The sequence below is a fragment of the Pinus tabuliformis genome, chromosome J (genome assembly GCF_031772625.1).
Source record: "Pinus tabuliformis cultivar Carrire ecotype Pingquan chromosome J, CPIR1, whole genome shotgun sequence".
Lineage (NCBI taxonomy): Eukaryota > Viridiplantae > Streptophyta > Pinopsida > Pinales > Pinaceae > Pinus > Pinus tabuliformis.
The window spans coordinates 727,356,661-727,500,839 of NC_142295.1; the positions used below are offsets into that span (position 1 = coordinate 727,356,661).

Consider the following 144,179-nt stretch of genomic DNA (forward strand, 5'->3'; position numbering starts at 1 on the left):
AGCCATCTTTCACAGTCATTTGGGTAAGGCCACCAATAATATGGTAGATCTCATGGCCATGGAGCATTGCCTAGAAATCTTGAGGGACTCAAATTTACATAACACCATAATTAAAGCTAATTCCGAATTGAAAATTAATTCGGTCAATAAAATTGGCAATGGCTCAACAACAGACAAAGTGTCGAGACACTGGAGGTTACTACAAGTCTATCAACGTATTCAATCCCACCTACAAACCATGAGAACCTTAGTTTTATCCATGTGCACAAAACAACCAACATATTAGCGGATATTTTGGCAAATGAAGGCGTGCTCTGTTCGAAGAGCAATATAAGATATGATTGGATAGGGACTCCCCAAGGACATTTGCGAGAAGAATGTTCCAGACAGACGACCTTAGACAGAGAGTTCTATCAGAGCAAGGAAAATAAGCAGGATGAATACTGATGGAGACAAAGGAATTTTGGTCCACAAGGGGGAAGCAATATATGGAAAAGTGTGAGTAGGAGGTCAGGTACCCCTCTAAAGTCTGCATTTGGTTTTTAGGTGGGAAAATGCTCCCGGAACTATATAAACTTATGGTTCTCAGGCGGGAAACTATAAATAGGACTAGTCTTCTCATGGACCCTAATTACATTAAGAAGGGCCTTTTAACTAATTGTGTCGCGGACTCATTCAAAATGGTGGCAGGATGGCGTAATCGCAGCAATCCCATGAATTTCGCGTGGATAACAACAAGAAGGTTAACAATAAAATTGGACCTAAAATCACTTAGGCGGGATATTTATTAAGCTTTGGGTCCAATATAGAGGTTAAGTTCTGTGCTAGTTTCACAATCACATTGGGATCGCGTGCTTCTGGTGGATTTCGGGTAGGTAAGATGCTCATGGGTTTTCTCCCCAGGCAGACCCGAAATGACTTTTAAAGTCGGTTCATTGGTCTTATTGGGTCCGAGTAAAAGGATAAGGGGTAAGCATGTTAGCCACCCGAAATGCTTCTCGACTGTTAGATCTTTGGAGGAAGATCACATGGTCTACGGAGGATATTTTGTAATGTTTTGTGGGCCCTCGGCCCAATGTATGAGATTCTGGCTCGGTAAAAAAGGTTATGGTTGGCTCGACATATAGGTGGGCCACACCTCCTTTGTTTATTATGTACATTATGTAACTTTTTTTAGATAATTGAATAGAAGGACCCACTCTCGCTTAAGCAAAAAAAAACTATAAGTTATGTAGAACTACATATAAAAATAAGAAACCTTCATTTTCAGAGCCAACAATGTCATCGGACCTATTGGGATGCACTTCATCAACTACTATTGAACCTAAAGGCAATTGAGGTGGTTGTTGTTGTGTGTCCTATGGTGCAGGTTGTCGTTCCAAAACTACAACAACAACCTTATTTGTAGGTGTTTGATAAGATTTTGTTGTGGTAGAAGGCCCCTTAGCAACCCGAAGCTTTGAATTTAAACAATTTCACACAATCAGAAATGCTGAGAAGTTAGAATCTCTAAAACACTACAAACTGATTGTAATAAAATAAATTAATTACAAATTTACAGTAGAACAAATGGAACTTCAATAATAAGAGAAAATTGATATTAATTTCCACACGTACAATGGAGGCATAACTGTGCTTGGGAGCTTCCCCTAAAGGTTATTCAATTGGAGCAGGAGATGAAGTAACTTTAGAAGCTGTTACAATTGAAGATGCTACCACTGAGACTTCAGTTAGGTTTTCATCCAATTTATCTTCATTGATAGGTATTTCTTGTGGCTCAGAAACTTCATAGTTAACAATAGCTTCAATTTCATTAGGAGAAGCAGTTGTAAACTCTCTTTTCATTTCAACAGTGGTAGGAGAAGATGGTTCTAGTGTTGCAATATGAGAATCATTATTATTTAGCCATAAATGATAAAAATACCTTAGTGTCACCAGAATAACAATATTAATTTAATGAAACATAATTAGTTGGTAATAATGCTACTAAGATCAGACCATCATAACAGAAGGAGGATATAATGCTACTAAGATCAAACCATTGTCTCAAAAAATGAATATACCTGGTTTAGGAAGAGGTGAAGCAAATTTAAAATGGGATTCATGACCACCACCATTTAGACCAAGATCAACTTGTTTTTCCAAATAAGAGTCATCCTCAGCCAATCTAAAAATGTAATTTAGGACATAATAGCCTTTCTCATGAGGGGAAAAAAAAATGTAAGAACAAAATTATTTTTGACATCCATGCCCTTTCTTTGAATGGAGCTAGTGACCATAACCAATACCCTACCATTCAACGAATCTTGAGCATCTGCATATTTGATCTCAATCACACAACCAGTGTAGTTTAAAGACATTACACAGTTATGAATTTCCTGCACAAAAGGCAAGTAAAAGAATGGTAAGAAATCAATGACCAGTGGCCATAGAAAAAATTCAAGGCATGTTTTGTTAGTCTTTTAATACACGATTACAGGCCAAATCTAGAAGCAAACATTTGGTTAGAAGCCCAATGCTAATTTGAAGAAGACAATGCAAAAATTGCAGATAATCAATTCATAAAATTTTGGAAATTCTCTGCCTCGAAATGTCTCAATATGTAAATAAGTACAAAAAGGAGGAAGGCATTTCCAATGTATTTAGTATCCAGAAAATAATGAAAACAAAAATAGTGATTTCAAATAAAAATACAATAAACACACCCAAAAAACTTGTGGGGCACATAAAAGCACATGATACAGACTTTAGAAAATAACAATAAGTAAATCTTAAAAACCATGTTATTAAAATTGTCATGTTATAAACACCTAAGCTTACCCCTCTTGCTTCAAATAATTTCATTTATGATCAGTGAAGATGGTGTAGAAAGCTTTGAATATCTTATTTTTCAGGGTTTGAATAGAAAAATCACATTTAATATTTTCCACTTGTGAAAGGATGATCCGAATTTAAACAAGAACGTAACAAATTACAGATATAACCATAAATATAAAGATGCAACAAAAATAACACTTTGATTAATATCAAATAATGAAATATGCTTACAAACAATATGGAAATGAGACTAGCTCAGCGATGGTAGTTTATCTATGAGAAGAGATGTGGTGGCTACATGCCTTTGAACTGAGTTACAATGAGGCTCAAGGGCCTTTTTATTATTGAACAATAAGAGAAAACCCTAAACAACCAAAACCCTAACCCGAGGAGATGTAACACCAAGAGTTTATGGGCCCCATCGGGGTTAGTTGGGTAGCCAACTTCTCGGGGTTCTGACTTGGTCATATTATCTCTGTTTGATGCGCATGATACCCCGTTGGAAATTTCTCTTTGAGGGCTACGATAAAAAAAATAGCATAACACTAGTCGTTGGTGGTAGATTGCCCAAAAAATGCCATTTAGGGCCTCAAAACGGCTCTAGAAGTTTAGGACCACAAAATTGATAAAAATAGTAAACTGTGCTACAATTAAGGAAACTTAAAAACTGAAAGAAACAATTGTGGGGGTCCAAGCGGAATTGGCGGGTGGCCACCAATATCCACCTGGATCATTCCTCCCCCCTTAGGAATCAATCATGGTCCCCATTGCGTTGAGTTCCTCCATGAGATGAGGAAACTTCTGTTGAACTTGGTCCCTAGTGAGCCACTTGACCTGGTTAAGGAGTTGGTTTTCTTTGAAAACTTGATACATTTGGATCTTCTGCTGTCGAGTGTTCTTGATATGCGTGTCCATGATATGATCAGTTGCAGCTTGTTCCGTGCAATCTGGATTTAACTTTGTTGGTGTGAGTTGTTCTGTAATGTCGGATGTGTCTAGTAATGGTGGAAAGTATGGTCGAAGGCGATCCACATTAAACACTAGGTGCAGGCCAAGGAATGGGGGAATGCTGAGCTCAAAAGAATTATCTCCCATAGCCTTGGTGATGTTGTATGACCCATATCAAAGCGGGCAAATTTTGCGGTGAGGCCTAGCAAGGTGCTCCTTTTGAAAATGTAGCCAAACTTTGTCGCCCACCTGGAACTTGTGTGGCACTGGATGCTGATCATACCGCTACTTGTACTTGGAATTGGTTTTGTCAAATATGTCATGGACCTATTGGTGGATGTGTTGAATATGATCAATGAAGCTATTTGCCTTGTCGTCTTCAGACTAGACATAAGCTGAATCTCCCTGAGTTGCTGCAACTGGGATGGCCACATCAGTGGGACATAGTGGCTGGAATCCCAAGCCCACTTGAAAAGGGCTATGGCCAGTTGAGCTATGGAGAGCCTGGTTGTAGCTATGCTAGACATTGGGAAGGCTCTCATCCCATGTGCATGGATGATTTGAGTTGTACATGCGCAGAATGTGTACGATCATCCTGTTGACGACCTCTGTCTGGTCATCAGTTTGGGGATGGAAAGCTGTGGACTTAGTGAGCTTGGTGTCCAAAATCGACCAGAGACTGGACCAAAATGTATTTAGGAACCTGCTATCCTGATTTGAGATGATAGACTATGGGATCCCAAAGTATACCCACACTTGTTCAAAGAAGAGTTTAGTAGTGGCTTCTGCTGTGATACTCTTCTTGCAGGCTGCCATAATGGCCATCTTTGAGAATCAATCAATGACCACAAAAGCACAGTTGTTGCCATGCTTAGTAGAAGGAAAGCCTAACATGTAATCCATGGAGATGGATTCCCAAGGTCAACTAGGGGTAAGCAGCGGAGTATAGAGACCTTGCTTCTTGATGGTCAGTTTGGCAATGGTGTAGGCAGTGTAGGATTTGATGTACTTCCCGACATCCTATCAAAGATTCATCCAATAGAAATACTTCTGTAGTACTGCCACTATTTTCTCGACCCTGAAATGTCCAACGGTCTGATTGTAGTGCGCTTCCCAAATCATCTTCGCATGCTCACTTGAAGGAACACAAAGGTGTTCCATATGGCATACTAGAGCATCCTGGAGGTGAAAACCTGGAACTTGCTGATCCCCCAAGAGCATATGGTATGTGTGGCCGAATTCTGGGTCACTTTTGTAGATAAGTGGCCAATCAGAAGTCTCGTGCCCACAAGAGTTGAGCATGGTAGTTAACGCCATGATCGGTGGTCGGCTGAGCCAGTCTGCAACATTATTTGTGCTGCCCTTCTTGTACTCAATATTCAAATGGAATTGTTGATCTATATTTAAAAAAAGAACGCAACAAATTACAGAGATAACCATCAATACAAAGATACAACAGAAATAATAGTTCATTTCATTAATGTAAAATACTGAAATATGCTTACAAACAACAATGTAAATAAACTAGCTCGGGCGATGGTAACTTATCTCTGAGGAGAGATGTGGTGGATACATGCCTCTAAACTGTCTTACAATGAGGCTCGAAGGCCTATTTATTGTTGAGAAACAAGGGAAAACCCTAAACATCCAAAACCCTAACCCTAGGAGATGAAGCACCAAACTATGGGCCCCATTTTGGGTAGATTGGTACATCAACTTCTCGGGGTCGTAACTTTGGCATACGATCTCTGTTTGATGCGCACAATACCTCGTTAGAAAGGTATATCTGAAGAATACAACCTTAGGTTGAGAAATACCACTCCATTGACCCATGTTGCTCCCTGTTTTCCCAAAAAACGTCGTTTAGGGCCTCAAAATGGCTCCAGAAGTTCAGGACCCGAATAACTGCCAAAAAATAGTAAATTGTGCTACAAATAAGGAAACTAAAAAATTGAAAGAAAAAATGGTGGGGGTCCAAGTGGAATTGGTGGGTGGCCACCAATATCCACCTAGATCATTCCTCCCCCCTTAGGAAGCAATGGTCCCCATTGCATTGAGTTCCTCCATGAGATGAGGAAACTTCTGCTGAACTTGATCCCTAGTGAGCCACTTGCCCTGGTGAAGGAGTTGGCCTGTTTTGACAACTTGATACAGTTGGATCTTCTGCTAGCAAGTGTGATTGATCTATGTGTCCATGATTCGATTAGTTGTAACATGTTCCATGCAATCTGGGTTTAACTCTATTGGTATGAGCTGTTCTGCAATGTCAGATGTGTCTAGTAATGGTGGAAAGTATGGCCAAAGGCAGTCAACATTAAACAATGGGTGTAGGCCAAGGAATGGGGTAATGCTGAGCTCAAATGCATTGTCTCCCACAGCCTTGGTAATGGTGTAAGGACCATATTAGAGTGGTCTGAGTTTCTGATAGGCTCTGGTAAGGTGTTCCTTTTGCAAAAGCAACCAGACTTTGTCACCCATCTAAAACTTGTGTGGCACCAGATGTTGATCATGTCGCTGCTTGTACTTGGCATTTGATTTCTCCAGAATGTCGTGGACCTACTGGTGGATATGTTGGATATGCTCAATGACACTGTTTGCCTTATTTGTTTCAGACTGACATGAGTTGAATCTGCTTGAGTAGCTACAAATGGCATGGCCACATCAATGGGATATAGTGGCTGGAATCCTAAGCCCACCTAAAAAGGGTTGTGGCTAGTCGAGCTGTGGAGAGCCCGGTTATAGCTATGTTGAACATAGGGGAGGCTCTCATCCCATGTGCGTGGATGATTTGAGTTGTACGTGCACATAATGTGTACGATCATCCTATTGAAAACCTCTGTCAGGCCATCAGTGTGGGGATGGAAGGCTGTGGACTTAGTGAGTTTGGTGTCGAGCATCGACCAGAGACTTGAGAAAATGTACTGAGGAACCTGCTGTCCCGATCTGAGATGATAGACTGTGGGATACCAAAGTGTACCCACACTCGTTCAAAGAAGAGTTTAGCAGTGGCTTTTGCTATGATATTATTCTTGCAGACCGCCATAATGTCCATCTTTGAGAACCTGTCGACGACCACAAAAACATAGTCATTTCCATGCTTATTGAAGGAAGGCCTGACATGTAATCCATGGAGATGGTTTCCCAAGGTCAACTAGGGGTAGGCAGCGGAGTATAGAGGCCTTGCTTCTTGATGGTCGGTTTGGAAATGGCATAGGAAGTGCAGGATCTGATGTACTTCCTGACATCCTGTTGAAGATCCAGCCAATAGAAATACTTCTGCAGTATTGCCACCATTTTCTCGACCCTGAAATGCCTAGCAACTCGACTGTAATGTGCTTCCAAAATCATCTTGGCACGCTTACTTGAAGGAACACAAAGGTGACTCAGGTGGCATAATAGGGCATCATGGAGGTGAAAATATGGAACATGCTTACTGTATAAGAGTGTCTGGTATGTGTAGTCGAATTCTGGGTCGCTTTTGTAGAGAAGTGGCCAATCATAAGTATTGTTCCCACAAGAGTTGAGCACGGTGGTTAACGCCATGATCAGTGGTCGAATGATGCAATCTGCAACATTATTGGTGTTGTCCTTCTTATACTTGATATTAAAATGGAACTGTTGCAGGTATGTGGACCACTTCTGATGGTGATCATTTTGCAACTTCCCTTGCGCCTGTATGAACTACAATAGCCGGTGGTATGTGTGGATGACCGTTTCCTTCCCAAAAATGTAATGCTTCCATTGTCGGCAGGCTTGCACAATGGAATACATCTATTTTTCATAAGTGGGATACTCCAAATTGTGTTTGAAAGTGTCTCACTGTGATATGCCACTGGATGCTCGTGTTGAGTAAGGACTGCCCCAATAGCATAGTCAGAGGCATCTGTCTCGATCTCAAATGGTTGTTGCAAGTCTGGTAATGCGAGCACTGGTGCCGAGAAAAGTCAATGTTTCAACTCTGTGAATGCCTTCTGTTGGGATTCAGACCAAAATAATTTTTCTTTCGCTCCTCCCTTGGTGACTTGACTCAAGGGCCAAGTGATATGAGAAAATCCCAACACGAACTTGGAGTAGAAGTTGGCAAGACCCAGAAAGCCGCGGAGCTCTGTCAGAGTGGTTGGAGATGGCCAATCCCGAATGACTTGGATCTTGGCTGGATCGACATGCACCCCCTGTTCATCAATAATGTATCCCAGATACTAAACTTGGGTCATGCCAAAAGTGCATTTCTCCAAATTGGCACATAACTTGTGTTGTTGCAGTGTTTGGAGAACCTATCGGATGTGGTGGAGGTGCTCTTCCCAACTCTAGCTTATGATTAGGATGTCATCCAAGTATACCACTACAAACGAATTGGTGAATGGCTGCAAGATGTCATCCATTAGCCTCATGAAGGTTGTAGGAGCATTTGTAAACCCGAAAGGCATAACCAACCATTCAAAAAGGCCCTCCTTATCTTTGAAGGAAAACTTCCACACATCAGAGGGTTCAATTGGTACCCGGTGATATCCTGACTTCAAATCGATCTTGCTGAAATATTTTCCCCCCTTCAATTTGTCCAGAAGGTCATAAATATGTGGGATTGGGTACCTATTACGGATAGTGATCTTGTTCAACGCCTGATAGTTAATACAGAGTCTCCAAGTCCCATCCTTCTTTTGTACCAACACGATCAGGCTCCCACAGGGCAATGAACTTAGTCAGATGTAATCTTTCTGTAGCAGCTCCTGAATCTACCTCTTGGTTTCATCATTCTCCAGAACAAAGTGCTAATAGATTGGTCCATTGGGCAGTGGCATAGCTGGGGTTAGATCAATGGAGTGATTGACATGGTAGTGCAGAGGAAACCCTGTGGGGGAGGTGAATATGTCCTCGTACTCCTCCACGACCTTGTCCATTTGTAGTTGTCGTGTGGAGGGGCCCTGTCTGGAGGTCATGGCCACCATCTTCTTCTTTCCTTGAGGGCGTATCATCAGGAAAACAAATTTCCTAGTTTTGGAAATGATCTTACTGCATTGTTTTGCAGTAACCAAAGAGATGGCGGTAGGTGGTGCTACATCTGATATCCTATACAACTTATTTCCAAAAGTAACAATAACAACACGAGGCCTTGACTCATATACAACATGTTGCTCCCACAAGTATGGTTGGCCTAATAATACGTCACAAACATAAAGGGGAGCAATGTCATATAATACCTCATCCATGAAGGGCTTGATGTTGTATGGAAGGCGACACTATTGGCTCACGTGAAGATCTCGTCCTTGGTGAAGCCACTTGATGGTGTACATTTGTGGATGTTCTGTGTTCGGTAAGCCCAGTCGCTTCATGACCTCTGCTGAAATGAGGTTCTTTTGGCTCTCGCTATTGACAATGAACTATAGCGGGGAGCCCTTTACCCACATCTTAGAGTGGAAGAGGCGCTCCTCCTCCTCTGGATCTTCGGGTTCCTCCTTCTGGACGTGGTGGAAGTTGGGCTCCGCATGAAAGATCGGAATGGGATGAGCCTGAGGACAGAGCTGAGAGCCTCCCGGGGAGAGGGCGAGCTCTGTCGGGCCTCCTCTGCGCCTCTGCTGGTCCGCAGGTGTTGGCTCCTGAAGCTTTCCATGCATTACCTTATTGGGTTCTGACTTAGAGTCTGAACATGCATTTGATTCCAAAGACTTTAGCTCGGCCACCAGTGATTTTTGGCCTGCCACTCACTTGTGTTGTGAGTGGAGCTCTTATGGAGCTCACACCACTTTCTCGTGTCCTTCTTCAGCTTCACGGTGTTGTTCTTTGCTTGCAACTTTGGCGAGTTGTCCTGGGCCACCCCTCCTTGGCTTTGTCCTTTATTCATCGGTTTGGGGGTGCCTTTCCCTTGCTTCGGATTTGCTCGATCTTGACAGCGTATTGGTATGTCGTGACGAGCAAGGAGATGTCCAGGAATTCCATCTCGTCTTGGATGTTCCTGTGTAGGTAGCTATTAAGACCCTACATTGTACCTTTTTTCTCACATATTTTGCTATCATTCCACCCTTTTTCAATCCATATTTAAAGCCTATGATATTACTTTAATCCATTTCCCAAAGGTATATAACATTTCTTCTCGTTACTATATGTTTAATTTGTTTTACATATAATTTTATATTACTTTCATAATTAACCATTGATCGGAAATATATAGTTGCTAAAATAGTCTGAAGACTGCAGATTTATCATTGTGGTCTACATTGCTGAAATAGTTAGAACAATGAGCAAATCCCGTTACTGAAACAACCCGTGATTTGCATTTCAGATTCGACAACAAGAAGAGCACATCAAAGGAGCTGTTACACTGGCCACAACAACTACATTCCAAAATCGGCATTGTCACAACCATTGTAACAACATTTTGTTAATGGAAGAACCAATTATCCTATTTTAGCATATCGGGTTAAGAATAGGATTTATAATGTAATCAAATATATAATAGATGTCTCCTCTTTAAAAAGATGAGACATCAACATTAGAGGGATTACAGACAGACTACGGAAAAGGTCTAGTTGAAAGTAAAGGAACTTGAATCTTTTTGTAATGTGATACATTGACAGATGAATACAATATTGTTCTGAGCACTTCTTCTTAGTTCCTTTTCCTGGGGAATCTTGTGAGAAGGAAAGGGCCCACCTTCATCACAAGATTCACCCATTAATTCCTGTGGTGTGTTAAGTATTATTTTTCATTTCATACCTTTCTAAACTCTGTTTGCTGAAATTACTTATGTGTTATTGGAACTCTGTACTTATTGCTGAAACTTTGTTTCTATTTGATTATTGCATTGTTTTCATAAATTCATTCATAGGTAATCAGTGACTATTTTAATTAGTAATCTGGTTTACAAAGTGAATTTGTAATCAGAAACAGGTGCTGAAGATTCCTGCTTGGGGAATAGGGTCCTGTTCTCTGTTATAACATAATTAGTCTTTTCTTCTGTAGATTGATTTCATTTCCTAGATTGTTCTTTTTAATGTAATCCAGGATTCTTTTGATAATTGTCTGCAATAGAGAGATTGTTCCCACTGTAACTCAGAGTAGAACTTCAGTTTGCTTAAGGCAAGGTGTGATTAGTATAATTTTTACTACAACTTTTCATTGCTTTTGTGATTGAGAATATACAGTGTGTGGTTACCTTTGAAACAAACAGACTTCCCTGGGTTGACAATTCATGTAGCACTTGGTTGTTTAAATTAATAAGCAATTAAAGTGACCAACATTTTGGTGCCGTTGCCGGGGAAGGCAATTGTAGATTTCAAAAGCAATGATGTTTTTCTTTCAAATGTGTAGAATGCATGAGAGGACGCAAGAAAACTAACCCTATAGGTGGCAAGGGCACATAAAAAGGAGGAAGAAAGACCTTTATTGACGAGATCATATCAAAGGCTGAAACTTCTCAGAGGCTAAGCTCTCAAAAACCAAAGCCTCAGCTCTCCCTTCAAACAAAATATGAAACAGAGGAAGTTGTGAGCCCTGAAATAATTGAGGAACTAATAAAGAAATTGTGGAACCAATCAAAGACATTGAGGAACCAATAGAAGACATTGAGGAGCCAACAAAAAACATTGAAGACAGAGCAAGTGCAGTAGGAGAACAACCAATGGAAGGGAACAATGAAGGATTCTTTGGTGGAGGACAGGTAGAACCTAAAAGAAGAGATGAGAATTCTCTCTCTACCTTGGGATTTCCTATTGGTGATCTTCCCAGAGGAGCAACTCCCATGAAGAATATCCCACTTTCTGCCTTACCTAACTTCCATGGTTTATCTTCTGAAGATCTTGATGAGTTTCTTTCTGAGTTTGATATATTATGCAGAAGCTATGATTATGTTACTAATGCTCAAAAACTGAAGCTATTTCTAGCAACACTAAAAGGAAATGCACTAAGATGGTTCATGAGTCTAGGAGGCCATGTAATCACAACATGGGAACAGATGAAACATAAGTTTCTGCTCAAATATCAAGACTACTGCCGGATGAGAGAAAAAAGAGAGGAACTATTTAAGATAGTACAAAAGGAGGACGAAAATTTGGAGGACTTTGTGGAAAGGCTACAATATAATCTGTAGAGATCCAATCATCCCGATGTAAGTAAAGATATTCTTAAAACAATATTATTGAAAGGGGTGAGGGATGATTATCTAGACATGCTAAATATGCTTGGTAAAGGGTACATATCTAAAGAATCATATGATGAAATTGTTAACCTCTGTAAAAGATGTTTTAGAGGAGCTGTAAGGAATAGATAAAACAACAGGGATAATACATATTCAAGAGTTCAAAAATTAGCCAGCGAAAGAGCAACAAGAGCCGAAATAGGTAATTTACTTGAGGAATTTAAAACTGAAATGTTAAGTTCTTTTGCTTCACATATTGACACCTTGCAGGTTAAGAATAAACAAGCAGAAGCAGAAGCTGCTTTGGCTGTCTTTTGTCCCAAATGCAGAGATAAACACCCACTAAGGGAATGCCCATTGGACAAAGTGCCAATTTGCACCCTTTGTGAGATGGATCATGAAACACAACAATGCCCTCCTTTACCAAGAATAAAAGAAAAATTGCAACCAACCAAAGAAGAAGTTGAAGCAGTCTATCTGTTGACACCGAGAAGGCAATGGAAACCACGAGGAAAAGATATGAACTTAATATGCCATTCACATCTTCTAATCGTTGGAACAATTATCCTTCTTTTAATCAAGCAAATTACCCTCCCTTCAATCAGATGCAATACCCACCATTCAATCAAATGAATTATCCACCCATGCAAAAAACAAACCTCCCTTTGTAGACCAAGCAATGTGGACTCCTTGGCCTCCACAACAACAATCTTACTTTAACCAATGGAATCCAAACTGGAGGAGTCAACAACTCTCGTTTCCAAATCAATTTCCTCAGTTTCAGCAACCACTCTCTCTACCATTAGGTGCTCCACCAAATGAACAAATGATGATACCCCAACTACCTATACAAACAAACCCTAACCCCAATAATAAAGCTGTGTAAGTTATTGATATTCAGAACCAGCCTATACTTCCTGTTTTCCCTGCGCAGTGTAATGATATTCATTTACGATTTGGGAAAATAGTCGAACCCATTATTGATGATGTTACCTCTTCTGATTCTGATAAAGAAGAGACAGAGAAAAATGATTCACGTAAGGAGGTACAACCACCCTCTAATAAGGGTGCTGAAACAATAGAGCCACCATTCCTTGAGCGTTTAGCTTTGACTAAAATGCCTGAGCCACCTGCTTTCAATATTTTAGGGGAATTACAGAATCTTTATGTTAAAATTCCACTTTTACAAGCACTAAGAGATGTACCAATTTATGCCAGAACTATGAGAGATATTTGTATTAAGAAACCCGGTAGGAAAGCTAAAGATCCCCTTACAGTTCATGTTATGGGTGATCTATCTACCTTAATGTCTAGTAAAGCCCATCCTATTAAATATGGTGATCTTGGCCATCCTACTGTTACAGTAAAAATTGGAAAAACTATCATTCCACGAGTTCTGGTAGATTTAGGTGTTGCTATAAATATTATGACTCTTGAAAATTCACAGCTGTTACAACTAAAGAATGTAATCAGGGAGACACCAACCATTCTAGAGTTAGCTGACTGTTCTACAATCAAACCGGAAGGAGTCATTGAAGAAATCATCTGAGTTGAATCCTAGAATTACCTAGCTGACTTTGTGGTATTACAAACTAAAACAAAGTTGGGGGGACATCCTCTAATTTTGGGAAGGCCCTGGTTGGCCACAGCCGATGCATTTATTAGCTATAGATCTGGTTCAATGACAATTTCTAATGGATGTGAAACCAAGCAGCTTACTCTCTACCCTCATGCCACACCCATGATTAATAATGATAATTCTGTGTGGTTGGACTATGATGATGATGCTACTCAACCTATCTTGACTATCGACAAGCTTTAAGCCTTAAAGATACCACTGAGGATGAAGTAATTAATAATTTTATTTGTGAACCCTCCTCGGTCACTTCTGAGACACATAATCAGTTGGCTGCAGTTTTGAAATCTGATACCCAAGAAAATCTTAAATCTGAAGATCTACCTCAAACATCAACTACCATCTCCTCTAAAAGCATAATAGTAGAAATCGAACCTGGCAAGACATTGAACATAAACCCCAACTTTACAGATGCTGAAACACAACAACTAATGAAGTTACTTCGTGAAAATAAGGAAGCAGATGCATGGTACTATACAGATATGAAGGGAATCTCTCCTGAATTATGTACTCATCGCATCTATATCAAGGAGGGTTGCCGACCAATCTATTAACCCCAGCGATGAATGAATTCCAATTTGAGGGAAATTGTCAAAGAGGAACTTCAAAAATTGCTTAATGCAAAGTTTATATATCCCATATCTGACAGTGAATGGGTTTCTCCGTTGGTAATAGTACCTAAGAAAAACGGGAAATGGAGGGTGTGTGTATATTATAGAGCCTTAAATAAAGCCACTCAAAAGGATCAATTTCCCTTGCCATTCATTGATCAGGTGTTGGATAGTTTGTCAGGGAAGACATTCTTCTCCTTTTTAGATGGTTTTAGTGGGTATAATCAAATCAAAATTGCACCCCAAGACCAAGATAAGACCAATTTTACTAGTCCCCGGGGAACTTTTTCCTATAGAGTTCTCCCATTTGGACTATGCAATGCACCAACAACCTTTCAAAGAGTAGTTATAGGAATATTCTCTGATATGCTTAATGACTCTATGGAGATATTTATGGATGACTTTACCCCTTATGGTGTGTATTTTGAGGATGCATTACAAAACCTTGAGAAAGTACTTAAACGTTGTGTACAAGCTCACCTTTCCTTAAGTACTGAAAAATGTCATATGATGATGAATGAAGGAATTGTACTTGGACACTTTATTTCATTTCAAGGAATTCAGGTAGATCCATCCAAAATACAGATAATTCAGAACCTTCCTATTCCTAAAAGACAAACTGATGTGAGAAGTTTTTTAGGACATGCAGGATACTACAAAAGATTTATCAAATTTTTTTCCAAAATAGCTTCTCCTTTGTTTGTGTTACTTATGAAAAATCTTGAATTCAAGTGGACTGATCTTTGCCAGAAAGAATTTGTTGAACTCAAGCATCGGTTATCTACAACTCCTATTATAAGGGGACCTGATTGGGCACTTCCCTTCCATATATCCTCTGATGCTTCAGATACTGCAATTGGAGCTGTCTTGGGACAAGAGGAAAACCATCTTCCTTATGCCATCTACTTCATTAGTAAGAATATGAATCCTTCTGAGCTTAATTACACAGTTACTGAAAAGGAATTTTTAGCAGTCATTTATGCCATTAATAAGTTTCGACATTACATTATTGGTTACTCTACTTTTGTCCATATTGACCACTTGACTATTAAGTATTTAATGAAAAAATATGTCACAAATGCTCGAGTCACCAGGTGGTTATTATTATTACAAGAGTTTGATATTACAATTGTAGATTGACGAGGTAAAGAAAATGTAGTTGCTAATTTCATTTCTCGGTTAAAAGATGATGATAATACTCCAGTAGATGATTCCTTTCTCGATGAATATTTATTTGCAGTATCTGCTCACTCACCTTGGTATGCAGACATTGTTAATTATCTGGTTGCAGGGAAGTTACCATCACACCTATCACATCGAGAGAAAAGAAAGATCATTCAACAAAGTGCTTGGTATAGCTGGATAAGTGGGTGTCTTTTCTACACAAGACTTGATCATGAAATCCGGAGATGCATTAGAGAAGATGAGGTTTATGATATACTGAAAGCTTGTCATGATGGCCCTTGTGGAGGGCATTCTTCTGATAAGAGAATGGCGCATAAAATTCTCAGGATGGGTTATTATTGGCCCTCACTCTTCAAGGATGCAAAGAAATATGTTCGGGCCTGTGACAGCTGTCAGAGAATGGGTCAACCTAATCATAGAGATGAAATGCCATTGAATCCCCAGGTAATACTTGAACCATTTGAAAGATGGGCCTTAGACTTTGTAGGGCACATTAATCCTCCATCCAATCAAAGAGTTTACATATTGGTTTGCATAGATTATATGACTAAATGGGTGGAGGCTAAAGCACTCCTTAGAGCTAATGAGGAAGCCATTTTAGCTTTCCTATTTGAAGAAATCTTTGTTAGATTTGGAGTGCCTAGAGAGCTAGTTACAGATGGAGGACCTCCTTTCAATTTTCATGGTTTTAAAACCACCCTTCAAAAATATCATGTTCATCATAGAATGACTACACCATACCACCCCCAAGCCAATGGACAGGTGGAGAGTACAAACAAAGTCATAGAATCCATTCTAACAAAAACAGTGAAGGAAAATAGGAAGGATTGGTCTCAAAGGCTCCCTGAAGCACTATGGGCTTACAGAACTACCTGGAGGAATACTACAGGATTTTCTCCCTATGAATTGGTTTATGGTAAAAGTGTTGTTTTTCCTGTGGAATTTGAAATTAAAACCTTAAGAACTGCTTTAGCTGTTAACCTTGATTTGACTGATGCACAGACAGCCAGGTTGCAGCAGCTTCAGGAATTGGATGAAAAGAGGTTAGATGCCATTCATCAAACAACTATGATCCAACAACAAAGGACAAAATGGCATGATAAAATCATCAAGCATAAGTAGTTCCAAAAAGGTAATTGGGCTTTATTGTATGATTCTCGGTTTGAAAATTTTCAAGGGAAACTACGTACAAGATGGCTGGGACCTGTTGAAGCCCCGAAAATCGGGTCGACAACAAGGGGGATACCCACCCGGTCCGGACCTTGGTTGGCATCTCCTTATCCATTTGGTATAGCGGGTCCGGCTGGGGATAAGGGGACCAGTTTCCCAATCTAAGGGTGTGTGTGTGCAGAATTGGATGTTGCTGATCTAAAAATACTTAAAGCTAATCTAATTCAAACTTTTAAAATAACTTTAAGCTATTGTAATCTAATGAAAAACAGCACATCTAATCTATGCTAACCTGGGGTGTATTTCTTCTATTATGTGATCTAAAAAAGATTTCAAACAATAACTGGTAATAAAGATCATTCAGCTATCATAAGAATAGAAATCAATTAAGATGAACTACTTTGCCTAAAAATTTAGGCAAAACAGTTGTGAACAACATATCGCATAATAAGTTATTCATATATCAGACATAAATAAATGGCTCCACCATACAAAAGTGCCAAATGGTAACTCACACATTCATGCAATAACATATAAACAACTAAAATTGTATATCACTTTCAGAATATAAGCAGAAATGTCCAAGAGATAAAAGTACCATTTATGACTGATCCTACTTATAAGCTTCAAGCAAAAATGATTTATCTCTACTTGTTCTAACATCTACTAAGAGTACAAAAGTGCAACATCAGTAGCAGACATTAAATGCAAACATTAATAAACCTCGATCCATCCATTCATCAAAACCTCCTCTGAGGGTGCAGAAGTGCATGTTCTGAGGACAAGTTTTTGACAAATTTCTGGACCCCCCTCCAAATGCAATGAGAAAGGTTAAAATACTACTTCCTAATTCTAATAATAGTTTATTTACAAAATTTAGGATGCGGTTTTCAAATGACCGTCCTTTTTCTAATCTAATTCTAAAAGAAAAAACAACATTCTAAATAAGGCTATTTTTGAATCTGATCTTTAAAGCTGCAAGTGTTCATCATGGGCTTGAGGAGAGTCGGCTGGCTGATTTCTGCTCTGAGCTGGGCTGCGAAAACGGAATATATGAGAGCTGGCACTACTTTTTCAGCCACGTTTATGATGCATTTCACAGTCATCCATTGACTACGTGGCTTGACCAAGTATGCCCAGTAACACTCCCAATTTAATCTGTTTAATGTTTGGATCACTTTTCCCTTCTCCTGTGCCTTCTGCTTCCATTCTGCTTCCAGTCGTAGTTTATTTGGTAGATACTCTGGGGTGGTCTCTTCGATTAAATTTGCTCTGTGCAAATTTTCATTTACACAGTCGATAAGAATGCTTGCCTGCGTGGCCGCCGTCTCCGTTGCTTGTTCCGCCTGCCTGATTTGATCGTCCCATTTATCAAAAAGCAATTCTTTATGATTCTCGTTTATTCTGGGTGCACTTGCTCTTTTCCCTTCATCTTCATCCTGCCAAGCCAAGTACTCCGTCACTCGTTTGTCACTCTGATCATAGTCACTCAACAAGTCTACCACTTTATTGGTGATTTTATCGCTCAGTTCGCAATAATGACTCCACTATGATATCTTACGTCCCAACTCTTCCTGTTGCTGCAGTAGTTGTTCATTTAAGCCAATAGACTCTGAAATAAATTATGTAAGCTTAGGCTCATCTTTATGCATTTCTTGGAAAATTTGTAATTGTTTTCCTTTCTCGTCTAGACTTCTTTGATAGCCTATCTGCATCTGCTGAAAGTCTTTCTGCAACTTCTCGAGCTGTTTGTTAGCTTCAATATTAGCATTGGCTTGTTGCAATTGTTTTTGTAGTATCTGTATTTGATCTTCTTGTTCTTTCAATAGTTGCTGAACTTCCGATGCCTTGTCAATAGTTGCAGAAGCATATGCTCCTGCGATCTGAGACAACTTAGTGAGATTTTCAGATGGGTTATTGTTGGGGTCTTTCCATAAGACGTCCAATTGTTCAGCATCTTGTGACAGTGTATTTTCTAGTTTTCTTTTCTTTCTCTGTCTTCTTACTACTTTTTTATGTTGGGGACTATAGAATACTTCCAGTGGAGGAATTTCTTCTACATTTATTAGAAGCTCAGAAGGTGGAGCGATAGGAATGTGCTCTGTTTCTGTGACACTGCTGACTATGGTCGAAACCACTTCTTGTGCTACCTGTGTATTGCTCACAGGCATTCTTGGGGATTGCCCTTCAAGATTGATCAGCTCATTGAAGGTTTCCCATTCTTTGTCTAACTTTGTCGTGACGGGTGGCGTTTTAATGAGGAGAGGAGGGACATCTCTTGGCGGAGAGGCGATAACATGCTGTTGCGACATTGCACTTGACTGAGCCGTGTCCGTAGCTGTTTCTTCGTTCTTGCCTTGGTCACTTCTAGACCCTTTAGAATGTTCAGGTACTCCTTGCGCAGTGTTAGATTTAGATCTAGAAGTGCTTGAGTTCCCACTGAGGCTAACGCTTGGAGTCGGTTCTCTGGCAGGCAGTCACAGCTTTTCTAAAGGAACACTGGCCAGTCTTCTTTCCCTGTATACCATGAATTTTTGGAGGTCATCTGGAGACAATTTGACTGAGCTTCCCGCAAAATTTCCTGGAGTGAGCGTTTATTCTGAAATAAATCATCAAATAAATCCTTCTTTCCAACGAATACCTTTATTTTGACATTCGTTGTGAAACCTTGAGCAACTTCATTAGGGTCAAATGGCCTTGCTGGGAATTTAAATAATTGTAGACACGTCACATTCTCCACTTCGGTGAACGCGTGACCTACATCGAACAATGAAAAGGCCCCACAAGCTACACGAAACTGAGGCCATATGGCCTTCTTTTTGTGTTTTAGGTCCTTAGTTAGGCCGCCTTCTGAATAGGTTTGATAAGCAATTTCTCGAGCCAGCAGTTTGTCAGGAATATACAAGGGCAGGACATGAGGAGGGACGGTGCTTCCAAATACTCTAATATAGGTGAACCATTCTTCCCCGAACCATCTTGTGATGGGGATGATATCTATCTGTGCCTCGGGTGAGCACCTTGGGGGTCTTCATCATACATCATTCTATACAAGGGTAAGATAAGCCCGTGACAAATCTGGTAGAAATGTGGGATGAACTGAGAATCCCATAGTACCTTATGATAAACATGGATAGGTAATGGGTCCTGGGTAGTCCATTTCCAACCCATAATGGGAAATTTAGACACATAACAAATAGAATCCACAATATATGCGGATAGATAAAAAGGAGGATAGATCCTTTGAGACAAGGATATCTTAGACCGGTAATTGATAATAGCCGTGTATAGATTATCAGAAAAGATCTTGGCCCAATCCATAATATCGGCATTTGTGGCAGCATCTATTAATGGTAACCATTCAGACGAAAACTTATTGATATCTGGCATCCCAAATAATCTACAAAGCATGGCCGCAACAAAACAATACGGAGAGGTGAGGGAACCAGTGCTGTACATACCGTTTTTGTCTCTCTTGAGTGGTTCCTCTTTTCTGGACCAATCTTTGGTGGTCTCTAATAGGTCTGGGTTCTCCGCCACAAATTTCTTAACGAATTGTGCATTGTAAGTCGCCTGCGGTTCAGGAAGATGATACATAAGCTTTAAATCTTATGCAGCGAATGATCCGATGAGCCCTTGTCCTTGAATCTTGAATTGTCTGTCGTTCATGTCTGCATTGTCAAGTATCCACTTGATCATATCCGTATATGGTAGAATTTTGGGTCTTGCTGCTATCCGATGAAGAAATGAGCATGCTAGCTCTTCTAAGGACGCTTCGGAAGAGCGTTGTGAGCCTGCGACAACAGTAACCTTCATTATTCTGGGATTCTCCTCTTCAAGCAGTCTGTACATGCTTTCCCACGTTGATATCCCTGCGTCTTTGTTACAGGCTGTGTCTGTATACAAAGGCGCCATTTCCTTCGTCTTTTCCTTCGCCTCAGAGCCCTGAGCTCTATTTTTCTTTCCCATTTCTTCCTGCGTATGACTGTTTATCGTCTTTCGCTCTCCGTTCCTGCAGCTCACAAATGAAATGGAAATGACTGATCAAGAAAGGTAATGGGAGAGTTTTAAATGCAGCAGATATATCAAATATGCCACCTTACGTGAAGTAATTCTTTACAAAAGCACGCGTCTACATTTCATTTAATAGTTGACAACTAATCCCTTTACTATCATTAAAAGCGCATGATCTTGAGTCAGATTATGGTAAGTATCTTTCCTTGAATAGCGTGCCCGAAGGATTCGTAATGAAGTGATTTTATGATTTGCCTATGTAACATCGCAGATCGCGCAAACACACGAATATAACATCGCAGCGATCGCAACATCGCAGATCGCAGAAGTTTTATGCTTGCCAAATCTTGTCAGCTTATTTTCTACGATATGCAATCTTGCGATCGGTGTTATCGCAGATCGGTAAATCTTGAAGTTTTTCCGTTATGAGTGTTACTTTATTGCGATGCGATATATTGCTTAGCATGAGGGTCTTGTACATACCAATAATATAGCGAAATGGAGGCACTTCCTATCCTTTTTTGCAACGCGGCTTTAAAGATTTTTCCCTTATCATAGACTTAGGTTTTAAAATATTCAAAAGATCTTCCTAAGTTTACGATGGTAACCTTATTTTGAAGAAAGGAAACTCTTGCTTTTCCTAAATTTTAACTAAGGGTCCCCATTCATTTAGTATTCTGGACAACACTTAAATGAAAAAGGGGGGGGTTGTTGCTAGCCACAACAATTGGCGATTCACTTGGGAGAACCAGTTATCTCTACATTTTCTATTGAATTTTTCAAACTTCTTAAACAACAAAAAATTTTCAGAAAATTAAACTTTATTATAAAAAGATAAAGCATATTATACTCCAAACTGTCAATGATATTTTGTTTCAACTTCTTTCTTTTCTAATTGTTTGTTTCCTCAGCTTGTCCTTGCATTTACACCAGCCATTACTTGGTCTTGTAAAGATAAAAATAAAGTCTTCCCTGTGTAGCAGCTTTTCAAATATGCTCCTTTGTCGCAGGTAGAGCCTCTGCTGGCAGCAGGCGTTCATAGCCTCGACAGGGTTACCTATTACCCAGTAATGATCCTTTATCCTGTTTAAGGTGATCTACAACTTTCAAAGAAAAATCCAGATTGACACTTTTTACTTTTTTATTCTTAAAGAACAATGTCTTGGTTTGGTAGCCAAATTATGACACAGTCATTCACTTGATTTACACTTTTGCTGAACAAGCTGGCTCGTGATGAGACCCCTTGTCTTGTGATTTTAATAATCTTAAGTCGTTGCCCTATTTTGGTGGATAGTAATGGCAAAGTCAACAAAGTTTATAGTATCTGTGATTATGATAAGCCGACTCGTGATCAGACCTCTTATTCTTTGAGATATAGTGTTTCTTGGATTGTCTCTCTGAATGCTGCGATTTTCTCTAACAGGTAGGATATCATCGCTTTCCTTAAGAAAGTTCTGGACGACAATAATAGAGTTTTTTTTGGAAATGGCTGTTTCTACAGGGGATCCTTATTTTGTTATTAATACCTTTCATTGTACTGATATAAAACAATTTCTTCACTAAGATTGCTTTCGTCAAGTTTTTTGGAACTTGAAACTAGTATCATATTTGGTTTAAAGTTTTTAACTATATCTATTAATAATAAAGATCAAGTTTCTAATTTTTTTTTTTTGCTATTTATACAAGCAAAAGTTCAAAATCTGATAGAGAAATGGTGTCTTTAGTAAATGACAAATGCTGTTAACCACAACAAATTTTATTAGGAAACAAAAACATTCAAAGAAATGAGAGGTTGAAATTCCCTAGGATTATGTACATAATAGGGATAATCTCTTCTCTTATTTTGCCTACCAATACTTAAAAACCAAATTATCCACCTAATAACCTAGCTAAATTACTCCTACTCCTATTCTAATTATACATAGAAAAATTAACTAGGTAAAATGATATTTCCAGTGGAACCATCTTTTCATTTTTATTCCTACACGTATGTACCTTTTAAACATCAGTGTTGAGAACAAAGCTTTTCTTGAATTGTGAACATTGGATGTGAAATTAGAAAGTGTAACTTTAGTCGAAATCCTGTCTGAAATTTCTTTCTTATGAAATATTCTGTCCAATTGGATACCTATTGGATCATAAAAATCGGGATGAATTTCTATTATGGATTGGTGATCATGTAATAGGAAAGATGACAAGCCAGGCTGCGAATATGATTTTTCAGTTTTAATGGCCTGTAATCCATTAGGCATAAGAGTCAAGCTTTTAGCAATTTCTTGTAAAAGGAAAGTTTCCATATATAAATTACTAAATAAATTAATGAGGAATAGATAGAAATTTGTGACAAGAGATTTATCTATTAACGCGAATTGCTGGCAAGTTTCCAAAAATACTTTCTTTCGTCGATGATGTCTTGGAGGACATAGAAGTTTTTAAAGGAAGTCTGATATTGATTGATCTTGGAATTGGAAAAGTTCTATACTTCCTTGACAAAATCTAGTTTTCCAAAATGGTAGCACATCTTTTGAATGTTCTTTGATAAGGTGCTCAATATACCATAGTAATCTATCAAAAGTCTGAAAATTTAAAACACAATCCGATTTTGTACAAAATGAGTGCAAGTGAGAAAGAATGAAATGATTATCTGTACAAACAATGTTACAGCACAACTGGGATTGACTTGAAATATCTTCTTTTTCACAAGAACTGGCCAGAATTATGGGATCCGAGCAATTTCGAATTCCGTCTTGTGAATCAGAAGACAAGTTATGATTTTAAACAGGCATGGGGGTTTCTTCATGATATGAATCATAGATCGGGGTATTGTCTTGGATAGTAAAATCATGCAAATGATCCTTTACTTTGGAATGAGGATTGACTGATATGATCCTTAAATTAGAATATCTCTCATTATCTGAGCTTTGTTGAGTTACTTGAGATAAATCAACAACATCATTGTCATCAAAGTAGCGATCATAAATGATTTTACAGGTTTCCCTAGATTTCTCTTTTTGATTGAATATTTTCAAACAAGGAAGGTCAAGTGGTTCTTGTTTGAAAATGATCAAAGGATGTTCTATAGCTGTCTTTTTATCTTGAAAACCTAATGATGACTTTTTTGAGTAATCCTCTGTACCTTTTGAGATATCTTTAATATTAAGAGGGGAAAAATTATCATCACTAAAAACATCAGGATAAAGAGAAAAATGCAATTCTGGAACAATGCATTTGAAAATATCATCGTGGAAAAATCTTTGTTCATCAGATTCATCATAGACATCGGGCTTTAGATCATACCTTTGTGTACTGATATTTTTCGAAAGAGAATTAGTTTGCTGTTCTAACCTTGGCATCTGCATTTGTTGACTTGCAATGATATTATCTGACCTTTTATCAAAGTCATCTCCTGGTTCCAAGGCAGGCTTTCCTCCATCATTCTCGCTTTCGTCTTCTTGCATTAGAGCATGCATGTCTCCTAGGCTTTGGGAACCTTCTCCATCATGAGTGATTTGTATATTCAAATTGGAGTTCTCATTCATATTAGAAGAAAATGAGACACAGCTTGGACTAATTTCTGCTGGATCGGACACAGGAGGCAGGGAATGCTCAGCATAATCTAAAGATTCTTCATCCGTGAGTTCCCTTTCAAGATCATACTCTAGATAATTAAGATGAAATCGCATATTAAAATCCCTAACAGATTCATCTTGTTTCCGTAGATAATCAATTTCATCATATACCTGGTCATAGTCATAACAATCAAATTTACAAATGAAAGTCTTGACGAATTGGTCCCAGCTGTGAATTGAGGCAACTGGGAGGGTTCTAGACCATTTTCTAGCTTCCGCCGTGAATGTAAGAGTAAAAATTCTGCATAAAACGCCTTCATCAATTCTTTGAACGTTCGAACTTGAAACTCTTTGAATAAATTGAAGAGCATGATTAAAAGCAGAAGAATTATTCTTACCATTGAATTTTACCTGAGACAATAGTCTTACCACTTTAGGTGGAGTGTTGGAAGAGGCACGAACATGGATGCAACTCCAAATGGGAAGTTTGTGAGCAGCCATCCTAATTCAAATGTTACAATTGAAAACCATTCCAACAGACACTATGTTCAGGCCCTCCTAGCGCCAAATATGTTGAAGCCCCGAAAATCGGGTCGACAACAAGGGCGATACCCACCCGGTCCGGACCTTGGTTGGCATCTCCTTATCCATTTGGTATAGCAGGTCCGACTGGGGATAATGGGACCAATTTCCCAATCTAAGGGTGTGTGTATGCAGAATTGGATGTTGCTGATCTAAGAATACTTAAAGCTAATCTAATTCAAACTTTTAAACTAACTTTACGCTATTGTAATCTAATGAAAAACAACACATCTAGTCTATGCTAACCTGGGGTGTATTTCTTCTATTATGCGATCTAAAAAATATTTCAAACAATAACTGGTAATAAAGATCATTCAGCTATCATAAGAATAGAAATCAATTAAGATGAACTACTTTGCATAAAAAGTTAGGCAAAACAGTTGTGAACAACATATCACATAATAAGTTATTCATATATCAGACATAAATAAATGGCTCCACCGTACAAAAGTGCCAAATGGTAACTCACACATTCATGCAATAACATATAAACAACTAAAATTGTATATCACTTTCAGAATATAAGCAGAAATGGCCAAGAGATAAAAGTACCATTTATGACTGATCCTACTTATAAGCTTCAAGCAAAAATGATTTATCTCTACTTGTTCTAACATCTACTAAGAGTACAAAAGTGCAAAATCAGTAGCATACATTAAATGCAAACATTAATAAACCTCGATCCATCCATTCATCAAAACCTCCTCTGAGGGTGTAGAAGTGCATGTTCTGAGGACAAGTTTTTGACAAATTTCTGGACCCCCCTCCAAATGCAATGAGAAGGGTTAAAATATTACTTCCTAATTCCAATAATAGTTTATTTACAAAATTTAGGATGCGGTTTTCAAATGACCATCCTTTTTCTAATCTAATTCTAAAAGAAAAAACAACATTCTAAATAAGGCTATTTCTGAATCTGATCTTTAAAGCTGCAAGTGTTCATCATGGGCTTGAGGAGAGTCGGCTGGCTGATTTCTGCTCTGAGCTGGGCTGCGAAAACGGAATCTATGAGAGCTGGCACTACTTTTTCAGTCGCGTTTATGATGCATTTCACAGTCATCCATTGACTATGCGGCTTGACCAAGTATGCCCAGTAACACTCCCAATTTAATCTGTTTAATGCTTGGATCGCTTTTCCCTTCTCCTGCGCCTTCTGCTTCCATTCTGCTTCCAGTCGTAGTTTATTTGGTAGATACACCGGGGTGGTCTCTTCGATTAAATTTGCATTGTGCAAATTTTCATTTACACAGTCGATAAGAATGCTTGCCTGTGTGGCTGCTGTCTCCGCTGATTGTTCCGCCTGCTTGATTTGATCGTCCCATTATCAAAGAGAAATTCTTTATGATTCTCGTTTACTCTGGGTGCACTTGCTCTTTTCCCTTCATCTTCATCCTGCCAAGCCAAGTACTCCGTCACTCGTTTTTCACTCTGATCATAGTCACTCCGCAAGTCTACCACTTGATTGGTGATTTTATCGCTCAGTTCGCAATAATGACTCCACTGTGATATCTTACGTCCCAACTCTTCCTGTTGCTGCAGTAGTTGTTCATTTAAGCCTATAGACTCTGAAATAAATTATGTAAGCTTAGGCTCATCTTTATGCATTTCTTGGAAAATTTGTAATTGTTTTCCTTTCTCGTCTAGACTTCTTTGATAGCTTATCTGCATCTGCTGAAAGTCTTTCTGCAACTTCTCGAGCTGTTTGTTAGCTTCAATATTAGCATTGGCTTGTTGCAATTGTTGTTGTAGTAGCTGTATTTGATCTTCTTGTTCTTTCAATAGTTGCTGAACTTCCGATGCCTTGTCAATAGTTGCAGAAGCATATGCTCCTGCGATTTGAGACAACTTAGTGAGATTTTCAGATGGGTTATTGTTGGGGTCTTTCCATAAGACGTCCAATTGTTCAGCATCTTGTGACAATGTATTTTCTAGTTTTATTTTCTTTCTCTGTCTTCTTACTACTGCTTTATGTTGGGGACTATAGAATACGTCCAGTGGAGGAATTTCTTCTACATTAAGTAGAATCTCAGAAGGTGGAGCGATAGGAATGTGCTCTGTTTCTGTGACACTGCTGACTATGGTCGAAACCACTTCTTGTGCTACCTGTGTATTGCTCACAGGCGTTCTTGGGGCTTGCCCTTCAAGATTGATCAGCTCGTTGAAGGTTTCCCATTCTTTGTATAACTCTGTCGTGACGGGTGGCGTTTTAATGAGGAGAGGAGGGACATCTCTTGGCGGAGAGGCGATAACATGCTGTTGCGACATTGCACTTGACTGAGCCATGTCCTTAGCTGTTTCTTCGTTCTTGCCTTGGTTGCTTCTAGACCCTTTAGAATGTTCAAGTACTCCTTGCGCAGTGTTAGATCTAGATCTGGAAGTGCTTGAGTTCCCACGGAGGCTAACGCTTGGAGTCGGTTCTCTGGCAGGCAGTCACAACTTTTCTAAAGGAACACTGGCCAATCTTCTTTCCCTGTATACCATGAATTTTTGGAGGTCATCTGGAGACAATTTTGACTGAGCTTCCCACAAAATTTCCTGGAGTGAGCGTTTATTCTGAAATAAATCATCAAATAAATCCTTCTTTCCAACGAATACCTTTATTTTGACATTCGTTGTGAAATGTTGAGCAACTTCATTAGGGTCAAATGGCCTTGCTGGGAATTTAAATAATTGTAGACACGTCACATTCTCCACTTCGGTGAATGCGTGACCTACATTGAACAATGAAAAGGCCCCACAAGCTACAGGAAACTGAGGCCATATGGCATTCTTTTTGTCTTTTAGGTCCTTAGTTAGGTCGCCTTCTGAACAGGTTTGATAAGCAATTTCTCGAGCCAGCAGTTTGTCAGGAATATACAAGGGCAGGACATGAGGAGGGACGGTGCTTCCAAATACTCTAATATAGGTGAACCATTCTTCCCCGAACCATCTTGCGATGGGGATGATATCTATCTGTGCCTCGGGTGAGCACCTCGGGGGGTCTTCATCATACATCATTCTATACAAGGGTAAGATAAGCCCGTGAAAAATCTGGTAGAAATGTGGGATGAACTGAGAATCCCACAGTACCTTATGATAAACATGGATAGGTAATGGGTCCTGGGTAGTCCATTTCCAACCCATAATGGGAAATTTAGACACATAACAAATAGAATCCATAATATATGCGGATAGATAAAAAGGAGGATAGATCCTTTGAGACAAGGATATCTTAGACCGGTAATTGATAATAGCCGTGTATAGATTATCAGAAAAGATCTTGGCCCAATCCATAATATCGGCATTTGTGGCAGCATCTATTAATGGTAACCATTCAGACGAAAACTTATTGATATTTGGCATCCCAAATAATCTACAAAGCATGGCCGCAGCAAAACAATACGGAGAGGTGAGGGAACCAGTGCTGTACATACCGTTTTTGTCTCTCTTGAGCAGTTCCTCTTTTCTGGACCAATCTTTGGTGGTCTCTGATAGGTCTGGGTTCTCCGCCACAAATTTCTTAACGAATTGTGCATTGTAAGTCGCCTGCGGTTCAGGAAGATGATACATAAGCTTTAAATCTTGTGCAGCGAATGATCCGATGAGCCCTTTTCCTTGAATCTTGAATTGTCTGTCGTTCATGTCTGCATTGTCAAGTATCCACTTGATCATATTCGTATATGGTAGAATTTTGGGTCTTGCTGCTATCCGATGAAGAAATGAGCATGCTAGCTCTTCTAAGGATGCTTCGGAAGAGCGTTGTGAGCCCGCGACAGTAGTAACCTTCATTATTCTGGGATTCTCCTCTTTAAGCAGTCTGTACATGCTTTCCCACGTTGATATCCCTGCGTCTTTGTTACAGGCTGTGTCTATATACAAAGGCGCCATTTCCTTCGTCTTTTCCTTCACCTCAGAGCCCTGAGCTCTATTTTTCTTTCCCATTTCTTCCTGCGTATGACTATTTATCGTCTTTCGCTCTCCGTTCCTGCATCTCACAAGTGAAATGGAAATGAATGATCAAGAAAGGTAATGGGAGAGTTTTAAATGCAGCAGATATATCAAATATGCCACCTTACGTGAAGTAATTCTTTACAAAAGCACGCGTCTACATTTCATTTAATAGCTGACAACTAATCCCTTTACTATCATTAAAAGCGCATGATCTTGAGTTAGATTATGGTAAGTGGCTTTCCTTGAATAGCATGCTCGAAGGATTCGTAATGAAGTGATTTTATGATTTGCCTACGTAACATCGCAAATCGCGCCGTCGCAGATCACACCATCGCAGATCGCACAAACACACGAATATAACATCGCAACGATCGCAACATCGTAGATCGCATAAGTTTTATGCTTTCCAAATCTTGTCAGCTCATTTTCTGCGATATGCGATCTTGCGATCGGTGTTATCGCAGATCGGTAAATCTTGAAGTTTTTCCGTTATGAGTGTTACTTTATTGCGATGCAATATATTGCTTAGCATGAGGGTCTTGTACATACCAATATTATAGCGAAATGGAGGCACTTCCTATCCTTTTTTGCAATGCGGCTTTAAAGATTTTTCCCTTATCATAGACTTAGGTTTTAAAATATTCAAAAGATCTTCCTAAGTTTACGATGGTAACCTTATTTTGAAGAAAGGAAACTCTTGCTTTTCCTAAATTTTAACTAAGGGTCCCCATTCATTTAGTATTTTGGACAACACTTAAATGAAAAAGGGGGGGGGGGGGGTTGTTGCTAGCCACATAAGGACCTTACAAAATAGATACTGTTTTTCCCAATGGAACAGTAAGGCTCTTAACAATTGATGACTCTAGAACACCGTTATTAGTAAATGGTCATCGGCTCCGTCTGTACTAGCGACCCATTTCCAAAGAGGATTTCAAGGCCACTTGCATGGCAGATTCACATGATCTCTTTTTGGGGGAGCCTTATGCTCCTCATTGCATTTAATTTTTCTGCGTTGTATTTTTAGCATTAGATTAGATTTCTTAACTAATAATCACTGTCAAGGGCTGGTATGTTACAATTGATTATTTTGCAGATCCAGATTTAGGAAAGGCTTATTGGAAAGGACAATACTACTGCAAGCATATCCAAAGTTCATCTTGTGAAGCATTGTTCATCTCATTTCAATCCCTTCATAGTTCATTTCCCCATCCTCTAGTAACATTTCCATCATTGATTCCCCTCATTTCTTCTCCCCTATTTTTCTCATTGCTGAAATATCACTCTTCAGCAACATTTTCCCTATTTTTCCCATTCTTGGAACAGTACTCTTCACCAACATTTTCCCTATCTTTCCCATTTCTAAAACACCACCCTTTACCCAATTTTCCGTTTCTGAAACACCATATCTTTTCAAAAGACATCATCATACAACACTTTTCGTCATGAAAATCTCTTTCTTCCATTATTTTTATGCTAAATCTATCCTTTCACTGCTTTCTCCTATGATTGTACAGAACTCTAATATAATTTTCCTCATGTTTCAAAAGCTTCGTCCACGACTATTGATGATCTATTATCAACGAGCACTATATTTTTCGAAATATGAATTAAAGGTAAACATGAGTTATGTAAACTTTATGTGTAAATACAGTTAAACTATGGTTAAAGGAGAAGATTATGTTCATCATTACCACAATCCCCGTACCTTTAAAGTCATTATTTCAGTCGTATTTGGGGGGAACACTGAAAACATACGCCATCATTTCATGGCAAGCCAATCACCGTCATTTTTCTTACCCATTATCCCGTCTTATTACCTCGCCTCTTCACAGTTACTCCATGTTCTCATTAGCAAAATTTACTCTGTTCGAAGTGTGGTAACTTGGTTTTTAACTGTGCATTTTACCAAAACTGGTTAACTATGGGAGGACCTGCTATTCGATACGATCTCGGCTCGATAGCCTTGCTTGAATTATGTCCAGAGGCATATCAGATTTTTCAGTAGGCAGGATGGATAGGATATTTTCAGAGGCTTCAAGGATTTAATCCACAACAGGTCCTTGAATTTGCACGAAATCTACAAGAAGATAATTCTACTGTCCAGGGAGTTCGAGTTCCAGTCCCAGAGGGTGACATAGCATAGGTTTTAGGTCTGCTGGTCATTGGCACTCGATGGTTTAGTCACAAGCATATTATTCTGAATGCACAACAGGATTTTCTTCTGCTAGGAGAACAATTCGAGCCTAAAGGCTGAGGTGTTCGACTTCACTCATTACCACCTCCATGGCCGAAGGTTGCTGAATTCATCAAACATTACCTTACTTGTGAAGGTCGCTATCAGGTAGTCTATTAGCATGATTTTGTCTTATTGAGTCATTTGAGACATGGTCGACTGTTAAATATTCCTTATTATTTACTTAGGTGTCTAAAGAATATGTCACATTACTGCAGACAGGTAAAATTCCCACTCCTTTCCCTCACCCATCACCGTCTTGTTCAGCTACTGATTCAGAAGGGTTTTTCTCAACAAAACCCTCCTCTAAATAATCCACCCCTAGACCCTGAGAAAGCTGCTGAAATTCCTCAAGAAGCTGCTAAAATCCCTTAACAAGTTACTGAAAATCTGTAAGAAATCTTTGAAAATCCCCACGAGCAGCAACCAGAGAACATCCTATTGGAAATAATACTGAGAGGGGGGGGTGAATCAGTATTATCACATTAATAAAACTTTTTCATTTCCATAATCAGATTCATATATGCTACTTCCACAACTTCTTATGATTAAGTTAATTGATCTTCAATGGGTGCATTAGAACATTATCAACCATATTATCAGTTAACAGATGCAGTAACATAGAATACACATAAGGCACACACATGAACACCATGATATAAGGTGGAAACCCAATGCGGGAGAAAACCACCTACTGCAAGTCATCTCAATCTTCTTCTTAATAAGAAAATCCTTTTACAATATTTGTACTGGTGCAGTCTTATACCAGTACGGGAGCTACAACCCCCTTTGCTCTTGTACTAGCCGATCCATTTACTAGTACGCAGGCTGCTACCTGCTACAATGCTCCGAAGATTTCCTTTAGCTCTTGTACTAGCTTAAATACTAGTACGTAGGTGCTGGCCTACAATCTTCTCTCCTCCAGGTACCACGTTTCATCCAATTTTCATACTGGACCCAACAACAACATTTAAGCTCGTAATCAAACAACCTTCTGAATTACCCAAGCACTAGATCAATACATATACAAGTGAGTCATCAACCAGATCTAGTCCATCAGATCACATAAAATGAGTCAATAAGAACCTGATCCATTCATCCATCAATATATAAACATTTAATCAATCACTTCTCAGACTGCTGTTATCAGAACTTAATACCAGAAACCAGACATCACTTCAAAACCCAGAACACAACAATAATAAACAGGGGCAGCTAAATAGATTTCATGAACAGTATGCAGCTTCACCCATAGAACACCTGCGTACATCCGCACTGCTTCCAACTGCTTTCCTGCGTACCCACGCACTGTGTCTCACGGACTTCCTGCGCACCTCTGCTCTGTGTCTAATGGAATGCCTGCGCACCTCCGCACCTTCTGCAGTTCTGGGCCTGCGAACCTGCGCACCTGCAGTGCTTCTGGGCCTGCGTACCTACGCACTTTTCCTTCACTGTACTTGCGTTCCTGCGGGTATAGATAATTTCAATACTTCAAGAATAACCTAGACTGTCAGATCTACAGATCTGAACATGCGCCGAGGAGATATCAACCCATTAGTAGATCCGACTTGTAACCCTCATGTTTCTCCTTGATTTAGATTCAACTTTCTCTCACAAACCCATCACTAGAATTTCAGATCTAGCTTCTCTTAAGATCTTCTTCTTTCACAAGTGTCTAGCCAAATGATCTCCTTTGCTTTATATAGGCAAGCTCTTCCTAAAATCATGGATCAATACCATAGATAACCAAAACAAGGGGCCCAAAACATGGGGCTCAATAATAATACTAATAATATAAAACAATACCACTGACCAAACCATAGGATCAAATTCGTCGGGCTAAATACTATGGTCCACCATCGGATTCCCACGTGAGAGTACTTTTTCACTGCATGAAAGTGCGTGAACTAGGGTCCGCACCTTTTACACAGGATAACTGCGGGTATGTACGCACTTTATGTAAGACATGCCTGCGTGTCCGCACCTTCTGTACGGTGTACCTACGTACCCCTTATTTTCTTCAATATTCGAGAGCTGATCATCAATCTCTGCTACTGACCTGAAGTACTGTGATCTATCACCTGTATGGGTTTCCATCAAGGACAATACTTTAGCCATAATTCCAACAATCTCCCCCTTTGGACTTGATGGCAAAGCTTACTAAGAACTTGCCATTTGATTCCTTTGAACTGTCCTGCATCTATGTATTATGTCACATCTGATATCTCTTCTGTAGATTCATCTGAATGTATATAAGTGAGATGTTCTTCTATGAGTGAGTTGCCATCAAGTACAACACATGCATCATAATGCCAACAATATCCCCCTTTGGACTTGATGGCAACAACACCACATTACTCTCCCCCTTTGACATCAAGGGCAAAGGGTTATGCTCCCCCTAAGAACATGCTCCCCCTGACTATAAGTCAGATGAGTTCCCCCTTTGTATATGCCATGGTGCACCAATCTGATCATGCTGAAATGTCTGCTCTGTTATATAGTGTTGTTCATGCTCAAGCTCCCCTTGACAGTAAGCAAGGTCTGCAAAAAATATGTTCTACAAGAAGAACATGACTCTATACATCATAAATGACCTTCCTATCACCAAAAGACTCAATACATATATCTATCTCCCATCAAAATGGTGATATACTAAAAGTTTACATATGATAACATAAAAGAATAACATCATTCATCCCAGGCATAGTGGGGAAACCAACATAGGTCATTACATGACCTGAAGAGATGACTACAATAGATAGAGACATACTATTACATCATGAGTCGTGATATGACATTTATAACAGAGACCAATCACCTAAGATAAACATCAGCAACAACACTGTATGATCTGCTCCATAGTATCTGTCAACAACAACTAGATCAGCAACTTGCATTAGTGCATGAATCATCAAGATATGTCTGCATCAACTCATTCATAGCCATTATGAACCAAGAATCATCAATTTGGAATATCTGCATTAATGCAACTTTGAATAGTCAACCATGAATCCAGCCAACAATCCTCATCCATATATGTGCCAAGAACAATAAAGACTCCATGCAAGCACCATTAGAGAATCAACCACAAATCTAATCCAAGAACCATGTGAACAACTCATAACCATAGCAAGATGAATCATAAGCATCGTCACCAAGGACCATAATGCCAACAATGCATTAAGAGCATATGCTCCCCCTAAACTTGTGCCATTTGTCATATCTTATCAACAAGAAAAGTCAGCCAATAAATGCCTTAAGACAAATCCGCAGTTTCTCATTATATGGCCTGCGTGGCTCCGCACTTCACCTTTCACTCCTCTGCGTATCCACGCACCTGACTTTCTATGTTTCTGCGTATTCTCGCAGAGGGCCTTTTACTACAGTGCGTACCTACGCACCTGTTTCCTCAATTGCGCTGCGTACCTCTACTATGGCCACGCACCTTCAGATGTTATCGCGCCGCGTATCTACGCACCGGCTGCTTCTGTAGCGCCGCGTACTTTTACTGTGCCCACGCACCTGAACCTCTGTCACGCCGCGTACCTCCGCACTGGGACTGTGCCTACGCTGCGTATCCTCGCACTTTCATTGTGTATCACCTGCGTTCCTCTGCACCGGAACTTCCGCTCTGCTGCGTACACCCGCACTTTCACAGTGAATGGTCTGCGTACCTCTGATTAGAACCCAATTAACAGTCCTCCTCTGTGCTATTGACAGTCAGATTCCCAGATCTGATCTTGTGCTCGAGAGATCACACTTCATAGATTCACTTTCACTCTCCCTACTGCCTTTCTTCAAACAATCATATACGCGATTGTGCAGTATCCAACTCGCGTATATACGCGACTTCCCTTTATGGAGTTTGCATATGAGATTCAAGATACTGAAATTTTGTACTTTCAGCTCCCTCTGATTCTGGTATGTCTGTACGTTGTGCTGTGCCGCCTTTTTCTGACTGTACCTCCTTTTTCCTACATATTTTCAAGCGTGATGATGTTTTCTTCTTTTGGTGTGATGTCTGTGCTTTGTTCCTGCATTCCTTTGCTATATGTCCAAGCTTGTTACATGCATAACATCTTACATGTTTCATATTCCTTTTGTAGCAATCAGCAGCTTTGTGACCATACATATTGCAAGCAAAGCAATATCCATTAAAGTACCTTGAATGAGATGATATTTCTGCATGATGGTCTTGAACCTTTCTTCTTCTACATTTGGCTGCAACATGTCCAAGATTATGACATACATAACATTAAACATTATTCATAGGAGGAGTAAAGGATTTTCTTTGAGGAATCTCTTTCCTTGGTTGATGATGAGATTGATCTTTTATTTCTTCGTTGATCACTTTAGATTTCTCTTTAGAGTTCCTTGCCTCACCTTGTGAACTAGATTCACCTTCAACAGATTCATGGAAACCAAGACCAGTCTTTATAGCAGGAGATCTTTGACTACTAAGAATATCATCCAAGACTTTAGAACTATCTTGAAATCGTAAAAGCTTATCCTTTTCTTCTAATTTACCTTTCAAGATATTTACCTCAACCTGAAGCTGTTCTTCCTTTTCAAGAGATTGCTTCTTCAAATCTTCTTCAGCTTTCCTTCCTTCTTCCATTTGTTCCCTTAGTTTGAGAATCTCCTTTTCTTGTTCTTCATTCAGATCCTGCTGCATTTGACGAATTCTGAATGCACATTCCAGCTGAGTTTTTAAGCTGGTGACTTCGTTTTCTTGTTTTGCAATAGCTTGGAGTAGATCTGTATTCTGCTTCTTTGATTCTTCAAGATATCCTTTTAGCGGGAGGATTGTAGCTTCAAGATTTTCATAGTAGCTGGATCTATCTTTGAGTTTCTTGATGGTTGTACTTCTTTCGTTGACTTATTTTCTTAATGATGTTACTTCATGCTACAATTTTTGACATTGGTCTTCCTTGTCCTTGAGAAGTTTTCTTACCTTGTTTCCTTCTTCTAATTGGGCCTTTAGTTTGGTAGCTTCTTCTTTGATGTCACATTCCCTTTTGTTCAATAGATCTTGTTGATCTCTAATTTTGTCTGTCAGCCTTTTAAATTCTGCCTCTATTTGATATCTTTCTTGTTCACCCATAAGAGCAAATTCAGTAGTTTCGCTATCACTTTCATCTGTTCCAAAAGGAAAGATAGTTGGAACATCAGAAGATAATATATTCATACCTGATAATGATTCTGAATCTGATTCTTAATCTGAAGAGCTTCTTATACCTAATCCCCAATCGATTCTCCCACTGTCATAGTTCTTCTGAGATGTCTTCTTCTTCTTATGAGATTTCTTCTTAAGCTTCTTTCCCATTGTTCCACGGATCTCCTTCAAGCGATCAAGCTTCTACCAAAGGAACTGCTCTGATACCAATTGTTGGAAATAATACTGAGAGGGGGGGGTGAATCAGTGTTATCACATTAATAAAACTTTTTCATTTCCATAATCAGATTCATATATGCTACTTCCACAACTTCTTATGATTAAGTTAATTGATCTTCAATGAGTGCATTAGAACATTATCAACCATATTATCAGTTAACAGATGTAGTAACATAGAATACACATAAGGCACACACATGAACACCATGATATAAGGTGGAAACCCAATGCGGGAGAAAACCACCTGCTGCAAGTCATCTCAATCTTCTTCTTAATAAGAAAATCCTTTTACAATATTTGTACTGGTGCAGTCTTATATCAGTACGGGAGCTACAACCCCTTTTGCTCTTGTACTAGCCGATCCATTTACTAGTACACAGGCTGCTACCTGCTACAATGCTCCGAAGATTTCCTTTAGCTCTTGTACTAGCTTAAATACTAGTACGTAGGTGCTGGCCTACAATCTTCTCTCCTCCAGGTACCACGTTTCATCCAATTTTCATACTGGACCCAACAACAACATTTAAACTCATAATCAAACAACCTTCTGAATTACCCAAGCACTAGATCAATACATATACAAGTGAGTCATCAACCAGATCTAGTCCATCAGATCACATAAAATGAGTCAATAAGAACCTGATCCATTCATCCATCAATATATAAACATTTAATCAATCACTTCTCAGACTGCTGTTATCAGAACTTAATACCAGAAACCAGACATCACTTCAAAACCCAAAACACAACAATAATAAACAGGGGCAGCTAAATAGATTTCATGAACAGTACACAGCTTCACCCATAGAACACCTGCGTACATCCGCACTGCTTCCAACTGCTTTCCTGTGTACCCACGCACTGTGTCTCACGGACTTCCTGTGCACCTCCGCTCTATGTCTAATGGAATGCCTGCGCACCTCCGCACCTTCTGCAGTTCTGGGCCTGCGAACCTGCGCACCTGCAGTGCTTCTGGGCCTGCGTACCTATGCACTTTTCCTTCACTATACTTGCGTTCCTGCGGGTATAGATAATTTCAATACTTCAAGAATAACCCAGACTGTCAGATCTACAGATCTGAACATGCGCCGAGGAGATATCAACCCATTAGTAGATCCGACTTGTAACCCTCATGTTTCTCCTTGATTTAGATTCAACTTTCTCTCACAAACCCATCACTAGAATTTCAGATCTAGCTTCTCTTAAGATCTTCTTCTTTCACAAGTGTCTAGCCAAATGATCTCCTTTGCTTTATATAGGCAAGCCCTTCCTAAAATCATGGATCAATACCATAGATAACCAAAACAAGGGGCCCAAAACATGGGGCTCAATAATAATAATAATAATATAAAACAATACCACTGAAGAACCATAGGATCAAATTCGTCGGGCTAAATACTATGGTCCACCATCGGATTCCCACGTGAGAGTACTTTTTCACTGCATGAAAGTGCGTGAACTAGGGTCCGCACCTTTTACATGGGATAACTGCGGGTATGTACGCACTTTATGTAAGACATGCCTGCGTGTCCGCACCTTCTGTACGGTGTACCTGCGTACCCCTTATTTTCTTCAATATTCGAGAGCTGATCATCAATCTCTACTACTGACCTGAAGTATTATGATCTATCACCTGTATGGGTTGCCATCAAGGACAATACTTTAGCCATAATGCCAACAATCTCCCCCTTTGGACTTGATGGCAAAGCTTACTAAGAACTTGCCATTTGATTCCTTTGAACTGTCCTGCATCTATGTATTATGTCACATCTGATATCTCTTCTGTAGATTCATCTGAATGTATATAAGTGAGATGTTCTTCTATGAGTGGGTTGCCATCAAGTACAAAACATGCATCATAATGCCAACACATCCCCGACCCTCCAGAAATTCCACCCGCTGACCCAATTAACCCTCCCACCATATCAACTCCATCCCACAATTTAGCAGAATCATCTAATCCTACCGTTCATATCCCTAGTGATGATTCTAAAGATAACCTTCCCCTCTCTGTTCTAAAAAGAAAAAGGCAAGCTAAGACTATTTTCCTATCAAAAAAGCGAACGAGGGCTTCAACCAAAGCAGCTACCATTTTTGATAGCCCTCCCCCTCAGAAAAAACCCACTCATAAAAGGAAAGTTACCACTTTCCCTGCCTTTTTACCCCAAAGATGAATGAGGGCACCAACAGAAGCGACAACTATTGCCACTATCCTAAATTATCAAACTATTTGTCTAAAAGCCCATACCCCACCACAGTCCCAAGTCCCGAAATCTTTACCTGTCTCACCCTCCGGCACTGAAACACAAGAACCAGATGCCTATGATTTTACAACATCATTTCTTGCAGAACAAGTAGCTATCACACAAGAACCAGCTACTCATTCAGTAGCTGCCACACAAGAACCAACTATAGCTGCCACACAAGAACCAGCTACGGCTGTCACACAAGAACCTGCTGCTGATATACAAAATCTAGATGCCCAGGATGATGCACATCACGTAGCTGTCACACAAGAACTAGCTACTCATTCTACGGCTACCACACAAGAACCAGCTGCTGATATACAAAATCTAGATGCCTAGGATGCTGCACATCATGTAGCTGCTACACAAGAACCAGCTACTCATTTTGTAGCTGCCACACAAGAACTAGCTATTGAGACCGTGACTGTTACACAAAGCTCAGTCACCCTGACTTCCCTTTTATAGGAAAACGAGTTTCTAAAATCAAAACTGGAAGCTTATAAGCAGGAATTGGTAATGGCAAGGGAAACCTACGACAAAGAGATTAATTTGTACACTTTAGCCCATGCAGCATCCACAACCGAGAAAAATATAGAGAAAGATCAATATAAAGAATATATATGTAGACAATGCGGTAACATTTAGCATCAAGCAAGGTATAAAATAGTCGAAATCCCACTGTCAGGAGCCTCCCCTGCATCCACGTCTTCTGTAATCAAAGAGGAATGCCCTACTGTTACACACGAACCAGTAGGGCCTTCAAAAATTTCTGCATCCATGTCTTCTACAATCAAAGAGGAACGCCCTACTGTTACACAAGAACCAATAGGGCTTTCAAAAATTTTTGCATCCATGTCTCCTGCAATCAAAGAGGAACGCCCTCCTGTCACAGAAGAACCAGTAGGGCCTTAAATTTTTTTTAAAGAAGAAGCTAAACCACAAGTACCTAGGCCTCCTGTAGTTTTTAAAGATGAAGATCCTGCTTTTATTTCTACTCAGACTGTACCTCGACCTACTGTAACTGTTTCTACTTAGACTGAACCTCGACCTACTGTAATTTTTTTTACTTAGACTGTACCTCAGCCTGCCACTTGCAGTACTGAAAAACAAACTGAATCTTGGGATAAGCACCAAATAATGGACAAGTGGAAGAAGGAATATGTTATTTCGCAAGATAAGATCTTGCAGGAGCACAAATTACTCTGGAAAAATCATATATATTCAAACTTGGAAGCCCTGGAGCAAGTACTCCAACAGTCTCGAACACAGAAGAAAGAGAATAAAGAGCTAAAAAGTAAACTGCTCCTTATGTTTGATTTGGTTCAGAAATTATTAGCTGCCAGGAAACAATCTTCCAATTATTCTCTTTTTCTTGTAGAATGCTTAGTGTTCTTTCAAATAAAGGCAATTAAAAATGGGAGACCTCATGAAGTATTTACACCCGAGCATTTTGTGGAAACTTTCATAGAAGCATCCACCAATGATCAACATTTGATCTGTGAGTTGTATCTCCACAATGAGGCTATCCTTGAAAATAGGAAGATCAATCTTAACCCTTTGGTTGGTGATGTTCAGATCAGAGCATTTGCCTCCTTCCTTGCCAATCAGATCACATGGAAAAATGCCTTTCTTGCAGCAAGGCATAATGAGGACAACCGTCTCCTGTGGATTCAACCAGAGCCACAAAATCCTGCCATTTTTATTTGGGAATATCATCAATTTTTGAAAGAACCAGGGATGGTTGAACACATCAGGCAACTACAAGCAACAGTGCTACAAGACTACCAACACTTTTTTAAGATTAAGGAAGCTGCTGCCTTAAAAGCAAACAACTTATTTTGACAACAGTCCTCGAAGGAAAGGCAGGAGTATAAACCCTTCAGTCCCCCTAATTTTGAAGTAGCAATCTTAAGGGTACTCGATTATATCAGATGTGTTCAACAATGTGTTGAAAAGTGGATAGGGTATCATTTTCGTTTTCCTCTTCTATGGATGCCAGCACAAGAATATAAGGTTCATTACAGGTTGACTAAAAAGGAAGAAGCAACAGCATGGCAGAGGCTGCAAAATGTGCACGAGTTCAGAGATTTAGCTGACAGTACCTTCTATAGTTACTGCTTAAGTAATTTGCACTCTAAGGCCCAGTACTTGTACTTGGATTCAGAGTGAAGTTGCATGAGGACATGCAACCCTTTTAGTTGGTGGGGATGTTAGGACCCTACATTGTACCTTTTTTCTCACATATTTTGCTATCGTTCAACCCTTTTTCAATCCATATTTAAAGCCTATGATATTACTTTAATCCATTTCCCAAAGGTATATAACATTTCTTCTCGTTACTATATGTTTAATTTGATTTACATATTATTTTATATTACTTTCATAATTAACCATTGATCGGAAATATATAGTTGTTGAAACAGTTTGAAGACTGCAGATTTATCATTGCGGTCTACATTGCTGAAATAGTTAGAACAGTGCGCAAATCCCGTTGCTGAAACAACCCGTGATTTGCATTTCAGATTCAATAGCAACAAGAAGAGATCATCAAAGGAGCTGTTACACTGGCTGCAACAACTACATTCCAAAATCAGCATTGTCACAACCATTGTAACAACATTTTGTTAATGGAAGAACCAATTATCCTATTTTAGCATATCGGGTTAAGAATAGGATTTATAATGTAATCAAATGTATAATAGATGTCTCCTCTTTAAAAAGAGGAGACATTAGCATTAGAGGGATTATGGACAGACTACAGAAAAGGTCTAGCTGAAAGTAAAGGAACTTGAATCTTTTTGTAATATGATACATTGATAGATGAATACAATATTGTTTTGAGCACTTCTTCTTAGTTCCTTTTCCCGCAGAATCTTGCGAGAAGGAAAGGGCCCACCTTCATCATAGGATTCATCCAATAATTCCCGTGGTGTGTTAAGTATTATTTTTCATTTAATACCTTGCTAAACTCTGTTTGGTGAAATTACTTATGCGTTATTGGAACTCTGTAGTTATTGCTGAAACTCTGTTTCTATTTGATTATTGCATTGTTTTCATAAATTCATTCATAGGTAATAAGTGACTATTTTAATTAGTAATCTGGTTTACAGAGTGAGTTTGTAATAAAAAATAGGTGCTGAAGATTCCTGCTTGGGGAATAGGGTCCTGTTCTATGTTATAACACAATTAGTCTTTTCTTCTGCAGATTGATTTCTTTTCCTAGATTGTTATTTTTAATGTAATCCAGGATTATTTTGATAATTGTCTGCAATAGAGAGATTGTTCCTGCTGTAACTCAGAGTAGAACTTCAGTTTTCTTAAGGCAAGGTGTGATTAGCATAATTGTTACTACAAATTTTCATTGCTTTTGGGATTGAGCATATACAGTGTGTGGTTGCCTTTGAAACAAATAGACTTCCCTGGGTTGACAATTCATGTAGCACTTGGTTGTTTAAATTAATAAGAAATTAAAGTGACCAACAATAGCCACATTATTTGAGTACCAAATGCAACTCAGAATCCTTGATACCCAACTTTGTGCGAAGGGTATGAAAAATATTGGTAAAATCTAGCACATCTTGGTCCCTTCCCTGCCGCAGCGTGGTCGACTTTATGTATTTATCCTCATAGCTTCTAACAGGGTAGTACTACTCCTTGATGGCATTCCAGAATGAATTCCACGTGGGTGTGGATGAAAACAGTGAGGCCGTATTTTCATCCTTTTGCTCGCAGTAGGTTTCCCACCAGTCATTGACGTGGGGGGCGGCTTTGGGAAGAGTGAAAGTAATCTTTTCCCGGCTAGAAAAATCATGAAAAAAAAACAACCTTCTAGCATATTTAACCATTTATCTATAGTGTCTGCATCTATCTGACCCTCAAATATGGGAATGTCAAAGTTAACTTGTACCTTAAAGGGTGTGGTGCTTCCAGAGTAGCTGCTAGAAGTAGACATGTCGCCCCTAGGTAGCTACCGAAGGATCTGGGCAAAGTTGTTCATCATCGCGTTCCTTTGTCACTCGATGGCCTCTTCGAGCAAGATTTTGATAGGATCTCCTACCCCCTCGTCTTTCTTTTCATCTACCATGGGATGCCATCGGGATTTGCGAGGTTGGTCTTGCAAAGGTTCAACCAGTTCAAGCCCTAACTCCTTATAGCCCGACCTCGTTGAGGACATGCAAAGAAAAACAGAGAAAGAGAAGACCACTCTGATACCACTTATCCGTATTTAAATAGGAACGCAACAAATTATAGATATAACCATAAATATAGAGATACAATAGAAATAATACTTCATTTCATTAAGGTAAAATAATGAAATATGCTTACAAACATTAATGGAAATAAACTAGCTTGAGCGATGGTAGCTTATCTATGAGGAGAGATGTGGCGGCTACATTCCTTTGAACTATCTTACAATGAGGTTTGAAGGCCTATTTAATGTTGAGAAACAATGGAAACCCTAAACATCCAAAACCCTAACCCTAAGAGATGAAGTGCTAAACTATGGGCCCCGTTTTGGATAAATTGGTACATCAACTTCCTGGGGTCGTAACTTTGGCATACGATCTCCGTTTGACATGCACAATACCTTGTTAGAGAGATCTATCTAAGGAATATAACTTTGGGATGAGAAAAAACCATACATGGACCCATGTTGCTCCCTGTTTTTCCAAAAAACATCGTTTAAGGCCTTAAAACGGTTCCAGAAGTTTAAGACCTGAAAAACTGTCAAAAATAGTAAATTGTGCTACAAATAAGGAAATTGAAAACTAAAAGAAATAATGGCGAGGGTCCAAGTGGAATTGGTAGGTGGCCACCAATATACACATGGATCAACTGTTGCAGGTATGTGGACCACTTCTGATGGCGATCATTCTACAACTTCCCTTGTGTCTGTATGAATTGCAGGGGTCAGTGGTCTGTGCGGATGACCGTTTCCTTCCCCAAAATGTAATGCTTCCATTGTTGGCAGGCCTGCATAGTGGAATACATCTCTTTATCATAAGTGGGATACTTCAGGACTATGTCTAAAAGTGTCTCACTGTGATATGCCACTTGATTCCCATGTTGAGTAAGGACTGCCCCAATAGCATAGTTAGAGGAATCTGTCTCAATCTCAAATGGTTGTTGCAAGTCTACTAATGTGAGCACTGGTGTAGAGCAGAGGCGATGTTTCAACTCTGCAAAGGCCTTCTATTGAGATTTAGACCAAAAGATTTTTTCTTTCACTCCTCCTTTGCTGACTTGACTCAATGGCCAAGGGATATGAGAGAACTCCAACACGAACTTGTGGTAGAAATTGGCAAGACCTAGAAAGCTACAGAGCTTTGTCAGAGTGGTTGGGGCTGGCCAATCCTAAATGACTTGGATCTTGGATGGATACACATGCACTCACCGTTCATTAATAATCTATCCCAGATACTAAACCTGGGTCATGCAAAAAGTACATTTCTCCAAATTGGCACACAACTTGTGTTGTCGCAGTGTTTGGAGAACCGGTCAGATGTGGTGGAGGTGCTCTTCCCAACTTTGGCAGAAGATCAGGATGTCATCCAAGTATACCACTACAAAGGAGTTGGTGAATGGTTGTAAGATGTCATCCATGAGCCTCATGAAGGTTGCAGGAGTATTCGTCAACCTGAAAGGCATAACCAACCATTCGAAAAGGCCCTCCTTGGCTTTGAAGTCAGCCTTCCACACATCGGAGGGTTTGATTGGTACCTTGTGATATCTGGACTTCAATTCCATCTTGATAAAATATTCTTTTCCCTTGAGTTGGTCCAGAATGTCATCAATCTGTGGGATTAGGTACCTTTTCCGGACAGTGATCTTGTTCAGTGCTCGATAGTCAATACAGAGTCTCCAAGTCCCATCCTTCTTCTATACCAACACGATCAGGCTCCCACAGGGAAATGAACTCGATGAATGTGACCTTTCTGCAGTAGCTCCTGAATTTACCTCTTGATTTCATCATTCTCCAGAATGAAGTGTCGTTAGATTGGTCCATTGGGTAATGGCGCACCTGGGGTTAGATTGATGGAGTGCTTGACTTGACAGTGTAGAGGCACCCCTGTGGGGGAGCTGAAGATGTCCTCACACTCCTCCACGACCTTGTCCATCTATTGTTGTCATGTGGAGGGGCGTTGCCTTGAGGTCGTGGCCATTGTCTTCTTCTTTCCTTGAAGGTGTATCATCAGGAAAACAAATTTCCTAGTTTTTGAAATTAGCTTACTGCATTGTTTTGCAGTAACCAGAGAGATGGTAGTAGTGTTGAAAATGCAACAAGATGATGGATCTTAGTGAAAATAAGTCGCCTTCACTAAGTGGGCGCGCAGGCTATTTTTGGCGCAAAGTCTATTTTTAGACTATGTCTATTTTTAGACATATGGATCATGGTCTATGAGTTGTAGGATGCTATTTATGGATGATTGGTCATGTTGGTGAAAATAGATGGACCTCTATTTTTAGACATATGGGCGGAGTCTATTTTTAGACTGGCAGTCAAAAAATAGAACAGTAAAATATTATTAGCTCTTAATAATATTTGGACTATAAACATTATCTTATCCTCTTGCATCACTTCAATTTGAGCTACGGATGTGGCACATGCAACTGCCAGAAGGAAATACGCTTTTCCTATGGGTTAGTTGAGCTATTGCATGATGGACTTCAGTTAGAACTCAAGTGATTGAGTTTGGTGGAGTTGATTGAGGATATGATGGAGTTGTGTTTAGTTTGACTTAGTTGAACTAGTTGTATTTAGTCTAACTGCCAAATACACTAGTGATGAGTGATGTGAATTAATTATTAATTAATTCACTAATTATTAAATCATAAATCAACTAAAGAATACATCAGTTAACTCAGTGCATGGACAGTTCAGTGGAGACAAGTGTTAGAGGTGGGTGAAAGGGTGAGACTACTATCAGTTGTGACTATAGTTGTGCATGAGATTTGCACAATCATTGATTGAGATTGCCAATGAGGATTGCGTAGTACAAGCCAAGGGAATTCGAACTTGGATCTGATCTATTCTCAACTTGGATTGCGTAGTAAAGGCAGGTAAACAGTGGAGGAGATTTGAACCTGTGACTTGTTCAAATCTGAGCTAGTTAGTGTGTAGCATGTGGAGATAGTACTGAGTGCTTGTGAGAAGTATTGTACTATGTATTGTTACATGTTCTCTATCATTATAATATACAGATAGTTGGGGGTTTTCAGCTGTATGCTTTCCCCATTACATACTGTGTTGATATGTGTGATTGATGTTTCAATGTGCACATGCGATTGTTTTTTTAATTCCGCAAATTGATGTTCAATGGTAGAGGAGGTTATGTATTATGCATGCATTCCGAAAATAGTGTATAATCAGGATAATCTCTATGAATAAGTGTTATATTATTCAAATTTCTACAAATAGGTGGGGCTACCTCCAGTATCCTACACACCTTATTTCCTAATGTAACAATAACAACTTGAGGCCTTGACTCATACAGAACATGTCACTTCCACAAGTATGGTTGGCCTAATAATACATCACAAACATCAAGGGGAGAAACGTCACATAATACCTCATTCGTGAAGTGCTTGATGCTGTATGGAAGGCGACACTGTTGGCTCACATGTAGATCCCGTCCTTGGTGAAGCCACCTGATGGTGTACGATTGTGTGTCTGTGTCAGAAAGCCCAGCCGCTTCACTACTTGTATATTTGTGTTCTTTGGTTCTCATTGTCAATGACACTGTACTGTGCAGGGACCCATGTCACCCACATCTGTAGAGAGAGATGATGATCTGTCTGGGAGAGATCTCTCTTCTCCTTTGATCTTCCCCCTTTGGATATTTTGGTGGTGACGGTGGTGTTGAGCTCTGCATCAATCTCTGTTTATCAGATCCTCCTTCATTCGGGTTCTGACTCAGAGTCGGAACATGCATCTGATTGAAGCCTTCAGCTCTCGACCACAGTGATTGCTTGTCCGACACTCGCTTGTGTTGTGGGTGGAGCTCTTATGAAACTCACACCACTTCCCTATGTCCTTCTTCAACTTTGCAGTTTTTTCCTTTGCTTGTGGCCTTGGAAAGTTTTCCTGGGTCATCTTGCCTTGGCTTTATCCTTTGTTCTGTGGTTTGGGGGCACCGTTCCCTTGCTTCAGATTCATAGATCCAAAGTATCGCTTCTTCTGTTTAAACTTCTGCTCAATCTTGATGGTGTATCGGTACACCGTACCGAGAGAGGAGATGTCCAAGAACTCCATCTTGTCCTGGATGTATCTATGTAGGAATCTGCGATACTTGAGTATGAAATGTTTCTTAGAATCCTTGATGCCCAACTTTGTGCGTAGGGTATGAAAAAACATTGGTAAACTCCGGCACATCTTGGTCCCTTCCCTGCTACAACATTGTCCACTATATGTATTTGTCCTCATAGCTCCTGACAGGGTAGTACTGCTCCTTGATGGCGTCCCGGAATAAATTCCAAGTGGGAGCGGCTGAAAAAAATGAGTTCGTACTTTCATCCTTCTACTCACAATAGGTTTCCCACTAGTCCTTGACGTGGGGGGCGGATTTGAGAAGAGCAAAAGTAATCTTTCCTCGACTTGAAAAATCATGAACAAAAAAAATCCTTCTAACATTTTCAACCATTTATCTATGACGTCTGCATCTATTTGGCCCTCAAATATGGGAATGTCAAATTTCACTTGTACCTTAAAAGGTGTGGAGCCTCCAAAGTGGCTGTTAGATGTGGATGCACCGCTGGTGGGAAAACGTTGAAGGATCTGGGAAATGTTATCCATCATTGCGTTCCTGTGTTTCTCGAGGGCCTCCTTAAGAAATATTTTGATAGGATCTCCTACTCCCTCATCTTTCTTTTCTTCCTCCATGGGAGGTCGTCGGGATTTATGAGGTTGGTCTTGCAAAGGTTCGACCAGTTCGTGCCCTAACTCCTTATATCCTGATTTCGTTGGGGACATGAAAAGAAAAATAGAGAAAAAGAAGACTGCTCTGATACCACTGATCTGAATTTAAATAGGAACGCAACAAATTATAGATATAACCATAAATATAGAGATGAAGCAGAAATAACACTTTCTTTGATTAATATCAAATTATGAAATATGCTTACAAACAATATGGAAATGAGACTAGCTCGGTGACGGTAGCTTATCTCTGTGAAGAGATGTGGTGGCTACATGCCTCTGAACTGAGTTACAATGAGGCTCAAGGGCCTTTTAATTATTTAACAATAAGAGAAAACCATAAACAACCAAAACCCTTACCCGAGGAGATGTAACACCAAGAGTTTATGGGCCCCGTTGGGGTTAGTTGGGCAGCCAACATCCTGGGGTCGTGACTTGGTCATATTATCTCCATTTGACGTGCATCGTACCCCATTGGAAAGATCTCTCTGAGGACTACGACAAAAAATTGAATTTTTAAAATTCGTTGGCAGTAGATTGCCAAAAAAATGTTGTTTAGGGCCTCAAAACGGCTCCAGAAGTTTAGGACCCGAAAAACTAATAAAAATAGTAAACTGTGCTACAATTAAGGAAACTTAAAAACTGAAAGAAACAATGGTCGGGGTCCAAGTGGAATTGGAAGGTGGCCACCAATATCCACCTAGATCAAAGGAAACGATGGGGGAAATCATACCTGCTAGACCTAGATATATACTCTCGAACTAGAAACAACAATGTTAGACAAGAGGGTCACAAAAAGTGCAAGGATTGATGGAAGACATTAAACAAGCATGGTAAGGACATGGTGTCCAAATGACATGGATGGTTGGATAGATATAATAAAAAAAAAACCTTGCTGACATTATTGTGAGGGTTGAGCTATTCAAAAGAGATTTCTTTTTATTAATTTTCATGGGATGATTTAGTTTAACCATTCAAATTTTTAGTACATGCTATTAACATAAACAATTGGAAAGGTTGGTCCTCCTAGTAGTACAACGTATACCAGATGACGCACTGGTTTATCGAGTTATGGTCAACATCATATCCTTATGTAAAGGAATAATTGATCCAACCACAGAGCTAAGCAAGAGTTTAGGACAAATTTGGAAATGCAAGTTTTCACACTACATTATTTAGGGCAATGACTAAAAGCAACATTACATTACAAGAGCTTTAATAAATAAAAAATATCAGTGAATGGAAAGGAATTCAATACCACCATCCATGTAGCTATTTATTGCTTGTTTCGGTCTGGGTGATGCATGATGCTTCGATCTGTATAAAACTGGTGCATGAACTCTAGCTGCTATTGCAGGACATGGTAATACTTCCCCACGAAACAAGTGCATACCTTCTAATGCCTTAAAATAATATCCCTTATTGCATTTCATTGAAAAGTGAAGAAATCTTACTAGAAAGGAAAACTCATCATCGAGCCACTTGAACAAAGATACAACATCTTCAATGTTAATGTAGATTGCTCTTTTGACTTCCCTTACCAAGGATCGAGCAAAATCACCTTGGGTTCCCACATCTACTTTTATCTGCATAGCTCAAAATTTATAAACAAAAATCTATTGCTTTAGACTTGGAAAATGAACAATTTTTTTTTTATCTTGAAACATCAGTAGTTAGTCTCTAATCTACAGAAAAAGTACTTAATGAAAACATGGAAAAATTGAAAGAGAGATAAATACTTACAGCTAGTAAATGCGATGAAAGATTCTCAATTTCTCCAATCATGCTGCCACGAGCATTTTCCTGGTTGTAGAAACATTTTATGAAGGTTTGGGAGATGGCTTGGGTATTCTTAATGCTCTCTTTTCAACTTTATCCTATGTCATTTAAGTCACTTCAGGTTGCTTGGACATTGATGGTGACTTCTAGACCTTACCATGCTCATATTTTTGAGGAACTCCCTACTCATATTTATGAATAATCATCTTCTGTCTATCCTTGAATGCAAAGTACATATCATCTAAATCTCTAGAAACCGACTTTGATAAAATTGGGAAAGACATTGCTACATCATGTAATAACCTTGGTTAAAAATCCATCTAAAAATATATAATACCACGGTTATGGGACCTGTATTCCAAGATGAATTGTGGGAAAAACATCCTAGTGGGTGTTGATTTGCTTTATTATGGCTAAGGAAATTGGAAAAGGTAATGACTAAGGCTTTGGAAAGGCAAAGTGGAATTATTGTCATTTTATTTATGAAAATAATGGAAAATAGGAGAAAAGGAAGGTGAGAGGTTGCATGTGAGGAGGAAAAAGAAGGAAAATAATGGAAAATGAAGAAAATAGAGGCCTCATTAGTAAAAAGGCTTTTGAGGATCACTGGGCAGACTTGGTCAGTGTAACCTTGGTCAGTTCAATTTTGGAGCTCTCTATCTCTCTCTTCTCTCTCTCATACTCTTGGATACTTGTTTTCTTGGAGAACTCTTGGAGAGTGTGGCATACTTGGAGTTTTGGAGCAAGAAGGAAAAGGAAGAGCAGGAAAGCATAGGAGGACATTAGTATGAACAACTGCAATGGGTTTTGCTTGCAGGTACCGAGTTGCATGTATGTTTTTCTCACTAGTTTTGGAATGCATGGAACATGCATGTGGTTTCTTGGTTATGATTTGTCATTCGCAGGGAGGATTGCCTAGATTGATAGTGGATTTTCCTAGCCTTGGCATTTCCTGAATAATCATGGTGTTGTGGGTTTTTTTGGTTGGTTCTCATGTTTCCTTTAGCTTGGGTTGAGTTATTAGTTCCTAGAGCCTTGGTTGGACAAACGCTCCAGAAGCCCTTGGTGGGTTGAGTTACTAGTCTTGGAAGCCTTGGTTGGACAAACGCTCTGGAAGACCTGTAACAACTTGGGTTGAGTTACTAGTCTTGGAAGCCTTTGTTGGACAAATTCTATGGAAGCCCTTGGTGGATTGAGTTACTATTCATGGAAGCCTTGGTTGGAAAAATTCTCTGGAAGCCCTTGGTGGGTTCAATTACTAGTCCTAGAAGCCTTGGTTGGAAAAATGCTCTGGAAGCCCAATGACAACTATGGGTTGAGTTACTAGTCTTGGAAGCCTGGTTGGAACAAACACTCTGGAGCCTTGTAAGTCTTGGATAAAGACCAATTTGATGATGGTTTTGTGATTTCCAACTATGAGGTGGAATCATTGTTTGATGGGTTTAGGTGGTTGACCTCTAGAAGCCCTGAATGGTTTGGATTGATGTGTTCTATGAGATCAAACATTCATGCTTGGAATATGGCATGGGGGTGAATGGATGAAGAGATATTTGGCTCAACCATTCTACAGTCGGGTGGAACACGGTAGTCCCATATCAGGTTGGATGTTTCATCATTAATATGAGGTTATTTCTCCTTTTTATCTCATGAATATTAAACTAGTTTATATGTGGATTCTATGACTATTGTATCCTTGGTATTTCTGTTGTTATTATGTTGGTTATGAATATGTATTATGATAGTGGCTATGTATGGCTCCCATCATGTTTTTACTTGTATATGAATGAACAATGTATCTATGACCTAATAGATGGTGCTACAGCTAATGATGTAAGAGAGCAATGATTCTTAGAGATTCTCAGATAAGTATAAGACCCCTATGTTCAAATATGTTATTTAAAACTCTATATCACATATTCATGATATGTTTGATGAAATACCTACCATGGCTACTAGGGGTCCAGTCAAGGTCTTATTCAAGTAATTGCATTTGTATTGTCATTTCTATGTTATTTTACAGTTTCGAAGATACCATTCAATTCTGGGCAATGACCTGGGCTCTGGGCCTAAAAAAGTGGCTCAAATACCAGGGATGCTAGCATGACACTGTGAAAAATAGTCCCTAGATGTTGGCTTGCAGGCCTGTGAGAGCGTCCAGAGGTCCCTGGATGCTGACATGCCCATAGCATGAGAGCGTCCAAAGGTCAAGTGGTCCAAAATATTAGTGGGACATAGGGGTTGGTTGGAAACAAAGTTGGATTAGTTCCTGAGGGTCCTAATACTAATGTTGAATGTCTGTATGGTGTGTTTCCGTCAGTGACACTTCCTTAATGTGACTAAGGAGGTCAAATCATATCATAGTGGCCTCTTGTCACATGTTTTCCTTGACTAGCTGGTTGCTTGGGTAGATGTGGGAGGAGGGAGTTACAAAGTGGTATCAAAGCATGGTTCACCCCTCAAACTCTATGGGCAGTGTGTTGGTCATGCATTCATGCTAGTTGCATATGTGTTACTTATGCTTGTAGTCCATGTGCTTGTTCCATTCACATGGTTTTGATCATGGTTGTAGTGATGTCTCCATGTGAAGGTTGATGGTGTTGTTGTAGGATGTGTCGTCATGAGTGTATTTGTGTATATACATTGTTATGTGTGTCAGTGTCTATATGCATGCATTGTCATGGTTATGGTTATGCAAGTATGGTAGGCTAGAGATGTATTTCGAGGTCATTATATGCATTTTAGGTCATCATGATGTTGTTGGTTGTTATAATGCTGATGTGTTGTTTGAGATAGAGCAGGAGATGCAGATCATTAAAGTGAAGTTGCAACATTGGACCTCGAGGAAAGAGTATCTCATCATATAGGTTTGGATGTTGGGCATCCAGGTATGTTAGTTAATGGATTGTTATATGCATTAGGGTTATATACATTAGGTTTATGTACATGTCTATTTATGTTATGGTTACATACATGATAGATGCTAGTTGATTAGTGTAGCCATATGCACATGTGTCAGATAGTCATGAATGATATTAACTGGTGGTTTTATGTGTTACTATTGTTGTTTTATGTTAGATAACTTGATGATTATGTTATATGTTGTTGAGGAGTATGTTATAGGTTAACTTTTTGTTGTTATATGATAGTTCGCTTGATGATAAGGTTATAAGTTGTTGATGAACATGATATATAACTTGTTGTTGTTATATGATAGTGTTGTCTAGGTAAATACTCTCTATGGTCAGAGACGATCCCTCTATCCCAATGAGTGGGTCTAGTAACCGAAGTGACAATCTACCAGACACTTTCCTAAGTTACAATTGAAAAGAGAAACGAAGAAGGTGGCCTACCTCGTTATGATGCTATTTCAATCTCCTTTGTTGAAGACCTTGAATCACTTATGTCACGGGCTCCTTCCTACTGCTCTCAGTGTTTATGCACATATACAAGAGATCAAGACACAACAAGGCATGCAAATACAAATATCATATTAAAAAGAAACCTGCTTAACTGATCAAGGAACCTTGCTAAATGATACATGAGAATACACATTTAGGGAAAATGAGCCAACAGTTGTATATTAATAGAAAATAAGGGGAAGCATAAAACCAAGCCTTGATGTTGATAGGCTCTCCTTGAATGAATATCCAAGTCCAAGCTAAGCTATCTAAGCACTCCTTATCCAAGCCAAATGAGTAGCATATAGGAACAATCTTAGCATAAGGGTGCAAATAGGCATAGACCAACCATTTGGGAATGGGAGAGGATGAATATATAGGCTAGGAAAGGGAGTTAAGATCTCTCCAAATATATGATTAGGCCCTTATCTCAAGGAGGTAGCTCATAGGGATAAGACCAAGAGGCCAAGTTGGGAGAATTCAACCTCATCTATGTCAAACAACCTCCACCTCGCTGCTTTGGAAGCTTCTAGATCCCAAAGCTTCTCACCCTCTTTGGGAAAATTGCATTTTTGGGATCATCATGGGTATACAAGTGAACAGAGCGATGCCATCGCGGGTCAACTATAGTGCAATGGGCGATCATCACTGTTTTAGTCTCATAAGCGCAACGATTCTCAAATTAGGGGTTTAGATCTATTTCTTTTAGGGAAAGCTCAAGGCATGTTCCAATCAATGCCTTAGGAAGGATTTGAGCTGCATATATGAATGAGTACACTGCATGATGGTCATGTTTCAAGAACTTTGGGGTATGTCATGGGGAAATGCAGGTGGTGTGACCAAATGATGTGTAACAGATGCCCCCTAAAGCATGAAGGAAAAACAAGGAGTGATGGCTGGGATGCTTTACGAGCTTCTGCAAGGACAAGGGAAAACACTGTCAGGATACCTGCAAATAAAGGATGCATATACATATACATATATGAGATCAAGACATGAATCTACAGTATGGATGCAACCATCCGAATGATAAGGACTATATGAAAGGAGACATGGTATGGGCGCAACCATCCAAATGAGAAGGATCATCTGTGAATCTGAGATCGAAGGCATGGACGCAACCATCCGATATAAAAGGATCATCATAAATGTAAAGTCCCACGGTATGGTCTCAGCCATCCATATAGCAGAGACATGTGTACAATCATGAATAACATATAACTCCATGCAACCTAAGTCATATCAGATAAGATTCAGGGTCTTGCACTCCATCTCGACCGATCAAAGCACAAATTCTAACATACAAAGGAATGTGTTGAAGTCGAACATGCTATAAAACTACTCAATTACCGACCAATGATGTGGACCATTAACAGGTAAAAGAAAACCACCAATAATGACAATGGCACTCAAGGTACGACAATACAATCTGTGAATGTGATAATGAAACTGAAGTTGAACACTCATGGAATCATCCAATCGAAGGCCAATGATGAAGACTTGTCGTCGAATGCAAAGAACTTGCCATTAAGGCATGCAAGCTATAAGGTACTGAGTTTCTAAGTCATCTTCTTGGATAATGAGATGAAGTCGACATGAAGTGATCCATCAAAGGAGGGCAATGATGAGTCCCCCATCATCGACACAAAACAAGGAATAAAGTGGAATGAAATGAATAAGATGAAAGACTATAACAATGGGTCATACAATGTATAGGCAAATAACTGCAGATAGGAATTCTCTTGAACACTGGCAACGCGACTTCGGAGTGTGGTAGCATTTGACTCAATCATAGGACTAAAGGTCATGATGAAAAAATGGAATAGTCAAATGAGAGGCAAAAATGGATCACCCAAACCCGGGAGGACAAGTGAATGAGTGAGGATATCCTAAACGTGATATAAAAGCAAAAGAGTGTCATGTTCAAGAGCACATGTTGCATATACAAAGGATGTTTCATTTGCATTTCCCCCCCCGCTATTTCTAGACAGTACCCCAATTATTTTTATCACAAGATTGAAGGGGATAGAATATCTTGTCATGTAAGTTCATTCTTCGAATGAATCCATCCTAGTAAGTTTTACGACTCGTAGGAAGGATAAACTCGGTCTCATCATGGTGACGAGTCTTCTGTCGTAAAATTTTAACGAGTTCGACGTAAGAATAACTCGGTATCTTTTTCATATTTAGGGAGTTTGAAAAGAGATGAAAAAGAAAACTCCATCATGTCCCTTTTCATAATTTGTCTCTGGAACCCAAAAAGGTAGAAAACAATATTCGAGAGAACCTCTTGACCATATCGATTAAGGTGTACCTTTTTCGTAAATAGTCAATCTCAGCCCGAAAAAGGGGTAAACGTATACTGATACGATGTCAATTCATTTAATTTAATGATTTCAAAATGACAAGTACTAGGTGATATATTTAGTTTTTGAGAGTCAAAAAAGGGCTGAAAGATGACTCCATGGGGGTTCCTTTTTCGTTTATTTTTAATGAGTCAGAAAAAGAGATAAACCAAAAACTTGTGAGAATCAGTAAAAAATAATCACTGTCCACCGAAAGCATCTATAACTACACAAATAAATGCACCCATCACTGATATTGAGAAATAATAATAAAATATTGACAAAAAATGACTTCAAAAATTATAAATAACCAAAAGTAACATTATTTTTACCATTTCACCATAGTAAGTTTTGAAAGTTCATTTGTGCCCTAATTTTCTCGATTTTCAAGTGACCATTGTGGGAGATTTAGGGTGCCATTTTGCGAACCATCTACCACTGGTAAGAGGTCTGTCCTTACTCTTGCATTTCATCTCATTTTCATGCATTTTTAATGGAATTTTGTGTGGTAAAAGGGAATATTTTCAATTTTTGAGCGTCGACGATCATCGTGGGTTTGGTCATCATACTTGCGATAATCACTATCGAACTAAAATATTCCCATGATGACATCACGCTGTAATTAAAAATAGGCACGATGGCGCTGAGGCAGAATTTTTGAAGGAGAAAGCCCCTTTTTAAAGCAAAAATCCTTGATTTTGATCCATGAAAAAGTTTCTAATTTATGTTAAATGATGTTTTGCAGGAGATCATGGTTCTGGAATGGAAAGAAAGAGGCGATGAGGCCAAAGACCACCAAGCAACCCATAGTCCATAATGCATTAGGACCACAGGACTGAGGGCTCAGATGGAATTGCTGCCCTATTTGATCAACCTTTGGGATGTGGATTAAGAGATCTTCATAATCAAAGGCCAGGAACTGGGAATAGAAGAATCAGACATCTGTTTCATCACGAGATTGTCCTGAAGAGGAGATAGATTCCAACTCTTCGGATCTTACCCAGGTGGTGAGAGTACTAGTGCTCTGATTAGGAGGTATTGCCCAGGTGCAGAGAAGACGAGGGGTGGAAAGGTGAAGATCACCATGGTCACCAAAAACCTTCCTTTATGAACCATCCTATACACCATAGCTCGTGTATTTGGGACACAACCCCTGCATGAGAGTTCAAAAGCCCAATTCCAGTATGTAGTTGAGTGTCTGACCCCCACCATATTCAACTGGTGTGGAGGCCTTCTGGTGAATATGAAAAGACAACTGACCAAAGGGCAGGAGGCAAACCTGAGACAATTTGGGTTTGACTCGATACCGATGAATTTCTTCCTAGAGAGGGTGCCCTTATTCTAATATTAGTGGGTAGAGGTACCACATCCTTCCCCCTAAGACCCGAGGCTAGTGAGGTGGAGTCAACTCATGCCCCGAGGAGGGTTAGAAGATGCACTACCCTCCATAGTTTTTTACTTGGCTGCAACTTAATTACTCATGGTGGACGACTATGCATATGCTGGCATGAATTTTAGATGGGATCCAGATCTACCTCTGCCACTGGGAGAATAGTGGACTGATGCAAGTAAAGACTTGTTTTTTGGATTTTTTCAAGTCTTATGATTTTTTTGTAAAAGTGTAAACTAAGACGCATCATATGATAAATGTGCAGATGTGGGATTGGAAAGACCATTTGGCATGTCGCCAATAGCACTGTGGGTTTCCCATCAGATATTTGGTGAGGACTATGAGGAAGGGGCAGACCCCTTAACTGAGATGGAGCACAACCTATATGTGACTACTCGGGGAGTTCTGGAGTATGCTACTATAGACGAGGTGCCACTGCGCTGGCAGAGACACACAGTGGGTGCATCCGGAAGACTGCGTCGGCTGTTAAGTCGAGTGATCAGAGCAATCTCATGCTACCATGAGCACCGTGCATGCTGATAACCTTTCTAGATCTTTTACACATTTTGTAGGATTTGAAAGCTAAGTGTCCTAGAACACTTTAATTTTTTTTTGAGATTTTGATGTAAAAGACTTTGATAGACTCGATATATATATATATATATATATATATATATATATATATATATACACACACACACATATATATGCATGTTTTATTTTCTACTTATGTGTCCAGAATATGATCAATTTTATAAATGACACAAATGTCTATCAAGAACATAATTTTCTAATGCATTTGTTAATGTATTCAAATTGCGTGGAATGTGCTGATATGTGATAAAATCAAAATTTCTTTCCAGTAATCGATCACGCAGATACATGCGCAATATTTGTGGATTCTCACTAAATAATGATTGTTTAACTGTAACACAATGAGCTATGAATCTAACTTGAAAACTAAATCCCTAATGCCAAGAGCAACTGCTTTTGACAATAGTTCAATGACTGCACTGTATTTGGCAATGTTGTTAGTTGTTCGTCCTAGGCAAATACCTTGTAAATCAATCAACTCGCCATTAGGGGCATAGAGTACCCATGTTGCAGAAGACAAGTTCTGTGTGCTACAACAACCACCATCAGCAAAACCGACATAATGACTTGACGACATCTGCAAACTGAGTGGAACACAAGGTAAGCAGAAAAACACATTTCTGTAAAGCAAACAAACACACCAAAAAATCAAAAAGCGCACACTGATGAATTCATACACTAATGTACAAAAATTAATTACATGAATGAATTCACGTAAAATTTTTAGATGGAGTCCATTTTCAGACTTGGGTAATTGATCAACAAAGAATAAAACCGAAGTTTCACCATTGACATGAATTTCAGATGGAGTCCATTTTTGGACTCGGGTAATCAATCAACAAAGAATAAAACCAGAGTTTCACCATTGACATGACGTGTAAGCATCGACTCGGTAAAATAATAGAGTAAAAATCATAAGGCTATGCCCCCATGCCCCCTGGGCGAGTGAGGGTTACAAGTCATAATATGAAAACCACATTGTGATATTGGGAAAATGGTAGAGACCCGAGGAAAAAATCTCGTGAAAGGAGGAAAGAAAAACTTGAACTCATGATGAGGAAACAATGCCCCCAGTTGAAAGATTTTGACGATTGCAGGTTGGACTGAAATGTCAATAGATAGATTTGAAATAATGTTTCCCATATTACCCTCAGACAGGACTTCATGCACGAAGACAAGTGTTTGAAGTGGACGTGTTGGCCAATGAGAAACAAACGCTTCGAGACACGAAGGCATCTCACTGAGACTCAGAAGAAATGAAGAACGATGATGGAGATCGTTCCAAGGAGTTTCATCCAAATACATGACCTCAACAATACTCTCGTCGGTGGGAAAAGTATCATTCAAAGGATCCGGAGAATCCCACGAAACAAGCCAAGGAGATGGCACATAAGTATCTAGGTTCATACTGAAAACAACATGACTTTCTAAAGCGACCATTGAAGCCAAGACAATTTCTTGATAATCTTTCTCTAATGGACTTAATGGCATATAATTACCAAATGAATCAATTTGATATGGAGTAGGAATGATCCAAGGTTCCTTGGAAACCGATATCATATTGATCGAAGTGACATTTAGAGGTGGGAGAGTAAAAGTATGCATTAAAGAAAATTCTTTGAAAAGACCTGTCCCCACACTCTCATAAGGAATCTTAGTTTTTCCCACATATGGGACATTGCCGTTTGACGTACTGGAAGAGAAAAAAGATAGTTGGTCGACAGTGACAATTTTTCCTTCGTGAGGAAAATGAAGCACCCAGAACAAATAAGAAACCACACAAAACATAGCGTGGGTCAATTTTGCCCGAGAAGAAGGTTTTAATTGATATTCACATCTACAACTTCCACTTCTTGCTCAACAGTCTTTCCTTCCAACGTGACCGACAAGTTTGTGAGAATACCATATAAATGGAATCCTCTGCCATCAAAGGCCTCCAAAGTGTTCAGGGCTTGATTGAGGGGAGGAGAGCCGATGGCCTTCCAACATGAAACAAACATGATGCAGGTGGAAGAACCTTCATCAATAATAGTCCAATGTATCGTCTTTCCTTTAATGATAACCTGAATCATAAAAGCAATCTAATGAGGAAGACGAGGAATGTGGTTTTGAAGATCAAAAGTAATTAAACTCAAATTAGAAGGATCAAAGACACGTATAGAAGACAACAATGATTTTAGTAGAAGACAACAATGATTTCTGCTACATTGGACATGTTTGGAGAACTTCCAAATAAGACATCGCAGAAGGTGCTTGAGGTAAATCCTCAACAATATTATAATGTTGTGCAGCTCTAGCGTTCGGATTATAAGATGATATCTAAAATATACCCTTGGGAGGTGGTCAAATTATGGACTCACTGTTAGGAATCTCAATATTGAGCGGACCAGAACTGGATGGAGTTGAAGTAGAAGGTATATCAGTGACTTCTTTCTCCACCATCTGCTTTTGTGGGGTTTGATAGTCCTTTATTCGAGTAGCAATCAAAATAGGCGATGAACCTTACATCGTGAAAACTTGGGAACCAGAGGAGGCAGATAATTGTGGTTGGTCTACTAACTGTGTCTACTGATATGGAAATGGTTCTTTCAAAATAGCCAGAGTCCCTTTCAATCAATTAATTTCAGAATGTTAGGGACAATCCATGGTGTAATGGTTTTCCTCACAGATGAGGCAAGGATATTTCGGCTTGCGCTTGGAAGCATCATCAGCAGATGATTTGGGTGGATCCTGCTTCGGGTATCAATTTTGTCTTTACCTTTACCCTTTTTGTTACCTTTTGAGGCCTTATTTGCTGCGATAGACTAAACAACATGTACCTCAGAGGGTTTAACATGATTTGATGAATTTTTTGAAGGATTATTGGAACCAGTGTTTGAAATAGATTTTTGCTTCGAGGAAGCCTTAGTGGAAGTTTGAGACACTGAACCAATTACACCATCAACAGGTGGTACATCAGGAGACTTTGAAGCTGCCATATCCGAAGATGGTCTTGGAGCATTAGGCAACATCTCATACAATGTTCCAGATTGTGAATATACTAAGTCAAGATATTGAGCATGGGCAATAGATTGTTCTTTAGTAACACATCTTCCCATAGCTGTATCCTTAGCAATCTTGTTAATGAACGATTTTGTGAACCATTCAGTCAACAACTCATAAACAACCTCGAATTTGATGAGGCGATGCCAACGTCTCCATTCATGAATATGATCAGAAATGTGGATTTGCTTTATATTGCTTAAGGGATGTGAGAAAATGAGTGCCAGTTTCATATCAAACCGAAAATTGGAAGTGGGTGAGGAAGGCCATAGCTAAAGAGTCAAAGTCAACATAGGTTGCTAGAGTCAACTCGATATACCATTTTGTAGCAACACCTGTTAAGGTTCTCTAAAAGAGGCGAAGATAGATAAAATCATCAAAATATGAATTTGAAGAGCACCATAAGTTATATGTCATCACATGGGCTTGAGGGTCCTCTTTAGAATTTCCTTCGAATTTAGGGCAATTGCTTGGAATTTTAGTTGGAACTAGAGGCCAGTAAGGCGAATGAAGAATAAGATCATTTGAGAGCCTCGAGACATCAGGTAGTTCCAACGTAGCCAAAAAGGGAAATTATGGATTAAATTTCATGTAGGGCCTTTGAGGAGGCCCAAGCTGTGGGTTACAACCTTGCTGGTAAGGATTTTTCCCCCACAGTGGAGGATTTTGTCCATACGGGATTTGATTTTTTCCCCACTGAGGGTTATCTTGACCATAAGGTGGATTTTGTCTAGGGTAGGTTTGACATTGACCTACCATAGGCCATTGATAAGCATTATACATGACATACTAATTGTAAGGTTGTTGGATCTATTTACCCTAGACTTGAAGAGATTGGCCCTGCTATTGCAGGGGTTGACCTTGTGTTTGCAAGGGCTGACCTTGTTGATACACATATGAAGCTTGGTACTGTAGAGGTTGACTTGGCTACTACAGAGGCTGACTTTGTTGCTGTAAAGGTTGACCTTGCTACTGTAAAGGTTTCCTTTGCTGCTAAAAGGGTTTCCCTTGCTGTTGCAAGGGTTTCTGGACAGTTTCTTGGGATATAACTTGAGGGTATTGGTAATTTCTGAATTGAATCTGACCATATCAATCATGAATAGCGGATTGACCAGGATGGACATAAACTCCTTCTTGTGGAGTGTAAGGTGGATTGACCAAGGCTTGCGAACCATATGGGACATAAGCCTGTTGGAGTGGATTTTGAGCCATATAAGGCTGCTGGTACTGGATATTACCCGACCTGGATGGACCAATAGGGTTAGGAATACTACCGGAATAATTAACTCCAACCATGTGAGTTTGTAATCCACTCACATTGGTTTCACCTGACACAAGAGGAATATTCAAATTCCCCCCCCCCCCCCCCCACCCCCTTAGGGTGGCACATTCTGTCCACTTGAAGGAGGGGTGGAAGAACTAACTAAACCTGACCTGAAACAATGGGTTGTACCAGAAGGGTGTTGTCTGCTCTGTGTTCTGGTGACTATGTTATTGACAGGGTTTCAGTGATTCAGAGTTTGATTATGCTAGTAGTGATTGTTTGAGCTTCAATGATAGTTATGGGTCCAGTATGAAAATTGGATGAAACGTGGCCTTCAGATTATAGTGTTGTGCTTCAGGAGTATCCAGTTTGAAAATGTATGAAACGTGGTACCTGGAGGAGAGAAGATTGTAGGCCGGCGCCTACGTACTAGTATCTTAGCTAGTACAAGAGCAAAGGGGGTTGGAGCTCCCTTCCAGGAGAGTCTGGAGAACGAGAGAAGGTTGTAGCCTTCTGCAGGTTGTAGCCTGCGTACTGGTAAAGGACTGCACCAGTACATTGTAAAAGAAGTTTCTTAATAAAGGAAGATAGAAACGAATTGCAGCAGGTGGTTTTCACCCACATTGGGTTTCCACCTTATATCATGGTGTTCATGTGTGTTGCTTATGTGTGTTGATCTATCTATTTTACTGCTACTGTTGACTGTTCATATGGTTAATGAAGTTCTGATGCACTAACTAAAGATCAACATTTAAAGGATTAACTGAATCATAAGTATTTTGGATATACGCTAGTTGCTTTAGACACAGTTGCGTATACACGCAGGTTCCCTTGAATGAAGTAGCGTATATGTATCTAAGTATGGAAATGAAAAAGTTTTATTGATCTGATAATACTGATTCACCCCCCCTCTCAATATTATTTCCAACAATTGGTATCAGAGCAGGTCCTTTGGTAGAAGCTTGATCGCTTGAAGGAGATCCGTGGAACTATGGGAAAGAAGCTTAAGAAGAAAGCACCTAAGAAGAAGAAGACATCTCAGAAGAACTATGACAGTGGGAGAATCGATTGGGGATTAGGTATAAGAAGCTCTTCAGATTCAGAATCAGATTCATAATGAAGATGAACTATCAGGTATGAATTTGCTATCCTCTGATGTTCCAGCTATCTATCCATTTGGAAAAGATGAAAGTGATAGTGAAGCAACTGAATTTGCTTTTATGGGTGAGCAAGAAAAGTATCAAATAGAGGCAATATTTAGAAGGCTTACAGACAAAATTAAAGATCAACAAGATCTATTGAACAAAAGGGAATTGGCTTTCAAAGAAGAAGTTACCAAACTAAAAGCTCAATCAGAGGAAGGAAACAAGGTAAGAAAGTTACTCAAGGACAAGGAAAATCAATGTCAAAAGTTGCAGGGTGAAGTGACATTATTAAGAGATGAAGTCAATGAAAGAAGCACAACCATCAAGAAACTCAAAGATAGATCCAATTACTATGAAAGTCTTGAAGCCACGATCCACTCGCTAAAGGAAGATCTTGAAGAATCAAAGAAGCAGAATAAAGATCTACTCCAAGCTATTGAAAAACAGGTAAACGAAGATATCAACTTAAAATCTCAACTGGAATGTGCCTTCAGAATTCGTCAAATGCAGCAGGATCTGAATGAAGAACAAGATAAGGATATTCTCAAACTAAGGCATCAGTTGGAAGAAGGAAGGAAAGCTGAAGAAGACATGAAGAAGTAATGTATAGAAAAGGAGGAACAACTTCAAGTTGAGGTAAATATCTTGAAAGGTAAATTAGAAGAAAAGGATAAACTGTTGAGATTTCAAGATAGTACTAAAGCCTTGGATGATATTCTTAGTAGTCAAAGGTCTCCTGCTATCAAGACTGGTCTTGGTTTTCATGAATCTATTGAAGGTGAATCTAGTTCACAAGGTGAGGCAAGGATCTCTAATGAGAAATCTAAAATGATCAACAAGGAGATGAAAGGTCAACCCCATCAACAATCAAGGAAAGAGACTCCTCAAAGAAAATCTTTTACTCCTATGAATAATGTTGAATGTTATGTATGTCATAATCTTGGACATGTTGCAGCTAGATGTGGAAGAAGAAGGGTTCAAGACCATCATGTAGAAAGATCATCACATTCAAGGTACTTTAATGGATATTGCTTTGCTTGCAATGTGTTTGGTCACAAAGCTGCTGATTGCTACAGGAGAAATATGAAACATGTAAGATGTTATGCATGTAACAAGCTTGGACATATAGCAAAGGAATGCAGGAACAAAGCACAAACATCACACCAAAAGGAGAAAACAACATCACACTTGAAGATATGGAAGAAGAAGGAAGTACAGTCAGAAAGATGTGGCACAACACAATGTACTCAGACACAGCACAACACAGACATAACAGACTCAGAGGGAGTTGAAAGTATAAAACTTCAGTGTCGTGAATCTCATACGCAAGTTCCATAAAGGGAAGTCGCGTATATATGCAAGTTGGATGTTGCACAGTCATGTATATGATTATATGAAGAAATGCAGTAGGGACAGGTTCAAGAAAAGGATTTGTTATGTTTCAGTCCATTATTTTCTCTGTTTGATAATATTTACAGTCTGCTGAGGATGTGTGGAAATATCTTGATACTTGTAAGATGTTTAGAAGGGTTTGATCCTAACTTGATGATGATGTCTTGATGCTTATTACTGATATATGCATGATCAGATCTAACAGTAAACAGATGGCTCAGGTTGAGGGGGAGCATATGCCTTTAATAATGCATTGTTGGCATTATGGATTAATAGTCCTTGGTGATGATACTTATATGGCTAAATGATATATCTTGCTATGATGTGGTTGTGAGTTGTCTATGATAAACTATCATATGATTCTCGAAGTTACATAGTATATGTTCAGATCAAATTTATGGTTGCTTCTTTGATGATGCATATATGGTGCTTACATGGTGATCTTCATAAGGATAAGGAGAAGTACAAAGCTTGAATACACATCTTCCTCACTTGATGATGAGTCACTCATATACTGTTGTTGTCATATGCATAAAGATCATACAGTTATGATGCAGGCACTCATGTGGATAAGGATTGTTGTTGTTGATGATATCAAGAAGTTTTGTCAAAAGAGCTTGAGCTCAAGATACATAGTGCTGATACATGGATGACTAATCAAAGTCGCTTTGTTGGAGACATGATGATGAGTTCGTATCTATATGATGATAGGTTGATACTTACATATGTTGATTGATGCAGATGTTCCCAAGTAATGATACTTGGATCATGTAGAGCTTGATGTTGATGAAATGGCTATGGTGGTTTGACATAGGATATAATGTGAATGATTTCATGATGATGTTTTAAAAGGATGAGTTGACATACCTTGTTACAGGACATTTACAGGTTGTTGATATGGAAATTAGTGTACGCGAGTTGGATGAGGGGTATCCACGTACATACGCCGATTTATGCAGGTGCAGACGCGTATATGGAGTTTTGAAGGAAATCAGCAGGGACAGACTCTGGTTGCAGAGAGTCTGATATGGGTCTGTCAGAGTCCATCTGGCACAGGTTCAGGGGGAGCAGATAATCTTCTAATAATGCATTGTTGACATTACCTTAGAAGCTTTTGGTTCAAGTACTCAAGCTGTTTTGGTTCAGGTGGATCAGCTGCAGAAAGAAGAACAGAAGGAGAACATGGTTGCTGATATATACAGTGATTGTCAGATGCTGCTAATAGTAGTTATTGGTGACTTTCATAAGTCTTGCTCTAGATATTTCATCTCTATGTCATATATCTCTTTTGTGGTATCTCTTTCATGGTGTCAAGGTCATGTAACGGCCTATATTGGTTTCCCCACTATGCTTGGGATGAAGATGTAATGTTCTTGTTTTATCATGTGTAAACTTTTGATGTATTCCCACTTGGTTGGGTGGATGAGTCAATTCTAGTATATCCCCACTTGGTTGGGAAATGGATGTATGTATTGAGTCTTTTGGTGATAGGAAGGTCTTTTAAGATGTATAAGTCATGGTTCTTCTTGAAGAACACCTTTTTGCAGATCTTACCTACAGTCAGGAAGAGCATGAACAACACACTTCAGCAGTACAGAGACTTGACATGTACTCAGGGGGAGCATGGACAGATTGGCACACCGTGGCATATACAAAGGGGGAGCTCATTCAAAGATTTCAACAGATACTCAGGGGGAGTATGGACAGCGGAATGTTCAGCAAAGGAAGAGAATATCTTGGTCCGCCCTTTGCCCTTGATGTCAAAGGGGGAGAGTGATTTGGTGTTGTTTCCATCAAGTCCAAAGGGGGAGATTGCTGGCATTATGGTGCATGTGTTGTACTTGATGGCAACCCACTCATAGAAGAACATCTCACTTATTTATAACTGGATGAATCTTCAGAAGAGATATCAGATGTGACTAATGGAGGATAGCTCAAAGGAATTAGATGATAGTTCTAAGTGTGACAAGTTAGCTTTGCCATCAAGTCCAAAGGGGGAGATTGTTGGCATTATGAGACAAGTGTTGTCCTTGATGGAAAATCACACAGATGACAGATTAGAGTGCAGCAGGTCAGTAGCAAAGAATTGATGATCAAATTACAAAGAATGAAGAAAGAAGAGTATATACGCAGGTTCACTATATACCAAGTAGGGTATACACACAGGTTCACTATATACCAAGTCGCGTATACGCAGGTTCACTATATACCAAGTAGGGTATATACGCAGGTTCACTATATACCAAGTCGTGTATATGCAGGTTCGCTATATACCAAGTAGGGTATACACATAGTTTCATGCACGGAAAAGCATGTACATGTCGGAAAGCTTACTTTTGGTCCATGGTAGTTAGTCCTTGGTATTTGAACCTATGGTTTTGGACCATGGTATCTCGACAAGTGTGTTGATCCCAAGTATTGGGTCCTTGGTATTGATTTATTATGGTTTTGGACCGTGGTATTGAGCAAGGCCTAAGACTATAAAAGGAGAAGAAGATCATTAGGAAAGTGTATCTGAAAAGACTAGAATATCTGATGAAGTATGAGATCCAGTATGCAGGTTATGGGTTGATGATGCATTGCTTGATCTGAGCTAAGGGGGATCTCACCAGTTGATGGAGAAAAAGATCTAAGGAGAGATTGGGATCAAATGGTTTGAAATGAACTATCTTTATGATGCTTATTCTAGATCTGCATACTAACACATGTAATATTCTATAAATGTTATGAGTATGACTGATGTCTGGTACAGCTGCAAAGTTATAAGAAAATAATTTTAGATTTGTACGCGGGTTGTCTTTGGCAAAAGCGTGTATGTACGCGGGTTTGATTCATTATAGTAGCATATACATTATGAAGGATAATATTTGAAGTTGCAGATGGATCTGATGGTTATGGCAGAGTTCTGTTGTCTGCTCTGTGTTCTGGTGACTGTGTTATTGACAGGGTTTCAGTGTTTCAGTGATTCAGAGATTGATGATGCTAGTAGTGATTGTTTGAGCTTCAATGATAGTTATGGGTCCAATATGAAAATTGGATGAAACATGGCCTTCAAATTATAGTGTTGTGCTTCAAGAGTATCCAGTCTGAAAATGTATGAAACATGGTACCTAGAGGAGAGAAGATTGTAGGTCGGCGCCTACATACTAGTATCTTAGCTAGTACAAGAGCAAAGGGGGTTGGAGCTCCCTTCCAGGAGAGTTTGGAGAATGAGAGAAGGTTGTAGCCTTCTGCATGTTGTAGCCTGCGTACTGGTAAAGGACTGCACCAATACATTGTAAAAGAAGTTTCTTAATAAAGGAAGATAGAAACGAATTGCAGCAGGTGGTTTTCACCCATATTGGGTTTCCACCTTATATCATGGTGTTCATGTGTGTTGCTTATGTGTGTTGATCTATCTGTTTTACTGCAACTGTTGACTGTTCATATGGTTAATGAAGTTCTAATGCACTAACTAAAGATCAACATTTAAAGGATTAACTGAATCATAAGTATTTTGGATATACGCTAGTCGCTTTAGACACAGTTGCATATACACGCAGGTTCCCTTGAATGAAGTAGCGTATATGTATCTAAGTATGGAAATGAAAAAGTTTTATTGATCTGATAATACTGATTCACCCCCCCCTCTCAGTATTATTTCCAACAAAGGGTCGGTTGAAACGACGACATAGGTTGTGATGGAATCGTAGGTTGAATAGGAATTGATGTGACAATAGTTTGTACAAAAGTTTGAGAGGTCACGTTTGGAATGAACAGACCAAAAGTATGCATGGAATTTGAAGACAAAATGGGATTCTGATACAAAGATGAAGCACTAGGATTTCTTGAAACTAACTAGGCTAGGGTTGTATAACCAGGTGAAAACATGGGCCCAAAGGTTTAAGGAAGGGTGTGAGATGGGACTCTTCCTGTAAAAGGAAAGCCTTCTAGAGGAAATTAAGACCCTTGTTCATCATTGACATGAGGAGTATGAGTAGCGAAAACTTCCAAATGACCCAGAGAAGAGGTTTGGATCTCACCTTCTGAATCCATGGGTGGAAACAACTAGTGACGAGGATTTCGAGATGTGCGAGGAGATAACTCCAAAGGAATACCAGGATGATTGTAAGGACTCTAAGGACACTGAGGAGATATCACAACATAATCAAATAATATATTTGACAGATGAATAACAAGCCTCTGTGGACTTTCAAGGGTTTGCAGACTCTCATGGGTATGTATAGGATTGTCAGGGGTCTCAGGATCAGATGCTTGAGGTGACCAGGAATCCAATGGAGGTGGATAAGAAGACATGGGTTGGATACTTAGAATAATCCCAAGTTCAAAATCTTGATCTTCAAGTGATTGAGGAAGCTCTAGATGAACTCCTTGGGAGGACCCTTTAGTATCAGACAACGAAGGGGAACTTTGGGATGAACTTAATGGTTCAACCACGATGACTTTCTCTAAAGAGCATAGAAGGAAAGGAGATTCATTGAGGGCTGATTAAAAATAAAATTTAAAATGATCTACTAAAGATTGGGCCAAGGAGAAACTGCATGGTTTGACATGTTATCGTGGGCAATTAATCTTAGAAATAAAAAAATTGCCTTTTCATGTTTTAGGAGTTGAGAAAAGGACGAAAAGGTGACTCTAGTCGCTTTCTTTGGTTTAGCGAGCTTGAAAGGAAAAGTGCTTGATGATATTTTCAAATTTAAGGAGTTAGAAAAGATCGAAATGACCACTCAGGTAACTCTAGGAAAAAAGGAGCACCAAGTAATCATGAACTGCAATATACACCTTATCAAATAAATTTACCAAGGACTTGACGTACGTGCAGGAAATCTCCCTGAATGTTGTGTTTGGTGTATCACATTTACAAGGTGGTAGAATCAGCTTCCTATGGATAAAGGTTTGAAACCAATGAGGGTCTCCCTTTATATACTCAATGGTACTGGGAGCACAAGTCCATGCTATCATTGTCTAATGCAAGAGAGAACAAAAACTGTTGCATTTTATAGACGTTGGGACACGTCTCTAGCCTAGACCACTAAGTATGAACATTAATGTTTCAAATGCTCCTTAGATTAATTGATATAATTTAAAGTTAATCTTGAAATTATGTTTCGATTTCAAGGCCTTCACGATGTCACCTGTTCCTAAAATGCAACTAAATGATGAAATTGAAATCCCTTCATTCGATGAAGGCTACCTATTTAGGGAAGAGAAACACCAAAATCATGCATCAAATAAGAAACGATGCATCAATGACAATTTTCCAATGCTAAATGAAAAACATGAAATCTAATCCTTCATTTCATAAGCAAATGCAATGCCAAAATAAAATATTAAAGCGATCTACCTTAAGATATAATGATGATTTCCTTTTCACTTTAATGCAGTCAATGTAATCTAGTGCAAAAGAGAAAAAGAGAACGCCGACAACTCAATAATCAAGAAAATATCTTTCACATTAATGATTTTGAATGCAACAAATGATTTGAAAACTACTTAAAAGATAAACACTTTCACTTTCACTTTTCAGAACACAAAATTCAAAGAAAATACTTCCTTTCTGTTCAATTTAAACAAACAATTTTGTAATCTATTTCTTGCCAAATGGAAATAAAGTGACTTTCAAAGCATCTACTCAATTGGACACTACTGAAAACATCTTAATACCCAAGAACCAAAAGTGATTTGCAAAAGACGTCAAAACACAAAAAGACTCTTTGAACAAGGTTAATTGATCTTTGAAGAGAAGACTAATGAATGAATGAAGGATGACTTAGAAGTCATAGAAACCCTAGAAGGCAAATCAAGCTCCAAAAACACTTAAACAAAATCAAGAGGCAATTGTAATCAGAAAAACATTTCAAGCAAAACAAGGACACTAAAATCACACTGGTAAGCCATTGACAGAAGAAAAAATACTGAAAACAAGAAGACAAACCCTAATTTTCTTTAACCTCTGATATCATTGCACCTGTTAAAATAAAAGCAACGATCATCACTACTGTAATCAACATATCCGTGATTTCATCATGAATTTCAGGGAAAAAACTGTGATGGCTGAGAAATATAAATAAATAAAAAAGATCTTCAAGAGAAGCACAAATTAAGAACCTTCAAGCAATTACCAAAAAGTGAAAATATTTAAAGACAAGAAAACAAGCCTGGGAATGGATGGTTGGTCAAACTCATGACAAAAATAAGGTGAAGGATTGAATGGAAAGGATCATAGGCTCCCCAGTGGAGTCACCATTTTGTTGTCTAGGTAAATCCTCTATGCGGACAGAGATGATACCTCTAGCCTAATGATTGGGTCTAGCAACCGAAGTGAAAATCTACCAGACACTTTGCTAAGTTACAATGGAAAAGAGGAACGAAGAAGATGGCTTACCTCGTTTTGATGCTATTTCGATCTCCTTTGTTGAAGACCTTAAATCACTTGTGTCATGGGCTCGTTCCTGCTGATCTCAACATTTATGCACCTGTACAAGAGATCAAGACACAACAAGGAATGCAAATACAAATAGCATATTCAAAAGTGACCTACTTAACTGGGCAAGGAATGTTAAGCTAAATGATACATGAGCATACACATTTAAGGAAAATGAAACAAAAGTTGAATACTAATAGAAAATAAGGGGAAGCATACAACCAAGCCTTGATGTTGATAGACTCTCCTTGAATGAATATCCAAGTACAAGCTAAACTCTCCAAGCAATCCTTCTCCAAGCCAAATGAGTAGCATATAGGCACAATCTTAGCATAAGGGTGCAAATAGACATAGACCAACCATTTGGGTATGGGAGAGGACTAATATATGGATCGGAAAGGGAGTTAAGATCTCTCCAAATATAGGAGTAGGCCCTTATCTCAAGGAAGTAGCTCATAGGGATAAGACCAAGAGGAAAAGTTGGGAGAATTCGATCACATCTATGTCAACCAACCCCCAGTTCGCCGCTCTGGAAGCTTCTAGATCATGAAGCTTCTTACCCTCTTTGGGAATATTACCTTTTTGGGATCATCACAGGTATACAAGAAAATAGAGAGATGCCATCGTGGGTTAAGTATAGTGCAACAGGCTATCATCGTTGTTTTTGGTCTCATAAGCACGATGATTCTCAAATTAGGGTTTTAGAGCCATTTCTTTCAGGGAAAGCTCAAGGAATTTTCCAATCAATGTCTTAGGAAGGATCTGAGTTGCATATATGAATGAGTACACTACATGATGGTCATGTTTCGGGCACTTCGGGGTATGTCACAGGGAAGTGCAGGAGGTGTGACAAAATGTTGTGTAACAAATATTTAGCTTGATGATTTGGTTATATGTTGTTGATGAGTGTGATATATAACTTGTTGTTGTTATATGCTAGTAACTTGATGATTAGGGTTATTACACTAAGATCTTGATGTTATATGTATCATACTAAGTTGGATTGGTCTATGAGAATGGTTAGGGTTATCACATTCATGTATGAATTAATATGTTGTGATATTATGTCATACTAATCTAGATTGACTGTGCAGATGTGATTATTATATATGAATGATAAATGTTTATGAGTTTATCATGTGAACATGTTAGCTAGTGGCTATTATGGATATCATGACCTTATTTATGTTTGAGATGATATGTTGTGAAGTTATGTCATTCTAATATAGCTTGATTGTGCAAACAAGATTGCCTCCCCTGAGATACATTAAGGTATGAAATTGCTTATGTCGTCTACTTTGTGCTTGATTGTTTGATTATGACGTCTATTTGGTGTTTGAGTGTTTGGTGTCTATTATTTCATCTAGTTGATTTATTTAACATGGTATGTTTGCAAGTTGGTTGAATGTTTGATGAATTGCATAATATGAGTATGTGTTCCAATGATCTTGTTTTAAGATGATTGTACTAATACATATGTGTTGAGACAGTTGATATGTACTTGAGTGTAGTAGGTGATAGTTGTAGCATTATGTCTAATGACTATGATTTGACTATGGGTTATGACACAATTGTTAGTCTTGGTAAAGGTTGATTTCAAATTAATAGATATGATTGTATTGATATTTGGAACATGTGTTTGACATGTGTAAATAGTGTAGGAAACATGCTTTATATTAGCATGACAAGGTAATAGTTGATGTGTTTATATAACTAACGGTTGGGTGACGTGACAACACATAGTAAGCCTGGATTCCAATAATCTAAAATGGTAGAAGAAAGGAATTGGGAAAAAATTACTTTGGCTATGTTTGGAAACCCTAATTCCAAATGAATGAGTGCTATGCATACAGGAAGTCTTCTTAACCTTGATTTTGTCTGACATTATGTGGATATGTGCTATAGTCATGAACATGCATTTGACAGGTATATCAACTAGTTTCTATTTATGGATGGGTTCATCAAGGGAACTGGATCCCCTTGAGAGATGGCATGGACGTGTTCAGTTGCAAGGCAATGTGCTTGGAACAACAAGGTAGGGTAACTAGTATGTTGTTATGTTTATTTTATGCACTGACATTTATGCGTTCATGGCAATACGATGCAAGGGACTGCATAGCAAAGAGACTACAATGAAATATTGAAGAAGGCTTAGGTTGAGGTTTCCTTTGGAAGCACTGGGAACTATGGGGATTGAGTCATGGTGTCTGTTGTTAGTCTTGTGCTTTTGGTATTTTTTTATTTTATTTTCTTGCACTTGATTTGCAGTTTTGTTATGTCTCGTGCATGATCATGGGAGCTCAGGGAGAGCTAAATGAAATCTAGTAGACAATGTAAGACTCAGATGAATTTGGTGCATGTATAAGGGCAGTTGAAGGCAAGAATATGACAGTTGGTTGGATTGGTTTGGTCCATTGGTGTAAATGGATAGTGGTAGGGTAGTCATGAGAAATGTAACATGAGAAATGAGGTTATTGGATTTGAGGTGTCAGGTGACTTGGCTATGTTGGGAATGATTATTATCAATATTTTACATGTTGTGCATGAATAAAGGGTTTCCTCTTAACCTTGACCTTATGCTATCTAGTAATTACGTTATGATCATGATTATGTTGGTGTCTATATGTGTATACATGTATGTGTGAATGTATGTAATGTCTGACAGGGTCATCATGGATCATGATTATTTTATGCTAATGTTTATATGTACATATATGTTGACAAGGTTAATCCTCTCCGCGGACATAGATGATCCCTCTAGCCCAATGAGTGGGTCTAGCAACTGAAGTGACAATCAACTAGACATATTCCTAGATTACAATTGAAAAGAAGAACGAAAGAGATGGCCTACCTTGTTATGATGCTATTTCGATTTCCTTTGTTGAGGACCCTGAAATGCTTGTGTCACATGCTTGTTCCTTCTTCTCTCAGTATTTATGCACCTGCACAAGTGATCAAGACACAACAAGACATACCAAAACAAATAGCAAAACCAATAGTAATATACTTAACTGATCAAGGAATGTCAAGCTAAATGATACATTAACATATGCATTTTGGGAAGATGGACCAACAGTTGTATATTATTAGGAAATAAAGGGAAGCTTACAACCAAAGCCTTGATATTGAAAGGCTCTCCTTGTGTGGTAATCCAAGTCCAAGCCAAGAACTCTTTCTCCAAGTCAAATGAATAGCCTCTAGGCACAATCTTAGCATAAGGGTGCAAATAGACAAAGACCAACCCAACCTCTAACCTCACCAACCCTTTGGGAATGGGAGAGGCTGAATATATAGGCTAGGAAAGGGACTTAGGATCTCTTCAAAGATAGGGGTAGGTACTCATATCAAGGATGTAGCTCATAGGGATAATACCAAGAGGTCAATTTGGGAGAATTCAACCTCATCTACATCGAACAACCTCCAGCTCGCCGCTCTAGAAGATTCTAGATCACAAAGCTTCTCATCCTCTTTGGGAAAATTACCCTTTTGGGATCATCACGAGTATGCAAGGGAACTGAGTGATGCCATCACTCGCCAAACATAGTGCAATAGATGACCATTGCTATTTTAAGCCTCATAAGAGCGATGACTCTCATTTTAGGGCTTTAAGAGTTATTTCTCCAGGGAAAGCTCGAGACATTTTCAAAACAAAGTCTTAGGAGGAATCTGAGCTGTATACATGGATGAGTATAATGTATAATGGTCACGTTTAAGGAAATTTCGGGTATGTCACAGGGAAGTGCAGGAGGCGTGACAAAATATTGTGTAAAAAATGCCCCCTAAAGCATGAAGGCAGAATGAGGAGTGATGGCTAAGATGCTTTATGAGCTCTTACAGGGACGAGGACACACACTGTCAGTAGAACTACAAATTAAGGACGCATATACATATACATATTTGAGATCAAGACATGAATCCACGGCATGGACACAACATTCCAGATGATGAAGACTATATGAAAATATCCATGGTATGGGCGTAGCCATCCAGATAACAAGGATCATCATAAATATAAAGTCTCATGGTATGGTCACAACCATCCGTATAGTAGAAAAAAGTGTACAATCATGAATGACATAAAAATACATGTCGCCTGAGTCATAAAAGACAAGACTCAGGGTCTTGCGCTCCATCTCGAATCGATCAATGTACGAATTCTAACATGTGAATGAACGTGTCGCAGTCAAACATGCTAGAAAACCACCTGATTACCGGCCATTTATGTGGAATGTTAACAGGCACGAGAGGAACCACCCATAATGAAAATGGCTCTCAAGGTACGACAATACAACTCGTGAATGTGATAACGAAGCTGAAGTCGAACACTCATGGAATCATCCGATCGAATGCCAATGATGAAGACCTGTCATCGGATGCGAAGAACTAGCCATTAGGGAATGCCAGCCCTAAGGTACTAAAAGGGAGTTTCTAAGTCATATTCCTAGATAGTGAGTTGAAGTCGACAGGAAGTGACCCATCGAAGGATGATCATAATGATTCCCCCATCATTGACACGAAACAAGGAATAAAGTGGAATAAACGAGTATAATCAAGACTGCAGAAAAGAGTCAGACAATGTATAGGTAATAGACTGTAGATAGGATTTCTCTTGAACATATCAACGACATGCCTCCGGAGTGTGGCAACATTTTACTCAACATAAGACCAAGGGTCGTAATGACGAATTGTAGTAGTCAGATGAGAGGAAAAATGGAGATTCAGCCAAACCCAAAAAGGCAAGTGACTGAGGAAGGATATCCATACCTGACACGAGATGCAAATGAGTGTCATGTTCAAGAGCGACATGCTACCTATACAAGAGATGTTTTGTCTTCATTTTTCCCCACTATTCTAGTGAGTACCTCTTTATTTTTACACAAGCTTGAAGAGGATAATATATGATTTTCATATAAGTTCATCCTTCGGATGAATCCATCCTAATAAGTTTTACGAGTTCTAGGAAGGAGTAACTCGGTCTCGTCATGGTGACAAGTATTTCATCGTTTAAGTTTTATGAGTTCTTGGAAGAATAAACCAGTGTCTTTTTCATGTTTAGAGAGTTTGAAAAGGAAATGAAAAATAAAACTCCATTATGTCCCTTTTTGTAATTTGTCTCTCGAATTTGAAAAGGTAGAAAACAATATTCGAGAGAACCTCCTAGCCATGTTCGACTAAGGTGTTCCTTTTTCGTACAATAGTCTATCTCAGTTTGGAAAAGGGTTAAACTTATATTAAGTAGATGTCAATTCATTTACCTTAATGAGCTCAAAATGACAAGTACTCGATAATCTATTCGTATTTCGAGAGTCAGAAAAGAGCTCACAGATGGCTCTGCCTAGAAGAATGAGTGGTATAGAAGGATAATAACTGGTTCTGGTCATGATGGAACTGCTCAAAACATGTAAGGGTAAAGAGGCTGGCTAATAAGACCACTCATTGCAAATGTTCCTCATGCAAGGGTAAAACAATCAAGTGAAAGCGTATGATTGGCCAAAGAGATGGTGACGATGGAAAGGAAAAAACCAAGGCTCATCTAGCAGAAACAGGCTGATAAAGACGACAATCACGAGATGTAAAGTGGGAATGGTTCATTTTTACTCAAGCTTGAAACATGAGAAATTATGCTTGAGTATACTTGAATATGGTTTCATTTTTCACAATCTTGAAACAAAGATAAACTATTCTTGGATTTGGTTTCATTTTTACACAAGCTTGAAATAGAAGCAAACTATGCTTGGAATAAGTTTGCATGCCCCGAGCATAATGACTCAATTTGAGATTCATGCCCCCCAAGCTTCATTTCACTCACCTAAGTAGACTACTGGTTACTAACAGGTGGATGGAATGAAGGTTAACTTGTGATATCAAGTGAGAGACTCAACTGGGATTTTACAAGATCTAATCAAAGAATCGAATTGGAAGGGATTTGTTTCATTTTTTAATGAGCTTGACACAAGTAAAGGAACTATGCTCATGGGACCTATTTCATTTTTTAACGAGGTTGACATAGTAAAAGAACTATCCTCATGACCCTTGTTTCATTTTTTAATGAGCTTGACACAAGACAAGGAACTCTTCTCCATATCCTTTTTATCATAAACCAAAAGAGGCCATGGCTTCCAAGAGGTTCCCATCAGATGGGAGAACAACACTCTGGAAGGGATACATGTCCAGGGATCCAAATGAAAAATCGGGCTCCAATGCCCCCAGTACATGGCATACTACATCACTAACTATATCATCAGTAGATGTGGGCATGGAACAGGTAGCCATGTAATCAACCTGTGGCGGGGGTGATACCACTTGCACGTAAGAACCATTTAGGGATGATGGTTGATGGGGAGTTGATTCAGGACCAATGAATGTAAGTTGATCAATGATCACAATGTTTCCTTCATGCAGGAAACACATCACTCGAAAGGGGGAGGAAACAAGAGCTCCAATGATGTAAACATAGTCACGACCAAGGAGTAGATTAAAATCTAAAGCGCCTTGGACAACCATCATGTCTATATAGACAGTATTTCCTCCCAAAGCAATAGGTAACATAGGAAGGATCCCTAATGGTTGACTGGTTCCTATGTTAAAAGCTAACAAATTCTTGGTGACGGGGACAAGATGAGAACCTAGAGCTTGCCAAGCAATTGAGGACATGATGCTAATAGATGCGCCCTCATCTATGACTGTGCTAGGTATGGCCATATGGTAAGCCTGTACTGTGATATGAAAATTCACATAAGATGGAAGATGATATCTTCCCAGTCGACTCCAATCAAAAGAAGTGACTAAAGTACTCAAAGGTGGTGTCATAGGAATGTGAGAGCTACCCTCTTTCTCGATGGGAACATGAGAAATGGTCTCATGTACCTAAACAATAGGGGGATTTACCTCCTGATCCAGGTGGCTCCAGAGAGACACACAGGACAAAGAGGGCTTATGAATGCTCAAAAATCAAAGTGTTTAGAATGATGTTGACCTAGGACCAGAGCATAGATCTCATCATCCTGATCGTGTGGTGCGAACAGTTCGTCAATCTGAGTCTGTATGCGCAAGTTAGAAGCAACCATAGTTGGGTTGATTTTTTGATGACTGGGCAGGCTTAAGGAGGCCATAACTTGGAATTTTTAAGGCCACTGGATTCTGACCAACCTGGGCCAAATTCCAGGTGAAATTTTGGGGTTGTTAAAATCTCTCCTACGACCTAAAATTTGAATTTTTGAACATGATTTTGTTTATAATAAAAATAAATATTAAAAAAGGGTGGTGGTGGGCCACCACCCCCACCACCTATGCCTTAACCATAACCACATATTTATGGGGTGGGCACGGGACACCTCCGGTGGACCTGAACCACACCCCAAAACAACAACATACCATATAATAATGGACTGACGGGGGTCGAACCCGCCTGGCTCACGTGGCCGGCCCCCAAGCGGGCGACCCCAAAACAAAACATTACCATATATACACGTTACAATGGTCAACCAAATACACCAACCAAAGAGGTAGGTAAGGTGGGCGGGCCACCCAAGGCGGGCCTGACCCAACCAACAATGTTAAATTAAAAAAAAATTGTTATGAAATGTATAAAATGGGAGGAGGCAGATTTGACCACCTGACCTTCCCCTTAATAAATGGAGCCCTAACCAACTCAGCCAAACAACTTTCTTGTTAACTCCACCCACAAAAATTTATATAAACCCATAATTTATTCAGTGCATGAGCAGATGGAGGAACCAGGAGTGGCCACGGATTTCGAGGTAGTAATTGTTAATTATTTTTTAATGCAGGTGGAACCATGAGTTTTACAGGAGGGTTGAAATTTCACTTTGTCAGATTTTGACAAATTTTATATGGATTCAACACCTCTCGTCACCACGAACGCAATGGCGCTATCCATGTCTCCATCAGAGTTCTGCATTTTGTGGTCATTTTCAGTATGAGGGTGGAACCATGATTGCTGCAAAAATAGGGAGCAGAACCATGATCCTTGCAATTTTCTCGAGGAGGTAAATTTTCTCCATGTCAGAATATAGTCAAGTTTATACTCATTTTTCATAGTTTTATACAAGGATCACAATGGCGAGGTTAGATTTTCCATTTGGTTGCATATTTCCAGTCCACCCATGGAGCATAATCCTTGAGGAATCTAGGGGAATCTAAAAGATTCCTTGAGCCCCAGATTCTCAACTTCTTAGAATTCAGATTTTGGACAATCAATTTTTAACTATTCGATGCCACAAATCTGGTGGTGCATTCAGATTTCTCATTCTCTCATTCTATTCTTCAGCCACTTTTCTAAGTGGAATGCAGGTGTCAACATTCATGTGCGAGCAGTCATGTGATTGATGCCGTGAGATCGATGGCACGAACAGCTTTAGCAGTTTGACATCCACTTCTTCAGATGGCCCTTGGTTGTGAGGTATATGATGTGTTCATGTACTTATTCTTTATGCATTATGCTGCATAGATCCTTGATTGATGTTGATGCAGGATCTTGTTTCTTACATGTTTTCATGATTCCTTGCTTGATGTGATGCAGAATCATCTATGTGATGTACTTGTTGTCATGATTCTTCATGTTATGTTTTGAGATCCCTTTGTTGTATGTTGTTGGGATACTATTGTTTTCGTCATTCATGTTTTTGCATTGAGATCCACTTTATGCCATGTTTGCGGGATGCTCATCATGCATGAGTTTTATGTCATATTGATAGGATTCTTTTGATTGAGAGTTCCCATAGCAAAACATCTCTTAGAGCCACTCCTGCGTGAGGGCATTTTTCCTTGTGTGATATTGATGTCACCTCTTTGTACCTAACCACTATTGACAACACTTAATGCAACAACCTACACCATCTTGACACTGGGGCCAGGAGACGTAGTCCCTTCTGGACGAACTCCGTTATCAACGACTTATGTTTTTCATGTGTTGATGATTGACATGTTCCTCTTCTTTACAACATGCAGATGTATTCATTAATGTTCTTTTAAAAATTCAATTTAACACATCACAAAAGTAAAAGGCCTTGGAAGGGTCCTTCATCACACCCGGACCTGGATCAAGTGGTATCAGAGTGGTCTTTACGTTGATGTGAATTACAATGTGAACAATGGAATGTGCAGTGGTAGAGGATGAAAAAGCGATGTACGAGACCATGCTCAACATTTCCAAAAGAGTGGAAATCATGTATGAAACTCTACAGAAAGAGATAGAGGAAAAGGAGCGATTGCAGCTTCAGTTGCAAGCCACGGAAGAGGCCCTGGAGGAACTGAAGCCAAACAAACATAATCTTCAAACAAAGAATGCTGAATTGAAGATGCGCCTACATGAAGAGAAAGAGGAAAAACAAAGTTTGCTACAACAACTACAAGCAAAGGACGAGGTCTTGGAAAAGTTGCAGCGTGACCCATGCGAGGTAAAAAGTAGTTCTCCATCTTCATGTATGTTTCCTGATGATGATTTCGTTGTTTTTGAAAATCATACCACAGGAATTGGCTCCAAACTATTGACGAGAATGGGGTATGAAGGAAAAGGCTTGGGCGTTAATGGCCAAGGCATTTTCATCCCCATCAAAGTAGAAGAGTTACCCCGTCACACAGGACTTGGGAATGTCAGAAAGGAAGTTGGGGAATGTGTTGAGACAACTAGTGATCCACCAACAACAAATGATGAGAAGCCCTCATCATTTCTTTCTAAATCGAAAGATGAGGTACAATATGTTGATTTCCTTTCTATTTCGTCGTCACATAGTATGAATTCTATTGGAGATGTGGAGATCCCAATTACAGGGACAATCATGAGGCTCCTTACAAGGACGAGGCACGAGGAGGAGAAAGAACTTGGTGTTAATAACCAAGGCATAACTCAACCATTGGAGGTTGGGTAGAGACCTCAATTTGAAGGCTTGAGATACACCAAAGGAGAATGCTCAAAGGTGTCATATGCTCCTGAGACATCGTTGAAATCATCGAGGAAAGAGAATGATGGGAACACATCCCCATCATCCAATGGAAGTTTCCATTGAAAGGAGAGAGTTGAGGCAAGATCTCACCGCCATACTTAGACCAGAGACAATAAAGGAAGGTATAACCACTTTCTATCTTCGAATGTTCATTTCGATTATGATCATAATGAACGGAAAACATGCACCTTTTTTGGATTACATAACCATACATTTTCTAAGTGTTGGAAAAGAATGGCAACACACAAAAGGATGAGGAGTGAAAGACCCTTTCAACAACATGAAAAGAAACATGTTAAGCAGATATGGAGGAGGAAAACCTATTGCATTCATTGTGATAGAAGTGGCCATCAAAGAGCCACTTGTTGGAGGCTCCATCCAAATCAGTGCGTTAAAGACAAAGCATCGATGCGTGAACTAGGTGAAGCAATTTTTAACAAGAAAAACTGCCACAAGGAGGTGACCCATTCGCATTGATAAGTGAAAAATGGTTTCTAGACATCATGTCATTTCATGGTCGTGCTTTTGTAAATCATTTGTTGAATTGTAAAATGTAAAGGTGATGATGTGTTTTCCATCACTTGTTCAACAACAATGATGACTGGTCTTATTTGGTGTCGCATGTTAAACTAGGAAAGTGATGTTATGTTTCCATCACTTTTCAAAACAATAGTGTTTGTCTTATTTTTGGGGATATCATTTTAACATGATGATGTGTTTCCATCACTTGTTGAAGCAACAATGATATTGTTGCCCTTGTTTTTTGTAGCTGGATAATGCGTCCATCTTGTTGTAAACTTGACCACCGAGTATGTGTTATAAACTCGTGGCAAGTGTGGGACGTTTGGGTCATTAGTTGGTCATGACAGTAAAGCATGGAATTTGAAAAACAATGTACTACAGGTTGCAGAGGTAGCAAGTGTCGGCTCGTTGAGTAAGGCTTCGAAGAACAAAGGTGAAGGAGATGGAAGCGAGACTTTTTCAAGATGCTTATGATGCAGACAGGGTATAGAGAAGTTGCAGATTATTTTTCATGCTTTTGGAGGACCAAAAGCTCTTCAGTAGGGAGGATTGATCTAGGTGGCTTTAGAGAGAAACACATTACAAAGAGAGCCTATGAACGCTTGAAAATAAAAGTGTTTAGAATGATATTGACCCAGGACCAGAGCATAGATCTCATTGTCCTGATTGTGGCGGTGTGAACGGTTCATCAATCCGAGTCTGTATGCAAAAGTTAGAAGCAGTCAAAGTTGGGTTGACTTTTTGATCACTGGGCAGGCTTAAGGAGGCTACAATTTGTACTTTTTCCAGCCACTAGATTCTGGCCAACCTAGGCCATATTCCAGGTGAAATTGTGTTGTCGTTAAAATCTCTCCTATGGCCTAAAATTCAAATTTTTGAACATGGTTTTGTTTATAATAAAAATAAAACCACCACCCCCACCACCTACGCCTTAACCACAGCCACATATTTACGGGGTGGGCACGAGCCACCTCTAGTGGACCCGACCCACACCAACAAAACAACAACATACCATATAATAAGGGACCGACGGGGATCAAATCCGCCCTGCCCACGTGGCCGGCCCCTAAGCTGGCGACGCTAAAACAAAACATTATCATATATACATGTTACAACGGTCAAGAAAATACACCAACCATGGAGGCAGGTATGGTGGGTGGGCCGCCCAAGGCGGGCCCGACCCAATTGGCAATGTTAAATTAAAAAAAATTTGTTACGCAATGTATAAAATGGGAGGAGGTAGATTTGACCACCTGACCTCCCCCTTAATAAATGGAGCCCAAACCAACTCAACCAAACCACTTTCTTGTTAAATCCACTCACATAAATTTATATAAACCCATAATTCATTCAGTGCACGGGAGGATGGGGGAACTAGGAGAGGGCATGCAATTCGAGGCAATAATTTTTAATGCAGGTGGAACCATGAATTCTGCAGGAGCGCTGAAATTTCACTTTGTCAAATTTTGACAAATTTTATATGGATTCAACACCTTTCGTCACCACGAACACAATGGCACTGTCCATGTCTCCATCATAGTTCTGCATTTTTCGTTCATTTTCAGTATGAGGGTGGAACCATGATCGCTGCAAAAATAGGGAGCAGAACCATGATCCTTGCAATTTTCCCGAGGAGGTAAATTTTCTCCATCTCGGAATATAGTCAAGTTTATACTGGTTTTTCACGGTTTTCTGTAGGGATCGCAATGGAGAGGTCAGATTTTCCATTTGAGTTGCATATTTCTAGTCCACCCATGGAGCAAAATCCTTGAGGAATCTAAAAGATTCCTTGAGCCCCAGATTCTCAACTTCTCAGAATTCAGATTTTGGACAGTCAATTTTGCACTATTTGACGCCACAAATCTGATGGTGCATTCAGATTTCTCATTATCTCATTCTATTGTTCAGCCACTTTTCTAAGTGGAATGCAGGTGTCAACATTCATGTGTGAGTAGTCATGTGATTGATGCTGTGAGATCGATGGCACGAACAACTTCAACAGTTTGAAATCCACTTCTTCAGATGGCCCTTGGTTGTGAGGTATATGATGTGTTCATGTACTTCTTCTTTATGCCTTATGCTGCACAGATCCTTGATTGATGTTGATGTAGAATCTTGTTTCTTACATGTTTTCATGATTCCTTGCTTGATGTGATGTAGAATCATCTATGTGATGTACTTGCTGTCATGATTCATCATGTTATGTTTTGAGATCCCTTTGTTGTATGTTGTTGGGATACTCTTGTTGTTGTCATGCATGTTTTTGCATTGAGATCCCTTTTATGCCATGTTGGCAGGATGCTCATCATGCATGAGTTTTATGTCATACTGATAGGAGTCTTTTGACTGAGAGTTCCTGTAGTGGAACATCTCTTAGAGCCACTCCTGCGTGAGGGAATTTTTCCTTGTATGTAACGACGTTAGCTCTTTGTACCTCACCACTATTGACAACACTTAATGCAGCGGCCTACACCATCTTGACACTGGGGCTCATAGACGTAGTCCCTTCTGGACGAACTCCATTATCAACGGCTTATGTTTTTCATGTGTTGATGATTGACATGTTCCTATTCTTTAGAACATGCAGATGTATTCATTAATGTTATTTTAAAATGCAATTTAACGCATCACAAAAGTAAAAGGTCTTGGAAGGGTCCTTTGTCAGACCTAGACTTGGATCACCTCCAGTTCATTCGAAATTGAAGAAACGAGAATAACCTGAGCAGTATGAGGTTCACTCTCTATCAGAAAGGTACGCTTAACTGAAGGTGGGGTCAAGTCTATCGATTTCTCAATCAATGGTTGGTCGAGAACGAACTCATGAGACTCACTTTCATAGAGAGTGGGATTGACCAAAGTTGAATTTTGATAAAAAAACTGGATCAAATAGCAGAGGATCAGGAGAAAGCTTTTGATACCCAGTCGGAAGACGAGGTTGAGAAGCTATAAGGTTTTCCAACTCTTTGGAATCTTCATCCATAAGAGGAAAAAGGTGAATGGGATGATTACCTTCACACAACTTACAAGGAAATTTAACTATTCCCTTTTTCCCATGAGATTTATTGTTACTAATTGAGGGTTTGTCACTTGCATGATTACCAGAGAATGATGACAAAGGTTGATGTGAACCTATGGACCACACTTTTAAGACCTTGGGAATACCAGGACAATTTTGAAGAAGGTGGTAACCCTTACACAAAATGCAAGGGAATTTTACTTTCTCGGGCTGGTTGGGAGATTTTCCTTCATTAGTTGCATCATAGCAATAGTTATTTGGTTCCCCCCTTACTTATTTTGCTTCTTCTTCTTCTTCTTCTTCTTAACTTCTTGGTTACTAGAATATAGACTTTCACCAGGCGAAGAGGAAGAACGTGGTGAAGAAATAGGTGAAGAAGGTGAGGGGTCAACTTTAGGATCAAAATGAGGTTGATGTTGTTCAAGTGGGGGAGAACTTGGTTGAAAAGCAGTTTGGACACTCGGAACCACCGAGGTCGAAAATAACCAAAATGGCAGACCAATGGTCAATCTAGGAAGGGACAACGTCACCATATAAGGAGCACCAATATTTCCAAAAGAAGGAAAATGACTAGGATTCCCTTCAGAGGGGTTTCCATGACTAGTAGACTCAGGAAATGTTGCCATTGGTATCAACCTAAGATCTACTAAGGAGTATTTACACAGGAAGGATGTTATTCCGTGGACAATTAATTTTAGAATTTGAAACAAAAACTTTGCCTTTTCATGTTTTAAGAGTTGAGAAAAGGAAAAAAGGGTGACTCTAGTCACTTTTGATGGTTTAGCGAGCTTGAAAGGACAAGTGTTGGATGATCTTTTCAAATTTAAGGAGTCAGAAAATATCGAAATGACTACTTAGGTAACTCTAGGCAAAAGGAGTACCAAGTAACCATAAACTGCAATATACACCTCAACAAATAAATTTACCAAGGACTTGACATACGTGCAGGAAATCTCCACGAATGCTGTGTTTGGTGTATCACATTTACAGGGTGGCAGACTCAGTTTCCTATGGATAAAGCTTTGCAACCTATGAGGGTCTCCCTTTATATACTCGACGGTACGGGGAGCACAAGTCTGCGCTAGCGTTTTCTAATGCAAGAGCGAACGAAAACTACTAAGTTTTAAAAACGGCAGAACCCGTCTCTAGCCTATACCACTAAGTATGAGTGTTAATGTTTCAAATTCTCCTTAGATTAATTGATATATTTTAAAGTTGATCTTCAATTAAGTTTCAGTTTCAAGGCCTTAATGATGTTACTTGAACACCTATGATGAAACTATATGAGAAAATGAAATTTTCCACTTCAATGAAAGCTATAATAACCAAGGGAAGAAATTTCAATCAATAATGCATCATGCAAAATGATTTGCACTAACTTTCACTTTTGTCTTCCAAATGCAATGCCAAAAGTAAAGATGATTTTCAGTTTTCACTATCCTAAATGCAACTTTTTCGAAAGCAAAATGGTTTTACTTTACTAAGATGCATTTAGATGAATTATGCTTTTCTTTTTGTTTTGAAAGATTTTATGCACCTAATATAGTTTTTATCTTTCAATCACTAAAAAATGTGATCTATTTTCATTGATTAATTTCAAAAAATAAATTTTCAATGCAATTAATCTAATGCATTTTCACAAAAAGTAAATTTCGAAATACAGACTAAAACAAATGCAAAACGATGTTTTCAATGAATTCTACAGAAAACAACACTCAATCAATCAACAAAAAAACATATCAATGACATCAACAAGCAGTAAGAAATGACCAATGACTAGAAACCCTTGAATTCATTCAGATTTCACTTTGAAGCCAATGAGACAAATTTTGCACATTAATCAAGGCAATCAATAAAAACATTGACAAATCCAAGCATACAAGATGGGAAAAGACCTTAGGGGCCAAGATACACTTGATTCTAAGGAAGAAATATTAAAAATTCTCATATTCAAGGATCATCGTTGCTTTACATACCCAAACCCATGATTATCGCTACTTTGCATAAGCAAACCCGCGATGGCATCATTACTTTGTATAGAAGAATTAGTGATGACTTCAGTGCGACCAAAAAACGAAGAATTTTTTTTTCATGGCGTCTGTAAAGGTAAAAACCGCGATGCCATCGCGAATGTTAAGGCTAAACCCACGATGGGTGAGGAATATGGAATAAACTAAAAATATTCCAAGAAACAATCCAGACTTAGCACTCTAAGGCAGTAACCAGTGATGGTATACATCGAGATTGATGCAGATAAGCTGGAAAATTGATGGTTGGTCAAACTGTTCAAAAGATTAGGGTGAAGGATTGGATGGAAAGGATCATAGGCTCCCCAGCAGAGTCACCATTTTGTAGACAAGGTTAATCCTTTCTATGGACAAAGGTGATCCCTCTAGCCCAATGAGTGGGTCTAGCAACTGAAGTGACAATCAACTAGACATATTCCTATATTACAATTGAAAAGAAGAATGAGAGAGATGGCCTACCTCGTTCTAATGCTATTATGATTTCCTTGTTGAGGACCTTGAACTGCTTGTGTCACAGGCTTGTTCCTACTTCTCTTAGTGTTTATGTGCTTGCACAAGTGATCAAGACACAACAAGACATACCAAAACAAATAGAAAAATGAATAGTAATCTACTTAATTGATCAAGGAATGTCAAGCTAAATGATACATTAACATATGCATTTTGGGAAGATGAACCAACAGTTGTATATTATTAGGAAATAAAGGGAAGCTTACAACCAAAGCCTTGATGTTGAAAGGCTCTCCTTGAGTGGTAATCCAAGTCCAAGCCAAGAAATCTCCAAGCACTCCTTCTCCAAGTCAAATGAATAGCCTCTATGCACAATTTTAGCATAAGGGTGCAAATAGACAAAGAGCAACCCAACCTCTAACCTCACCAACCCATTGGGAATGGGAGAGGCTGAATATATAGGCTGGGAAAAGGACTTAGGATCTCTCGAAAGATAGGAGTAGGCCCTTATCTCAAGGAGGTAGCTCATAGGGATAAGACCAAGAGGCCAATTTGGGAGAATTCAACCTCATCTATGTCGAACAACCTCCAGCTCGCCGCTCTGAAAGCTTCTCATCCTCTTTGGGAAAATTACCTTTTTGGGATCATCATGAGTATGCAAGGGAATAGAGTGATGCCATTTCTGGTCAAACATAGTGGAACAAGCGACCATCATTGTTTTAAGCCTCATAAGAGCGATGACTCTCATTTTAGGGTTTTAAGAGCTATTTCTTTAGGGAAGCTCGAGACATTTTCCAAACAAATTCTTAGGAGGAATCCGAGCAGTATACATGGATGAGTATACTATATAATGGTCATGCTTTGGGCACTTTGGGGTATGTCATAGGGAAGTGCAGGAGGTGTGACAAAATACTGTGTAACAGGGCAGTCATGAGAAAGGTAATAGGTGAAATGAAGTTAATGGATCTGAGGCATCATGTGCCTTGACTATGTTGGGAACAATTGTTATCAATATTGTTCATGTTGTGCATGAATAAAGGGAGTTCTCTTAACCTTGACCTTAAACTATCTAGTAATTACATTATGATCATGATTATGCTGATGTCTATATGTGTATACATGTATGTGTGTATGCATGTCATGTCTGTCAGGGTCATCATGAATCATGATTATTTTATGCTAATGTTTATATGTACTTATGTATGTATGTATGTATGTCATCAACTAACTAGATCATTATTATTTTATGCGGATGTTTGTATGTATGTTTGTGTATGTATGCAACATATCGTTGTCTAACATGATCATGATTGTTTATACTAATGTTTATGTATATGTATGTATGTATCCATGTATCTATGTCACTGTTTGATAGGGTCATAAAGGATTATTCTTATGGAAGAATGATCGCTTATGTAGGTGAATGGCATGAAGAGGTTCGTGGTCTTACGAGGAATCAACTGGGAAGAGTAGCCCTGACAAATATATGAGGTCAGTATCATGTGGTTATGAGTTGATATTATGTGATTATATTATGTCTATGCTATGGACAGACTATACTGAGGGATATATTGGTGAAATGAAAGCAGCGTGGTTTGCGACATGCTATGATAAGCATGGATGGAGAAGAGACAATGGAGGCAAGGTTGCTTGGTAGAGAATGTGGTTTTGGATGTGTGGTACTATTTTTGTGCATATGTTGTATATGTTGTACATGTTGCATCTGTGATGTTGTGCGCATGCGGTGTGGTGTATATATAGTGTGTGTACAATTTATTTATGAAATGTTATGTACAGGGTGGTACAAATAATGTTGTGTGAATATTTCATATGCAGTGATGGGTATAGATGGTGCTATGTACATGTTGGATATGCGGTGCTATGTACATATGATGCTATGTACATGTTGTATATGCAATGCTATGTACATATGGTTTTGTGTGCATGTTGTACAAATGGTACTATGTACATATGGTGTTGTGTGCATAATTGTACAAGTGGTACTGTGAGCACTTGGTGTCGTGTACATGTTGTACATATGGTGTTGTGTGTAGGTGGTGCTATGTACATGTCATGCATATGGTGTTGTGTACATGTGGTGTCGTGTACATGTCATGCATGCGGTACTATGTACGTATGGAATTGTGTACACATTGTACAGGTGGTACGATGTACATGTGGCATTGTGTACATGTTGTACAGGTGGTGCCGTGTACATGTGATGTTGTGTACATGTTATGCAGGCGCTGCTGTGTATAGGTGTTACTGTGTACATGTTGTACTTGTGATACTAGTGTACATGTGGTAATATGTGCATGTCGTACATGTTGTGTTGTGTGCATGCGATACTATGTATGTGCATTGTGTAGTCATGTTATCGTGACATGTGTACTTGTTGTGTTGTACTATGTGTAGTACATGTATTGTGTTGTGTTGTACGCCATGTGTAGGTACATGTATTGTGTGGTGTTGTACACTAGGTATAGGTGTATTGTGTTCTGTTATACACCAAGTGTAGGTACATGTATTGTGTGGCATTGTACATTGGGTATAGATGGATGTATTGTGTTGTACATAAGGTGTAGGTGTATGTATGTGTTGTGTTGTACCCTGGGTGTAGGTGTATGTGTCGTATGTTAGGTGTAGGTGCATGTATTGCATGGTGTTGCAGGTTGTGTATGGTTGTATGTGTGTGATGCACACCATGTGTATGTGCACATGGTTTAGGAGAAGGCACAGAGTGTTTGTCGGGTGTGGCAACCGATCTGGTGTGCATACCAAATGAAGACAAAGGTAGAAGCTAAGGATTGATTAAAGGATAAGGATTAGTATGTCATTCAGTTTTATCATGCATATGATTTATGATTCTGGTTTATGATGTTTACATGTGATTTATGATGTTGATCTATGATGGTTGTGTTTTGAGCTAACCTGATGTGATATGTCTACACATGATGATTTGGTCAAAGATTATAGTTTGACTTATTGTGACAAGAAGTAAACAAGATTTCAAGTGTACCTTATTGACAAGCTACCAATGAGGTATCATTTGAAGTTATTTCAATTTATTTTAAATATAATCGAAATTATGTGCTTGGTACAAGAATGCATGAACATCCCCGGTTGGGTGGTTGAAACTGACTACAAGAATTAGCAGCGTTAGTGAAAGGAATTGGACATGCAACAATATGCTGGTAAAGCACTTCAGGAATAGGGTCATTGTGGGACACTGGTACCCAATAGTGTCCATTGATTGCCATGGGCATGCTATGACCGGTATGATGGTTCAAAGGCATGGATATACCTTGTTTTTTGTATCATTCGATGTGAGGAAGCCTTGCCAAGGAATGAACTGCTCGGGATGGGGGTGCTAGTGGAACTTGGAAGGTGAGTGACTGCACGAAAAAGGGGTGACCAGATTGTCCGAGGGACTATGTAGTAGAGAAGGGAAGGATGGGGATGGAATTTTTTTGGTCATTAGCATTGCCAGATGGAATCAAATTCACATTGGGAGTGTGACCTAGAACAATGAGTCGGTAACTATTCAGTAAGAGGACAAGTGGCGCTGGATTGTAGCGTTGGACATTTCATGCAGTTTGACTTTGGCAGTGGATTCTGGACTTTTTGGGAAGGAGGTGAGTCCTGGTATTACGTTGAGGTTGGAGGTGTGAGCCTCTGGATTCTCTTGTTGCAGATGCAGGCATCGTATCCTTTTATTTGCTGGTTGAGAAAATGTGCATATGTGTGTATTATTGTAAATACTGTATTGAGCTAGATTTATAAAGATCCACAGACAATATGGTTATTTAATGGGTGAAGCAAATGTGTATGTGTGTATATGTGGTTATTATTGTAAATACCATAATGAGTTGTATTATAAAGCTCTAGTAAACGGTATGTTTGTCTTGTTTTAGTAGATGGTCATTGTAAATACTGCAACAAGCTATGTTATAAATCTCCATGGGTAATATGTTTTGTTTCCAACGGTCTGGCTAGTTATAGGTGTCACTGAACACCGAGGATGGTGTTCCCCCAAGGGGGAGGGATCTGTAACAACCCTGGTTAAAAATCCATGTAAAAATATATAATACCATGGTTATGAGACACGTATTCCAAGCTGAATGGTGGGAAAAACATCCTAGTGGGTGTTGATTCGATTTATTATGGCTAAGGAAATTTCCAAGGCAATGGCTAAGGCTTTGGAAAGGAAAAGTGGCATTATTGGGATTCTATTTATGAAAATAATGGAAAGTATGAGAAAAGGAAGGTGAAAGGTCATAGGTTTCATATGAGGAGGAAAATGAAGGAAAATAATGGAAAATGAAGAAAATAGAGGACTCATTAATAAAAAGGCTTCTGAGGATCAGTGGGCATACATGGTCAGTGTAAGCTTGGTAAGTTCAGTTTTGGAGCTCTCTGTCTCTCTGTCTCTTCTCTCTCTCATACTCTTGGATACTTAGAGTTTTCTTGGAGCACTCTTGGAGAGTGTGGCATACTTGGAGTTTTGGAGCAAGAAAGAAAATGAAGAACAGGAAAGTGCAAGAGGACATCGAGATCAACAACTACAATGGGTTTTTCTTGCAGGTACCGAGTTGCATGTATGTTTTCCTCACTAGTTTTGGCATGCATGACACATGAATGTGGTTTCTTGGTTATGATCTGTCATTGGCATGGAGGATTGCTTAGATGGATTGTGGATTTGCCTAGCCTTGCCATTTCCTGGATATCCATGGTGTTGTGGGTTTATTTATTTGATTTTCTGGTTGGTTATCATGTTTCCTTTAGCTTGGGTTGAGTTATTAGTTCCTGGACCCTTGGTTGGTGGGTTGAGTTACTAGTCCTGGAAGCCTTGGTTGGACAAATTCTCTAGAAGCTCAACGGTAGTTGTGGGTTGAGTTACTAGTCCAAGAAGCCTTGGTTGGACAAACACTCTAGAAGCCCAAAGACAAATATGGGTTGAGTTACTAGTCTTGGAAGCCTTGGTTGGAAAAAACACCCTGGAGCCCTAGAAGGCTTGGATAGAGACCAGTGTGATTTTGGTTTTGTGATGTCTGACTGTGACGTCGAATCACTATTTGATTGGTTGAGGTGGTTGGCCTCTGGAAGCCCTAGATGGTTTTGGATTGACGTGTTCTATGATATCCCACATTCATGCTTGGAATATGGCATGAGGGTGAATGGTTGAAGAGAGATTTGGCTCAGCCATTCAACGGTCGGGTGGAACGTGGTAGTCCAATACTGGGTTGAATTTTGCATCATTAATATGAGGTTATTTCTCCTTGTTATCTCATGAGTATTATACTGGTTTATATGTGGATTATATGGCTATTGTATCTTTAGTATTTATATTGTTATTATGCTGGTTATGAATATGTATTATGATAGCGGATATGTATGGCTCCCATCATGTATTTACTTGTATATGAATGAACAAAGTATCTATGACCTACTAGATGGTACTACAACTAATGATGTAAGGGAGAAATGATTCTTATAGATTCTAAGATAAGTATAATACCCCTATATTTAGATATGTTATTTAAACTTGTAGATTATATATTCATGATATGTTTTACGAAATTCCTGTCATGGCTAGTAGGTCTCAATCAAGTTCTTATTCAAGTAATTGCATTTGTACTGTCATTTGTCTGTTTTTTTACTGTTCCAAAGATGTAATTCAATTTTGGGTAGTGACCTGGGATTTGGGCCTGAAAAAGTGGCTCAAATCTCAGGGACGATGGCATAACACTATGCAAAATAGTCCCTGGACACTGGCTTGCATGCCTGTGAGAGTGTCTAGAGGTCCATGGATGCTGGCATGCCCATAACATGAGAGCATCCAGAGGTAAAGTGGTCCAAAATCTTAGTGGGACCCAGGGGTTGGTTGACAACAAGGTTGGATTGGTTCCTTAGGGTCCTAACGCTGATGTTGAATGTTTGTATGGTGTGTTTCCGTTGGTTCCACTTCCTTAACGTGACTTAGGAGGTCAAATCATGTCATAGTGGCCTCTCGTCGCATGTTTACCTTGGTTGGCCGTTTGCTAGGTAGATGTGGGAGGAGGGTGTTACACATCATTTATGTTCTCATATTCTTTAGCTTTTGAGACAAGCAACTTATGTAAATCCTCAAGTTGGTTAGACTTCACAGACTGGGAATTTGTCGAATCAAAGGAGAAACTCTAGAATGATTTTTTCCCATTCCATAACCCTAGAATTCCTCGAATTTAACCATATATACTATGAAAGATACTAGGAGATGCAAAACCAAAAGGCCAGAAGGATTATGAGGTTGATTTTTGAGGAAAATGTCTCACATTCATGCTAAGTGTAGAAATTTGACCTAGAAAAGAAGGCTTCACAATGAATGTGGGTTCAAAACCTGTATGATATTGTGCTCTTTTATCGAATGTCTGAAACAAAATCGACATCTAGTGAATCAGGTGACAAGGTGTTGGAAGGATCAAGGTGCTTCGTGAAAGGGCTGCATAGAAATTTATTTGGTCGAAACAAAAACTTCCCTCCATTGTCGTTGCTGTAAAAAAATGCCTTCGTGTTCCTAGCGACATTATGATTGTTGCTTTTGCTGTTGTTGTCCATGTTATTATTTTTATTACAGATACTGCCACTATAGAACGAAGAGTTTTTGTTCGTGTTATTATTTTTATTATAGATACTGTTACTGCAAAATGAAGATTTGGACGCAATCCAACGGTTCTTTTCACGCCAGACCAAGTGTTGGTGAGAAGCATGGTTTTGTACTATTTTCGATGTCCTTCGAGTAGCATGTAGTGGTTTGCAGGCGACGATCACAGATATAATCTTACGCAAGAAGATTTCATAGATATTCATAGATTTTCGTACACAACAACTAACGACAATCCTCGGGGCCAAAGCCCCAACATGTGGCAATGTGCCGACGTGATATAAAAATTTATAAACAAAAATCAAAATCCAACTTAAAATTTTTTGTATGACTTAAAAAAATTTCAATGTACGAACTAAATAATACAACTCCACCGATCGTAGATGTCACTATGCAAGCAATGACATAATAAAGAGGGAATGAAGGAAGAATAACCCATAAGGTTAAATTAAAATTAAAATAATAATAAATTATAATAATAAATGATGAATCAATTTAAATGTATTAAATTTGGCCAAATTGTAATTATGATCCGAAAGTGGATTGAACATTTTATATAAAAATAGAATTGGACAATTATGGGATTAAATTGAGATATAAAAAATATCATTAAAATTAAATTACTATAATACAATACGAATCAAATTAAAATTTGAAGTTTTAGATTAAATTAGAAAAATAAAGAGAGATTAGCTTGTATAATAAAATAATATTAATAAAATATAATTAGTTTGAGTGTTTTATATTAAAATAGAATTAGAGAATTAAAGGAAAAAAATGAAATATTAAATAATATAAAATTAAAAGGAATTAAAATTAAATTATTAAAGTACAATCATAATCAAATTAAAAGTTTTAGACTAAATTAGAAAAATTAAATTAAATTAATTTAGAATAAGGTTTTGAAAGAAAAATATAAAGGGGGGAGAGGGGTTTTAATTAACTTAGGATAAGGTTTGAAAGAATAATATAAGTGGGGCCAGGTGGGTGAATGCTAAGCATGATTAGAGTTAGGCCTAATATTGGAGTTTGGCAGATTAGGTTTATAGGTCAAAAAATAGTTGTTGGGTTTCCAAGAATGGCTTAACTGGAGCCCTTCTTCCTGATTGAAGTTGTTGGGGTGTTTTTCAATTTATAGAGCTTCCCTAATGACATGGTTCTAATGTAAGGAAACCAAGTCCAAAATTTTGGTTTGATAAAAACAATTAAATGATTGGAATCAACAGAATGTTCGGTGATGACAGATTTAGTGATTCGATTACGGTTGATATGTGAGCCATATGTTCTTTTAGGCTAAATTTGAAGGATCTTCTAGTTTTTCCTATGTAAGACATTCCATAGGAACAAGGAATCTCATAGAATCCAAGGCCAAGCAAAGGGTCATTCTTGTCTTTGGACCTTGATTGTCCTTATTTAAGCTACCTTTCCTTGTCTTGTCACCTTAGCTATGATACAATGTTGAGAAATCTAGGGGCAACTAGATTAAGTGATTTCTCTTATTTTTATAACTGCTTTTGATGTATTTTTACTTAACTTGATTAAATTCTTTTTTCACTTGATTATTATTAGTATTATCTTCATTAAAAAATTACCAAACCATAAAGCAAAATAAGACAGAGGACACAAGATATAAGCAATCAACTAGGGCCAAAACCTCTGCAACTGAGAGGAAAATCTGCAAGAATTCTTTTCTTCATATAGAATCTTAAATTGATGAATTCAAAGACCTATGACCCTTCACCAAGATCCTCCAAGATGAAGTCAAACCTTTCTTCCTTAATGAACTTTCCTTCAAACAAATTCTACAATTTTGATCTCCCAACAAATTCTTTTACACCTTTGATCCGACCAGCAAAATCTTACGACACTTCGACTTGCCCAACAAATTCTTCTTGAAATTTGACCCATCAGTTTCTCCCTAGCACTTCGACTTACCCAGTAGCACTTTGACTTTCCCAGCAACACTTTGGCTTTCTCGGTAGCACTTCAAATTTCCCAACAACTTTCCAACACTTCAACTTGCCCAACAATTTTCCAGCACTTCAATTTGCCCAACAACTATAGAAATCCTAGCATGAGAGAGAGAGAGAGAGGCCCAAAACTTTGATCTTTATTTTATTCTTCTTTTTCATCCTTTTCCAGCTTCTTTGTTAAGGAGATCGAACTTTCTTGAGAGTGTGTCCAAATGAGGTCGAGTTCCTTCTTATTTATAGGCTTTTTAGGGGTATGAATTGCTATCTTTAGGCCAACTTGTCCTTTCGTGTAGGACGACTTGATATTTGCACCATGATGAGGTATTGGAGGGTCTTTTGACTTTATTTTGACTCAAATGATTTCTCTTTACAATATGGCCAAAATGGTCTTTCATACATGACAATGACTCAATTGACTTGTAGACTCAATGACAGGCCCTAGATGGGTGCTTCACCTAAAAATAAATTTCCCTTGAGAATGAAATCCATGCCTCAAGAATAACAATAATAAATTTGTTTTTCTCTTTTCATTAAATACATAAAGTCATGATTACATATGTCATTATGAAGACCAAAACTAGTTACATATTTCAACATTAAGGGGATAACAGAGAGTGAAAAAAAACAAAAGAGCACGTGAGAGTGGATGAGCATACAGAGGAGAAGACAATGAACAATAAGCAACAGGAAGAGTGCATACACCAACAAGAGGAGACAGTTTGGTTGAAAAAACACACACGTGCACAAGCGTCCAAGAGAATAACATTTCTTTGGTAAATAGATAATGCACACACAACAAACATGGGAGAGCATGTTGAACATAAATGAAATCATAAGGTAGTGCCTAGGAAATTAATAACAAGAACTCATATTAGCTCGTGATTTTTGGGCTTGTATGCATGGGAGAACACCACGAAGGCTTGGTGGTGAGGAATTATCATGCTTACAGTTGTGCATAAGAGATTTATGAGCTACATCAATGCATAATGGTAATTTTTACAATATATGGGAGGAAAAGGAATAAATTTGGGCTTGATAAGAAAATAATGACGCCTACAACACTGTGGAGGACATTGGCTTCTTTCACAACTCTCAGAGGGGATTCATACTTTCATTTAAGCAATAGGGGTGCACGATGCATTTCCTCCATGTGAGGGTAAATCTAAAGACACCTCAAAGGGCTAGAGGATGGATACGTCGTTCTATAGAGTCCCTTAATAGCCCGGGGTAGAGATTTAGCCCTTAGATTCATGGGAAAGGGAATTATGGAGTCTCCTTTGCTTGTTTATCTAGTTTTGACTATGAGTTCTCGATTCCCTTCCTTTGGTGGAACCACTATGTTGCATGCTGCCAAGGTCAAGAGGCTGACTAATATGACCACTCATGGTAGTTGTTCCTGAGGAAAGGGTAAACACAACCAAGTGAAAGCGTATGATCAACCAAGTAGATGGTGACTATGGAATGAGAAAGCCAAGGCTCATCTAGCAAAAAATAGGCTGATAAAAATGGAAATCACAAGAGATAGGATGAGAATGGTTTCATTTTTACAGAAGCTTGAAACATGGGAAACTATGCTTGAAATTGGTTTCATTTTTACACAAGCTTGAAACATGGGAAAATATGCTTGAAATAAGTTTTCATGCCTCCAGCATAATGACTCAATTCAAGGTAAATGCCCCCAAGCTTCATTTCATGCACCTAAGTAGACGAGTGGGTACTAACAAATGGATGGAATGAAGGTTCATTTACGAGATCAAATGAAAGACTCGACTGGGAATTTACTAGATATAATCAAAGACACTAATTGAAAGGGGATTTGTTTCATTCCTTAATGAGCTTGACATAGGAAAAGAACTATGATCATGACACCTTGTTTAATTTTTTAGCGAGCTTGACACAAGACAAGGAACTCTACTCAGGGAACCTTGTTTCATTTTTTAAGGAGATCGACAGAAGAAAAGGAACTCTGCTCCAAGGACCTTGTTTCATTTTTTAAAGAGCTTGACACAAGACAAGGAACTCTAATCCAAGGACCTTGATCATGACCACCAAGGGGTCATGGCTCCAAGAGGTTCTCCTTAGATGGGAGAACAATGCTTTGGAAGGGATACATATCAAGGGATCCAATGGAAAGATTAGACTCCAATGATCCTAGTACATGATTCACCATATCGCCTACTAGATCGTCAGTAGTCGTGGGCGTGGAAAAAGTTGACACATAATTAATCTGTGGCGAGTGAGATACTGCTTGAATATAAGGACCATTTAGGGATGCTGGTTGATTGGAAGCCAAATTATGACCAATGAACGAAAGTTGGTCAATAGTCACAATTCTTCCTTCATGCGGGAAACACATCACACGAAAGAGTGAAGACACAAGAGGCCCCATGACATAAACATAGTCACTCCAAAGGAGAAAATTAAAATCCAAAGGGCCTTGGACTACCATCACATCAATATAGACGATTTTTCCTCCCAAAGTAATAGGCAACTTAGGAAGGATCCCTAACGGTTGAGTGGTTCCTCTGTTAAAAGGCAAAAAATTTTGGATAATAGGCACAAGCTGCAGAGAACCTAAAGCTTACCAAGTAGTTGAGGATAAAAGACTAACATATACACCTTCATCTATAATTGTGATAGATATGACCACATTATAAGCCCTTGATATGGTCTGAAATGGCACGTAAGGAGGAAGACGATATCCTGTCAGTCGATTCCAATCGAAGGAAGTGACCATGACTTGGAGGGGGTGTCGTGGGAATGAGAGAACTACCCCCTTGTGCTATGGGAATGGAGAAATTCTCTTTAGTGCTGTGGGAATGGGTGGATTTCCCTCTCGCACCATTGGAACGAGAGGACTTTCCCCTAGTTCTTTGGGATTTGAAGAAACAAAAAGAATTAGAGTGGTATGAACTTTACTCTCTATGGGAAAGGTACGATAAACTGAATGTGGAATCGAGTCAACAATTTTCTCAACTAATGGTTGGTCGAGAATGGACTCATGGGATTCACATTAAGAGAGAGTGGGATTTACTAGAGACAGATTCTGATCAATCACTTCATCAACTAGTGGAGGATTGGGAGAAAGATTCTGGTAACTGCTGGAAGTGGTGGCTGAGAAGTTGTACGGTTTTACAACACTTTTGAGGCTTCATCCATATAAGGAAAAAGGTGAATAAGATGATTCCCTTCACATAAATTATAGGGAAATTTGACTTTACCCTTTTTCCCTAGACCTTACTATCACTAGTTGAAGGTTTGTCACTAGCATAATGTCTAGAAGATGACAACAAAGGATGATGTGAGCATGTGGAACACACTTCTAATACCTTAGGAATACCAGGACACTCTCTAAGAAGGTGGTCACCCTTACATAACATGAAAGGGAATTTAAGTTTATGGGGTTGATTGGAAGATTTGTCCATACTAGTTGCGCTCACAGCAATGGTTTCTTGGTTTCTCCCTTGCTTGCTTTGCTTCTTCTTCTTTGTCCTTTTATTTTCCTTCTTACCTTCCTAGTTACTAGAATCAAGAATTTCACTAGGTGGAGAGGAAGAAATGGATGAAGAAATGATAGGTGAAGAAGTAAAGGATCAACTTTAGGATCACCATGAGGTTGATGTTGTTCAGGTGGAGGAGAACTTGGTCGAGAAGAATTTTGGACATTTAGAACCATAGGGGTAGAAAATAACCAAACTGATAAACCAATGGTAAATCTGGGAAGGGAAAACATTGCCATATAAGGAGCACCAATGTTTCCAAAAGAAGGAAAATGACTAGGCTTCCTGTCAAAGGGGTTCCCTTGATTGGTAAACTCAAGAACTGTTTCCATTAGTCTCAACCTAAGGTCCGCTAAGGAGTCAGTCCACAGGGAGGATGTTGTTCCTCAGTCAATTAATTGATTTTAGAAATTAAAGACAGAAACAAAACAAAGGGGTAACTAGGAAAAAATATTTACCAAGAAATCATGAATTGCAATATACACCTTGGCGAACCAAGGACTTAAAGTACATGGAGGAAATCTCCATGATTTTTGTGTCCAGTGTATCATGGTATACAAGGCGGCTGACTTAGTTACTTATGGATGGATAACAACCTATAGGGGTCTCCCAAAATATACTCGACAGTACATGGGAGTGAAACCTGTAGTAGGGTTGTCTAATGTATAATCGTTCGATGAGAGTGTTCCCATATACTTATCATGTGTGGAGTGCCATCCGATATACCCGAAGGTACATGGAGAAAGATCATATACACTTATATACATGGAATGAGATTTCACCCTCGGGATGCAATGATGGAAAACAACACCAACTCATACGTTTAATGACATTGGAACACGTCTCTAGCCTAGACCTCTATGTGTGTCATTAAGTTTCAAATGCTCCTTAGGTTAATTGAGATGAATTTTAAAGTTGATTTTGAATTATGTTACAGTTTCAAGGCTCAAAAATTGATGTCAACTGAACACACCTATGAAGGAACTAATATGACAAAAAGAATTCTTTTCAATTTCGATGAAAGCTATCTAGTGTAGGGAAGAGGTGCAAATAATGATGCAACAATCAAATATGCAACCAACAAGAGCTTCCTAACTAGATATTTCAATTTCACTATTCCAATTTAGTTCAAAGGATTAAAAGATGCCAAATCATGCAATGTAATCTATGCACGATTCCCCTAAAAACTATGCAAATGTAATCTATGCACAATTTCCTTTCCAGCTATGAAAATGAGAATTCTAACTATGAAAACGTGATCCATGCAAGAGAATTCTTCAAAACAAACACAAGAGGATTCCAATGAAACCAAACGTAATCTCAGATTTCATGAACAAAGGACTCAAACTAAAATTAGGTGAAAGTTCAAAAATCAAAAGAGATGTCACTCAAAGGTGATTAACACTCAAACACAATTCAACCCCCCAGATGATTGAGGGGGATATGTTTTTGCAAAAATGAAAGCAAAAATATGCAATTTCACACTAGGGAATTCCAATTTCACACACAAAACCCTGGATGAAAATGAAAGATTTTTTATTTTCACCACACTTAATTTTCGAAATGAAGAAAACTAAGATGCAAAATGTTCAATTAGTGAGGCAATTTCACTTTTCATAATGAGGACCACAACAATTCATCTAAGCGATCAACAATAAAAAAAAATAAGTTTGCAAGTGACCAAATGATAAGAACAAAGAAAAATCAAAACCAATTCTTATCAAAATCAAACAAAACAAATGCTAACTGAATGGAGGTTTTAGAGAGACCACAAGGCATTGAAGACTCAGGGAAGTTTAGCTGGAAGTATGCTGACCAGAGACAGGCTCAAGAACTGAGGAATTTTTTATGAAAAACATGGTCCAACATTTGTGTAGAAGAGGCACTAGTGCATTGAAACGCTGGTTCAAAGTGGGCCTGAGTGAGGTGCAACGCTCTATCAAAGGCACTGGGGGAGCGTTAGGCATGGGGAAGAGGATTCCGAGACAAAAGTTGCAAAAAAGGCTCAATGAAATCACTTCCTTGGTTTTTTCTTGGTTGGATGATACAAAAAAGGTCTGTCAAGGAGGTAATCAAACACAATGGACAAGGAAACCTCCAAGGGAATAATCCATTCCCCAACGAAGTCACCAATTTGTTATACATGATTTATGATTGTGGAAAAAAGTATCTCCTCCAGGTTGGTGGCTAACCTAGAACAAAATAGAGACAAGAAACACAATGCTTTTCCTTAAAGTAAATAGATGACAGAGTGAGGCCTACCTAGAATCCTTCGCACACGTCGCTCCTTCTTTAGCTTGGAAGCTCCAATTCTAGATCCGATTGCCAAAATTAAAACCTGCACAATCAGATAACACAAGACAATAAACTACGAGACCTATGCAGTATCATCTAAGTACTTCATTCAATAGATGAACATGGTATTGAAATAAGTGAAATAACAACATCGCATATAGGAAAACAATGAATTCTTTACATTAATATAAGTGGAAGGAGATTACAACCATAAGTAGCAGTTGATCTTGTAGAAGAGCTCCTCCAAGTTGTTGATTTTTCCTTTCCTTGCCACAATATGCACGTCCAATCACCCAAAATGCATGAGATGATGACCACTCACTACAACAACATAAGGAAGAATCAATCTCCAAAATCCAACCCCCAACCACATAGAAGGTTGGGAATATATAGATAAGTAAGGTAATTTGGGAGTTCTTATCCAATTACTAATATAGGGTAAGAGATCCACCTTTGGTGGATGGATAGGATCAAAGGATAAGTGGTGAAAACTCCAACGTAGGGATGGATAGGATCCATATGTTTTATCCAAGGTAAGTAGTTGAAACAAATTCTGGAAACTCCTAGAAGGGGAAGCTTCCAGAATCCCGATCATTCTCTCGAATTTCTAGAACCAACATAGGTGCAAAGGGGAGAAACCTGCTAGTGACCAATGCATGCCATAGTGTAGCAACCTACTGGTGAACACACCCCAGTAGGCTTACATAGAGTGTTGGTCCTTAAAATAGCTCAGATGATGATATTTAGGGCTTAAACATTGGGAAATGAAAGGTACATGCTTAGGGATTTGTGTAAGATGGTGACAAGGAGAAATAGGACGTTGATTGATCCCATTAGGAGGCTCACTGATCATATGTGACAAAATTGCCTATAACAGGAATGGAAAATTTTCATGAGATGTATAGTTATACACTAATAACTTGTTGCAGAGATTATCTAACTTTGATATGATAGAGTTGCATTAGTTGAGGTGATAGTGTAGTGGAGTCAATGATCACTATGTGATGACTGCAATATTGTTTGTTTGTATGTTAAATGGATGAACAAGTTCTAGCATTGTTTCTATTATGATTGTTCATCCTTCAAGACTAAAGGGGAGGAGACTTGTTTCCATTTCACGTGTCTGCATTCTTTTGTTGAATTGATACATGCATGAGATTTTTAATCCTTATTCATCTCTTTTCTCAGTTGGTAGGGCTGATTGAGCTAAAGAGAAAAGATTTCTTGTTTGTTAAGAGTTATTCCATCTCTCTGTGTTTTTAGAAAATAATTGCACATGGAAGTGTTTATGTTTTGGCATCATTCTATGTGGAAATTATATGTCAAGTATGCATAAGATTCCCTAAAATCCATTTCCAAATGAGTACTAGAACTAATGCTTGAAAAGCCAAAGGAATCCTCGAGAAATTGTTGAAAATTGAAAACTCTAAAACGTTGTTAAAAATGTTGTAAAATAAGTTAAAATTTTATGACCACTAGGTTGCAGGTGTCACTATGTGGTATCAGAGAATCTAGGTTCAACACTTGGATTAGATGGTCTCTATTATGATCAAGTTGAAAACATAGTAACCACAAGGGATTTCATAATGATTTTACAAAATTAATTAAACTGATGTTTAGGAATTAACAACTGGTTTGAATATATTTTTTTGCATGCATGATTGATATATGCTACATTGTAATTTCACATGCAGAATACCACTGATGATCAATAATATTTTATTGTTGATTGAGGAACTAACCGTTTGTGCTGAATACATGTGGTTTGATATTGATTAATATTGATTTTCTAACATTGCCTGCTTTGTTACAACTAGTCTACTAAAGCAAGTTCATGGTCATGATTGTATTTATTTAAGTACGCTTGAATTTTATTTAAATATAATAATCGTGTGTGTAAATGAAAACACATATCATAAGATGAAGATCACCCATAATAGCAGAGGGTAGTACACCATAAATTGTGACGACCAAGAAATGAACAAAAAAATGGTAGAATATAGTTCTGACCACACACAACATGGGAAAGAAGAAAGATCAGTGGGCCAAGGGGGAGGGACAGACTCTCGTGACTTAATGGATACCTTGAGGAGCCTAAAGTTCGAGATCAAAAGCTTCAAGGAAAATAATGAAAGGCTGGTCATGGCCTAAGACAAGCAAGCTGAGGTGAAAGTAGTTCTATTGTAAATCCTCTTAGACTTACAGATACAGAATAAATATGAGCTAGGGGAAAGATATAGAGACAAGCTAAGCCCTTTGCGATAATAAGAGAAGACAAATGAGGCAAATGGTAGTAGGTGCAAGAAGAGAAAAAGAAGGGAAAGTGAAGAGACTGTGAGGGAAATGCACCATTAAGCACCCCATAAGGAAGAACTAACACTCATGGGCATCATTCTGGTTGATAGTCTAGCTCTGTTACTAGGAGGCATCATTCTCATTATCATCATCATAATTACCATTATTATCATAATGATCACCATCAGAGGAAGAGGGAAAGAGGTTATATGCCCAAAGACTTCAAGAAATCCAAACCACTCACCTTTGATGGGGAAATGAAGAAATCTGAAGATGGAGAAGCTTGGTTGCTTGGGATGAATAAGTTCTTCGGAATCCATTTCTATCCTAGGAACATGAAGGAAAATATAACCACCTACAATCTAAAAGGAAAATAATGCATATTGTAGGAATATTTGAAGAATGTCATGGGCATCACAAAAGAAAGATTTACATGGAGTGAGTTTGAACAATTCTTCAAAGAGAAATATGCATCAGACATATATTATGACAATAAGGCAAATGAGTTTTATGAGTTGAAGATGGGATAACTATCAGATGAAGAGTATATTACCCAATTTATTAAAATGTTTAGATACGTTCCATATTGTAAGGATGGGAAGGAAAAACTTCAACAATTTATGAGCGGGTTGCCTGTGTGATGAGCCCCATAAATGGGTAATTATATGGGCTCATTTGGCCTCCTAACTCAGCTTAATCCACCATTATCATTAGTTTATTGCATGTTTTTGATTATATTTATGCTGATAGAGTGAATTGGGTTAGTCATTATTCCATGAAGTCTAATGTGTGCTTTATGCAGATTTTTGGTCAATTTTGAGACAAAGTTAAATTTAATGAGCATTTGGTAGCCAATATTCGAGGAAAACAAGGGAGAGGATTTCTAGGAGGATGTCCCCCTCATTTATGACCCCCTATCTTGAATCCTCCTTCAGAAAGCTTGGAGCACAAGCAGCCACATCAATGCATCCAAGGGGCAGCTGAGCAAGTGAAGAAGAACTATTGTGTATCTCTAGTCTTGGGAGCCAAGCCTCCTTGATTTTAGGAGAGCTATTGGAGGCTCCAGTTGTATAAATAGGAGAGCTTAGGTGCTCAGTTGTTTAGTTGGATGTTATTCAAATTTTCACACTTTTGTTGCAACTTTTTCTCAGCTCATTTTGAGCTTACTTTTGTGGAAAATTTTATGTAATGTGACTATTATTTTGATAATGAAGATGAAATATTTTTTGAGCCAGCATTGAGTTCTTCCAGAGGGCTGAAGCTCTTGGGTTAGGGCCCAACCCAAGCTGCCCAACACCTCTTGTTTTGTATTTGTATGTTTTGTTTCAGTTCATGAATTAGTTGCTGTAGATAGATTTCTTCCTTGGTTAGAATATGTTGTTTTTGGTGATTTACCTAGTTGTTTCCATTTCAGTTGCTGAAGTAGGTTAAATAGTGGTATGAGAAAGATAAAAAAAGGCCATCAACAGAGCCTTGACCTCCTTTCCTCCCTTTGAGACCATGAACGAGGTCAAGATCTGCTTGTTGCCATAAAAACACAGTTTTGCTTCCTCCATGCGATTTCTAGTGTTACAATTTGATTTAGAGGTTAATGTTTTGCTTCAGATCCATTTTTCCATACTCATTTATGTTTTTGAAATAAATCTCTTTCCATGCTTTCCTTTCCATATAGCACTATTCAACATTTTATTTTCCTAGATCAGAATTTAGGTTAACATGAGATATAGTTCTGTTTTTTGGTGCAAATAGATCTTTTCTTGCTCAGATTCAGTGTTTTGATTTGCAGCTCTCTTATAGTACATCTCTACTCATAATAAGTCAATAAAGCTGCCATCATCGCCTCTTTTTCTACATGTTTCACATGTCATTCATAGCTCTTCGCAAATCTGCGCTAATTTCTGCACTTTTCTCATAAGCTTTCCTCTCGTCTCTTGAAAAAATCCAACCATCATTTTCTTTCCTAATCATCCTTGATGAACTTCAGACACTTAACACATCCCTATAGTCTTCAGTTACCCTTTCCCACCATTTAAAACATCTAAAAAAAGCCTTGGCATCCTCCTGTAGATCCCCTGCAGCCTCTTGTAGAATTTCCTGTAAGTGACTTTTTGAAGTCTGATTGCATGGAAAGTCTCCAGAAGGTTTCCAAAGGCCTCCTAGGACCCCTCCAAACCTTCCTACACCTTCGATCGTCACCTAATCGCTGCCACATCCACAAATAAAAAGTTACATGCACGACAATTTCACAAAAATACATAAAAATCCAAAAAAGATGTTTTTTCTTATTTCCTTCTAGAAATAGCTTGAATAGGTGTAGTTTACTTCCTTAGTAGGTAATGGCACTCCTTTCCTAGATTTTCACCTCTCTTTTTGCAAAAGTAGGGTTAGTCAATAAATTAGGGTTTGCTAGGTTTACTTCACATTTCAGTCTTCTTTCTCCTTCTGCATGTAGAATAGCCTCTGTAAAGTAAGCTTTCCTTTCTTTCATCACATATAAAGATTCTTTTGGAATTCATATAATTTGGCTTGAGCTCCTAGTGATCTTGCACCAGCTGACCAAGTGACAACATGCAGTAAGAACTAGTACTTGTGCATACAACACCGTCACTTCCAAGTTTGTTACAAACTACTGGGTTGATAAAAGTAAAGTAGGAAGCCCCAAGAGTTGTAGCATTATTGTTGCAATACTAGTGCTCACCACTTTTTGGTGCCGTTTCCGGGGAAGCATCAGAGTATTTTGTGATTACTGCTTTTCTTCTATTTTCTACTGCAACATTCTACTAACTAGTTTATTTCAACAAAAGTAGAGTAGTTGTCTCTTTCAATTTTTGCATTTCCTTGCTTTCATTTCAATTCTGCAATTTCCATTCCAGCAAAAGTAGATTAACAATTTCCTTGCTTTCATTTCAATTCTACAATTTCCATTTCAGCAAAAGTAGATTAGTCATTTCCTTGCTTCCATTTCAATTCTGGAATTTCCATTCCAACAAAAGTAGATTAGTCGTTTCCTTGCTTTCATTTCAATTATGCAATTTTCATTTCGGCGAGTTCATTTTAATAGTTGGAATTTGTCTGTTCAATCAATTTCAGTTTTGTAGGTACAATCAATGAAAAAGAAAAAATTAACCAAAAGATTTCCTTTCATGCCTTGTAGGAATAGAGATAATTCAGGAAAATGTTTGCCCAACACCCCCACTGCTTCACACAGCTAACCTTCTCTCTTCTTTGGTGGCTACAATCAATAAAAATCCTTAGGTAACAGCCAGACATATTTGAAGAACCTATAGGCGAAGAAGAAGAAGAAAACATTCGTCTGGAGCCAATGGCTGAAAACAGAAATGTTGGGAGCAGTACCTTTTCTTCCAATTCATCCATTAAAGGTGAAATTGGAAGCATGCTTGAAGACCCGAAGAGTGAGATGCTGCAAATTCTTTCCATGAAAATGGATGCCTTACATATAAAAAGGAAACAAGAGGAAGCAGAGAGGGCTTTGGCCATTTTTTTCCCTAGATGCACCAGCAGGCATCCTAGGAATGAATGCCCATTGAACTCTATAAGGGTTTGTTCAATCTGTGAAGAAAATCATTCTATGGACAAGTGCCCGTCCTTGCCCGAACTTAAAGCTGTATACCAAGGGGCCGAAGGAGCCACTGAACAAATCTATTGCATAGACCAAAGGAGGCCGCATGGACCTAGACCATACTAGTAGGGGATGCAAGGGACATCTCAGGCATACTACAACCCCAACCAAGTCACATCCATACCTTCTTTGGCCCCCCCACTCATCCTTCCTGGTCCATACCTCCTCCTTGGTCCTTCACATCTCCATATCATGCCCAACTAGCCACCCATTCATTTCAACCCTATGCTTAGTTGCAACCTCAGTGGAATGCATCTCATGAGGGGTGGAGGCCCAAATACATCTCTCTTCCCGCTCTTCTGCCTCCACCACCTGCTCAACCCCAACCCCATCCACATCAATCTCAAATATACACTCCCACTCAACTACCCGTACCACCATTTCTAAACCCGCACATTGAAGTAGCTCAACCCAATTACAATGCTGAGGTACAACACTTCCAAACAACTCCTCTTGAGCTCAATGATATTCACCATAGCTCAGGAAGAGTATTGCAAAAAAGAGATTATATTGATATCATTGAAGGACCACATCTAGAAGAAGAAGGTTCAAAAGAGAAGATCAAAGAACCATGGGCTGCACTTGACGAAGAGAAAACATCAAAATCAGAGATTGAGAGAGCCCCCTCATGCTTACCGATGAATCCTCCATGTATTCAAGGGAAAAATCAACAAAAAGAGGAAGATGTGAAGGTTGTAGTAGAAGAAGACATGAAGAATGATCTAGATCAAAAAGAGGACCAAAGACATCACAACTATATTGAAATATGGTTCTAGACAGTCACTAAGTTGTAGCATCACTCTCTTCCTCAACTATGCTTGATCCCTTCAAAGTCAAATCATTTGGTCTCTGAAATCCAGGTACATTCTGTCACATCATTCTGTCTATCATCTTGATGTTCACATGGCTCCATTGGAAGTATTCTTATACTTGAAAGTGATTTTTTTTTTCAAGTAGAATAGTGTAGGAGAAAATAAAAGAAGAAAAAATAAAAATGAAAAATAAGAGAAAAATAAAAATCTAAGGTGAAAAGCTCCTTGGAGGTGCCTCAGATTGGCTCATTGATTGAAAACCTCCATGGGGCGATCAATGTTGGCATTATGTTCTCTGGTATGGCTATATGTTATAGATGTTGTACTTGATGGCAACTCCCATGACAAGGCTCTCATTTTATTGAAAAAATAAGAAGGACGCAGGATATCAGTTCAGAAGGTGCGTACCCGCAGGTACACCTTGCAGGGACCGCGTCCAGAGATGCAGGCCAGCCATTCAGGAGGTGCGTCCACCCAGTGCACACATTTCAAGGCAGAGAAAAGCTCACGTGGGGGTTTCTTGTGTTTTACTCTTGGTATCTAGCCGACGGTATTGTGTTATTATGGTGTCGGCTCGTGGTATTGTTCCATGATTTGAGGAAGAGCTTGCCTATATAAAGCAAAGGAGATCATTTGGTTTAAGCATGGTTTTGGTTGAATATCTTATGAGGGCTAGATCTGGTCTAGATCTAAACAAGGCGAATCTACTGATGGACCGAGATCTCTTCGGCGCATGTTCAGATCTATAGATCTGACTGTCTGGGTTACTTATGAAGTCTTGAAATCATCTATGCCCGGAGGGACGCAGGTGCAGTAAGGGTTCAGGTGCGCCGGGACGCAGGCGCAGAAGGGTTCAGGTGCGTCGGGACGCAGGCGCAGAAGGGTTCAGGTGCGTCGGGATGCAGGCGCAGAAGGGTTCAGGTGCGTCGGGACGCAGGCGCAGAAGGGTTCAGGTGCGTCGGGACGCAGGCAGTTCAATAGACTCAGAGCGAGGGACGCAGGCTATCAGTTGAGCAAGGTGCGTCCGGGACGCAGGCTAGCAGTTGAGCAGGGTGAGTCCGGGAAGCAGGCTAGCAGTTGAGCAGGGTGAGTCCGGGAAGCAGGCTAGCAGTTGAGCAGGGTGAGTCCGGAAGCAGGCTAGCAGTGGAGCAGGGTGCTTCCTTCTCTTAAAATCTTTGTTTATCATTATTGTGTTCTGGGTTTGGTCCTATTACTGTTGATCTAGTTACTACAGTTGATTGGGTGATTCTCTCATACTTGATGATCAATTGATGCTTATGGATCTAGTTTGAAAATTTATGAAAAGTGGTCCTTGTAATAAAAGAAGTAGGGGGTTGTAGCTCCCTTCCAGGAGAGACTGGAAAACGAGAGAGAGTTGTAGCTCTCTGCAGGTTGCAGCCTGCGTACTGGTAAAGGACTGCACCAGTACAAAACCATTGTAAAAGAAGTTTCTAATTTGAAAGAAGATAGAGACATATTGCAGCAGGTGGTTTTCACCCACATTGGGTTTCCACCTTACATCTTGTGTTCTTTGGTGTGACTATCTGTTTTCTTTGTTCATGCACATTATTTTATGGTACTGACATGCAAATATAATTCAAAGATCAAATAAGGAAGGTTCATTAAAAGAATTAGATAATACTGATTCACCCCCCCCCCCCCCCCCCCTCTCAGTATTATTTCCAACAATTGGTATCAGAGCAGGTCCTTCTGAGGAAGCTTGATCGCTTGAAGGAAAAGATCCATCAGAATGGCTAATCCAGAAAGAGAGGCACACATCAGGCCACCAGTCTTTGACGGGAACAATTTTACTCACTGGAAGATAAGAACCACTGCATATCTACAATCACTTGGAGCAGAAGTTTGGGGAATCGTAGAAGGAGGATACAAATTCCCATCAGCAACTCCTACAGATCCAGCAGAGAAAAAGAAATATGAGCTCAATGCCAAAGCTGTTACTGTCCTATTGAGTAGTTTGACTCAATCAGAATTTATGAAGATCATGCATTTCAAATCAGCTAAGGAAATATGGGACAAAATCGTCACAAGCTACGAAGGAGATGATCAGGTAAAAAGAGCAAAGCTTCAAACTCTCAGAATCCGGTATGAAACTCTTAAGATGCGTAATAATGAAAGCATAGCTAATTATTTCCTGCGTATGGATGAGATTGTGAATTGTATGAGGGATCTGGGTGAAGAATTTGAGGAAGTTATCTTAGTTGAAAAAGTTTTGAGATCTCTGTCTGCTAAATTTGACTCTAAAGTATCTGCCATAGAAGAAAAGGAGAATGTGCAGAAAATCACCATGTCACAACTTCATGGGATCTTAACTGCTTTTGAAATGCGACAAGAGGTACCACCAGAGGCCGCATTCGAAGTATCAGAGGAAGAAGATGAGGTAAATTTTGTCAAGAATCTTGAACGGGGAACTGGACGGTTCAAAGGTAAGCTACCTTTCAAATGTTTTCTATGTGGTAGAGTTGGTCACTATGCTGCTAGATGTCCTCATAACAAAGGAAAGATATCTGAAGAAGATGGTAGAAGCTATTATACCCATATTAAAAGTTCATTCAATGATAGTGAAGATATTAGAAGTCTCATGGCACATAAGAAGAAGAATGCTTCATCCAATAATAGCGAAGATATTGAAAGTCTCATGGCACATGAAGAGAAGAATGCAGAAACTGAAGAAGTTGCCAAATTAAAAGAACAATTGGAGACATAAATCAGGGTAAGGGAGCAATTGCAGGATATAGTAAAGGATCAGAGTACAACTATTCAGCAACTTGAATCAAGGATCCTCTCTCTAAAAGAAGATCTTAAAAAATCAAGAGAACAGAACAGAGAAGATCTTGAAGATCAAGAACATGAAGTGATCAAACTAAAGCGACAAGTGGAAGAAGGAAGAAAAGCTGAAGAAGACCTAAGGAATCAATATCTGAAAAAGGAAGAACAACATCAAGTTGAGGTAAATATCTTGAAAGGTAAAATAGAAGAAAAGGATAAGCTTTTACGATTTCAAGATAGTACTAAAGTCTTGGATGATATTCTTAATAGTCAAAGTCTCCTGCTATCAAGACTGGTCTTGGTTTTCATGAATATGTTGAAGGTGAATCTAGTTCACAAGGTGAGGCAAGAAACTCTAATGAGAAATCTGAAATGCTCAACGAGGAACAACCAAGGAAAGAAATTCCTCAAGGAAGATCCTTTACTCCTAACTATGATAGACGATTATTTCCTCCACTAAAAAATGTTGAATGTTATGTATGTCATAATCTTGGACATGTTGCAGCCAGATGTAGAAGTAGAATGGTTCAAGACAGATCATCGCATCCCAGGTATTTCAGAGGATATTTTTTTGCCTGCAATGCATATGGACACAAAGCAATTGATTGTGATAGAAGGAACATGAAAAATGTAAGATGTTATACATGCAACAACTATGGGCATAAAGCAAGGGAATGCAGGAGCAGATTTCAAAATTCAAAACAAAAGGACCATACATCATCACAGTTGCAGGAATTGAAGAAGACAGAGACAGAAAGGTGTGGCATAATTCAGACAGCGGACATAACAGACACAAGGGAATCTGAAAGTGATGAAATTCAGTATTCCATCTTGCATACGCTGATATAATGAAGACAAGTCGCGTATATACGCGAGTTACAGGCTGCAAAGTCGCGTATATGAAGAAAGGGCAGCAGAACAGACTCAGGTTCAGTCATGGTTGGCTCAGGCTCAGGGGGAGTAGAACAGACTCAGGAAATGGTTCAGTCATGGTTAGCTCACAGTTCAGGGGGCATATAATGCATTGTTGGCATTATGGAGGATGGTCAGAAGGAGATCTTGCTGCAATATGTCTCTATCTCTTTCATGGTGGATTATGGTTCTTTGTTGCAGATCTGGTTCATTTTCAGGAGGAGCATGATCTTAAGGGGAGCATACCCCTTTGCCCTTGATGTCAAAGGGGGAGAATGAAGCTGAAGATTGTAAGGTTGCCATCAAGTCCAAAGGGGGAGATTGTTGGCATTATGTTCTCTGGTATGGCTATATGTTACAGATGTTGTACTTGATGGCAACTCCCATGACAAGGCTCTCATTTTATTGAAAAAATAAGAAGGACGCAGGATATCAGTTCAGAAGGTGCATACCCGCAGGTACACCTTGCAGGGACCGCGTCCAGAGACGCAGGCCAACCATTCAGGAGGTGCGTCCACCCAGTGCACACATTTCAAGGCAGAGAAAAGCTCACGTGGGGGTTTCTTGTGTTTTACTCTTGGTATCTAGCCGACGGTATTGTGTTATTATGGTGTCGGCTCGTGGTATTGTTCCATGATTTGAGGAGGAGCTTGCCTATATAAAGCAAAGGAGATCATTTGGTTTAAGCATGGTTTTGGTTGAATATCTTATGAGGGCTAGATCTGGTCTAGATCTAAACAAGGCGAATCTACTAATGGACCGAGATCTCTTCGGCGCATGTTCAGATCTATAGATCTGAATGTCTGGGTTACTTCTGAAGTCTTGAAATCATCTATGCCCGGAGGGACGCAGGTGCAGTAAGGGTTCAGGTGCGCCGGGACGCAGGCGCAGAAGGGTTCAGGTGCGTCGGGACGCAGGCGCAGAAGGGTTCAGGTGCGTCGGGACGCAGGCGCAGAAGGGTTCAGGTGCGTCGGGACACAGGCAGTTCAATAGACTCAGAGCGAGGGACGCAGGCTATCAGTTGAGCAAGGTGCGTCCGGGACGCAGGCTAGCAGTTGAGCAGGGTGAGTCCGGGAAGCAGGCTAGCAGTTGAGCAGGGTGAGTCCGGGAAGCAGGCTAGCAGTTGAGCAGGGTGAGTCCGGAAGCAGGCTAGCAGTGGAGCAGGGTGCTTCCTTCTCTTAAAATCTTTGTTTATCATTATTGTATTCTGGGTTTGGTCCTATTACTGTTGATCTAGTTACTACAGTTGATTGGGTGATTCTCTCATACTTGATGATCAATTGATGCTTATGGATCTAGTTTGAAAATTTATGAAAAGTGGTCCTTGTAATAAAAGAAGTAGGGGGTTGTAGCTCCCTTCCAGGAGAGACTGGAAAACGAGAGAGAGTTGTAGCTCTCTGCAGGTTGCAGCCTGCGTACTGGTAAAGGACTGCACCAGTACAAAACCATTGTAAAAGAAGTTTCTAATTTGAAAGAAGATAGAGACATATTGTAGCAGGTGGTTTTCACCCACATTGGGTTTCCACCTTACATCTTGTGTTCTTTGGTGTGACTATCTGTTTTCTTTGTTCATGCACATTATTTTATGGTACTGACATGCAAATATAATTCAAAGATCAAATAAGGAAGGTTCATTAAAAGAATTAGATAATACTGATTCACCCCCCCCCCCCCCCCCCTCTCAGTATTATTTCCAACAATCAATGGGTTGGAAAGAAGAAAAAGAGAGGAAAAATATCCCTGGGTGAAAACCTCCCCTGGAGGCACCCAGGGCAGGCAATGAGGGTGAAAACCTCTCTGAGGTGCGCTAGTTGTTTTAAAAAAAAAAAGGGCATTTTTTTGTTGCATTGAAGGTTTGTAGGAGGACTACAGGAAGCAGTAAAAGGTGCCAAGGGAGCTCTGAAACCAATACCAACACCTATCCTACCTTCCCTCACCTCTCTCCATCATTCTTGACCTTTTTTTCACCTCATTGTGCTTCTTTTCTGAAAACCTTGTTTTCTACAAGAGGCCCTGTGTTTTATATAGGAGGCTCTTGCAGAAATTACAGAGAGCCAGAAATGGATTTCAAAAGCAGTTTGGGGAAGAGGGAAGCTTCATAAAGGGTTTATAAATCCTCCTGCAGTCTCAAAATCTCTCTTCCATCATTTCCAAGTCTACATCACACCCAAGCTCATTTTTTTACTGTCCAAAAAACTACAGGATGCTCTGATACAAAAATACATAGAGCAGAAATTTGTTTTTTTCTCTAACTTGAAAACCATGCATCCATTTAAAAAACTATTTCATGGGGAGTTGCATATGGATGATGGTAACATGCTCAAGAAATTTCAGCAACTTCCAGTGCACGGTTACCAAGAAATTGGCCTCCATCACCTTCAACCATTTTTGCATTTTCTCAATATCCATGCATCCATTTAAAAACTTGTTTCATGGGGAGATGCATATGGATGATGGTAACATGCCCAAGCAATTTCAGCCAATTCTAGTACATGGTTTCCAAGAAATTGACCTCCATCACCTTCAGCCATTTTCATTTTTTCTCGAAATCTGTGCATCCATTAACCAAAATTTTTCTATGGGAGGTGCATAATGATGTTGGAAACATGCTCAGAAAATTTTAGGTCAATCTAGTCTACCGTTTGGGAGATATGGACAAAACAAGTCACTGGCCCATTAAAATCAAGCCACAACGGCAAAAGAAGTGCAGCCATGGGATTGAAGGAGACATCTGAAGCAGATCCAGCTAGGGGTACCTATACAAAGAAAACAAGCCACACATCAGATAACAGAAAGCATACAACAGAGGAGATACATGCATGCAACAACTGAAATTCAAGCATGCAGCAGCAAAGGAACCAAAATGCACCACAGCACAAACATTCGACTTGCAGGTAAGTGTCTAACTCTCTCCTTTGTTGCATCTGTGTAATTGAAAATATGCATAAGCGAATGAGATGGTTAGGGTTGAAAAATAAAGGTGGCCAGTTAATTGGCCACCCTCATCCAATTGACTGTGCTCATCCGAAGATGCCACCACACATGTGCCTAGTCAACTCACAGAGAATCCAAAGGAAAAGTAATGGAGGTTATACAAACTCCGATGAACTCCGATGCAATGATGGGAAGTGATTACCAGAAAGAGTCATGAAGAGCCATGATGATAGAGCAGTGGGGACCAACGGTTCAAATCTGGCAACATACCTTTTTTGCCAACACACCCCATCACCAAAAATATCTCAAAGAAGACATAAGTTTCCCTCCTCGACACTCGTTCACCACCTTTTCTTCCATTTTGTCCTCGTCCACTTAGCTACAACAAGCTCCATACCACCTCCATAGCCTCAAAAACATCATTCTCTATCGATTTCAACCAACCTTCTGCTATCAGAGTCCTAAAGGAGCAGTAACAGGTTCTATAGGAGAACTTACAGCCAGTTCTACAGGAGGGGCAGTAAGCAGTTTTAAGGAGAAAACACGAGAATTTTGCTCGATTTATGGCTTGAGGAGGTAGGTTCTATGCATACCCACCTTTATTTTAATATGTGCAAGGAATGATTCAATTTTAAGGAGGAATTGAGCTTGTAGGAGAAGAGGAATTCCATAAAAACATTTCTGCCTGTTTTCTTAAAAAAACATAGTATTTTCTCTGTTTCTTGTTTTTGAAAAATTGTTGTCTCCTTCTCCACTTGAGGTATTCCAAAGGATTATAAACATAATGATAGGGGGATTCATGAGGAAGGAACCCCTAAAATTCGGTCAGGCTCCATGAACATCCTGAGGTAGTAGCCATTTTTACCAGAGCCAATTGGATGCCATTTTTCGAAAAACTTCGAGGGTATGATGAAGAAGTGACTCAGGAGTTTGCATTTTCCTTGGTACCTCACTCAAAGACCCATGCCAATGTTACTTTCAGAGGTATCATCATGGAAATCACCCTAGAGTTTATCAGTAGGGTTACCAATCTTCCACTTGGACTACCCTGGAGTAAAGAAGAAAAGCCATTGGGTAAAGTTGCCAAGAAAACATTATTCCAACCAAATGAGCATCCTGTAGAGGAAAAAAATGGCATCAAGAGAACAATCATACCTTACCCTTCGGATGAGATCAATTACCAAATTATCGAGTACATTTCTTGTGAAGGGAGGTATAGCATAATTTATTGTTATCATTTCAGACTCCTGCATGAGCTGAGATATGGCATGGATATTCCCACACCTCAAAAACTTAGCATTCCCTATTTCCTCCTACAGTCCCTTATAGATTCCACCATTAAATTGAAAGCAGGAGGTCCAGATCAATTGGCTCACCATGGACTAATTAAACTGCTGGTGGAAGAGGCCCTCCACACTTTCACAATCCCCATAGCCTGGGAGATCTTGAGAAATATGACAGGAGAAGATGATATAAAAGCCCTCACATATGACCTCAGTCCTTCTGAAAGTGAGGGGGAAGAGAAAAAAGGAGAAGCAGAGGAGGAAACCAAAACAGAAGATGAGAAGGAAGAACCTAAACCAGAGAAGAAAAAGACCAGAGTAGAGAAGAAGGAACCTAGGACAGAAGAGAAAAAGGCTAAAACAGAAAAGAAAAGGACTAAACCAGAGAAGAAAAAGACTAAAGCAGAGAAGGTAGAAACTAAACAAGATGAGAAGGAAACCAAAAAAGAGCTAGAGGAAACAAAGCTAGCAGAGGCAAATAAGACAAAAGAAGAGGAGAAAGGGGAAAAAGACAAAAGTGTCTCCCAAAACACTAGAAAGGGAAGAAGCAGCTATTCTTGCTGCCCTCATCACCCCAATTAAACCCAAACAAAAGAGGAAAAGGCCACCATCAATATATTTCAGGGCCCGAAAAGGAACAAGAATAAACATAAGGAAGCCACAACCATCCTCAAAAGAGCCTATCATAATTGAATATTCCCCTACTGTCAAAAGGGAAGAATCTCCATCCAAAACCCCCATTACTTATGAGGGACAAAGTCCTAGATATTCCACTTGGAAGGAAAGAGTAGAACTGCAGGACTCAAAAACAGTCCTACAGGAGGTACAAACTGCTCTACAGGAGACCCTAACAAAGCTACGGTGGACTGAGAAACTTGAGAAAAGGGCATAAGAGCAGACCAAAGGGAAGGATGAAACAACAGAGATTCCAGAACCTGACCCCTAGCCTAGTTTAGGCTCTTATTACAACCTTCTTGAAGGAGGAAAAATTGTTCCACAAAAATTTGCAATCCCACTTTTCTTTGAGCTAGAAAAAGAAATGGCAAGGAGCCATAGATGGATGAAAATTTCCAAGTCCAAAGGGGTGGAAGACATTGGCCACATGGAGAAAAAGCTGAGAGAGAGGGGCAAGGAGTTGAGCACTGTAAGACATACAAAAGCAATAAGAAGATCTCACTTGGAGGCAGAAAATGAAATGTTAAGGAAACAACTGCAAGAAAAGGACACATAGTTGGCATGCATAGCCAGCTGGTCTATGGAGGCACTACAATGTAGGAAAATAGCCAAATCGTATGGAGTATACCTCAAAGACGAGTCACTACAGTTTCAAATCAAGACCTTGGCGCAGAGAGGCAGCATGCCTTTTCAGGATTATAAAGAGTTTACAGACCTATGTGACCAAAGTTCAGTAGAAGACAAGGCAAAGTTGGCAGAGTTTTATTTGCATAACATGGCCCTCACTGATATGAACCTATGGGACCCTAATGTTAGGTTGGGGACTTGCAGCTGATGGCCATGGCATCATGGATGAATCATGAGGAGAAAAGGGTGGCAGAAATCAAGAAGTTGATGGAAAAAGAGAAAAATGAACCCTTAATTATCTGAGCTGAGCTAGTAGACCCCCATGGCTCTCATTAGTGCCCACCAGCACTTTGCAGATAATCCTCAAAGTTCCCCTAAGTATATCAATGAGCAGGCCCAGGCTATCGTACATTTTGAGAACATGAAAAGATTGCTTGGAGATGACCGCATTCATGCCTGTATGAGAAGGTGGAACACACTGCCACACAACCTATAGATTAGGGAGTATCACTCCAAAAACAGGATGAAAAAAGCATTGAGGAGAGTGCCTCTGTACAAGCACTTTATGTAGAGTTTGAAGGCCAATTGGATTGGCCTCAAATCCAGTCCTCCACTACTGCTAGGCCTACTGTAAGGTGTAAAAGAAGAAGAAGAAGAACAACAGTGTGAAGAGGTGGACAGAAAGGTAGGATTCCATGATAAGGAGGAGGATGTCACATCAGAAGCATGGGATGTCAGGGAATCCATCAGGGCCATCAAGGATGAAGAGATAGACTAGTTGCTCAGAGGATGAGCAACACATTCAGTAGGGATGATGATGAGCCCCATAAATGGGTAATTATATGGGCTCGTTTGGCCTCCTAACTTAGCTTAATCCACCATTCTCATTATTTTATTGCATGTTTTTGATTATATTTATGCTAATAGAGTGAATTGGGTTAGTCATTATGCCATGAAGTCTAATGTGTGCTTTATGTAGATTTTTGGTCAATTTTGAGACAAAGTCAAAGGTTTAATGAGCATTTGGCAGCTAATATTCGAGGAAAAAAAGGGAGAGGATTTGTAGGAGGGTTTCCACCTCATTTATGACCCCCTACCTCGAATCCTCCTTCAGGAAGCTTGGAGCACAAGCAGCCACATCAATGCATCCAAGGGGTAGCCGAGCAAGTGAAGAAGAACTGTTATCTATCTCTAGCCTTGGGAGCCAAGCCTCCTTGATTTTAGGAGAGCTGTTGGAGGCTCCAGTTGTATAGATAGGAGGGATTAAGTGATCAGTAGTTTAGTTGTATTTTAGTCAAATTTTCGCACTTTTGTTGCAGCTTTTTCTCAGCTCATTTCCAGCTTATTTTTGTGGACAATTTTTTGTAATGTGACTATTATTTTGATAATGAAGATGAAATATTTTTTGAGGCAGCATTGAGTTCTTCCAGAGGGCTGAAGCTCTTGGGTTAGGCCCAACCCAAGCTACCCAACACCTCTTGTTTTGTATTTATATATTTTGTTTTAGTTCATGGATTAGTTGTTGTAGATAGATTTGTTCCTTGGTTAGAATAGGTTGCTTTTGGTGATTTACATAGCTGTTTCCAATTCAGTTGCTGAAGTAGGTTAAATAGTGGTAAGATAAAGATACAAAAAGGCCATCAACAAAGCCTTGACCTCCTTTCCTCCCTTTGGGACCATGAACTGAGGTCAAGATCTGCTTGCTACCATAAAAACACAGTTTTGCTTCCTCCATGCAATTTCTAGTGTTACAATTTGATTTAGAGGTTAATGCTTTGCTTCAGATCCATTTTTCCATACTCATTTCTATTTCTGCAATAAATCTATTTCCATGCTTTCCTTTCCATATAGCACTGTTCAACATTTTATTTTCCTAGATCAGAATTTAGGTTAACATGAGATATAGTTCTGTTTTTTGGTGCAGCTAGTTCTTTTCTTGCTCAGATTCAGTGTTTTGATTTGCAGCTCTCTTACAGTACATCTCTGCTCATAATAAGTCAATAAATCTTCCATCACCACCTCTTTTGCTACATGTTTCATATGTCATTCACACCTCTTCGCAAATCTGCCCTAATTTATGCACTTTTCACATAAGCTTTCCTCTCGTCTCTTGAACAAATCCAACCATCATTTTCTTTCCTAATCATCCTTGATGAACCTCAGAAACCTTATCACATCCATCTAGTCTTCAGTTACCCTTTCCCACCATTTTTTTCACCTTTAAAACCTCTAAAATAGCCCTCGGAATCCTCATGTAGATCCTCCTGTAGATCCCCTACAGCGTCCTGTAGAATTTCCTGTAAGTGACTTTTTGAAGTCCGATTGTAGGGAAAGCCTCCAGAAGGTTTCCAGAGGCCTCCTAGGACCCCTCCACACTTTCCTACACCTCTGCAAATCCCAAGGTCACCCTCCATCATCACCTAATTGTTGCCACATCCACAAATAAAATGTTACATGCACGACAATTTCACATAAAAGACATAAAAATCCAAAAAAGATGTTTTTTTATTATTTCCTTCTAGAAATAGCTTGAATAGGTGTATTTTACTTCCTGAATAGGTAATGGCACTCTTTTCCTAGATTTTCAGCTCTTTTTTTGCAAAAGTAGGGTTAGTCGGTAAATTAGGGTTTGCTAGGTTTACTTCACATTTCAGTGTCCTTTCTCTTTCTACAAGTATAATAGCCTCTGTAGAGTAAGATTTCCTTTCTTTGATCACATATAAAGATTCTTCTAGAATTCATAGAAGTTGGTTTGAGCTCCTAGTGGTCTTGCGCCAGATGACCAAGTGACAGCCTACAGTAAAAACTAGTACTTGTGCATACATCACCGTCGCTTCCAAGTTTGTTACGAACTACCAAGTTGATAAAAGAAAAGTAGGAAGCCCCAGGAGTTGTAGCATTATTGCTACAATACTGGTGCTCACCACCATGTCATTCAGAGATTGATTTAAAATGCATGAACCTCAAACTTTGAACGATGCTATGAAGAAAATGAAGCATTGTTATGAGCAATATAAAAGGAGGCGTCATTTGAAATCAAAACGAAATGAGAAAGATAAGAAGAAGTGGCCCAAAAAGGTCGCTAATAAAAAGGAAAATGCGACCTCAACTCATGAAGGTCAATTTCAATAGAAAATTAATCAAGTGGATAAGGGTCGCACACCGCTACCTATAGGAGATCATAGTAGGTTAGAGGCAAAAGAGACATTGAAGTGTTGATCATTTGGTGAAAACTACTAGAAAAGATAATGCTTGCATAAAACAAACACAAGAGCTAAGATTTATAGCATGTAGGAAGCTTAGACAGTGCATGACATAGAGAAAAGAACACATAATTTATGCAGTGGTGGATAATCACCAGGCATACCACTAGGCATCTATCATTGAAATGGAAGGTAAGTTGCATGATCAAGTTGTTTATATTTTAATATATCTAGGTTCTAACTATAGCTATGTCAGTCCAGATCTAGTGGAAAAGTGCCAGTTGGTCAAGGAAATGCACATAGAACCATGGCCATTTCAACTAGAAACCAAGACAAAAAATGAATTAATTACTAGGTGAAGTCATGTACATTTGAACTCAACAACATGCCAACATCCACGCATTTAAACTTGCTTCCATTAGGTTCATACAACATTCTATTGGGCATGGATTGGCTATACAAGCACCACACTAAAGTGGACTTTTTTGAAAAGGAAATTGAGTTCTTAGATGAACAAGGAGAAAGAAGAATTTTATTGGGCAAGATAAGGCCTATTTAGGTGAAGATGATCACAACTATGCAAGCCAAGTGCAATAGCAGAAAGGGATGCATGTTGTATGCAGTGCAAATTTCCAGTGACGAGAAATTTAGAAATAGTATTGAAAATGAGGAAAGTGAGCTGTTGAAAAGATATCCGGTTTTGTAGCAGTATGAAAATGTATTTCTAGGAGAGGTTCCAGGGTTACCTCCTCACATAGAGGTATATTTCTCTATTGAATTGATGCTTGGAGCAACACTGGAATCCAAAGCATCATACAAGATGAGCACTACTGAGTTAGTTGAGTTAAATTTGCAGTTAAAAGAGATGTTAGACAAGGGCTATATAAGGTTGAGTGTGTCCCCATGGGGATCACCCATGTTATTTATGAAGAAAAAGGATGAAATCCTCAGATTATGTATTGACTATAGGAAATTAAACAATGTGACCATAAAGAACATGTATTCATTACCAAAAATTGATGATCTTTTCTACTAGTTGTGGGGAGCAACAATCTTCTCCAAGATCGACTTGAGTTCATGGTACCATCAAGTGAGGATCAAGGAGAAAGACATTCATAAGACCAAATTCTGAATGAGATACAGGCATTATGAGTTTGTGGTGGTACCATTTGGGCTTACTAATGCCCGAGCTTCATTCATGTGCTTCATGAACAATGCATTGTGTCCTTACTTGGAGAAGTTTTTCATTGTTTTTGTTGATGACATATTGGTGCATTCGAGGTTTGAAGAAGAAAATGAGAAGGACATGGTTGCAGTGCTACAATTTATGAGAAAGCACAAGCTTTATGCAAATCTTAGCAAGTGTAAGATATTCTAGTCGCATATACATTATTTGGGGAATATTTCCTTCAAGGAGGGGATATCAGTTGATCCAAAAAAGGTCAAGGCCATCATGGAGTGGCCAACACCGATAAATGTAAATGAGGTAAGATCCTTCATGGTGTTGGTAGGTTACTATGGGAGGTTCATCAGAAACTTATCCAAGATAGGCCACCCTATTTCATCCCTGTAGAGGAAAGGAAATAAATTTGAGTGGAGAGTTGAATGTGCAACAAGCTTTAAGTAGTTGAAGCAGTTTCTCACTAATGCACCAATATTGAGGAACATAGATCCAAACAGAGACTTTGTGGTGTGTACATATGCCTACAAGGAGGGGTTTAGTGGAGTCCTAATGTAGGAAGGACATGTGGTTTGTTATGAGTCCTAGAAATTGAATGAGCATGGGGAAAACTATGTGACTCATGATTTTGAGTTAGTTGCCATAATTCATGCCTTAAATATGTGGAGGAATTACCTACTCGAAAAAATATTCATGCTCATGATGGATCATGGAGGAATATAGTACCTGTTTGATCAACCTAAGTTGAGTTCCAGACAAGATAGGTCGTTGGCTACACTTAGTGAGTTTTATTTTGAGATAAAATACATCAATGATAAAGAAAATAGGGTTGCAGATGCACTCAGTAGAAGGATTCCGTTGAATCAATTGGAAACACTAATCCCTTATGGAGTGGGTCAAAAGTGCAGGGAAACATGATGAGAGATATAAACAAATAAATTAAAAGATACAACAAGGTGGTGAGGGTGGAAAATATGCAGAGTATCATCTCACATATGATGACTTGATTAGATTCAAGAATATAATCTATGTGTTGATAAATGAGGAGTTGAAAAGCCTCATCATGAGAGAGTTTCATACAAAACAATATTCTAGCCACCCAGGATACAAAAATACTCTCATGGCCATGAAGAAGTCTTAAAATTTGGCCTAATTTCAAAAATGAAGTGGATTTTTTTTGTGTGAAATGCATAGAGTGCCAACAGGTGAAGGCCGAATGCAAGCATCCATCCGATTTATTGTAGCCTATTCCTATTCCAGAATGGAAGTGAGAGGTGATCTCCATAGATTTCATTACAAGTTTTCCTATAACTTCCAGGCAACATGATAGAATTATGGTGGGGATTTATAATCTAATAAGGTGGCTCATTTTGTATCTGTCAAGTCCACCAACTTTTCTACTGAGGTGACACAAATATTCATAAAGGAGATTGTGAGGTTGCATGGAGTTCCCAAGAAGATTATTTTAGATAGAGATGCCAAGTTGATTTCCAAGTTTTGGAAGGAACTATTTGTAGGCTTGGGGATCGAGTTGGCCTTAAATATCTTATCATCCATAGATGGATGGTTAAACAGAGAGGGTGAACCAATTCTTGAAGGACATGTTGAGGATGTATGTAATACACCAACAAAAGAAGTGGTAAGAGAACCTTCCACTTGTGGAGTTTGCATATAATAATGAGTACCAAGAGTTTTTAAAGATGTGCCCATTTTAGGCATTGTATGGAAGGAGTTGTGATACTTTTATCAACTGGAGTGATCTAGTGAATAAGGTCATTATTGGACTTAGTGTGATGAAAGAAATGGAGTAACAAATGCAAGTCATTAGGCATAATTTAAAGGTGGCACATGATAGGAAAAATAACTATGCGGGTAAACATAGGGTGCATAAGGAGTTCTAGGTTGGGGAACATTTTTACTTGAGATTTAGACCCAAGAAAATATCCATGAAGATTGGGTCATGTGCCAAGTTGGAACCACAATTTTGTGGGCCTTTTGAGATACTTGAGAGGATAGGACCCACTCTATAGGCTGGCCTTACCTCCATCGTTTAAAATCCATGATATTTTCAATGTTTCTTTGCTTAAAAGATATACACAAGATTCTAATCATGCCATTGATTGACCTGTGGTACAGGTGGAACTAGAGGGAGTGTAGTAGCCATAACCACTATGCATTCTAGACTGGAGGAGTCTCACGCTTTGGAATCAAGCCATATATCAAGTAAAAGTGAAGTGGAGGCACTTTGGGCCTAAGGACGCCACTTAGGAAATGGTTGATGCCATGAAGACAAATTATCCATTTTTATTTGATGGTTGAGGCAAATGTATATATGTGTGTGTGTGTGTGAATATTGTAAAGAGCTCTAAATAGAAAGCTCCATGGACAATATGTTGTTTGTTTTTCCTTATAGCATGTTTTCTCTATTGAATATAGATAGAGAACACTGAGGACGGAGTTCCCCTAAGGGGGAGGGGTTTGTAACATCCCAAATTTTAGTTGGTTTGTGCTTGCCATGTAAATATTTTTATTTCTATATTTGAATTTGAAAGTTTAAAATGGGCTGAGTAAGGGACACAAATTCTAAGGGACTGAGGGAGGTCAATTGCTTAGGAGATCCAATTTACTTGTTCAAGGAAGAAATTAGACTGCTAAGACAAGCATTGAAGGCTTGTAATTGAGCTTTAATGAAAATGGTATGGAGTTTTTAATTAGGCTGGTGCTATAAATTTAAAATTTCAAGCAAGGGATACAACCTATACTTGTTGGAATTGCACAAGACAAAATGAAGGACAAATATAATGCACAACAATTATGAGTGAAAAAAAAAGGGAGAGAGAAATTATTCATGGAAAAAAAAGAATGCATGTTTTAGAAAGAAAGAGGAGAGTGCATGAGAGTGGAGGAGCATGGAGAGGAGTAGACAATAAATACTAAGTATGAGGAAGAGTGCACACGCTAGCAAGAAGAGAGAGCTTTGTTGAATGAAAAACACATGTGCATAGGAGTATGGGAGAATAACATTTCCTTTGGTAAATAGATAATGCATGCATAATAGACGTGGGAGAGCATTATGAATAGAAAAATGAACTCATAAGGTAGTGCGTAGACCAGGAACAACAAGAAATCATAACAACTCATGAGTTTTGGGCTTGTGTGCACATGAGAACACCAGGAAGGATTGTTGGGGAGGAATTTCCATGCTTAAAACTGTGCACAAGAGCTTTATGAGCTAAAATGGTGCAAAGAAGTAATTGTTACACTGGAAGGGAGGAAAAGGAGAAAATTTGGGCTTAATGGGAAAATAATGACAGCTACAACACCGTGGAGGAAATTTGCTTTTTTCACCACTCTCATAGGGAATTCATACCTTCCATTGAGAAATAGGAATACGGGATTGATTTCCTCTAGGTGAGGGCAAATTTCAAGACAACTTAGAGTGTTGGAGAGTGGAGATGGAATTCTCTAGAGTCCCTTGTCAACCTGAGGTAGAGGTTTAGCCCTTGCATTCCTAGTAAGGGAAATTCTAGAGTCTTCTTTGCTTGTTTATCTAGTTTTGGTAGTGAGTTCTTGATTCCCTTCATTGGGTGGAACCACTGTGTTATATGCGGCCGGGGTGGAGGTGAAGCCTCTCAATCCACTAGAGCATGTGTGTGGCTATTGGATAGCTGGACGGTGGAGACAACAAGCCTCTAGATTCCCTGTGCATTGTTCGACCACTGAGAAGATGGTGGGTGGAAGTGGGAGGACCTCTTGAGTACCTATTTCAACTGATAGTTGGTGTTTATTCCCTCGAGAAAGACCACCTCAGTCCTTCGAATATGGCTCGGGGGTGACAACCACAAGTAGCTTGGCTGTATATTTTCTACGGTTGGGTGGAGAGTTGTAATCCCACTCTTAGTTTCCCATCTTCATCACAAATCACAAATTCAAGATAAGTTATTTTATGTACACCTTTGTATGAATTCCAAGCTAACTTGTGAATGATAGAATTTCTGAATGGTTGCATGATAAGTCTTGGATTACTTGTGCTCATATGTTAAACTGTTGGTTACAATCCATATGAGGATGGAAATGACGTGAATAATAAGAATGAATGATTTTCGTGAGATGTATAGTTCTTCATTAATAGCTTGTTGTAATGATTTATTTAAATATGATATGCTAGAGTTGCATTAGCTGAGGTGAAAGTACAATGGAGTGAATGATCATTGTGTGATGAATGCAATCTTGTTTGTTTGTATGCTGAATGGATGAACAAGTTCTAACATGGTCGCTAGTATGATTGTCGGTTCTTTAAGACTGAAGGGAAGGAGGCATTTTGCCATCCCTTGCATCTACATTATTTGATTGAATTGATACATGCATGAGATATTGAATCCTTTTTCATCTATTTTCTCAACTGGTAGGGTTGATTGAGCTAAAGAGATAAGGTTTCCTGTTTGTTAAGAGTTGTTCCAAATCTCATTGTTTTTATAAAATAATTACACATGGAAGTAGTTTTGTTTTGGTATCACTGTTTTGGGAAATTGTATGCTAAGTATGCACAATATTTCCTGAAATCCATTTCCAAACAAGTGTTGGAATGAATGCTTGGAAATCCTAACAAATTCTAGAGAATTGTGGAAAAATGAAAACTCTGAAATGCTATTAAAAATGTTGTAAAACAAGTTAAATTTAAAATTTTATGACCCCTAGGTTAGGGATGTCATAAGAGTTGTCAGGGGCTTGGACATGGTTTCATGTTCCTTTAGAGAGGGTTTTAGAAATATGGTTGGTAATCCCCTGGATGTAGGGTAGCGAAACTTTGGTTAAGGAGTAGCCATTGGCTTTGAAAGATTTGGCGAGGTGGGATTTTTCAATGGGAAAGGATTGAGAGGAAGATATCTGAATGGCTTAGGTAACAAGGGTTTTAAGTAAAACATATTTTTGAGTAAGATAACGGTGAGAAGTGGCATGGAGGTACCTATCAATATGAGTCTTCTTCCGATAGACTTGGTGGGTAAGAGATCCATGAGGGAGGAGAGAGATGAGGACATCAAGAAAGGGGAGGGAATGATTACCTTCAAGCTCCATAGTGAATTAGATGTGAGGGAAAATGTGATTGAGATGGAAAAGGACGGACTTGAATTTTGACATACCATGAGACCAAATAACAAGTGTCATCAACAAACCACTTCCAAAATTTAGATTTTAAATGGAAGCTCTCAAAGGCTAAGGTTTCAAAGTGCTCCATAAAAATGTTGGCAATAATAAGGGAAAGGGAGGAACCCATGGCTGTGTCCTTAGTTTACTCATAGAAGAATCCGTTAAAAGTGAAGAATGTGGTGGTGAGGCAAAGTTTTATAATTTTTAGGGTTTCATAGTCCACCAACTTGGAAATGAGAGTGGGTTTCAGAGTCCCCTTAATTCTTTCACTTCGTCTCTCCCAGGTATGCTTGTTAGTTCTTGACCCACACCTGTCATTTCCTATCCCTTGGCTAAAAAATCATCCTTCACTTCATCTTGCATGGAATTGTTGTCCATTTCCCTTTCCTCAGTCGTCAATTAGTCTAGTTTGATCCCATCCTGTGGTGTGGTTGATCTTATCAGTGGTCACCCTGAATCACATGTTTCTGCACCTTCTTCCTCAGTTGAACAATTCCCCCTCGTTGTGGCTCCACTAATTCCCCACGCTAATCCTTCCCTTGAGCTTTCCCTCGCCCACCCCGAACAACCTTCTATCTCCGAGGATAAAGAAAACTCCCCCAATTATTTTAAGTCAGCTCGTATTCTTTCTCAAATTATATTGTTGATTAAAATTTTAATTTTAATTCAAATTCTAATTTTAACTCTAATCATAATTCTAGCACCAATCCCATATCTTTATTTAATTGTAATTCTTACTCCAACCCTCTCCACCTTAATTAGATTCCTCCCCCTCTTTCCAATTCTAATCCTCCCCTCTTTATTTTTTCTAATCTTATTATTAAATATCCTCCTCCTCCCTCTCTTAATGCCAGAGTAGTTAATATGTCCTTTATTGAGATTGATGGGCCTTCCTTAAGCCTATTATAAAAGTGCTTCAACTTTTCTCTTGTTCACTGTAACATTCCATTTGAGGACATTATATGTTCCATTAAATCCATCTCCCACTAGCTTCTCTCCCATGTAGTAAAATAACTACGACAAGAATGTGGACACATTCTCAGGGGCTCCAAGCTCCCCAAGCCCAACCTTTCAAAATAACAATGTGTGGCCCTTCATCATCTTAATTCCAACCCCAACATTCTAATTTGAAAATCGTATAAAGGAGATGCATCTATTATTATGGATTCCTTGGATTACCATAGTAAGTTTCTTGATCTCCTTTCCTCTGCTGCATATAAACCCTTAACCAAGAACCCCATTAATTCAATGACCAATAAGGTCACTAAAACATTAAATCCTCCTCCCGGGAACTTACCATCCAAGAGCACCTAATTCCCCATTACACCATCATCCCTAAGATCTATGGTCAACCTAAAATCCACAATAAGGATATTACCTTAGACCTACCATAATTGCTATTGATGGTTCCACCCATGCCCTTTCCCAATTCCTTGCCAAGAATCTTCGTCCTTTCTCTGACCATTCTACCTACATAAAGACTCAATTTATTTCATTCATAAAACTAAGCACCTAAAATTTGATGAAATTGACATCATGGTTAGATTTTATGTCGTTTCTTTATACCAAAATTTCTATCCCAAAAGCCATTAAGCTCATTTCCAATCTAGTGGACTTTGAAACCCTCAATATCAAAATTTACCTCACCACCACCTTTTTCACTTTTAATGGAGTCTACTATGAGAAAACCCAGGGAACGGTCATGGGTTCCTCCCTCTCCCATGTTGTTTCCAACATTCTTATGGAGCAATTTGAAACCTTAGCCATTGAGATCTTCCACTTAAAACCTAAATATTGGAAGTGGTTTGTTGTTATTATTTGGTTCCATGGTATTGATGAGCTCCAATATTACAAAAAGAATGCTGCAACTCCTGGGGCTACCAAATTTACTTTATCAACTCGGGGTTTGTACAAACTTGGAGGTGAAAATGTTGTATACACAAGCAGATGCGATGGGTCTGCTCTTTGTCACTACTAAGCTAGCGATAGACCACTATGGTTTTTAAAACCAGTCTTTTATTGATTTAGAAGAAGCTTGATTACCAATGAGAAAAAGGAAAATTTACACTAAATGAAATCTTGTCTATTGTAGTAAGGAAAATACTGAAATCAAATGCTTAAACACACCATTCATATAACTAACTACTAAGATACTTTACTTCAAAAGAATGCTAAATTAACATGTGTGTAATCCTACTATCCTAGGCATGAAATTTGAAACATCCAAACATTCTACTGTTGTGCATGTAAATGAGCATAATAAATCTTTTTCCTTTTTGTCTTTTTCGTGTGAAAATTTCAATGCTAACTTCTCTTGGTGATGTGACAGGTGGATTAGGGATGATATTGAATGGTCGTATGGCTTGGGAGGCAAGTAGGGGTCTTCTCCTATCTTCCTAGGTGCTTTTTCCACAATTCGGCCTCAAAACAAGCCATTATAGGTCAACCTACAAGATGTCCTAATGCCTCCTACAGGATGTCCTAGTGCTCCTATAGGATCCCCTGTTTTCCTACATGATCCAACCGAGAGAAAGAGGAGGGATTTGGAAGGTGGTGTAGGGCTTAGGGAAGGTGTTTGGTGGGAGAAATGATGCAAAGGAGTGGCTAGGACTCCTTGAGAACTCAAAACAGAGTTTGTGAGATGGTTGGATTTGCTCAACAAGCTTGGAGAAGTGTTCTTATGGGATGATGAATTTGGCGAGGGATTTTGTGGAAAAAGTGATAACCATGGATGAATGAGGATAGGATGGGGTTGCTGGTCATGAAATCCATCTGCACTGCATCAGTCACTAACATTTATCAATGAATCATGTTAAACAAGAATGGTTTTCAATCAACTAAAGAAAAACAAAATTTCATTATCTAGTTGCCTATTTCATGCATGGGAAAAATTGCAGAATAATGTGAAACCTTTATGAGATCTAATGCAAGGTTGAAGATATTAGAGATGACAACTAAATCCTATCCTTGAAAACTAGTAAAATGATGGCCTAAGTAAAAAAAACCCTAAATTCCATGAGAAATTAGAATTCTGTCTTTTTGGGGCTGCATAGGAGGTCTTTCCTCAAACCATGGTCCCTGAAGGGAGGAGTGAGGCCAAATCCACCTGCTAACAACTTTTTGATATTCCTTTATCCTCCTAAGCTACTTCTAAAACAATGCACAAATGGAAGCAAACTAATCGAATCCACAACTACTTGCAATTAAATAATGCTAAAGATAATTCAACCGTTATTCTATGAAATCAACTAAGCATACAAATAAAAGAAGAGGATCCTTTCCTGCTAGGGTTGGGCCCTAACCCAAGAGCTTCAGCCCTTTGAGTCAACTCAGTCTGGATCAAGGAAATGCTCATTCTCGCTATCATATCAGAAAATTACATAACAATGTCTTCCACAAGTCTTGAACTCAAAAAATGCTTAGTGATTTTACATCAAAAGTTCCAATCCAAATGAGGCTCTAGGCCTCCTTATTTATACAACTTAAGTCTCCAACGGTTTGCTTAAATCTAGGGAGGTTCGGCTCCCAAACTCAAGATGAATTGGTTCTTTAATTGTCACTGGCTCAACTACCTTTTGATCTTCAGGACTCAGCTGCTTGCAACTTCGAGCTAGTGTGATTTGATGGAGGAATATTCGAATGAGTGAGGAGTAAATGAGGACGATGTATGTCGTACAATCTCTCCTCCTTGTCTCATTCGAGTTTCTACCCTTAATTAGCCAAAATTTCCATGATTTTCTCTCGAAAACCTGCAGTCAATGCACATTAGTCCACTAGGCATAACATCTCACCTTTACTCATCTCATTAAGAAAAATATAATCAAAATATGTAAGGAATTATGAGAAGAGTTGATTTAAATAAGCTTGGAGGTGTATTAAGGTCCATATAGTTACCAAATGATTAGGCTCATGATCAACCCCCTACTAAAAGTGTTGCTAATCCTCTGATCAAATCAATCTATATCCATGTTCTTCATTGCTCTAGTAGCTTCCCTGAGATCCCATGCTTCTGCTATAGTTTCCTCTTCCTATGAATAGAATCCTGACTTCCTCTCTATCTCCTCTCACTGCTTTCTTTATTCCTCTCCCTTCCTTCCTTCCAACATTCCTAAGTGCAGTGGTGGACTGAGTCTCAATCCAATCCAACTGACTTTGAGTCTTTGGAGAGCTTGCTTGTACATGGGTGTTCTGGTTAGTGCCTCTCTCATTCTCTGATGAAATTGGTACTGTCTGATTTTTAGGCTGTAGGGAAAAGTGTTCCATATCCTTTGCAAAGATTGCATGTTGTCATCCCCTAAAAACTTGAACATGTCCTCAAAGTGTGTGACTACTTTCTCTTGGGATGCAAGGTACCTAGGTGCAAGGTTAGGGTCATTTTCAATCAGGTTGTGGGCGCTGATGACAACCATTGGATTTGATTGCTCAAGTCTTATCATGAGGGGTTTTGTCTCTTCTCTTGCCATTACTTTCTTCATCTCTATAGCTATTTCCTCCTCATGATTCATCCATGATGCCAAGGCCATCAACGACAAGTCCTCTAGTTTTGAATTTGGGTCCCACACTTTCAGATCTATTAAGGCCAAGTTGTGTAGGTAAAAATCAGACATTCTAGCTCTATCCTCCAAGGTTCTTTGATAGATCAATGAAATTTCTATAATCTTGGAAGGGCATAGTGCCTCTCTGTGCTAAAGTATTAATTTGGAACTGTAGCCATTGTTCCTTAAGATACAATGCATAAGACTTTGCTGGCATCTTGTGCTAGATTTCCTCTAAGGAAAAACTCACCATAGATGCCAATTGAATTTCTCTCTCATAATTTTCCCCTTAGCCATGCATTCTCTAATTCCAACTACGCTTTCATAATTGCCTCTCTGTCCCTTATGTTGCTCATTTCTCTGCCCATCTCCTTTACTTTCTCCTCAATGTGGCCTATATCCTCCACTCCTTTAGATTTGGCAATTTGCATCCACCTATGTGTTCTTGCCCTTTATTTTTCAAGCTCAAAGAATAAGGGGATGGAAAATTTATGTGGAATGACCATACCCCCTTCAATGAACTTGTAGTAAGAGTCAAGGATGGGTTGAGGACTAGGTTCTCGCAGTTCTGGATCTTCCTTCTTTGTTTCTTGCTGAATGATCCCTTCTTGGTCCATTTTATGAGTTTCCTATAGGTTTAGCAGAGTTTCCTGTAGGATGGCCTCTGCCTCCTATAGATCCTTCTGTGTCTTTGGTAGGGTACCTTTTCCTCTGGATGAGGCAAACCTGGTGACAGGCCTCCTAACATAAGTGATGGGAGATTTGAGAGAGGCTTGTCCTGATGATCCTTCTCCTTGATTTTTCACAAGAAGAGCTATATTTTCTTGCTGATTTGGTGAGTCTTCAATGAAAACAGTAACTTTGGTGGGTGTTTGAGGTTTTCCTTTCCTGATCCTTGTACTTTTTCTTGTCCTAAAGTACAATGGGGTTTGTCTCTGTCTATTCCCTTTTGGCTTGATAGGTGTACTTAGGGCAGAAAGAGTAATTGCTGCCTCTTTCTTAGTGGGTTCTGGAGATACCCTTGGTGATTCCTCCCTTTCTTTTCCTTTAATTGTAGACCTATATTCTTCCTTTCCTTTTGTTTCCTCTTTTCCATTCTCCTCCTCATCCTTGTATTTATCTTCTTCTTCTTCCTCCAATTCCTCACTTTATTCGTTAGTTCCTTATTTTGCATCTTCTTCTATCTCTTCTTCACTTTCCTCCTCCTTTTCTTCCCCTTCTTCCTACTCTGTTTCCTCTTCATCGGAAATGCCCTACTTATTCCTGCGTCAGCAAGCAAAATGTACTTTGACTTAATCACCTTTCTACTTAGTTTAGTCTATTCGTTTTCATTATTTCCTGATCTCCTATGGCTACAAGAAAATAGGAAGAACCAATATGAAAGGGTCAATTCCTTCTCTTTGAATATGAATCAAATCAAGGGTACGATTCTCTCACTAGTAGTGGGGCTTTTGTCATATTCAAGAGCTTTTATTTCTCCCTTTGCCTGTATACCTCTGAAAGTTGTCCATGTAATAGGAAGTCTTAGGTGTTGGAGGGCATCTTCTAGGATAAGTTTGATTAACCCATGATGGGTTGGCTATTGATGTTTTCCTTCCTGCACCTTGATGCTCATATATATCACTAAATGAAGAAGAAATTAGGGTATGCTTAGTTTTTTTTGAGGAGGTGTGTCTGCTCCAAATCTCAGTTCTTGGAGAAGCCTGAAATGGTATCCATATACCACACTGTATCTTCCTTCACATGATATATACTTAATGAGGTGGTAGCTAATTTAATTCCAAGGGTATGGCAGTGTTTATCTTATGAAACCATTTTTGTCCTCCATTGCCTCTCTCCTTCCAAAAAGAATTTCTTCTTTGCAAGTTGGTTGCTACCTTTATCTTCCTTTCTCAAAGGCAACCCTAAACGAAGTGTGGTGATTTTATCTATGACTTGAGGGGTGATTTCTACCCAAAGGCCCTTCACCAGAGCAGTGGCATGGGTCCTAGTTAATGGTATGAGTGAGAGAGAAAAGTCTTTGTCCACCTCATCATCATATCCCCTCATTTTTTCAAAGAAACCCATCCAATTGTGCCTTGTGAAGATCTCAAATACAAGAGGGTGCTTATGAATTCTCACTGTGTTGGTGGGTTCCCTCTTGTTAAATCCCCCTTGTCATTTTTTCTCTGATGATTGTGGAGGCTTGTATGGGTATAATTCCAAATTATAATGGGCGATAGATTTTAAATGAAAACTATGTATATCATTCCCCTAGACTATAATTTCCTTAGCCAAATGGAAGTCTTTATATATATATATATATATATATATATATATATATATATATATATATATATATAATATATTATATATATAATTTAACTTGGAAATTGTGGAAAGTATAGGTCCTATCTCCTGGTCACTGCCTGATGAAGCCAACCTTTGATTTTTCCTCTCTAAATTCCCACTGCCAATCCTGTAGATGACTTCTCTGTATCCTGTAGGTTCTCCTATAGGATCCGGTAGGTTTTCCTGAAGGATCTTGTAGGTGCTCCTATGCTGAAAAACTGCTCACTGTCTTTCTTGTGGACACTACTTCAAGAGCCGAGGGCAACCTTGCTTCGATGTATCCTCGAGATTGTGAATGCCCCCTTTGCATAGGAATCAGTGTTTTATTTCCTCATATGGGTGATTGTGTGGGATGGTGTGCTAGTGACCAAAGTACGAGCACCCACTTTTGGACCATTGGTCCCACTACCACTTCATTGTTCCTCCTTACCTTGTAATCATCTCCCACTTCTGTCATCCGTAATTTAACCATTTTTGGCCTCATCTCCTTTTTCTTCTGATTTGAATGTTGCCACGTGTGTAGTGAACTAACTGTATTCTCCTCGTTGACTAGACAAAAGTGGCCAAGTTAATTGACCGCCTTTGCTTATAAAACCAACTCTTACACAAATCTACATTTTTGATCATATTATGTTAACAAGAGAGCTTAAGCGAGATGACATACCTATGGTAATATGCCTTGATGATGTTGCTTGTTGGAGAATGATGTCCTTGCTGTGTATTTTATGAATATGTTTTTTTTTTTTTAATATTGGCTTCCTTTGATGCTTTTTTCTTTGATGTGCAGGTACTAGAGGGTGATGTTGATGATCCTGCTGCTACTTCTAAGCCTTGGAGGAACTTCCTTGATAATATGATCTCTATGCTGAAGATGACTGTAACCTGTGAAATTTCTTTTTGTGGGATAGGCTGCTACAGGAAAACTACAGGATGTCTGTGGCTACCTCTCCCCTAATTTTTTATTCATTCCTTCACTTCTGGAGCATGAGGATTGTTGCCATGGGTAGAGAAGGGGTCTAGTGATTGGTAGGTGAGAGGTATAGCCTTCAGGTATTGTCCCCTCATCCTCTGTTCTTATCCTTTTTTTTTTTTCTTCTGAAAACTGTAATATTTTTGAAACTGACTTATTGGATGAATGCATGGGTAATCATGGTGGTGAGAGGCATGGTGATGAGGTGGTGAAGTACCATTTTAATTTTTGACACAAGAAGGTCATCCAATTGCTCTAGGGTCACTTTCCTTGGGATTCTCAAGCCACTATAATTCCTACAGGATCATCATGTAGGTTTTTAGGGAATCTTGTAGGTTTACAGGGAATTCTATAGAAAACACAGAACCCATGCAAACTGAGCTAGATGAGTTCACAAATGGAGATAATGATGGGACAATGAATAATATGGAATGGAGGAATGAAAACATGAAATGTATAGGTCCTTTTCCTCCTCTCTTATTGCTATGATCCTCCTCATGCTGACTTGCAAACAACATTTTCAAAGTTTTTCTTTTCTCTCTTTTTTTATATCTTTTTTGTTTTTTGTTTTTGTTTTTGAAAAAGAACTAGTCTACCTCCAAGAGGTTTTCATCCTAGCTGCTTGCTCTAGGTGCCTCAAAAGAGGTTTTCACCTAGATTTTTTTTTTTTTTTTTTTAAACTAGTCTGTCTCCAAGAGGTTTTCAGCCTAGCTGCTTTCTCTTGGTGCCTCAAAAGAGGTTTTCACTCAGTTTTCTTTTTTTTTTTGAAAAAAAACTAGAGGTTTTCATCCTAGCTGCTTGCTCTGGGTGCCTCCAAAGAGGTTTTCACCCATATTTTTTTTTCCTCCAGTGAGTTGATGGGGTAGAAGCTGAGACTTGCTCCACTACCATCACTTTCTTTCTTATCCCATTGATGAATTATTTCTTTGACAAGGGCTTCTTGTAGATCTTCAATCTGTGCCCATTGACAAGTAAAGGAATAGCCTCTGTATCAATGGTTCTCATCTACATTGAACCATTATCATGACATTTTTCTATGACATAGGGCCCTAACCATCTAGTCTTTAACTTGGCTTTAAAATCCTTGTATCTTGAATCATACAACAAAGCCCAATCACCTTCTTGAAACTATTTGTTCTTTATGTTCTTGTCATGCCAGATCTTCCTTTGAACTTGAGTCATCTCTGTGTGCAGAAGGGCCTGCATTTTAAACTCATCTAACCCATTCAACTCAAGAAATCTCCCTTGTTGTGCCATGGTGAGATCTAGATCTAGTTGTGTTGTCATTCTTAGGGTGTTGTATTCAAATTCAGTGGATAGCAGGGCCTTCTTCCCATAGACCAACTCATAAGGAGTGAATCTAGTGGTGGTCTTCCAGGTGGTATTGTAGGCCCAAGTGGCCTCAACTAATCTATCTGCCCAGTCCTTTCTGCTACTGCTAATCACTTTGGTCAGAATTCCCTCTAGCGCTCTATTGGTCACCTCCACTTGCCCATTAGCTTGTGGGTGGTAAGGAGTGGATGTTCTATGCTTGATCTTGTGCTGGCTTAACAAATTTTCAATCATGTGAGATGTAAATTGGCTGCCTTGATCAGTGACTAGTTCTCTAGGGTACCCAAACTTATAAAATACATTTTCCCTTAAGAAATCAACCACTTTCTCCTTTGTTGCTACTTTGATGGCCTTGGCTTCATCCCACTTGGTTAAATAGTTAGCGCACACAATGATGTATTTCTTTTTCCTGGATGGAGGGTTAATGGGTCCAATCAAGTCCATGCCCCACTTGTCAAATGGCTTGAAAGAGGTTGCAAAGGAATTTCATCCCTTGGGGTAGGTTTTCCCATCCTTTGGCACCGATCACACTGACTAGTATACCTTCTCACATCCTGGTCAAGAGTGGGCCACTAATAACCAACTTGTAGCACCTTAAATTCTATCCTCTTGGCTGCAAAGTGACCTCCACAAGGTCCATCATGATAGGTCAGAAGAATGTCAAAGACATCCTCCTCCCTGACACATCTTCTCAAAATTTGATCCGGGCCTAGTTTGAAGAAGTTTCCCCCAATCCAAGTAAATGGGGCGCTCTTCCTCACAATCTTACTTTTCTCTTTGGAGGACAAGTTCGGTGGGAACTGTGTAGACACCAAGTAGTTTGTTATGTCAGCAAACCATGGAGAGAGAACTGAAATGGCAAATAAGTGTTCATTCGATAACTGATCATCAATCATTCCTTCCTCCCCTGCAGGTAAAGTTAATATGGATAAAAAATCTACAAAAACATTCTCCTTTCTAGGCTTATCAATAATAGTTAGATCAAATTGTTGTAATAAAAGTAATCATCTAATAATCCATGCATTCACATCAAGTTTATTCATCAAGTATTTAATTGCAGCATGGTCAATATGTACAAATGTTTGGTAACCTGTAATCTAATCCCTAAATTTTTTCAATGAATGCACAATAGCTAGGAGCTCCTTTTCAGTCACTGTGTAGTTCAATTCAGCTTTTGACAGATTCTCACTGATGAAGTAAATGACATAAGGTAACTTGTCATCTATCTAGCCTAGAGTTACTCCTATGGCTTTGCGAGAGGCATCAACATGTATATGGAATGGAAGGGCCCAATTTGGTCCTCAGAGAATAGGTGCAGTGGTCAACTTGTCCTTCACAATGTCTAAGGCATCTTGACAACTTTTTGACCATAAAAATTCAGAGTCTTTGGCCAATAACCCAAATAAAGGAGAAGCTAACTTGATGAAGACTTTTATAAATCTCAAATAGTATCCAACTAAACCTAGAAAACTTCTAACGTCCCTCTATTTTTGTGGAGGTGGGACCATTTGGATGATGGATATCTTATTTGGGTCCACCTGCAGTCCTTTCTGGGATATTGAATGACCTAGAACAATCCCTGTAGTCATCAAGAACTCAAATTTTTTGGGACTGAGGGATAGGTTCATTTCAATGCATTTGTTCAACACCTTACCCAAGTTGGACAGAGCCTCCTCGAAATCACACCCATAGGGTGTAAAATCATCCATATAAATTTCTTCTGCATCATGGACTAGCTCGAAAAAGATACTCAAGACTGCCCTCTGGAAAGTGGCAGGGGCATTGCATAGGCCAAAAGGAAGGACCCTATAAGAGAAATTAACCTAAGGACAGGTGAAGGTGGTTTTATCCTTGTCTTTTGGGCTAATCTGAATTTGATTGTACCCGCTGAACCCATCTAGGAAAGAGACAAGCTTCTTCCTTGCCAGGGCATTTATCACTTGGTCAATGAAAGGTAGAGGGAAATGGTCCTTCTTTTTTGCTTTGTTTAACTCTTTGTAATCGACAAAAATCCTCCACTTCCCATTTTTCTTTGGAACCAACACTAAAGGAGAAACCCACTCACTGTTCAAGATAGGGTAAATGAGTCTTGCATCTAACAACTTTTGCAGTTCTTATTTGACTATATCCTAGAGAGATGGATTCATTCTCCTTTGGGATTGTTAGACTGGTTTGCACCCTTCTTTAATATAAATGTGTTGAGTACACACTGAGGGGTGCACTCCCTTCATTTCCTTGTAACTCCAAGCAAAGGCATCGATATGTTCCCTTAGCATGTTGCACAATTTTTCTTCTTGGTGTATAGAAAATAGAGGGGTTGATTTTCAAAGTTCTTTTAGGGTCGAATTCTATGGTTTTGACACAGATAGGGTTTGAATAAGCTAAGCATATATTAGTCTGATGGTTTCTCTTGGTTTCCTTTACTACTTGCTCTGAGGACAAGGCATGGGAGTTGGACTTTGGAATATATGTTCAATCTAATCATCTTCATCTAGCTGTCCTCTTCTCATGGCTGTTTCTAAGGTATAGAATTGGGCTGAGTAGAATTCATCTTATTCCTCCTCTTATAGCCATAAAGGTAACTCATGTTCTAGAGATGGCTGACTAGTAGGGTACGAGACTAACTGCTTGGATAGAGGCCCATTTTTTATAGTCATATTTCCAACCCTACGACTGATGTAGGCATCGATAGTGGCTAACAAAGGCCTCCAACGTATGAGAGGATAACGAGTAAGCTTGGCCTTAGGCAGGAGAACTAGGAAGTCTATAGGGTACTCCAAGAGTCAATGGAGACCATCACATCCTCAACAATCCCCTCAGGGGTTACTGTGGAACGTTCTCCAAGTTGCAGGACCATTGTGGTGTTTCTTAATGAACCCTGGAGATTGAGCTTGAGCATGGTGTCCTTAGTCATTACATTAATGGTAGCCCCAAGATCAATCAAAGTGTGTGGGAAAATGGTGCCATTGATGTGCACATCTACTACAGGGCTTCTAGGGTCCAAATACTTTGGGAAAATTACCTACCCCAACATTAAGTCGAACAATTTTCCAATGAAATTAATGGTAGCAGTGTCTCTTTTTCACCTCCCTAAATGTTTGAAACACTTCTCTTTAATCAACTTGTTGTAAATAGGTACATCCTTGATGGCTTGGAGAAGTGGAATTTTGACACATAGATTTTTCAATTCACCCAGAAGTTCATTCTCTTCTGGGGTAGGCTGGACTGGATGAGTTAATCTCTCAGGAAAGGGTGGTGGATTTACTCTAGGCATGCTTTCCTCTCTTTCCTCCTCACTCTCCCTAGGTGGAGGTGGAGGTTGGTTTTTCGGGAGTACTCTCTGAGATCTAAAGTTGATTTCATGAATCTCCACAACATAAGCAGGGTAGGATGTCTCTTCACTGTGCACTTGCTGTGCCTGTCTGATTTTCGGGTTCAGATTTGGCTGGGTAGACATCTGAGGTTGTTTAGGTGGAGCAAGGTGTAAAAGTTGTGGTTGAGTAGGAGATGAAGGCAATAAAGCTGGAGCATTGTTGTATGGAGGCCTCCACACCTTGGGTGGTGCAATCCAATGAGGCTATGGTGGATTATATGGTTGAAATGACTGGTTGATCGGTTGGGAATGGTACTGAGATACAAAATACCAAGGAGGAGGTGTAGACCAGGAGGGATGAGCAGGGCGCCCCCAAGAGGGAATGGATGTGTTCTAATTAGGGTTTCAATATGCATGGGATGACCCTTGCATGCCCTGCTGGTATGGTTGAGGCCCATGAGGTCTCCTTTGATTTACATAGTAGAGTTGTCCAGTCACCCCTTCAGTTCCCTGATACATAACTTTTAGTCTAGGCAGAGAAGGGAACTTGTCTGTGGAGTGGTTTTCTTCACAGACTAAGTAGATTTCAATCAGGTTTAATGGAAATTCATTCCTAGGGTGCCTCCTTGTGCATCTAGGACAGAAGATGGCTAATGCTCTGTCTGATTCCTCCCGCTTTCTCTTGATGTGCATAGTGTCCAACTATAGGGCAAGGGTATGCAACATTTCACTCTTGAAATCTTCCAGCATGTTTCCAATTTCACCTTTTATGGATGTGTTGGAAGAGGATGCTATGGTCATTGGTTGAATACCTCTACCCTTTTTCCTAGCTACCCTATAATGATTCCTAAAGACAGTCTTGATATCTTCATAGAGTAGCTGGTTGATGTCCCCTCCTGCCAGTAGGTTTAGAGTATCCAAAATATCTTCCCTTACCCCTCGGAGTAGGACTAGCTTTAGTGACTCAGGATCAAGTGTGCACTTGGCCCTTTTGTCGCTAAGCTGAATCTTTCTTCATAATCCTCTAGGGATTCATCATGCCCTAAGGTCATCCTAAAAAATTATTCTTTAGTGTCTTTGGACCTGCAGTACTCTCAATACTTTTTGTTGAAGGCTTGTTGCATCTGAGCCCAGGTTGTGATGCTATCCCCAAGTAAACCCATGAACCAACACAAAGCTACATCCTTGAGAGTGGATGGGAATAGTTCCAACTCCTGCTCATCAGTGGTGTAATCATAAGTTCTGAATATGACAATAAACTCAAACAAGAAAGTGTCTAGATCTTCTGAGGTGAGGCCATGGAAATGAGGAAGAGCAGAGGGGCTTATGCTTTTCATCTTGGTATCCCCATTAGTTTCTTTGATGGGGAAGGCACCCTCAATTCTTTCTCTATATCCTCTGTCATTTCTATTTTCAGCCATTAGGTTAGTTGGAATGGGTTATCCTTCTTCTTCTCCCCCTATAGGCTCTTCAAAAATCTATAGTTGTTCGCCCAAGGGGTCCTCCAATTCACAACTACCGAAGAAGAGGGAAGGTTGGCTGTTTGAAGTGGTGGGGGTATTTGGTAGAAATTTCCCTTAGTTATCCATATTCCTATGAGGCATGAAATAAGTGTTTTTGATTTGTTTTGTGTTTTTTCAAACTTTGAGACTAATTGCAGAATTGAAATCACCAACTAAATGGAAACTAACTGCTTGAATGAAATCTCACTTGCAGAATGGAAAGAAAGAAAACTAACTTACAATTATTTTTGCAAAAATGAAGCTACTAGCAAGAATGTAAGAGATAAGAAATGAAAGAAAGAAAGCAGAAATCACATCTTACTCAGACACCTCCCCGAAAACGACAACAAAAAGTGATGAGCACCAGTATTGCAGCAATAATGTTGCAACTCCAGGGGCTACCAACTTTACTTTATCGACCTAAGGTTCATACAAACATGGAGGTGATATGTTGTATACACAAGCAGATGCGATGGGTCCGCTCTTTGTCACTGCTAAGCTGGCGATAGACCATTATGGTTTTTCAAACTAGTCTTCTATTGATTTAGAAGAAGCTAGATTGCCAATGAGAAAAAGGGAAATTTACACTAAATGAAATCTTGTCTACTATAGTAAGGAAAAGACTGAAATAAAATTCTTAAACACACCATTCATCTAACTAACTGCTACGAGGATTTGCTTCAAAAGAATGCTAAATTAACATGTGTGTAATCATACTGTCCTAGGCATGAAATTTGAAACATCCAATAACTCTTTTTCCTTTTTGTCTTTTTCATGTGAAAATGTGAATGCTAACTTCTCTTGGTGATGTGGCAGGTGGATTAGGGATGATGGTGAATGTTCAGATGGATTGGGAGGAAATTAGGGGTCTTCTCCTATCTTCCTAGGTGCTTTTTCCAGAATTCGGCCTCAAAATAGGCCACTATAGGTCTACCTACAGGATGTCCTAATGCCTCCTACAGGATGTCCTAGTGCTCCTACAAGATCCCCTGTATTCCTACATGATCTAGCCGAAAGAAAGAGGAGGGATTTGGAAGGTGGTGTAGGGCTTAAGGAAGGTGAATGGTGGGAGAAATGAGGCAAAGGAGTGGCTAGAACTCCTTGAGAACTCAAAACAGAGTTTGTGAGATGGTTGGATTTGCTCAACAAGCTCGGAGAAGTGTTCTTATGGGATGATGAATTTGGTGAGGGATTTAGTGGAAAAATGGATAACCATGGATGAATGATGATAGGATGGGGTTGCTGGTCATGAAATCCCTCTGCACTACTAAAACTCTTGCACTGTATCAATCACTGACATTTATCCATGAATCATGTTAAACAAGAAAGATTTTCAATCAACTAAAGGAAAACATAGTTTCTTTATCTAGTTGCATATTTCATGCATGGGAAAAGTTGCAGAATAATGTGAAACCTTTATGAGATCTAATGCAAGGATGAAGATATCATATATGACAATTCAATCCTATCCTTAAAAACGAGTAAAATGCTGGCCTAAGTAACAGAAAACCCTAAATTCCATGAGAAATCAGAATTCTGTCTTTTTGGGGCTGCATAGGAGGTCTTTCCTCAAACCATGGTCCCTGAAGGGAGGAGTGAGGCCAAATACACATACTAATAGCTTTTTGATATTCCTTTATCCTCCTAAGCTACTGCTAAAGCAATGCATAAATGGAAGAAAACTAATCAAATCCACAACTACTTGCAATGAAATAATTCTAAAGACAATTCAACTATTAATCTATGAAATCAAATAAGCATACAAATACAAGAAGAGGAGCCTTTGTTGCTAGGGTTGGGACCCAACCCAAGAGCTTCAACCCTCTGAGTCAACTCAATTCTGGATCAAGGAAATGCTCATTCTCATTATCATATCAAAAAATTACATAACGATGTGTTGCACAAGTCTTGAACTTGAAAAATGATTAGTGCTTTTACATAAAAAAATCCAATCCTAATGAGGCTCTAGGCCTCCTTGTTTATACAACTGAAGTCTCCAACGACTTCCTTAAATCTAGGGAGGCTTGTCTCCCAAACTCAAGATGAACTGGCTCTCTAATTGTCACTGGCTCGACTGCCTTTTGATCTTCATGACTCAGCTGCTTGCAACTCCGAGCTAGTGTCATTTGATGAAAGAATATTTGAATCAGTGAGGAGTAAATGAGGAGGATCTATCTCCTACAATCTCTCCTCCTTGTCTCATTTGAGTTTCTACCCTTAATTAGCCAAAATTGCCATGATTTGATCTCAAAATCCTGTAATCAATGCACATTAGTCCACTAGGCATAACATCTCACTTTTACTCATCTCATTAAGCAAAATATAATCAAAATATGTAAGGAACTATGAGAAGAGTTTATTTAAATAAGCTTCGAGGTGCATTAAGGTCCATATAGTTACCTAATGATGAGGCTTATTAGGTATCCCAAAAAGCCAAACCTTCATTTCCCATTTCAATCACATTTCCCTCTCATATAATTCACTATGGAGCTTAAAGATAATCATTCCCTCCCCTTTCTTGATGTCCTCATCTCTCACCTCCCTGATGGCTCTCTTACCCACCAATTTTATCAGAAGAAGACTCATATTGATAGGTAACTCCATGCCACCTCTCACCATCATCCTGCTCAAAAATTTGTTGTGCTTAAAACCCTCATTACCCAAGCCATTCCAGTCTCTTCCTTTCAATCCTTTCCCACTGAAATATCCCACCTCACCAAATCCCTCAAAGCTAATGACTACTTCTCATCCTAGATCAGAAAGGCATTCCATTCCTCTTTCCACCTCAACCCCAAAAACCTTACCAGCAATCCTCCCTTAACCAAAGTTTCCCTTCCCTAAATTCAGGGGATTACCGAACATATTTCCAAAATATTTTCTAAAAGGAACATCAAAACCCTATTAAAGCCACATAAAACCCTTCGCCATCTCTTCAGATCAACCAAAGACAAGAATGACCCTATGCTTGGCCCAATTTTTTTTCCTTGGTTCCCTTTCACTTGAACAATGCCATTAGGGAAACTCTAGAAATATGAAAACACTGCAACAACTTCAATCAGGAAGACAGGTTCCAGTTAAACCATTTTTGTAAACCCACCATCCATTTCTTGACCTCGAAACCTAATCCCCATTACTCTAATGTTACACCTAACCCTAACCCTACTTAGCATTCCCCCCCTTCCCCACCTTTCCTTTAGTCTTTCTCCTTAACCCCTCTTGTTTTCTTCCTCCCCTACCCCCTTTTTTTAGTCCTTCCTCAATTGTAAACATCCCTCGCCCTATCCTCGCTCTCTCCCCCTCCCTCCCTTCTCTTTTTATTAATACCTATTGTTAATTTTTAATATTACCCCCCTTTTAAATTATTTATGTTATTATTCTGCCTTTTTCTTATACCTCATGCCCCCCATTATTCTTTCTAATGTTATCCTTTAATTTCATTTTTCTAATTTAGTCTAAAACATGTAATTTTATTTTGATTGTATTGTAATAATTTAATTTTAATTATTATAATTTTAATATTATTTAATATTTCAATTCTAATACTTTAATTGTCTAATTCTATTTTAATGTAAAACACTCAAACAAATTCTGTGTTTTTATTATTATTATTTTATTATACTATATTAACCTCTATTTTTTTTTGTAAACTAAGGAGGTACTAGTCATTTTCCATTACTTCGAGTTGAAACCATTACATTTTCATGGTGGCCTCAACCCGCCCCGAGGGGAAACCGGGTCTGTTGGCCACCTTAAGTTTTTTACTGCCATCCAGAAACAAAAAATACTAATTCTTCTTGTCCATGCTATGTAAACTATACATTCAAAAAGATTACTACTGTCTCTTGTTTGCATTCTTAACTAAAAATAGAAGCTAGACTAATCAACCATTTTCACAACAAAAAAACTTCAGACATTCTACATATCTTTCAGCATTAGTCCGCCATGGCTTCCTGCTGCTCCTCTTCCTTCTTTATGCCCGGGTTGGTTTCCTTGATCAGCTGCTGAATCTCCTCCAGTTTTTTATCCTGCATTATCAAAGTGACCTGCATGTTTTGTAATTCTTTCTTCAAGTTTGGGAAATTAACCTCTATTTTTTTAATCTAGTCTAAATTTTAATTTGATCCTTATTGTATTCTAATAATTTTAATTTAATTA

At 39.1% G+C, this 144,179-nt stretch overlaps 1 pseudogene; it reads right to left on the reverse strand.

The window, feature by feature from the left end:
• Window positions 1-1,358: 1,358 nt before the first annotated feature.
• On the reverse strand, window positions 1,359-59,985 carry LOC149228803 (nuclear transport factor 2-like; annotated as a pseudogene).
• Between the last annotated feature and the right edge of the window lie 84,194 nt (window positions 59,986-144,179).